Consider the following 144,179-nt stretch of genomic DNA (forward strand, 5'->3'; position numbering starts at 1 on the left):
GCCAGACTCACCAAGAAAAGAAGAGAGAAAGCGCAAATTAATAAAATCAGGAATGACAGAGGAGAAATCACAACAGATACCAATGAAATACAAGAGATCATAAGAGAATACTATGAAAAACTATATGCCAACAAATTGAACAACTTGGAAGAAATGGACAAATTCCTAGACTCATACAATCTCCCCAAACTGAATCAGGAAGAAATGGAGAATCTGAATAGACCAATCACAAGTAAGGAAATAGAAACGGTAATCAAAAACCTCCCCAAAAACAAGAGTCCAGGACCAGACGGCTTCTCTGGAGAATTCTACCAAACATTCAAAGAAGACTTAATACCTATTCTCCTCAAACTGTTCCAGAAAATTGAGAAAGATGGAGAACTCCCTAAGACATTCTATGAAGCCAACATCACTCTGATCCCCAAACCTGACAAGGACAACACAAAGAAGGAGAACTACAGGCCAATATCACTGATGAACATAGATGCAAAAATCCTCAACAAAATTTTGGCAAACCGATTACAGCAATACATCAAAAAGATTATACACCATGATCAAGTGGGATTTATACCAGGGACACAGGGATGGTTCAACATCCGCAAGTCAATCAACATGATACACTACATCAACAAAATGAAAAACAAAAACCACATGATCATCTCAATAGACGCAGAGAAAGCATTCGACAAGATCCAACACCCATTTATGATAAAAACCCTCAGTAAAATGGGTATAGAAGGAAAGTACCTCAACATAATAAAGGCCATATATGATAGACCCACAGCCAACATCATACTCAATGGACAAAAGCTGAAAGCCATCCCTCTGAGGACAGGAACAAGACAAGGGTGCCCACTTTCACCACTCCTATTCAACATAGTACTGGAGGTGCTGGCCAGAGCAATTCGGCAGGAAAAAAAAATAAAAGGAATCCAAATAGGTAACGAAGAAGTAAAACTCGCGCTGTTTGCAGATGACATGATCTTATACATAGAAAACCCCAAAGAATCCACAGAAAAACTATTAGAAATAATCAACAACTACAGCAAAGTAGCAGGGTATAAAATTAACGTGCATAAATCAGTAGCATTTCTATACACTAACAATAAACTAACAGAAAAAGAACTCAAGAACTCTATCCCATTCACCATCGCAACGAAAAGAATAAAATACCTTGGGATAAACTTAACCAAGGAAGTGAAGGATCTATACAATGAAAACTACAAGACTTTCTTGAAAGAAATTGACGATGACATAAAGAGATGGAAAGACATTCCTTGCACATGGATTGGAAGAATAAACATAGTTAAAATGTCCATACTACCTAAAGCAATATACAGATTCAATGCTATCCCAATCAGAATCCCCAGAACATTCTTCACAGAAATTGAACAAACAATCCTAAAATTCATATGGGGGAACAAAAGACCACGAATTGCTAAAGCAATCTTGAGCAAGAAAAACAAAGCCGGCGGAATCACAATCCCCGATTTCAAAACATACTACAAAGCTACAGTGATCAAAACAGCATGGTACTGGTACAAAAACAGGTCCACAGATCAATGGAACAGAATTGAAAGCCCAGAGATAAAACCACACATCTATGGACAGCTAATCTTCGACAAAGGAGCAGAGGGCCTACAATGGAGAAAAGAAAGTCTCTTCAACAAATGGTGCTGGGAAAACTGGACAGCCACATGCAAAAGATTGAAAATCGACCATTCTTTTTCACCACACACCAAAATAAACTCAAAATGGATCAAAGACCTAAAGATTAGGCCTGAGACAATAAGTCTTTTGGAAGAGAATATAGGCAGTACACTCTTTGACATCAGTTTCAAAAGAATCTTTTCGGACACTGTAACTCCTCAGTTGAGGGAAACAATAGAAAGAATAAACAAATGGGACTTCATCAGACTAAAGAGCTTCTTCAAGGCAAGGGAAAACAGAATTGAAACAAAAAAACAGCTCACTAATTGGGAAAAAATATTTACAAGCCACTTATCTGACAAAGGGTTAATCTCCATAATATACAAAGAACTCACACTGCTTAACAACAAAAAAACAAACAACCCGATCAAAAAATGGGCAGAGGACATGAACAGACATTTCTCAAAAGAAGAAATGAATATGGCCAATAGACACATGAAAAGATGTTCATCATCGCTAATCATCAGGGAAATGCAAATCAAAACTACACTAAGATATCACCTTACCCCCGTTAGATTGGCAAAAACATCCAAAACCAAGAACGACAAATGTTGGAGAGGTTGTGGAGAAAGAGGAACCCTCATACACTGTTGGTGGGAATGCAAACTGGTACAGCCACTATGGAAAACAGTATGGAGATTTCTCAAAAAGTTAAAAATAGAAATACCCTATGACCCAGCCATCCCATTACTGGGTATCTATCCTAAGAACCTGATATCAGATATCTCAAGAGTCCGTTGCACCCCTATGTTCATCGCAGCATTATTTACAATAGCCAAGACGTGGAACCAGCCTACATGCCCAGAAACTGATGATTGGATAAAGAAGATGTGGTATATATACACAATGGAATACTACTCAGCCATAAAAAAAGACGAAATTGGCCCATTCACAACAATGTGGATGGACCTCGAGGGCATTATGTTAAGCGAAATAAGTCAGTCAGAGAAAGACGAACTCTATATGACTCCACTCATAGGTGGAAATTAGTATTTTGAGAAGGAGATCCGATCGGGGGTTACCAGGGAAAAGGGGGGGGTGGGGGGAGGGTACGGAGGGGGAAGAGGTGTACCCACAACATGACTAACAAAAATGTACAACTGAAATTTCACAAGCTTGTAATCCATCATAACATTAATAAAAAAAAAAAAATAAATAAACTGTAGAAAAGGACAAAAAGATCTTAAAAAAATAACTTCCCATCTCATCCTTGTGCAATTATCTTTCAGATCAAAATTTAAGTCTTTGCATTTACCCTTGCTAATTTTTTGTTCGATTTGGCCCATTGCCCCAGTCTATAGCCCTCTCCTGGGATTTGATTCTGGACTTGTCCACTCCAGGGGATCTGCAGTCCCTCCCAACATCCCGTGCGAGTTGTCAGTCAGCCTCCTGCACTGCGTTAATGGACGTTCAATATTCCCGCATTATTTAACTTATGCTTCCTTTTCATTGCACCGCGTTTTTTAACATGAGCTTCCACAATCTCCACACTTATTTATAAGGCAAGAATTAAGTGTCATAAAGAATAATGATCCCACAACTAGAAGGACATGCAACTAAGATATACAACTGTGTACAGGGGGTGTTTGGGGAGATAAAGCAGGGGAAAAAAAAAAAAAAAAGATTGGCAACAGTTGTTAGCCCAGGTGCCAATCTTTAAAAAAAAAGAATAGCCAACCAGGACTCAGGAGATCTGGGTGCTAGCTCTAGTGGTGCTGCTGTCTTTTTTTAAAATCCCCTCGAGTCATTTCCTTCTTTGTGGTCTTGATTTTCCCATCTGTAAAATAGAGGAAAAAATGCCTGTTCTGCTTCCCTCACAGAGTTATTACGAGGATCAGATAACAATGTACATAAATATGCCATGGAATAATCTGAAACTATTGAAATGGAACGTAGTGTCCTGGGACAGCCAGGACCAGATGACAGGAGTCAGGAAGAGTCTGTGCAACTTGGGGACATCATTGGGGATTCAGAGGCTGTTCTCTGGAGCCCATCTCCAAAACCCTCAGCCCATCCATGCCCCGTTCACTGTACATGGTAGGGTGTCTTGGCCTTTCTTCTCCCTGGTTTTCACAACTGGCATGGAGACAGCTCCCCAAAGAAGACACCAAGAACATCCCTTTGTGCTGGATGACAAGATACAGGGCTTGCTAAGAAGGCAGACTTTTTAAATGCTCTTATAACCAGTCTAACCCATGGCCCCATCTTGGCACATGCTAAAGTTTCTCAAAAATTGCCAAAGAGGATTGCAGTCTTGACAAAATTAATAAGTAAAATTCTTAAAATCTTTCCATATGTCCCTCAAGATCTCATATAAATGATGGTCATACCTCATATCTATGTTTCTTTAACTCTCCAAACTCTCCTTGCTCATCTTGCCAATTATCTTTTACCCTCTCCTCTCCCACGCTCTGCTCCATGTAAATCAATCAAGCCAGACCAGGATCCTCTGGGTTCTTCCCTCACTCATTACCTCATTTTATACCACAAAATTGCAGACGCTGAGCTGGCCGGTCAGAATTTGATGTACGCTGCAAGAGAAAGAGGTTGAAGAGTATTCCTAACATTGATATTTTCTACCTACCACACTGATTTGTTGCCTTTTAGGTTAAAAGAAATCAAGTCTCAGATACAGCGGAGAGAACGGGAGCAGACACAGGGACAGCTAGAGACGAGTAGATTCTCCAGCCGCTCAGTGCTGCACCTTCCCACCACCCGGACAGGGTCTTCCAGGACCCCGCCCCGAGCTGCCCAATCCTGACGTCTCTATCTTGTATGCGTGGCTTGTACTCTTGTCTGGTCCTCTTGAGCTTGGGGATAGTCATTCCCAGTCTAGGGGCTGATGAAAACACACACAGTTTGTGGCCTATTGACTGAAGGCCTCCTGCACGTCTCAGCCACAGCATTGTCAAGAACCTCTATGGGTATAAATTCTCAGATGGAGTGAGCAGCTGAGGTTGGCAGCCAGTGTGGGGCCTCAGGCGTTTCTGCCTTCAAAATTTTTGGCCTCTTGCCGGTGGCTTATAAGTGAAAACAATCCCCATCTCCTGCCCTCCAAACCCCTCTAGGCTTGCATGTCACCTCGAAAGGGACTGGCTTCTAGGCAAGTCCCTTTCAAAAGTTTTCCAACCTCTGCTTTAGCATATGGCTAGGAGGAAAGCCTTGAGGAGACCAAAATCATCCTTACTTGCTAAGATGTGACCTGGATATCAAGATTTTTGGGCATATTCAACCTGCACAGGAGTCACTACTCTCTAGCTCTCCTGAGATCAGAGCTTTCAGAGTATCGCAAAATGGTCTTGATTTGCTTTAGTTAAGCTAACATTGGAAAACCTATTGTGTGCCATGCACCATAGTGACTTGAAAGATACAAAAAAGAAGACTTTCAAAGAACTTCCATTCCAGTATGTGGACACACACAAAAAGAGATTACCTTAAATTAATGTGTTGAACGTAGCGACAGGGTGAACACTGCTGTGGAAGCGTAGAACTGGGGCTCTTAGCTCAGCCTGGTGGGAGCAGGGCTTCCCAGAGGATGTGACACCCAAACTGAACCTTAAAATGTGTTTAAGAAAGTGGCCAAAGAGGAGGAGGAAGGCATTCTAAATTAAAGCTGCAGAGGTGCAAAACAACACAGTGTGTTCAAGCGTTACAAATGCTTCTGCATCTGAGAGCGTAGCAAAGTAGAAAAGAAAGAAGTAGAAACTGGCAGTGAAGCTGCGGTAGCAGGAAGGGGTCCGATCACACAGAGCCTGTGTATGTTCTAAGGCACTTGACTCGGTCTCAAGATACGGATAACCAGAAAATTTTTAAGCAGGGAGTGACAAAGTCAAACTTTAGTCTTGCCAGGTCTCTTAATTTCAACTGAACTATTTGTTATTTGAGTTTTCTGCTTAGGAAACATTTGCACATCTGGAATTTCACCCTGAGGGCCTTCATCAAGGTGTGATACAGCTTGCGTGTGAGTGTTCAGCTTGCCCTTTTGGATGCACTATGTGCTGCTGAATTTTTTTGCCTGGATCCAGGGACCCAGGAACCCATCAGTCCACGGCACACAGCCCCGCCCCTGCACCCCGCCCTCTGTGTGGGTCAGCGCTGCCTAACGCCTGGCCGCCTTCTACCACAAGAGTTAGACGTGAGACTATGGAATCTTCTCTGCTTGTTTTTTAGACAGTAAGAGCGAGAGCGAGATAGGGAGAGATCGAGTCATCTTTTTAGAGCCAAAGGCCAGGGAATGGACTATTTAGATCCTTTGGTTGCACAGTTCAATGACATAATTTTTGCTTGCTAATGAGAAACTGGCTTCACTATAATTCTGTAGCACCGGAGTCTGACCTGACTTCAGAAAGTACTTGTATCCCAGTGGTGTTAAAAAGCACATTTTAAAATAGCTTTAAATCGAGCGGGGCATGTGCCTCATTCCCACTTGGTCCCAAGCAAGAAACATGAGGTTTTCACCACATGATACCCACAGATGTCCGCTCTGAAAACAGAAGATGGCAAGGTCTAAACTTGCAAAACATACAGAAAAACTCACCGCTTCTAAATAAAGAACTCCCAATTCAGTTAATTTGATTTGTCAAAAGAGAATTTATACACAGCTTTTTAAGAATACATCTCTTAAACAATGTGAGGCACACCTCTATCCAAAACCTTCAGTCTCAGCGAGTTAGCACGGGGAAGCGTTCCCTTGGATGTGTGCCACTAGATGGCGTGTCAGGCTAAATCACTCCCTTTCTCTGAGCGACACCTGACACATCTGTTGTCACCTCAGGCCACCTGATAAGCATTCAGGAAATGCTTAAAACCAATTCAGCAGAAAATATAATTTTATTATTAGGACGTCTCTGCCAAGATTTTTTAGAACCTGAAATCAGCGTACTTCTTTATTTCTTGAATTGAACGTGTATATAAAAATATGACTTTTACATTGAATAAATGGGAATCAGTAGGGTGCAAACATAAAATAACTGATTTTCCCCGAATAATTTTAATCCATCCTATGTGTCTAGTTTTAGAGAGAAATGCCTGTACCTTCTAGATTTTTCCCACTTACTTCTATTCCTTCTTCACTCAATCACTAATTCCTCTTGGACCCTCCAGAGTTGCTGTGTGTATGTGGAGTTATTATGGGGAGAAGGAGGGCAGGTAAGGAGCAAGAAAAGTCTTCCTGACTGGCACCAATGTAATATGGCATTCTACCAAACATGAGTTCACAACTGAAAACTATAAAACATTTAAGGAAACAAGAAACCATGAGTGAGAGTTAGCAGAAGTAACAAATTTCAAAGTTAGGCCCACAAAGACTGCAGATATTGGAATTACTGAGCATAAAATATAAATAGTACATTTAATATATTCAAAGAAACAAGAGGGAATTGTATAGAAGAGTAAGGAGCAAGACACTATCAACAATGACCATGCAGATTTGAAAAAGGGCTAAATTGAACTTTCAGAAATGAAAAATATACTAATTAAAATTAAAATTCAGGAGCCAGCCCTGTGGCCGAGTGGTTAAGTTTGCACACTCTGCTTTGGCGGCCCAGGATTTCACCAGTTCTGCATCCCAGGCGTGGACCTAGCATCACTCATCAAGCCATGCTGAGGTGGTGTCCCACATAGCAAAAACAGAAGGACCCACAACTAGAGTATACAACTACATACTGGGGGGCTTTGGGGAGAAGAAGGAAAAAAAAGAGAGATTGGCAACAGATGTTAGTTCAGGGCCAATCTTTAAAATAAATAAATAAATAAAATTCAGAGGAAGGAGATTAGAGCCAACTGAAGAGAAAAGTAGTGAACTGAAAGATGAATTTGAAGAAAGTACTCAGAATACAGCACAGAAAGATGAAGAGATGAAACTACAAAAGACAGACCAAGCAATATGTAAGACAGAAAGAAAAGTCTAACATACGTTTAATTGACATTTTCAAAAGAGAGTTTAAGGAGAAGAAGAAATATTCAATATGTTAATAGCCGAGAGTTTTCTATCACTGATGGAAAATCCAATCCACAGCTTCTGGAAGCACAATAAATCCCAACCTGAACAAGTTAAAAGAAATCCATACCTGGTGGCATGTTAACTAAACCAAAGGACACTAGAGACAAAAAGAAGGTCTTAAAAAACAGCCAGAGAGACAAGACAGATTACTTACAAAGGAAGGACAATTAGATTAGTAATTAACTTTCAAAAGCAACATTAAAAGCCAGAAGGGAGTGGAATAATATCTTCAGTATGCTAAGAGAAAACAACTATTAATCCAAAATTGCATACTCAATGACATTATCTTTCAAGAACAAGAACGAAGTAAAGACTTTGTTTTAGAGAAACCCAAACTGTAGAGTATCCTCACAAAAGACCATCACTAAAGAAAGCTTCCTTTAGAAAGAAGGGACAAGATTTCCAAAAAAGACCTGAAATGCAAGAAGAAAAGATGTGTAGAAAAAACATGTAGGTGACCCAAACATACACTTTACAAATCAAATACAATATTTTATAAAGCTGAAAAAGCAAGATGGAATTAATACAATGGACAAAATAGCAGAAAGTCCAGAGGAGGTCATCAGAGCTAAACTGTTTTAGAGTACCTTTAAGATAAAATGACATGTGAACATTTTTAGGTGAGCTACTCAAAGAAGAGAACTGAGTCCAGACGCTTCAAGCAAGGGCAGGTTTTTCCATTCAACCAGGATCCTAAAATCTGGAATTCCCTTGAGAGAGCCTGGCCAATAGGAGGGTATTAATCGCTCCCTGAGGGATTTACCACTTCTTTTGCAAACAAAGGATTTGAGTTGCCTTCTCTTAATTATGACGATGTGGAGTTCTTCAAATCTTTTCAGAACTTAAAATGTCCTCCCATGAATGGTTTCCTTCCTCCCTTCCCCAGGTGACATTTCTAGCAGCAAATGCTTGTGCCCTTCTTGAAAATGAGCTGGGTACCACAACATCATCCAACCATCTTCGCTGCTCCTCATCTCCTGAATGTTAGACAGCCTGTGGAGAGCAGTGAGAACGGCAACAGAATTCATCCAGGCCATAGCTCACTAAAATCTGGGAAAACCTAGCTTCAGATCTGTCAGTGCTTGCCTCCTCCATAGTCCCACAGTATTTACTCCTCTACTACAGTACTTAAAACATTCGGAGGCCGTCATGCATCGTATTTTTTTTCTGCTGAAGTCATTTAGGGTCAGATCATGATTAAACATGGTTGTGTTAATTATGAGTTCTTGATAGCAAATGTTGGTGGAAACATTTTATTTAGTTTAAAACATTACAACCAAATTCACTTTGTATGTTTGACACTGAAAAAAATCATGGGCAACAGTGATACAAACATTTCAGTTTTGATGCCACAGACAAGGCACAAAAACAAGTGGGCAGGTGACTCTCAGGAAGCAGATTTCTGACCCCTCTTTGACCCATTGTTCCTTCTATTCCCTTATTCTTTATTCCCACAAGGAAAATTCTCATGGGTAGTATCTAATACCTTTGTTAATAAAGTGGCTTTTCCTTAAAGCCAAGATAAGAGTGAAGTTGTGTTTCTTTTAGCTTTCCCAGAAGAAAAGCGTCAGACCACTGACCTGCGTCCAGCCCCACCAAGAAACCCTCACAAAACTTTGAACTAACCCGCTGCATTGTCTCAGCTGGCCCCTCCAGTTCTACCTAAAATCCCAAAATGCTGTGAAGATGCGAGACAGTTCACTCCTAAGCAGGTCACCCCCAACCCCGGAATTCTGAGCGGAGATCAATTTGCAGTTTGACTCAGAAACTCCTCTTCAGGAAGGATTCTAAAATCGGAAGCACATTTTTATCAAAGCCTTTTCCCCTCACCGCATGGCTAACGAAAGTGGAACTCTCCTGGAGCACAGCTGACTCCCTCTGAGAGCTGCATTTGAGGAATGGTGCTTGGGAGGATGGAACAGCAAGTGTCTGTCTTCACAGCTTCACTGTCCCCTGACATGTGAGTGAGCATCGAGGCCAGGACTCTTCTCACCGGATGTTTGGCTGTGAAGAGAATCAGCCAGATTCCAGTCCCACAGATATTGTAGGAACTGGAAAGAACCCTAGACAGACAGTCAGAAGGCCTGGCTCTATAATTTTAAAAGTCACTTGACCATAGGCAAATCACTTAGCCTTTTCAACTTCGGTTTTACATTCTGTTTGATGGGTCCACCATATCTACTTTGCCTCTATCATGGGGGTTGTTGTAAGGATCAAATGAAACAATGCACGTGAAAGTGCTCTGTAAATAGTAATACACCATAATCTGATACAAGTATTATCAGTATTCGCCTCCTTATCACCTTCAGGCAGTGCTAAAGCTTGGGCTGCTGCTTAAAGCAGCTCCACATTAGCCTTGTTCTGCTTCAGTGTTAAAGCTCCTTACTTCGAGCTTCACTGATCAGCTTCCCAGGTGACTAGGATGTAGGATCCTGGCAGAGAAAAACCAGGCGCTTTTTTCTTCTGGGATTTTAAGTACCTGGGCCCCTATTTTGGCGAATTTGGATCTCTACATCCTATAAATCAATTTCAAACTCCTGTAAGATTCTGGCAGCATTTAAAGCTGATGTTGGAAGGATATGTGATGTAGATTTCATTATTCTTGCCCACTCTACTTTGGGTCTTGAGGTGGAAGTGGATGTGGGCCAGCCAGACTGATAATTTGAATGTTTCAAAAAATTATTTTTGTCATTTCCCCAGTGGTCTCTTTGCTTTCTATTCATGATCTAAGTTTTGCTCAGAATGGCATCAAGGGAATGAGAAAATTACCTGTAATTCTTGTTGTCAGATGTGAGATTGTCACAACAGATCTCTACTCCAGGACTGGAAACATCCAGAACAGGCTCCTGGGAAGTGCTCCTAGCTTTCCTGTCTCTCTGCTTCACATGGTTCTCCTGCCCCTGGGCCCTGGTGAGCCAGTCACCATGTCACAGACAGACCGATAGGTGCTTCACCCCTGCCAGCCCGAAGGGAGTAAGGGGAACCTCACCAGGACATTTGAAGAAAAAATTTCAAAGTCCAAGGAAGCCTCAGGACCAACTGTTTGGGGTACACCAGGGGTAGGACCTAGTGCAGCATTTCCCAAATGCATGTGATCACAGGAATATCCTGAAATACACATTAAAAGTACAAATCCTAGCTCCAGACCCACCCAATCGATCTCTGAGGCAGGGCCCAACAATACATTTTTCACAGCAATCAAGTAATTCATATGGTTAGGCAATTTGGGGAAATATTGATCCAGCAGAAAAGACCTACAGGCTTGGAGTCTAATGACCTAATTAGGTCTGTGACTTCACTAATGGCAGCAATGGTTCATTTCTCCATCTATAATGGGGGGTGGATTACAACAACATCTGTGACTCCAGCCTCTCTCCAAGGCTGCCTAAGGTCTAATCAGATTACCTATACGAAGTCTTTCAGACTATTTAGAAATATTTACAGATGTGGCTCATTGTTTTTAGCATGGAGTGCCTTGGGCCAGAGTGGCAGGCCCTTCCCACTCTTAGTTCGCACGGTCCCAAGCCAGGTGCAGAGTGAGGCTCATGAGAAGGGAGATGAGGGGCCCATTATCTACACAAGACTTTCCTGTGTTAGTGAGGGTGGGCAGCAGCACTCATGGCTGCAGAACTGAGCCCCTGAAGAAGCTGATGCGGAGCTCCCCTGTGAGCATGCTGGGGTGGAACAGCTGACACGTACCACCAGGTCCATGGCAAGTGTCCCCAGCTTCCTAATGAGTCTCTGCATGGCTTAGAGAAGCAGTTCATCTACCAGGGGACATCTCCTGCCACCTGCATCCACGCCCCCTCACCCAACAGTCCCTGACTCAGCTGTGACTCACAGACAAACACAGCAGCTCATGCATCATCCCACTGGTCCCTGGGCCCCCACCTTCCTCATCCTAACTCACTTCTTTCAGTTCAGATTTTTTAATATTTGCTTTTCAGATTACTAAGCACATCTTTAAATAGTATGGATGGACAAACACACACAACACTTAAATATCAAAATATACCCATTTAAATAAAAAACTTTAATTCTCTGGGTTTGTTGTAACTTATCCATAGCGATATTTCATATTATATGCATAAAATCTCCTAATTCTTTCTTGGGCATGTCTTCTTTCCCCTATTCAATTGTAGGGTCCCAATGATAGAGACCAGGTCCTACACAAGACTTATTATGTACCCCAATAAAACCTAGGAAGGAAGCTAACATGTGCAAGCACTTCCTATGTAGGACACACTATTCAGGGGAGAAGAAACAAAAGGTCATGAAGAGAAGAGCCGGGGTGCTGAGGACGGACAGCTTTGCATGTACTTGTCTAGACAGCCTTATCTCCTGTCCACATCCCCAGAAACGACTGCTTTCTCTCTTGGGAAGTCTGAGTGATTTATGCCACCCCATGGAGGACAACCTGGTCCCATCTCCCCAGGTCATTTCAGTAGGCTGTTATCATCTTTGCATTTTTTATTGTTGTCTTTGGAACTGCAGGTTTCCAATTTTAATAACTCTTTCTCATTGCTCCCCTCAATCTTCACCAAAATCGTACATGCCTCCGGCTAATAAAAGAAATAGTTTTGGTCTCTGCAGCTGGTGCTATGGGGCTCTTTGGTGGTGAGAAGCCTGACACAGTGCTCAGTATAGAGATAATAGCTACTGCAGCTACCCAATATTCTCCAAAATTGCCTGAGCAAGTTGAGATCCAAAGCTGGTGACTAAGAAACGATGTTTTAATCATCTTTTCCATCTGAATTGGGACCCAAACAGGTAGACTAGGCCTAGGCTTTCAGAGACCAGGGACACCGTCAAGTCGGAAACTCAGCACCAGGGTTATGGCTTGTGTCTTCCAGCCCTTGGAAGTGCCAGCACTGGGCTGAACTGTCCTTCTGGTTCCTCTTGATAGGCCAAAGCCTCTGTGAAGTCCTTGGGTCGGCCAATTCTCCTGCAAGCAATGATATCAACTCATCCCTCTGACTCTCACCCAGCCTCTTCTTTATTTCATTGCACATGTAGGACTGTTTTGGAATGCCATAAAGTAAATGGATACCAGTGGAATGGTATTCTGAGAATAGGGCCTAGCTCCAGTAAGGTGGCTCTGGATAAGACCAAGGAGATGCTGAAGAAGAAATCTTCTTCAGAGGTTGTCCATGGATCCACAGATAGAGAATGACCCACTGCTAGGAGTGGGAGGATAGTGAGGCCAATCACTGTCTCCCAGTGATTTGACCCAAGTGTGGGGTGAAAAGCTTTAGCAGAGGGGAGACTGTGAGACACCTAAGGTGAGGTGGAGTCAGAGATTCAGAGCTGAACACTCAGACACGAAGAAAAAGTCAGTTTTCCTTGACGAGAAATGAACATTTAAAGAGTGCACCAACTTTTCACACCTTGAGTTGGAATCAGCAATTTTGGCTAGGCTCAGCTAGGCAGTTCTTCTGTTGGTCTTGGGTGGGCTCACTCATGTGTTTGCATCAGCTGAGAGTTGACAAGCTGTCAGACAGCACGACAGGGGTAACTAGGCCCTTTCCTCTCATCATGCAGCAGGATAGCCCAGGCTCGTTCACCTGATGGTGATTGCAAGATTCCCAAGAGCAGCAAGAGAGGACAAGCCCCATGCACAAGAATTTTTCAAGTCTCTGCTTGTGTCACATTTGTTATTGGGCCACTGGCCAAATCAAATGGCCAATCCTGGGTTCAAGGGGTGAAGAAACAGACTGTACCTCTTGATGAGAAGGGAAGAGTTTGTGGCCATTTTTTGCAGTCCAATGATAAAATCCAGAGAGATCTAGTTTTGGGATCTGGGCAAAATCTATCATTTAGGCAAAGGTGAGAATAGGAAGTGCTCCTTCCTAAGGAAGCAATACCTCTCACCTCTCAAAAGCATCTAGAGTGGCAGCCTGGTGAGGCCAAGATGCATGCTCCACATCTCCAGTATCCTGAAATGGCAGGGCTGGGATGGCAGAAACAACTCATGGTAAATGAAGTTCAAAACCAGAGAAGAATTAGGTAGAGTTTGTGGGGGAAATGGCCCACATTCAAAATATAATGAGACCATATATTCTTTTTCTCTTAAATTCTTGTCCATTCTTTTCTATTTCATTCTTCTGCATTACTGCTCTCTCCTCTTTTTCTCCCTCTTTTCTTTTGTGTATATTTTAAGCATTTATCAAAAGGCACCTGATGACAACCTAATCAGACTGCAGAGGGAGGGGGCTCTGTGTGTGGCACCAAGCTGTGGAAAGTCCAGGAGAGAAAGGACGAGGTGAGCCCTTGATGTCCGAGACTCAGACGTCACCGTGGACAGCAGAAAGAGGAAAAGCAGAGCTTGTTCTCAGAATGGAAAGAGAAATACCACTTGGCTTTTCAAAAAGGTATACTCTCTTTTGTTTTGTTCCAGCCACTCAGGAACTGTCAATCAGAACAGCAAATTGAAGTCATTTCTGTGATTTTTCCAGCAGGTCACTGTCACTGAGTTCACCAAAGGCCTTCTGATTTTACTGTAACAACAGTCATTGGCTAGTGACTTGGAGGTGATGGGGATAAAAGGTATTTTTTGCCTGAAGCTACCTTCTTTTGTCAGTAGAAGGCCTTCTTCTAATAGTAGCAATAAATTCTTCTGTCCCTAAGCACAGCACAGGAGGTACAGAAAAGCATACTGTAGGCAGAGGCATCTTCTGGAGATTAGCAGTCCACAGCTAACTCCCTTTCAGAACTGGAAAAGGAATCCTGGTTCAGCTAAGGAAGGAGATTGGACAGGATGAACTCTGCAGGTGAGAAACCCCATGTGTGGGAACCTTCTCACACGTAGCTGTTTTCTTGATAAGTTTCTCAAACTAGTTAGATGGGCACTGAGGTTTGGAATCAGCCTCTCTTAAAGGCTGCCCCTCATCCCTTGCCAAAGCAAAGATCGGCAAATCTTCCAAGATGGTGGCCAGAGAAGGTCCGGGGCCTGCTGGCTCGTGGATTTGTGTCTTGACCCCGTAGTCCACTTCTGACTTCTAGTCATCCAGAGAGATGTCTTGAAAACAAATATCAGACCACAAGGGACATCCTGGTTGGGAAATCACTCTGGGGAAGAGCAGAAAGAGCCCAAGATTAAAACACAGGAGGGTAAAGAAACTCAACACAACAGATGGTTCCCTGGGCAGAGCCCACAACCTGTTCAGAGCCTGGCATATCCTGACTCTTAGGACACTTCATTAGGCTTGTGATTACTTTTCCTAAGCCTCAGTTGGTGCTGAAGCCCACCTACATCTGATAGGACGTAGTTCCATGGCCACAGAAGAACTTCCCACCCCTTTGGGAATAACTACAACAGTTACAGCTCCACAACAGCCGGTGTGGATGGTGCATTATAGACTTGACATCATGGGAAAGCTCCTCCCCTGCGCACACACTTCAGCAGCCTCATTTTCCTATTTACAGAACAACAAAAGACATTTAATTGTTTTGGAAGAGTTCATAATCACGTCAAGACCTTTTTCTGTTCATGTTCTCTCCCCACACTACATGCTAAAGAAAACGTCCAGCTTACATCATGAAAAAAAAAATGGTGGGAGAGACAGGGTAATTGAGGTGGGAGCAGAAGCACGTGGGCTTGGAGAGAGGCCTCCAGAGCACAGGGGCCACCACAGTGGACATTTGTGACTGCCTCCCAATATTTCTCTGAGGTCCAGAGCTTACATTTGGGGGCTGAGGGCTGGGCTGGGCTGCTCTTGACATTTAGAGAGAAAGCAGTTAACGTCTATATAAGACCATTTACAAAAGAGACAGCTAACTGGGCAGGGACCAAAAGATTTCCTTCACATACACAGGACACAGTACACAGCTCCTACTCAATAAAATGTCAGAGGAGGAAAGGAGCAGCGAGCTGTCCTTCATCGACAGCAGTGGCTCCTACCCTTCTCGGGGACATGGACATTTAGGAATTTGATGCAGCTTACAGACTCTCACCCCAAAGGGGGTGGACAATGGGGAGGAATGCACCTAGAGGCGTGCACAGAACATTCTGCACACAGCCCTCGGAAGCTCACCTAAGGGCCTGTGGTGGCGGTGACGCCTAGAGGCCCGCATGCCAAACCCTTCTTAACGCTGGTCCTCAAGGATCTAACACTCCACATCTACACACCTGCTACCTCTGCCTCGTCCAACTCTCAGAGCCCCACGCTTGCTTCCTTCCCCTGGTCCCGGACAGACCGAGGTGGGGAAAGAAGCAGCGCAACGTCCGGTTCCCCACCGCGGGGCCCTCCCGCCGGGCGCCCTCACGCTTTTCTTGGCGGCCTCCTTCTTCCTCCTCTTCTCCGAGTTGCTGGCGTAGGGCAGCTCGCGGCCGCGGTAGGACGGGCCGCGGCTCAGCTCGCGCTCGCTGTAGGGCGGCAGCGCGTCGTCGGGCGCGTCCTCCTCGTCGCCGGGCGGCGAGCTGGCCTCGTAGGTGGCCGTGGGCGACCAGGCGTAGTAGGAGGCGCTGCGCGGGCCGAGCCGCGCGCTCAGCCGGGACGGCGTCTCGAGGCTGCCGCCGCGGCTGGCGCCCTCGGGCCGGGCCTGGCGCTCCCGCGCGCCTCCGCGCGGCGGGTGCTCGTGCTTGGGCGCCGTGCCCGGCGTGCGGCTCACCAGGCGCGGCAGGGGCGCGTCGTCTGGCGGCCGCCGGCGCGCGGGGCTGTAGGCCCAGGCGCGCTCCGGGTCGCCGGGCGGCTCGCGGCTGCGGCTCCGCGGCCCGTAGGCCTCCTCCAGCGAGCCGTCCTGGTAGAAGCCTCCCAGCGCCCGCGCCTCCGAGCGCTCGAAGCGGCTCCCGCCCCGGGCCTCGTGGCTGTTGCCGTCGGCCCGGCGGGCCCGCTGGCCGTAGGAGTCGGCGAAGGCCGCCAGCTCGTCCATGGAGACGGCCGGCACGCCGGTGGCGAAGTTCTTCCGCGACAGCATCTCGGATTTGGATCGCTGCTGGCTGCGGGCGGAAGAGACACGGGTCAGTGTGCGACCACCCGCCGCGAAGGTGCGACCACCCGCCGTGTGCAAGGCGGCGAGCTCGAGCTCGAGGGGGCTGCCAGAGCGCCATCGTGTCCTGGGGCCTCGCTCCGAGCCGCAGCTGCGCTCCTTGCTGCGGGAATGATCTTGGGCACCTCTCGTGCCTCAGAATCTCAAACAGCGAAGTGCAGGCAATCTCACGAGGTTGTGTTAAGGCTCACAATGGATTTGTTTCGATAAAAATACTTTGTGGTCTATATGGTGCTGAAACACACCTGGGGCCGCCTTCTGATCGTTATTATGACTTCTGGTTGACAGCCACGTCTCACTCCTCACCCCATCAAAGCCAGCATGGGTGATGTGGCTTGCAATAAATATACACAGTTGTGGCCCAAAGAGGCCCTGTAATATTTGGTGATATACAGTGAGGCCTTTTCCTCCCTCAGAGCCGAGGGCCGAGTTACCTCTTGGGGTGGGGACAGAGGGACCCCTGCAGTTGGCTAAGTTTGAGAGAAAGGCAGTGTCTGCTATTCTTCCAGGTAAAGGGCAGGTGAGTGGTGAAGGTGCTTTTCAGTAGGAAGAAGCCACACAAACCCGGATGCACATCTTGGCCTCCTACATTCCTTGGCGGTGTGACCCTGGGGAAGTTCCTTAGCATCTGTAAGTTTCCGTTTCCTCAACTTAAAATGGGGACGTTAACAGTACCTCCCTTTTAGAGTTATGAGAATCAAATGCAACAGTGTAAAAACATCTCTGGCATTTTACTTTTCACATAACAAATGATCAAAAATGATGGGTGGGAGTTTTCAGAGGTTATAGGATAAAATACACGAGAAGGGCAGGGAGAGTTAACAAGGTTCATTTAAAGGGTCTAGAGTACCCATTTCAAAGGGCCTTGAATGATCACTTCTCCACATGGTATCACCAATGTTCCCTTGCTTATTAATAAATGTAGGAGAGGGGTGGTCAATAGCCGATTGCAAGAGAGATGTGGCACGATATCCTAGAATGGGAGACAGAGATGCTATAGGGGAATAATAGGCTCAAATCGCCCTGCCTTCCAGCTCCTGCCCCCTCACGCCCAGCACCAGAGCGGCCCTTCCACAGCCTTCTTCACCTGTGCCTGAAGCTCTCCCGGTCCTCTTTGTTATACTCCATGGCTGAGGGCCCCCGGCTTGCCCCACTGCTGCCTCCCATGACACCTGACCAGTAGTCAGGATTGCTCTCCAAGTCCCCGGACACAGGGAACTGCTTGCTTCGCATCTGATGGTAAGACTGGCGGAAATGGCTGTCCTCCTCATGCAGGGAGCTGAGTTCTGAGATGGTGTTGTTATCTGCAGGGACAAAACCAGGCATGACAGAGCTGTCTACATGTTAGCTACAACGGGAACTCTGTTAAGGGCTGAGACCACAGGCTCTGGGAAACTCCCACCTGTCTAGGTGGGTTGCAGACCTGAAGTCGTGGTATTTGCATTCTTAGCTCAGCAGGAACTGGCTCTACCTGGAGCCCACTTGCCTACAGAGAGGGAGGCTTCCTACGTGCTCTGTTATTGTTCTACCTAAGGCAGGCTTCCCAGAACCTGAGCTCTCGGCAGCTGGTCTCCTCCTAGTACATCATCATCCTTGTTTAAGTGTTTTTTTTCTTCTTGTATAATTGTCTGATGAGCTAATGATGATCTCATGCATGTTGAGCCAAAAGGGGCAAAAAGAGAGAAGCCACAGGTCACTGTATCTTCTTGACTGTTGGTGGAGTCCCAAGATGGGGCCTTCAGAGCCAGTTCCACCCCATGTTTTAGAGGCACCCCATATGAGCCCCCTTTAGCTGTGCCCCTCTCCACAGAGGAGGAGTCCACAAGGCCAAAGGGACTTCGCACCTAGCATCCATCCGTCCCCTTTCTGGGTGCTCATTCAGGAGCCTGGACTATCCTCCACAAATGGGACCAAGTGCATTTCCAGGGCCTGTGTAGACCTCTTCCCCTGCCCGGAGTATTCCAGGTGTATGTGGCCATGGGCAGCCAGGACAGCTGTTTGGAGGTGTGGGAAGAAAGGGGGTGGACTGCACTTACAGCCTGTGGGCCTCCACCTGTACTCCTGCCCCAGCCCAAAGATGTAGGCGGGGCTGCTCACAGCTTTCTTATTTCCTAAGGGGGCCTAAGTAGCTCTCTGCAAAAGCCCTTGTCAACAAGGGCCAGAATCACAATCTGGAAAGAAAAAAAAAAAATTCCACTATTTATTTATAGAACTTCGAAATGGATTGAATTTCATTTTACTTAAAAAGCAAATCTAGTGAATCTATTTGTAATGTAACTGAATCCATTTGTTTTTTAAAATCCTTTGGTTAGAACTTCAAAATATTATCAAAATCAACATTCACAAGTTGTGAGGCCTGGCTGTTGAGTGAAAAGTAAGCCAAGAGAGGAGGTGGAAGCACAAATGCAGGGCTCAGGTTCCCCTCTGCTGCTTCTCCTCCCCATCCACAACTGTGCTTGGAGGAGCAGAGGATTTTTGCTGATTCCCACCCACAAAGGGGAGGAGGGCCTTCCCTCACAGCATAAACACAGCCTCCTCGTCCTGTTTCGCCAGGACACAGGGCTGACCAGCAATATCATTCAGTTTGATCATGCGATTATTTGGTTTTGAAATATAATCTAATTTTTAAACCTTTTCTTCATCCTAAGGAAAATGGACTAGTTAGTACCTATTTTAAAGGAAAATAACTTAGATACTATTGATTAATAAAATCTAGACCCTTCCTTCTCTCATGATCCCAGTGGATTACAATCTCCTGGGAATTATACAGAACTTTAAAATGCACCAGGTATGACTATTGAAAAATAACATTGTTGGCTCAGAACTTTCCTTAAACTTCAGGGACTAATGGACATTTTTCATTTCTCCAGATAGTGGGGGCTATCTCTGTTTCACCATTCCTATGATGGATGGTCCAGGTTCTATGCTGCTATAAAATTTCTGCCCCATTGAACATGAATCCACCACTTCACAGACACCTAATAAGGTAACTCCAGAACAAGAAAGGAAAACATTTTCTGTAAAGGGCCAGATAGTAAATATTTTAGGCTTTGCAAGCCAAATTGTCACAATTATTCAATTTTGCCATTGTAGTGTGCAAGGAGTCATAGATAATACATAAGTGAATTGGCATGGCTGTGTTCCAATAAGATTTACTTACACAAACAGGAGGTGGACCATATATGCCCTGGGAGCTATAATTTGCCGATCCTGCACTGGGATTCACGACTAAAAACATCCCAAGAGCAACCCCCTACTTACAAGGGGCAAGGCAAATGAGGATCATATTGGCTGGGAAATTCAAGAGCCTGACCCTGAAACTCCCAGTTCTCAGAGAATCTGCTCCTCCCTTGCCACAATCTGAAACCATGCGATCCACTTGATGATGAGCGCTTCAAGACTGTTCCACTTTCATGATCCACCCCAGGGTTTGCTTTGCTCTTCAGGAATAGAACCTCTCAAAGTAAAGTGAACTATATTCCTACTTCATCTCTATGCCATTTTTGTAATGTCAACCTGCAGGTTCCAGGAGAGCCAGGATCCAGTTCTGGCACTGGCACTGAGTACTGGCACTCATTACTTTCCCTCCCCGCCTCCCTTTCCTCCTCTGTAAAATGAGAGAGGTGGATTCAACAACTTAGTCTCTTCCAGCTCCAACATCCTAAAGTCCTGTAAGCCAGAAGACTGTGGTCTCTCCTGCAGCCATGGAACCATCCAGTTTGCTCACAGGTTTCTTGTGTAAAGAGCACAGGATGGGAATCAGAAGAGCCAGGTTCTGGTCCTGATTGTGTCACTTCAACCCTCTGGGCTTCTGTTTCCTCAACCGTACACTGCAAAGGCTGACCTAGGCCACCTCTAAGGTCCCCCTGGACTCTAAGATCCCATTACCTTATGACTAGCCAGCCCCTGGAGGCCATTTTAACCCAGGTAGACAGGAGACATCGCCTAAAGCACGATTCATCCTTAGTTTTAACCTCAGTTTTTAACTTTTTCTCAGAGCTGTGAGATCCACAGATTCCCTCCACAGGCTCCTTCTCCTTGGTCTCTGACTCTCTGTCTCTGTCCCCTCATGGGAATCCATGACAACACTGTTACAACCAGCTTGTCAAGTGCAGTGACATCTGCATTCCTGACATTCCAATCTGGAGATGGTCTTTTTATAGTCAGTGCGGTGGGAGGATGCAGCAATGGATGCAACTCAGACAGGATGAATTTAGAATTGCAAACTGGGAGGAATATGTTGTCCTTAATCTGAATAAAGCTCCTCTAGTCTGGGACTGTTTCCCCAACAATTCCATCAAGTCTCTCGTTGGTTCCAAGGCGAGGAGGGTTCAAAGAGAGAAACAGGTGACCTCACTACCATGCCTGCCAGCACCCTCCGAAATTAGCCTGTCCATGTCAGACCTGCCCTGCGCTGCCTCTCACGTAGGCGGTAATTTGGACTCCACCCCAAAGAATCAGCTGTGTCAGCTGCAAAGTCTCCAAGGGCTTTGGGTGAGTTAAGGGTTGGGGCCTTGCCACCTACAGATTCAATAATTAAAAAGTTCTTTTTACAAGAGGGGCCGCTTCTTTGCTTGCCCCTCAATCTCTGCTGCTGGGCATCTCAGAGGAATGTAGGTCTCTTTTACGAGATTCATTTGGCAGACTTGTGCTTTCACCTTCACGCAGTCTCCATGCAGCAAGTCAGCAACTGGACTGTTGCTCAACGCTAGGTCCTTTCACTTTGGAAAAAGCTGATACTCAAGCTTCCACATCTTAAGTCATTATTTTGAATACATTTTAAAGGGAGTAGCAAGGAAAGACTTTTAATAAAACACTTCCAACCTCAGGATTGCACAGCGCCAGTAATACTGCCTGCCCCACGGGGAGACACAATATAAACCAGGATGGCACATGATTGCCCTATTCTTCACACCAGAAACCCTTTGTTCTCCCCTCTGAGTACTAGAAGCTACTTTCTTTAGGATGGTGTCACCAGTATCCCTGCTAGCTCTGACCCTGAAAGCTCTGGGCTGCCTAAGTTTGGTGACTCCCGAATCCCCATTAGCTATGGACTCCTGCACGGTGCACACATTACATAAAACTAACAGATGCTCACATCTGCCTCTCATCCTTCGGGCTGGATCAAACTGAGCCAGCTCCTTCTCGACATAGTACAGGACCTTCATGGAGTCTCTCTCTTTGTCAGCTTGGATCCGGTAACCTTTGCGAACTGTTGAGAAAAGGACGAGATGGTGAGCTAAAAAAATCAGGAGGAGGCGGCCTCCGTTTATTTTACCAAGTAGAAAACATGGTTCCCACTTACAACAACTCTTTTTGAAATCATCCAGAAATAGCAATCTATGTTTATACATATGGAACCATATCCAAGATCCCCTTTATCAGATGGTGCAATTAGGATAGAGGACCGGCAGGTCAACAACAAAATGCTACTACAGTATATTTTTAGTCATTTGTTAACCTCTGCTTCCTATCTCCTGACCTTCTCTAGCTCCACTTAAACCTCATCTTCTCGAAGCTTCGGGAGTATACTCATACTAAAAAAAGACCACTCTACAGTCTAAGGATCACACTTTCCCTTGGTGGGAACACATATAACTTTAAAACAGATACTCACATACCAGGGACCTTGACAAAGGTGGCCTGAAAGCCTCTAGTTGCCTGGGAGACGGTGCAGAAATTCCATAACTGGGTGGTGCATAAGAGCTAATATTAGATTATAGGCTATAAATGCATTAGTACAAAATAAGATGCAAAATACATGGATTACTAATTATGGTTCCATTTTATTTCTTTAGCATTTTCCTTTTAGGAAAGGGAATATCATATTTTAGACATGATTAGTTCAGCCTGCTGCTCTGTGGCTACAAGCAGGTGTTATATCCAGGGCTTAATAAAAAGCAAAAGCATGAGAGATAATACCATCTCCTATGTTCCCATCACTCACACTGTCAGGGGTAAAGGCTGTTTAAGCCCCATATCACTCAAGTATCATTCTAGTCCGATACCAGCCCCAAGCAAGATCAGACACAGGCAGGTCTAATCTTCAGAGTTAGGAGAAAGAGAAAAAAAAGGAAGAGAAAAGGGAATGAATGGGATGGAGACAGAACAATAATGGTAATAGGCAACACTTACTGGGCACTGAAAATGTGCTAGGTACTGCGCTAAATGCTTTCTGTGGACGTCTGTTCCTCACAACCACCTAAGGAATTAGCCACATGTTACGGTTGAGAAAACTGTGGCTCAGAGAGGTTTCCTAACTTGCTCAGGAATGAGTGGCAGCGCCGGGACTGGATCTTTGTCGTCTGATTCAAGCCTAACTGTACTGGGCATCTTCCCTCTCAGGAGTCTAGAAGCAGAGGTAGTGCAGAGAGAGAGAAGAGGAAGACAGGAAAGAAGAGCCCAGAGGAGGAAATGCTCCTCGGTGTGCCATGGTGGTGCCATCTGAGCATGGTCCTATCTTCTGGCCCATCAGGACTGTACAATGGGATGGAAGCAGGTGACCCAACGCCAACATTCTCTCTTCCCAAAGCTGGGTGGATCCCATAAAGAACCCATACGACTGCCTGAGCTTCTGCTCTCTGGTCATGTTACCCTGGCTGTGGACAAAGCCCCCCCCACCAGCATGTACATGGAAGACTAAGATAGAACATTCCACAGCACTCTAATCACAGCCCTGGCACCGGAGACTGAGAGGACACCCACCCCCGTTCACAGGTGCACTGGTTTTCTATATGGAACATGCTGGGCAGTCCACAGTCACCTCACATTGTGGAGTTCCTTAAAAAATTAGTCAATCTCAGTACACACTTTTCAGTAGCACCTTCTCCTGGAGGTCAGATCCCTAATCCTTATGCAGAAGGAATTATTAGCAGCAATGATTTTATTTATCAAGCGACACTCTTCCATCTCTGCAGAGGCGTTCAGAGTAGTACAGACAGTTCAATTAAAACGCAATTCTCCCACGGAACTGCTCTGTCTGTTCTGAGGCAGTTATGTCTGATGGATGAAGCGCGGGGCTGGGAAGGGAGACGGGCACTTGCAGGCAGGCCGCTGGGTCACTGAGAGACTCAAATAAATGGTGACCTCTCTAGGGCTCAGTTTTCATGTCTATACAATGCAACTAATACTTCCCAACCTTTAAATAACCTCAGAAAGAGAAGACAAATACATAAACAATAAAAAAGAAAAGACCAAAAAGAGAAGATAACAAAGACCCAATCAGTGGAGCACTTTGAGTTCTTTGTAATTATTAGGGGCAGCTCAAATGTCACTTCACCCAAAGGGCTTTCTTTGATTCTCGTAGCCAAAAATGTTTTCTCTCTTCTCTCTCTCTCACTCCTAACTTACAGATCATTTACTTTGAACTTTCACTATGACCCTTAATATATTCTAGTTTGTTTCAAGTTATTTGTAGAAATGTCTAATCTTCCCAAAGATTCTTGAGGAAAAAGAACTCTTACCATTCTGGATTACTGTAAAGCCAAAGACGGTGCTTTACATGCAGTAGGCACTTAAATGTTTGAGCTGAATTGGTGCCAGCCTGGGGATGGGGGTGGGGTTAATGATTTCTTTACAAAGAGTATTTTCAGTCGAGTTTCCCTCCCTAGACTGTAAGCTTGCTGAGGACAAGAATCAGTTCGCTCTGTTTACCTCTGCATCGCCAGCACCTAGCAGAGAGCCTGGCACATTGTGGACACTCCAAATACGTGTTTGTATGAATGAATGAATGAATGAATAGAAATCGGGAATCGAAACTATATCACAAGGTATACAAAGTAAGGCAGAAGAGGCCATGTGGTTGGTTGGTTGGAGAATTTTGACCAGGAAGGGGAAGGCCTGAATGACGGTTTGAGGGAGCAGCAACATTTAGGTAAGTTATTGTTATTGACAATTATTTCTTAAGTAAGGAAAAGTAGCTTTCCTTATCCTATAAAAAAGGCTTTAGGGAAAGGGCCGACAGCACCTGCAGCTATGTCTTCATCTAGGTGTTCTTACCGTGTGGAGCACTGTGGTGGTGAACATTCAGTAATACTGAGATAAGGGGGAGGGGCTGTTGCTATATGAACAAGGTACCAGCTGTCCCCTGGCGGTGAGAGGTGGCCGCCACCCTGAGGAACAGCTGGAAACCTCTCCCTTAATTGCAACCTGGACTGGAGCTTAGATTGTTTTCTCTGTCTTTGTAACAAATCACATTCCTCATTATACGACAGATTTGATTTTGAATGCACAGGTTATCAGGTCCCCGAAAAGTTACAGTAACTGTTTACAGCCTCAGATGGAGATGGAGTTCCTCCTTTCAGTACTAGCATTAGAAAGACCCGCTGTACTAGAGACTTTCGGCCTTGACGTCTTGGTCACGCCAGCTCATGACTTCAGAAATCTAAATCCAATTTGTGAAAAAGGACAGAGGCAAAACATTGATATTTAGAGTATAGAGGCATTGTCCATTTTGTTTCAGTAGCTAAAAAGCTAGGCAATTCTCCCTTTAAAATGTGTTGAGGGGGGTCAGCCTCATGGCATAGTGGTTCAGTTTGCATTCTCTGCTTCAAAGGCCGAGGGTTTGCAGGTTCGGATCTTGGGCACAGACCTAGCACTGCTCGTCTAGACACGCTATGGCAGCGTCCCACATAAAGTAGAGGAAGACTGGCACAGATGTTAGCTCAGCGATAATCTTCCTCAAGCAAAAAGAGGAAGACTGGCAATAGATGTTAGCTCAGGGCCAGTCTTCCTCACACACATAAAAAAAGGTGTGTGGTTTTTTGGGGTTTTTTTTTTTCCAGGAAGATTAGCCCTGAGCTAACATCTGCTGCCAATCCTCCCCTTTTTGGTGAGGAAGACTGGTCCTGAGCCAACATCCGTGCCCATCTTCCTCCACATTATATGTGGGACACCTACCACAGCATGGCTTGCCGGGATCCGAACCGGTGAATCCCAGGCCGCCGAAGTGGAATGTGCGCACTTAACCGCTGTGCCACCAGGCCAGCCCCTGTTGGGTTTTTTTAAATCAAAAACTCTAAGTTTGATTGTGTAGCACACTGTAACTAATTCTCTCCACCTGGTGGAACCTGGTCCTGTGTCACGAGCACATAAAACTCAAGAAAACCTTTCTTGATCTCTCCAAGCAGATGAGACTGCCCTTCTCTGAGGCTGCATCAGAGAAGAGTTTTATATCCATCTTTGTGTTTTTTACTTATTTTACTTCTATGCACAAGCTCCCAGCAGCCACTCTGCTAGACTGTAAATTCCTTGAGGGAAAATTTGTAGGCATTCATTAAATTTTTCTTGACTTGAAAACAAACAGAATGATGTCAGGTTGATTTCTATCTGTAATTTGTCTGAAGATCAGAGAACTCTCTGATGTCTGGTGATACTTTAATAAGAAGTGTCCTAGACGATTGGTCAAAGGCCAGCATCTTTTGGAAAATGACTTTTTTCCCCAGTGATGTTTCAGTCCAGGGTCGCTGGATGATTTGTTCCTCTTTTCAAGCTCACTGTGGTCCCAGTCCTTTGGTTGGGGTGGCTCTTCACGCTTCAGCACCTCTAATTCGTCAGCCTTTGCCCACTTTGGCTTCACTGGAGAGGGAATATTGGGATGTTCATTTTGATGCCAAATGGTAATTTCAAAAAATCTTATTGTTAAAGGATTTGAGCTGATGCTTTTGACTCAAGTAAGGCTCAACTATTTTTCAGCTGATTTTCCCTTTACAGCCAAATCTAACTTATAAAACTTGTAAAAGAAATCTCTAAGGCAGATATCCATGGATAAGGCCTTGTTCTTCCTGTCCTAGCCTAATGAGCTAAGAGAGGCTGTTTATGGATGATGGAACAGCTGCCAGATTCCACCCCCAGGGTGACAGCAGCTCAGTTGTGGGAGAAGTGATGCTTAAAATTTGCATAGTCTCTGTATACATACAGTAGGCATATATATAGACACACATCCTTATTAGTTTTGAAAATGACATTTCAAAACTCTACTTGCCTACTCAATTCTTTTGCAAGAAGGATGAGTGGAGGCCAGGTAGATGTGAAAATAAACTGGATTAAAGCAAGGGAAGAGTTGATATGGAAGCCCAGGTAGGAGATAATTGCGTTAATCAAGATGGGAAATGATGGCAGCGAGGACTAGGATAGTTACAGTACGAACGGAGGAAAGTAAACCGATTCAAGGTTATTTTGAGGTACAGTCTGAAGGACTTGGTGACCAATTGGATGAGGGAAGCGAGGGAAAGGAAGAGATGAGGATGAAGGCCCTACTTCTGGTTTGGGCTTGTAGGTGGACAGTGGTGCCACCCACTGAAATAAGAAATACAGGAGTTGGTTTAAAGTCAAGAAACAGAAGATTAATTCAATTTCCTAGAGGTAGAGTTTGAAATGCATGCAAGACATTTCAGGTGGAGATGTCCAGAAGGCAGCTGGATATATGAGACTGAGAAGCAGAAGAGAGGCTGGAGACAAAGACTGAGAGTCATCAGCATACAGACGATGACTGAAGCCGTGGGAGCAGATAAGATTTCCCAGGGAGAGGACCTCAGACAAAAGAGGAACACCAACATCTGGGGGCTGTGCAGAGGAAGAACAGCCAGCACACAGCAAAACTGGTAGGAAAAATTACAAAGTACAATTTTGAGGAAGGCAAAAAATATGAGTGGGTCAGGTGGCAGATGCTTTTGAGAGGTCAAGAGAGGTAAGGACTGTGAAGTATCCATGAGACTTAGCAATAAGGCGATCTTGGCAAGAGCTGGGTTTTGCAGTGGTGAACGCAATGGCAGGACGGAAGTTAGCTGAAGAGTCAGTGAGAGCAGGGGAAATGGAAACATTAAATATTCAAAACTCTTTCAAGGAGTTTGGCTGTGAAGAGGAGAAAAGGGATAGGGAGATAACATCAGAGGACTACAGGGTTTTTGCAAACTGTATATTAATGGAAGAGATTTGAGCATGTCTTAAATGCTGATAGGAAGGAGTGACTGAGGAAGGAAAGGCTGGCGATGTGAAGTGGGAATGGGGCGGGGTGCGGATATTCAATAAGGAGAGAACCTGAAGTGGGGCAGCACAGGAGAGACAGTCTTCCACTCTAACAGAGGTCTCTCACGGCCGCCATGAAGAAGGAGAGGAGGGGTCAGAGTGCCTCTCCTCTCTCCCCCAGGCAGCAACCAACTGGCTATACGGCACGCGGCTCATCCAAGATGCCTTTTCAACTACACAGAGTGTTCAAAAGACTATTGTATACAAAGGCAATCTGAGAAACTGCTGTTGCTAGATGATTACCCTAAAATCAAAGTAGCATATAAATATAAAATAGGCTAAATTTACATCTTTATCAATCAGCATTTCTTAACATTTCTAACATTCTTTAAAGAATAATCTACATGGAATGTTGGCTTAAGCTGCCTTTCTTAAAGGAGAAAGAGCCAAATGCAATTAGTAATTCTGGCCATGGGACCATAAGCACAGAAATGTGCCTGGTGGGGATCATGAAGAATTCTGTCCTGACTCAGCGAGCCAGTTAATGATAACATGGGCCAGACTAGCTGCGGCCGACATTGGTTGTGCATCTTCCCCTTTGTCCTTGCTAACAGAACCCTGATGTTGTTAATTTCCAAGGTGCACAGGTGTTTTGGCCTAAGAGATGAATCTTGACTAGGGCAAGCCAATCTGTTTTAGCTATGGGCATGGGACACAATTTTTGCCAATAAAATTGCAAAGAGAAGTCTGCTGGAAGGGGGAGGCTTCCAGAAAAGTTTTCCTCACTCTTGCAAAAAGCAGCACAAGGAAGAGCACATCTTCTTCTGTCTCTGAATGCATTTAACACCCAGAACTACGGCAGTCATCATGGGATCATGAGGGGAGCCAGCTGAGGAGGACAGAGGATGTGCTCAGGAGGACAAAACAAAAGATGGAAAGAACCAGGCCCTTCAGTTCACTGATGCCACCTCAGCTGTTCAACCAACTCCAGAACCCCTTACCTTGGGATTTCTTGCTGTGTGAGATAATAAATTTTCCTATTTTTCAAGCCACTTCTAATTGCAGTTGGTTACTATGGCAGGATGGGGCCAAAATGATTGAACTGCAACAAGCAGGAAGTGGAAAAGCTGAAAACAGGAGAGAGAAAGTATGTGCCATTCTCTGAATAAGAATCATTTTATTATGAGAATCCATTAAATAAAAAGTAAGAGGAAAAGGGCTCTGGTGGGAAGGAAGGAGAAAGAAAGGGGAAGCTGCAAATCAAGTTGAGACAAGTTCCATTAATGTCCCTCTGCCCACTCCATCCTTCGGGGAAATGGACTCTATTGTCTTTCTCTCTCTAATTCCCTGTGTGTCCTTGAGCATTAACTTTTACTTCTCAGCCTGTGACTCATTCCTGGTCTCAGACGTCAGAATTCTACTAATAGTTCCAGGGAGAGAAAAAACACAAAGACCAGTTACTCACTGAGGATCTCCACTCCGTCCACACTCTGGTGTTGATGGCTCATTAAGTGGGATAGATACCCTTCCTGCTGCCCACTGAAGGCAGTCCAGATGCCTCCAGGGCAGAAATGTCTGTTTGACCAACCCTAGTGCCTCTCCACATCTAGGGATTTAAAAATCACCTCCTAAATCTACTACACACACAATTCTAACCTGTACTGCTCTGTAATCCTGTTCAGATGCCTCCAGGAAAGCTACGTTTTAATGCCCTCTACCCCTCCACCCCTGTCAATAACCACAAATTCATCAGGCCCTAGGTGGGGCTAATCTCCATCCAAATAAGGTCTCCTTGCCAATTATTTCATTTCTGCCTGTGATATGCTCCACTAGACAACCTGGAGTCATCTTGAAGCCTCCTTTTCCTTCGTGCCGCTTCCTCTTTCAAAGCATCTCTCAGATTTACACCCTCATTTCAACTCCCATTGTCTCCATCATAATCCACATGTTCACATGTCCCACCTGAACCACTTCAATCACATCTCAGCTCGAGGTCTCTGACTCCACTCTGTCCCACTTACCACTCGCCTTGTCAGCGTGTCACCTGTCCACTCAGGAATCTGCCTGCAGCAGCCCTCACCTGCTATGGCACTTCTGGAGGGGTTTCAAGGCCCTCCCTAATCTGGCTCCACCATATCCTTTCACTTTCTTGCAGCCAGACAGACAAATTGGACGCCATCAAACATACTGTGTCCTACCAGCTCTGGGCTTCCCATGCTTGCCTTCCTGTGGGAGTGTTAGCACCCCCCTCTCTGCAATCTTTCTCATTCCTCCAACTCAATCTCACCTCTTCCCTGAAGACTCTGTAACCACTCCAGCTCTTTGTCCTTTGAACTCCCCGCACCATACTCTGTAGCATCCAACTGTCCTAATAAAGGTCTATTCTCCCTCCCTGTCTGGGCCATACTGTTTGTTGGACAAACCAGGTCCTATAGTTCTTGGTGTTCCTCACAGTGCCTGTTATAGTCCTGAGCATTAGGGAGGGGTGAGATAATATTTATTAACTGAAGGATCAACATTCAAGGGGTACTTTGCCTCTTTTTCTTATCATTTTAGTTATTGAGGAGCCTGGAAAGAAAGCAAGGGGCAGCTATGTCCAGCAGCCCTTGGAAAGCCAGGCATGCACCAGAAGATATCTGATAGAGCTGGAAGGATCCCATATCTGGAATGGAGATAATCATTTTCCAAAGAAGCACCACTGAGCTGATGGTGCTTCTCCTCAAGGAACCAGATTGGAAGCCGGAGAGAAGCATGGGGCAGGACGGTCTGGAACTACATTTACCACTGTGGCTTCCTCCAGTGGAGTCACTTGGTGCCAGGGGAGGTGGATGCGGCTTGTCCATCAGCATGCCAGATGAGGGGGTTCCTCCCAAGGGGACAGAGGGGATGGAGTAAGGGCCGGGGACACCGGAGACAGAGGGAGGGTACCCGGCCTTTGCTGCTTTCCCTGCTTCATACACTGTGGAGGGAGATGAAGAGCAAGAGAGATTATATCGTCCCACCCTCCACAACCCTCACACCAAAATCCTTGAGGATGTGCTTAAGGGAGCTCCTGGACGTGTGCCTGTGTGTGCGTGTATGTGTGTTTCTCCTAAGCCTGAACTGATTCATCAGAACCACCCTCCCCTACTCCCCTGGACTCCTCCAGCTCTGCCAAAAGGCAGCGACATAAGGAATTACAGTGTTTGGTACCTGGCAACTGAGTAATTAAGCGGTGCTGGGAGCTGTCACAGCAGCCTCCTCAGTGAGAGCAACAGCCCGCTCTTCACCACACTGTCTGTAGGCTGCCTCAGCCCCTCCGGAGGAGGCCTCGCAGCAGGGCTGCCCAGGGCTGCTGCCAGGACGGCCCTGAACCTCTTCCGGACAGGCAAAGCCAGCCACGGGCTTGCACACGGTCCTGCTCTGTGATCGCAAAAGCAGGCAAACAACCCGACTCCTCCTGGAAACTGCTTTATTCCGAAGGATACTCAAGATACACATTGTGTCTCTCTCCTTCAAGATGTGTTTGGTCGATGGCAGGGGTGCCAGACTTAATGCCAACGTGGGTTTGGCCAGTAAGGTAAAACTGTAAATCCCCAAATGAGAACTTTTACATGGTGGACCATTTTGTCATGGGAGGAAATAAAAGTCATCTGTGGCTGGACGGTACCCAAAGGCTACAGTTGGCACACTCTGCTTGTAAAAAGAGGAGTTCTCTGCCTGTGAGAGCCATGACCAGAGAAGGTTTCCTCTAGTTTGAATGCCCAAGGAGAGGGTAAAAGCCTCACCCCACAATCTCACCATCCTGAACCTGCCCTTCCATTCGTCAATGGTGTCAACGAAAATTCCAAATGCAGGGGTGAGACGTGTGGATAAAAAGCATGGAGAGGTGCGTGTGGGTGAGAAGGCAAAGAAGAATGGTCATCTCTGCAAGCCAGGGGCTCCCAGCAGAGGAGAGAATTGAGAACGACCAACTTTTTTGGGTGGAAGGAAAGGAGGTGGAGAGGGACTCAGGGCACACAGCTGTCCGATGGAAAGGTGACACATCTTTTTATCACTGTATGTCTCCCCAGTGGTCACTTTACTCACAGGCCTGAGGGCAGCAGCAGGAATCTGGGCAACATGGGCAGCGGATGTAGCAACAGCAGCTGTGAGGGCAGCACTGGCACCAGCAGATCCCCACCAGGACGAAGAAGAGGAAGATTCCCAGGATCACCAGGCCAACAAACACCCACTCTGGAAGGATGCACAGAGAAACCCATACTCGAGGCGGCCCCCCTCCCCCCCCGTCAGGACAGGCCCACTCTCACTGGTGTCTCCCTGTGAGAGGAGTGAGTGGAGGGACCTGGGGAAGAAAGCATCTTGTAACAGGGCACAGAGCCCTTGGACTCAGGAGGAACTCAGAGAGAGAGAAGGGGAAACCCTCCTACACTGGGCCACGGAGAGGAGGGAAGGTTACCTGGGTCCTACTGAGCACACATAATGACCAGCACAAAGCGGTGGGGAGCTTCAGGGCCCTCTCCCGGGCAAAGGGTTTACCATATTGATTGTAGTGTCAGAACAAGTATGGGACAAGAGCAGAAAGACTCTTGGCTGGGGCTAGGGGCAGTCTTGCTTGCTGAGCTATGAAGCGGTGGGTTCGGAGAATACATATCTTTTGACATATCTTTTGTAGTCACGTTATTCTTATCTATAAAAGAGTAAGTCCTGTGAAAAAGTCCTCTATGTCTCCGTGGTCTAAATTGGAACCTACTTAGGTGGTTCAAGTCCCTTCCGCGTTCATCTGCTCTCCCCGCTGATCGCTCCTGAGACACCCTTTCCTGGACCCAGCATCAGGGCTGCGATCAGAACCCTTTGCTTATGCCTGTACAACAACCCGTAGCTGGAGAAAACTAGAGACATAGGCTCAGAGAGGAAACACTCCCCATCCCTCCAGGATGGTTTGGTTTGGTCACACTCGGGCTGACCACGCTAGATAGCCAGGACGCCAGGACTGTGATGACTGGCAAGATGGACACGTGTGTATCTGGCTATGTTTGTTAACTTCCAGTATTTTCATAGCTCTGCCAAATTCTACTTCATTTGCCCATCCAAAAGATGAAGAGAAAAGAAAAATTCCATTTGGCTTAGATAAAAATGACTGTGGCCCTTGAGTGACGTGTCTTTTACGACTTGGCTACAGGACCCAAATTCCCACAGGAGGACTGGGACAGACTGGAGTGAGCCGTGATTTCCTTTAAAAGCCAAGCATTGAAGTGATTCATTTTTATTGAAATCTGTCTACCCCCAGATCCCTTTACAATGAACTTTAAGTACACATTGTTTTCCCTGAGTTTTGGTTATTAAATCTTCCTTCCATTAAACAGACATTCAGTTAGAGCTTGAGAATATGCCATTTTTGTTATATAAAGGATTTTGTGAAAATGGTGAAATTATTTGACCTTTGTTTAGAACGGAATTTCCTCAGAGGGAAATTTCCCGAATGTCCCTCCTCACTCATCCATCTGAAATACTTTCAAATTAACCAGATCAGCCTCTCTTTAGTGAGGAAGTGAGGCCTTGTGCCTGGCTGGAATGGTCTGGAAAGCATTCTTACTGAGAACAATAGACAACCGAGGGCGTTGGTCTGGGCCTTAACAATAACATAATAACAAAATGTAGCCTGAGGTAGATGCGAGCTGGGCAGATTACAGGAGCTGGGGGCTTCGTGGCTACAACTTGGGTCAGGCAGTCAAGGGTAAAAGACGGGCAGGTTATCTTGGAGAAACAAAGAATGTTGTCCATGAAAGGATTCTTGTAGTCAAAAGGGAGGAAAATTTAGGCATCCAGGACCAGATATGAAAAACAGTAACTCTTTCTTGGGACTGGGGGATATGACATCTAGTTTGTAGGAATGCAGCATAACATTGTTTTTTGTGTGTGATGAACAAATGTGCACAGATTGACAGAACTCTGGAAAACAGAAATCTATTTGTGTCCTTAGGATTAACATCTGTAAGAACAGTGTCTATAGCTGGGTTAGCCAGCTAACAGGAAAGTACCCGGAGAATTCATGGAACAACAATCAGCGAAGCTCAACTATGAAGACTGGATGTTTCCTAAAACTGGAATCAAGTTAAAACCAATGGCCAGGGATATTTTGTATTGCTCTTTTGCTCTCAACTATTAAGGAGCTCCTAACCCTTTGGCAGAAACCCTCCAAAGCAAGACTGGATCATACCCTTTCCTACTCCCTGCGTTGGGATGTGTCCTCTCCGATAGTTCATTCTTGTTTCTCTCTGAGCCTCCTTCCATTATGGACTGTAGGGCTGCATCAAACTGATGTTGGCTGGTCTAGGCTGGTGTGTTCAACTGAAGCTACATAAAAGACAGAGGTGTGCATTTGGGGAAGGTGTCCTTGACATATGGTCCAAGGACTCCAGGGACTTAGGGGGCCCAAGAAGCCCCCAAAATTGTATACAAAGCAATGTAGGTCTGTAAATGTGTACTTTTTGAGGGAGGAGGGGTGCATAGCTTTTATAAGGTTTGAAGAATGTTTTGAGAAAGTTATAAAAGGCAATTCAGAATAACATGGTTATAAACTAATGAATGGGTAGACATATAACTTAGGGAATATGGAATGCAGATAAATAATGACTCTCTTAAGGATACTTATAGCTATCTGGGTGCAGCTGAGATACTGAGATGGGCTTGGAGATTGTCACAGAGTCTGCACGGCTGACGCTGAAGGACTGGGTCCCCATCTCAGCCTATTTTTAGTTATCATTATTCTCTTAGGGCCTAATAACAGCAGAAATACAATTTAAAGGCTTTTGCAATGGGTTTAGTTCATCCTGGAAAAGACCACAGACATATACAGACAAATGTGCAAATAAATTAAAGGAGCAATTAGCGACTAATGCAGAAGCAAGACAGATGGAGTGACAGCAAATTAAGCAAATAAAGGGTTAAACGACTGAATACCTGGCATAATCTCCACAGCAAAACTGGGCAAGAGATCAGCAAGCAGCCCTGTCCTGCCTAGAAGAGGTGGAAGGAAAAGAAGAAGGAAAGAGGTTACTCCAAAGGAAAATAACAGCCTGAAGCCCGGCTACAGTTGGCACCATCCCTACATGGGGCCATTGACCCATGCTGTTTGTGGTAGGAAAGGCTCAACACCGAGGCTGGGCTCAGTCAAGAGAATGAGCTTCTCTGTCAATCTTTGGCAGCCATCTAAGTGAACTCTGCACCTAAACCAGGTGGAAGCAGAAACAGAACTTCCTCTCCAACTATTTATAGGAAAGGATATCTCAGCTCCAAACATGAAAAACTCTGCTGGAGCAGACTGACACACACCATCTCCATTCATTTATACATCCTTCTCCACACATTTTATTGGAAAGTCAAACCCGTCTGTATCCAAACGTTAAACCTACATTTTCATACATCCATACACAGTCCTATGTCCATATGAAAACAAAAGTACATATTTGGTTTTAACTCAGAATTATCTCACTACATGATTCTATTTATAGCCTAAAGATATTTCAATGATTAAAATTTTCAAAGGCAAGGAAAGATAAAGCTAGATGAGTTACACGCTCTTCTACACTCCTTCTGTCTTCAGAAACACTCTGTACATATGTATATGGTCTGGCTCTTCCATATGGCACCACAGCTGGCACTGTACGGACCCAAGTGCCTTCTGTGTGATATGGCATAGAAGCTTAAGGGCTCGTGTCAGAACAGTTACCCCAGAGGGCTCTGGAAGGCAAAGAGCTGTGCAGGAAACAAGACACTGGAAGATGTCAGGGGGGAGGTTAGTCCTTTTAGAAACTAGCCTGATTTATAGAAAGAAGTGCTGAACACTTTCACCATGTTCTCCTATCAAGGTAAATGTACAGGCCCTGATATGACTCCTGCCCCTGTCCCAGCTAGCTCTTGCACTGAACCCTTGCTAATAAACAAGGTGCACTAGGAAATGACTAGCAAACTGTTCTCCTTTCAGACTTGTGATGGCAGAAGGTCACTGTGGTGCCTAAGCATGCCACTGAACTTACTTCATTCATGTGCATGCCCTATGCCTCTAGGACAGTTCTCTCCAATAGAGACACAATGTGAATGACAGGTAACTTTAGCTCTTCTAGTAACCACATTAAAAGAGTAAAAAAAATAAAATGAAATTAATATTTTTTCTCATACTGATGTAGCCAAAATGTTAACACTTCGAAGGCTCAGTAGCCATATGTCGCTCTTGGACAGCACAGCTCTGGGGTCTGTTTCATGTATACGGACTTGGCTCGTTTAGAAAACAGCTTTTCCTGTTGAAGTTTGTTGAGGTGCATTAGAGAAAAAGTTACCCATGTGTGTGGTTTATATTTGGAGTCTAAAGGTCATGGGTGGTCAGTGGTCCTCTCCTCTGTCAAACCACCCCAGAGAAAAGGAGCTCTGACAAAGGTCAAGAAGAAGGAGTTCCTCCAGGACATTTGGGGAGGATGCTATAGCAAGGGCAAGGTGTTAGGGACTCAGTAAAAGAGATCTTTGCTCACTTTACGTTTTCTCAGCTCACCTAAACTATACAAAACCAATGTAGTAAAATGTGTCCTGGGCATGTCTCCTCCATGGGTAATGGTCCCACATTTGAAAAGTTAATGGGGACCAGAGTACATTAAGGGAAAGGAAGCATGTAGCGGGTGACTTAGGCTAGCTCTGTTTTAGGTTTTGGCAAGGAGGGTTTCCTTCTTTCTTTCTTCTGTCTTGTGTGGCTGACATGATAAGAATGGTCTGCTGCTCGCAGGGTCTCTTGGAAGGACAAGTGGGAGCCAAGTGGGGCACTGGAAAAAGGCATCCTGAAGGAGACTTCTCAGGCTACCTTTGGCTTAAGCCTTCACGAAGGGCTAAGGCCTTAGCCTCTATAGGCTCTAGCCTCGGGGGCTCACACATGGACTGGTCCAGTTCCCTAGGGTGGGAGATCAGACAGGGATTTGGGAGCAAAGTCTGAGCAAGTGATTATGAGCATGCATTGGACTCATCTGGAGTGTTCTCTGTACAAATATCTCTTGGAAATTCAACAAGGCAACAGACAGCTGGTCAAGGATTTGGGAATTTGGGATCTTGGACATCTCTTAAAGACATAATTAATATTAATTGCTAGCCAATAGCCAATGATAAAGAAGTCAGTACACAGTGTTTTGAACATGCCAGTTGTTAGATACTTACTTAATCGTGTTTTTTTTTTAATCTGGACAATTAGCACTTCTAAGTATATCCCTTATGGTATCCAGTAAAACGAGATGCTTTTCTTGAATTTACTATTTTTCAATCCTATCAGTGTTTTAAAATCTCTAGATGTGCTATAGCCCAAGTCATTAATTACATTCATAATAGAAATGTTATTGATGATAAGCTACCAATTTGTATACTCTCACAGGAAATTACTATGTGGTAATTATTAACTATAAAAAATCCATACACTCAAGGAGGATATGACACCCATGTGTATTCTATAGAGCATGTCACATTGGAGAAAGCAGTGGCTGGGGGTCAGGATACTAAGGGCAGCTTTGCCATTAGTTTACTTGGTGACTGCTACAGGCAAATTGCCTCGTCTTTCTAGGTCTCAATTTTCTCATTAGTCAAATGAAGTGGTTGAATGAAGTGGTCTATAAATAGGGAGACCATATATCTTGGTTTGTCTGGGACAGTCCTGCTTTATGCCTGTTGTCCTGGTGTAATTATTAATAGCATCCCTTTTTACTTTCAAAGTGTCCCAGTTTGGACAATTAATTTTATGGTCACCCTATCTATAACATTTTTAGTTCTCATATCTGATACTCAGTGATGTGAGTTGCAAACTCAGTTCTTTGTTTTTAGGGACCAGCAGGTAATGCAATATATGCAGCTGGCCAAACGTAATACATCAGGGGGCACTGGGGGTGTGGCCAACGGCAGGTTATGGGTCTATAGGGGCGGCTGCTACTCACCCCAAGCCAACTGCTGCCCTACAGGGAATGTGTCTTCAGGGTTGCAGCTCTTCTGATTTTTCAAGATTAGCCAGACTCCAGATTTTTACATAAAATATCCTGATTTTCTAATGTTGGCAACTGATTCACAGATTTTTAAAAAACACTGGACAAGCCATACAAAATGTGTTTTGGGGCTGTATGGAGTCCAGAGATCACACGCTTGCAACCACTGAGAGGTAGATACAGATATAGTTATGGGCAGGTGAAACACAAAAGCTGGATTTCCCCGCAGGCTGTTTAGGTTATCTTGATGGTTCTGGCATTGCTTCTGCAGAATATTAGTTAATATAAGCTCTAGGCATCTATGAGCAAATTAAAATCTGAAAGAAACAGTATTACACACCAAATTGTTAGCTCTTCTTATTTCTAGGGAGCTGGAATGGGCCTCATGGAAGAACAATGGAAGGGCTTTCATTTTTTAGATTTTTTTTTTTTATGTTTGTAATTGAAAAAATTAAAATAAGGATAGAGTGGTATCAAAAATATGGACAGGAAATTCACAAAGCTTGTCACTCCAACAGAAAGACATACATCAAGCTTCTCATTCTTCCTGAAGCACCAGCCAGTAGCTCAGGCTTCAGAAGAAGGTGAAGCCCTCCCACAACGCAGGATGTGGTGACAGACTCTTGCAGTAAGGTGGCTGAAACTGACTGTCTTCAGAATTCAGAACACTGCAGGAGTTTTGGGGTAGCAGACAATACCACTGTACCATGTCAACAGTAGAGAGAGTACAAAGCTCTGTGGCTTTTGCACCACGACTTATATTTTATTGGTGCTAAAGGCATTTTAAAAAGTGGATTTATGCTGGAATCCTAATATTTCTGAAAATCATTTTGCTTCCAGCTTCTTGCCTAACAATTCCCTAAAAATGCTGTTGCCAGCTAGAAATGCTCCATCTTTTTTTCCTATTCTATTTTGTCACATCCACCGCAGGTCTGATCTTAGAGAGTCTAAACAAGGGCAGTAAAGACATTCCAGATTTCAGCAGCACTTTACCCACACTTGTGAATCACTGTCATTCTTCCAGGATTCAGTTTAAGAGTGGCAATTACAAGTCACTTTAATGAAAGAAAAAGATGGAAAACAGACCCTGCAAATAGAAGGCCACATTTACTCTTTTCAAACCACAGCTCAAACTATCAGTAGAAAATACCATTTTCATGTAAGCACTCAAACAGTTTTCCCCAAACCTTGCAGAATCTGTTACTTTTAAGAAATTTCCACATGAATAGACCAAACGAATCAAGCATGCTAATAGTTTGTACGTGCACATACAGTGCCAATTTCATACCATACCCTCACCACTTCACAGCCAAAAGCATTCACATACTTTGGGTTGAATGATCAGGCAGAAACATGCACTGTGAATAAAACAACTTACAGATCTTACCTTACCCAATTGCAGCTGTTTTCTGCCACTGACACCTTGAAGTTATCCCCAGGTGAACTCTGTGCATGTTCCTGAGAGCCAGCTCACTTCTGGAATGGCTCCAGGCCACTCATTCACCATTCACTCATTCATTCAATCAACAAAGAAATGTGTACTGTGCCAGGTGGTGACACAGAGAGAAACGAGACAGTCTAGCCTACGCAGCCTGTCCACCATTGTGAGTACAAGAACTCAGTTTTAGGTGTCTGCTTCCGTGTCACAAGACTTACAAAGGTCAAAGGACTGTCTTCCTGGGAAAGCCAAGGTTTTCATCAGCCTCTCTGCATTTTTGACATCAGGTTCCACCTAGGCCTGAGGCCTTTCCCCAGAGACACAGCCCTTGCCTGGTTTCCCATTTCTCTTCCACTCACCGATTACCTTTGCACACTTCACAGCAAACCTCGTCTTCGTGACATTTCCACAAGGTTCTGATACTCTTTTCTTGGTGGGCCAGGCCCCTCAAGGCAGGATTTACTTACCTTCTTTACTTAGATAACCAGCTAATCCACTTCTCTGTCTCCTGCTTTGTTCAAATCCTTGCCACACACAGTCTAGGAGACTGAAACGTTCTCCCAGAGCCCTGTAAGCGTGCTCCTCCTCCTCCACGCTCCCCAGGGCCACCGCACACCCCTTCGTTAGAGCACGTCTCTCAGCTGCAATGACTCCCTTCCATGTGCCTCCACCAGCAGGACGGGGACCCCTCCAGGGCAGGGACTCTGCTCTATGCTTGGCACCCCCAGCAGCTCACCATGAGGAGGCACCTCACCCCTCAGGATCTTGAAGTGTTTCGAGTAGCAAATCCCCATTGTTGGGGGTATGCTGGGCTTCTGGCCCGTCTTCTGACTCCCTGCTCATGACAGTGCTTTTTATCCACCCCAGATGGAAATAGGCACTTAATAAGAATACAAAGGAACCATTCATTCATTCAGCACTATTCTATGTACTGGAGAATGTTTAGCACCCCTGGACTCAGGGCTTAATGCCAGAAGCATCCTCTAGTCATTGGAATATCCCAAATGCCATCTTACCATCTAGGGGGATTACAGCACCACCCCACCTCACACCCCACACGTTACACACTACCTCGCTACGGCATTTTTAAGGCAGTCATTACAGAGATATACAATATGCACACAAATTTTAGCCAAAAAAGTGTTTTTGTCTCTACTCTTAAAATTTAAATCCAAGCTCTGATTATTAGTCCAGGCCTTTACAGCGCAATGGGAGGCACAGAAGTTCTGGATTTAGGGTAAACTTGTTTTGGGATCCTAGATCTGCTGCTCAATTACTTGATGACACAGATACGTTATTTAATGCATTGGAATTTATGAAAAGGAGGGAAAACAATACTTCCTCCGTTCTTATGTCGTCACCACTGCTGACAGCACAGTTACCTCAGTCATTTCTTTGAACTTATTAACCTGGAGCTGTCCTTGGGTTTGCCAATATGCTATACAAAGGAACCTTTGTTCAGGACGATCTAGAATGCTTTTCTTCCCCAGCTCCTTGCCGTCCCCTTCTTCTCCCTTCTGTTTAATGCACATCTGGGCTTCATCCTACTTCCAAGCTTTCCTAAGATGACCTAGATCCATTTTTCAGGGATATACTATTTCCACTCCCTGTTTTCTCAGCACCTAACCCTTCAAAATGCTTCTCTCCTAAGTCTCTGAGGAGAGCAGATGCCTTTCCCTGGCTCTCTTAAGTGTAAAGTTGTTTCTATGGCTATTTGGAATCCCAAATAGATTGGAAATTTCCCAAGGGCACACACATCCCTGTTCTTATTCCATATTCCCATGGCAACCATGCACTCAATAAATATAGTTTATGATTATCCATCACAAATGTGGATATAGCCTCCCTTTCTTTTATATATATTTATGAACTATGTATTTAAGCATTTCATGTATGTATTTTTTTCTTTTCATGTCTTTTACATTTTAGTTCACTTTAAATTACAGTGAATAATTCGACAGTGAATTCTCTCCATAAAATGACAAGTATTAGACCATCTGCAACGTACTGTTAATAAAGCTTCAGGCTTTTGGGCAGTGATTATAAGCTCGGCCTAAGGCACTGACTTCTATTCACAGAGAATTCTAGAATCAGATTTTATAGTTAGAAGGGACCTCAGAGTTCATCTAATCCATAACCCACTCCACGTTTTCAGGCTCCTGAGGCTCAGAGAGGTTTAGAATTTTACCCAAAGTCACACAGCCGAATAATAATCAAACCAGGAGAACCTGGGTCTACTCACCCCTATTCCAGTATTTTTTCCTAATATCTCACGCCCACCCTCAAGCTTTGCTTATCCTTAATTTAGAAATGTGCAGCAAGTGCTTTCTAGTCTCCCAGTATTTGCAGTGAGCAATGCTGAAATGTGTGTTTCTAACATTATTGCTCTACTTACATTAATTAAAGTATAATTTTTGGATGAAGGTTGTTGAGATGGTTAAAAATTTCAGCACCTTTTAAAGTTGCGACCAGAAAACGATTACTGAATACATCATAACACAGTATGAGCTAATTAAAAGGCACTCATCATGCTGCTGCAAACTAATACACAACAATAAAAATGATTGCAAAGTTCTCTGCCTTTGCTAAGTGCTATAGTGGTCCAACCCTCTGCCCCAGAGGAGGAACAGGTGCAAAGTATTACTAGGACTATAACATGCTCAACCTGGCCTGAGATGAAATGCAGAGGGCAGCTCGATTTGACTCCAAAATGCTGTGGAGCGGGTGGGATTTAAGGCAAGGAGGAAGTTGAGTTACTTGGCGCCCAGTGTGATTTCCTGAGCTCACTGTGCTCGGTCCATCACACTAGCACGGGCACCTTAGATACAAAGAGACCAAGAATGGTACTTCCCTTAACCAAAAAAAGCCCTGGTGGTCTGAGGCAGACACGGAGGGACACACAGCTTGGCAGGTCTTGGATTGTGGCAGTTCCTGCCCTTTCCTCCGCAGCCAGCCCCCTCTCAGTGTGAGGGGCTTCCACCATGGTGCATTTCCCAGAGCAAAGTCGGAGGCACTGCCCCCGTGTGAACGCGAACCTGCACACTTGAATAGCGGCAGCTGGCTTTGGAGAAAAATGAGATGACTGTCTCCTGACCCGCTTTCAAGGGTTCCCATTCTTTCTTTCCAAGGCTGAGCCGATTTCTCAGCGACACCCACTCTCCCGCGGGCCCCAGTGCCTCCCCTCTGCGGGCCACGTCCCCTCCCTCCCGTGCACAGGCTTCGCATTTTTGCCGCCACCCGGGTCCACCGACTACAATGAAGCTGGAGGGCTGACCCAGCAGCTCGGGCTCCCGCCCGGTAACCACGGCAACCGCGGGCTTCAGGAATGCGCACTAATTGAAGGCCGAGCTTCCTCCCACAGTGATGAGCAACAAGTGAAGCAAAAATAGTGAGGCGGGACAAAGGCTGCGAGGGAGAGGGCGGGGGAAGCGAGAGCAGTCACTGGCCTGAGTGGCTGGGGATTAGGGAAGGGCAAACAGCGCCTGCAGGACCTCCTTTGTTCTCCTAACCACCCAAGGCAGTGAAGAGCCTAAACGGACGCCCTTTACCCTTGAGAAATCTTAGCGCAAAATTTTCAGTGAACGACTAATACAGCCAACCACCGTGTCTTTGCTGGGCCCCTTTGCTTGGTTCTAGTAAACGAACGGAGATGTGCACATCCCTCAGTCGCCATGAATGAAACGCCAGCGAGCAGCAGGGGTTCAGCAGGTGACGGTGAGCCGACACTAATTTGCCCCCAGCTCCTCTGGATCTTCTGTTCTCTTCGATCAAAAGGAGAACCTTCAAGGTGGTCATCTCTAAAGATGGGGTGGCCAGGATACTAGTTTGCCTGGACAGTTCCAGTCTATGCCGCTGTCTTGACATAAATTATTAAAAGCCACCTCTTTTCACTCTCAAGAGTATTGTAGTTTGGACGATAAATGATAAAATCTCTCTACCTGAAGTCTTTCCAGGCCCATCCAGATCCTAATCCAAATCTCAGGCGTTTCCCCAAACCCCTCCAGACTTCAGGGAATGGCCAGTGTGACCTAAGCCTTGTATTTAGGTTAGGTAGTAAACATCCTGTAATTAACTAAAGGCCGTCCTTTGAGAAATGGGGGCTTCCAACAGCAACCAAAGATAGCATGCTGGGACAGAATGTTCTGGAATCTCCTAGCAGGAAGATTCCCACAGGGCTGATTAGGGTCTCAACTGGCAAGGCACTGTACAGATGTCATTGAGAAAACATGAATCTATTAGTAATAGGATTGCCAATTCACAGATGGCTCATTAAAGCCTCTGCCTATGGAATGGGCTCAAGAAAAACAGGCTCTCTAACAGGAGTCCCAGGACGCACAATTTCCTAAAGAGGGTTCCCTCAGATTAGGGATGACACACTGGTAATGAGCTGTGGGGAATGGGAAGGGTTGGGAGAAGGGAACTCACGTTTACTGAGTTCTATTACGTGCCATTTAATCTTCACAATAGGTCTTCCATGTAACTTTTCTCACCCCTCCTCTATTTTTATAGATAAGAAAACCGAGGCTCATTAATATTGATTTGTCCAAGGTCATATGAGTCCAGAGATGTCTGACCCCAAATATCATGCTCTTCACAGTGGACTGTATCCAGTATCCAGATTGACCTTGGCACTATTGCCATTTGGGGCCAGATAATTCTCTGTCGGGTGTAGGGGCTGTCCTGTGCATGGCAAGATGTTTAGCAGCCCCCATGGCCTCTGCCCACTAGATACCAGAGCACTCCACAAGTTGTGACAACCAAAAATGTCTCCAGACATTGCCAAATGTCTCCAGGGGGGCAAAATAGCCCCCTCTTGAGAATCAATAGCCTTGATACTTAATATCAAATACAGTTTTTAACTTTTCTTGTATTGTTCTCTAATTGCTTCAGAAACACAATATTTATCTTTACAAAAGGACGGTAATTTTTATAGGGACAAGACAGTATCATTTATTTATTGTGTATCTTCACTCTGCTAAGGACATAGTGTGCAAAAAAGACTAAATTTAAATCAATTTAAATATAAACCATACTTGAGGCACAACTGACTGTATTCCAGGTGCCTATCAAAGAGCAAGGTTGCGACGGCAGCGGAGAGGTCTACAGTCCACAAGAGGCCTCCTGCAGCGTAAAAGGCATCATCCCAGGTCTTTGGAGCAACCGCAAGCGCCACCCCACGCCTCATCTGGTAGAATGCTTGTTACTGACAGTCATTAACAGGAACCAGATTCTAGCTGATGCCTGGCTAACTTTTCCGGCTCTTCTCCTCCATCCCTTCAACACATTTTTCTGGTTCTTCTCAAAACCAAGACCCACAGAGGCATCTAGATCCGCTCAGGGCAGAGCAGGCCAGGACTAGGAGAGAGGGCTGGGAGAAAAGGCAGTGAGGCTGAGGCCTGAAAAGCTCACTCCTCATTAATTTTCCCTCCTTTCATGGGAGCTGGTGTGGTTATCTCAGCTCTTGTGGAAATCTGAAGGCACAGGTGTCTACTCAAGATAGAAAGGACAGTTCCGCCCTCCTGGAGGAATCAACTCCATTTGAAATCTTTCACGTGGGGCCGAGATACCTGAAGTGTAATCGAGTCTACAAGTGAAAATGTGGGCACAGCCCAAATCAGAAGATGTTCCAAAGAAGTAACCCCCAGATTTAGGGCTAGAGTGTGGCTCTGTAATTAATTCCTTCTCTCCCTCTGCCAGGAATAAACTTTCTTCTTCTCCCCCAATTCTTTTTCCCTCTTCTTCTGTTTGTAAATCTTCGAGAGAAACAGCAGCAGCCACTCTCAGAGATCAAAGTTTTAGCAGGCAACAAAGACCTCCAAGGAGGCTGTTGCCATGGGAACTCTGGAGCTGAAGCCCTTTTAATCGGCAAATCTCCTTGGTTAGCAGCACCGGGTTGGGGCAGGCACCGAGGAAGAGAAGGGGGAGGGGCAGTCTTGGCAACAAGTAGCCTCTCTAAACAGCCAGAACTAATGGCTTGGGGGTGGGGGTGCGACGAGACTCACACTGAGGCAGCACTGACAGGGTGAGTGCTAGAGCATTTCTGCACAGCCTTAGAAACAGACTCCCGTCAAAAATCCCTGAAGTCAATGCAAGTTCTGAGATGCCCCCGCCCAAGAATTCCCTGATTTCTTATGATGTTCTCTTTTTTTTTTGAGGAAGATTAGCCCTGAGTTAACTACTGCCAATCCTCCTCTTTTTTTGCTGAGGAAGCCTGGCCCTGAGCTAACATCCATGCCCATCTTCCTCTACTTTATACGTGGGACACCTGCCACAGCATGGCGTGCCAAGCGGTGCCATGTCCACACCTCGGATCTGAACCGGTGAACCCTGGGCCTCCGAGAATCGGAACGTGCGAACTTAACCACTGAGCCACTGGGCCGGCCCCCTCTTATGATGTTCTTAATGGCTTTTTAATACTAATGGGCAGAAAGGTTTATTTTAGACCAGAATAACAACTCCAAGCACAGTATTGTGAACAACCTGATTCAAAAAAATTCAAGTATGCCTGTTCCTCCATCCCTTGTCTAGGTAATATGTGCTGTACTTCTGGGTAAGTCACAGGAGGAGACGGAAGGAAAAACAGAAAGATGACAGGATAACAAAGGTAATTCTGCGGCATTACCTTCATAGAGAAGAATCAATCCCAACTTAGTGCCTACTCACAAGGACCTGCTGGGAGCAAACCTATTTCTGGCCTCCAAGAACAGCATTGCACTTGGTCTATAAGGCAGCAGAAACTGATGAATTCCACAAAATACGAACAGTGTCAGTTTCTGCCTGCCTGGCATTCTTGTCTTCTTCATTTGGAAACAACTGCCCAATTCCCCTTTAGGAAGCTACTCCTTTTCCCTTTTCCCTTCAATTCATGTGGTTCACTTGGGGCTGGTGGGATACTACATTCCTGTCCCAACGCACAGCCCACCTCCAACGATAGGACTTTTGCTGAAACTATGAAGAAAGGCACTTTATCCTCCTGAGATGGAAGGTGTTTAAGACCATGGAAGCCTGGACCTGCTGGGGGCCATCTCTGCCCCAAGTGGAGAGAGGCTGCCTGAGAATGAAGTTAACACAGAGAAGACAGAGATCTTTAACATATGAGCTGAACACTGGGCCTCAGCCATGCTGGAAGCTAAGATACCCCTGGACTGATGGGTTACCTAAGCCAAAATTTCCCTAAGCCAGCTTGAGTGTCCATCCTTGCAATCAAGAATTCTGAAGAATACAACAGTTAGCTCCAGATGGTGAGATTTTAGGAGATATTTTCTTCTGTTGTACTTCTCATTTTGCTTTAAATTTTTACAATAAACATGAACCATTTTTTTCTAAAACAGAAACAATATTAAAACAAAATAAGACAGCAGTATTTGAGGCATCACTCAATATGGAGAATTAATTCTGCAATCTGTGGATCTTTTCAATAAAGTCAAAACCATAGAAAGGACTATGAAAGCCATCTTCTTTGTCCTAATATCCTAGACAAGAGAACCTGTTCCATGTTGAAAATTTGTCAGAGAAGGAGATTCTATAATTTCCCTCAACCAACCATAATTTCCAAAACTTGTTATTTACCATTAGGAAAGTCTTCCTTAGCTTTAATCTAAACACCCCTCGGCCCACTCGGCCCATATCCTCTTATTCTATTCACAGTGCAGAGGGAGGAGTGTTCATTCAGCCATATTTCCACCGGGGCCCTTTCCCTCCTGTTTCTACTTGAAGGCCCTTGAAAAACAAGCTACCACATGGGACATCAGAAAGAAGGGCTCAGGCCCCCATATTGTGCATAGAAACAAGTAAGAATAAGGCAAGCAGGACTGGCCCCGTGGCCGAGTGGTTAAGTTCACTCACTCTGCTGCAGGCGGCCCAGTGTTTCGTTGGTTCGAATCCTGGGCGCGGACATGGCACTGCTCATCAAAACATGCTGAGGCGGCGTCCCACATGCCACAACTAGAAGGACTCACAACGAAGAATATACAACTATGTACTGGGGGGCTTTGGGGAGAAAAAGGAAAAAAATAAAATCTTTAAGAAAAAAAAAAGAACAAGGCAGCTGCTTTTAGATTTTAAACAATAACTTCCCTGCTTGGGCCTTCCTGAATGGCGAAGTCCTTTTCCTGCCAGCTGGAACTGCCCGAGGGAGCTTTATTCCTATCCAAACAGTGGCACGGTTCCAGTTGTAAACAGCCTGTCCTTGCCACTGGTCCCAGACTGATGTCTAACCTCAGGGTGGCAGGTTCCTGGACACTCCCACCTTACATGACTGTCTGCTGCTATAGTCCTATGATCCCAAACATCTGTCTAAATATTTCTAAGGTATCTGTCACAGTCATCTCACAGCACCCAAAACACTGTGTGCATTTCCAACTTCAGAATGACTTTACCTTCTGAATCATCAAAAAGATTAAAGGGTATTCAGTACAGTTTTTGAATTTAATGTTGAATCAGTGGTTGTCCTCCCTTTTCTATGAATCCATATTTCTTCAGATATTTCTGAAACCTCTGAAAGAAGCATCCATGGCGATGTGAGGATGGTTCAGATGTGTGGGGAAAGGAGGGGTGGGTCATGCTCTGTGGGGAGGATACAATCTAGATAACAACAACTATGCCTTTGAAGTGAGGGCGTAGGTCAATGGTTATAGGCAGTTTAACTAAGAAAGAAAGTGAAATACTAAAGCAAATCTGGGACAAGTACAAATCATCACCCATGGCCTCAATAGGCAACCACTTTTTTTAAACATGGCTTATGCAGGGGAGCATTCTATAGCTTCTTAATATAGACAGGTTGTGTGTTATTGTGGAAAATGAGGCTAGGAATCAAAATACCTGGGTTTGATCATTGACACTGTTTTTTTTACTGGGATAATAGTTATAAAACCTGAACGTTAATTTCTTCATTTGGAAAATGAGGAAAATAATGCCTGCTTGCCAATCTTGCAAGGTTATTACAGAAAAATTTTGTGAACTACAAATTATTATCAGCGTACATTAATATTAGTAGTAGATGCAGTAATGGCATCACTTTTAGCGGACATTTATTGCTTTTGTGGGCATCTCACATTCACTTTGCCTTTTTTTGTAACAGTGCTCCAATTTACTTTGGGGAAATTCATCTCCATAACCTGATGCACTAGCCACCAAGCGCCCCAGATCTCCCAAGGCTAAGCAGTGGACACCTGTCCAAACTCGGCCAATGGACTCTCTCCAGAGACTGATTCTTGAGTGGGAAAATCCAAGATCAGAAAAAAACAGCTGATTGACTTTTTTCTTGCTATGAGCCCTAAAGACATGTCTATTAATTCTTGCTACAAAGACCCTGGAGCATCTCTGGCAGGGCAGGGACTGTGCTGTGTTCAGCAAAACATTTTCAATTTCTTCCTGGGTACACACAAAATAACAGCAGAAGTGACCCATGTTACTCCCAGACCTGGCCCCTAAAAAGTCGCACATGACCTTCCTCCCTTTCTCTTTCTGTGAAGCTAGGAGCAAAGTTCCCCAATAGCAGAGCCAAACAATGGAGAAGGCTAGACCCTGACGCCACCACTAGGAAGGGAGCTACTGGGGGAGCCTTCTCACCCACATCTGACTAGGACAAGAGGAAGTCATGAACTTCTACTGTGGTAAGTCACTGAGATTTGGGGGTGGTTTTTACAGAAGCTAACAAGTGTTACCCTAATATACTATGCTTTTTGGAGACTGACTTTCCAGCTTTCTGAAATCCTTCCAGCAAATTCCTTTCCTGCTTAAGTTAGCCAAAAACTACTTCTGTTGCTTTCAAACCATAGTCCCTGATGAATCTATCGCTAGTAATAATTTAAATATCCAGATAAATAATTATGACTAAGGAGATTAAACCCTATTATCTCACTCGAGACTGTAGACGTTTACCGTTATCGACACTTAACAAGTTAACAAATATATACTTGGGATTGACTAACATTTAAGAGGCACAAAGCAAGTATTAGTTATAGATTCTGCCTATTTATCATTTAAAAAAACAATCACTCAGGCTTCTTTACTCTAGACACTCTGCGAGGCATTGCAGATATAAAGACAAATGAGAATTGGTCCTCGCCTCTGAAGAGCTCACTGTCCAGGGCTACTGAGAAGCTTCCAGTGCTGGAGGGGAAATCAAGAGAAGCAGACACGCAGCACCCCTGTTACCACTCCCACGGAGTGAAACTAGAATAGAAGACCCAAGGATTCTGTCCTTGGCCCTTTTCACTTTATATAATCTTATGGGGGACTCATCTATTCCTTCATGGTTCTGAGCGTCACTAATGATTCTCAAATTTATTATCTCTAATCCTCGCTTTTCCACTGAGCTCCAGACCTACATTTCTAATTGTCAGCAAGATATCTCCACCTTGGTGTCCCACAGGCCTCTCATATTCAACATGGCAAGAACCAAACTCATTCTTCTGCCTCCTCAACCTGCTTTCCAACCTGTGTCCTCTCTCTTAGATGATGGAACAGTTGGCTACCCAGCTAGCTAGGAATCATGGTGTCCCTTTGACTTATCTGTTTCTCATGTCTTTTTATACATCAGTCACCAAGATCCATCACTTCCATCTCAGAAGGGTTTCTATGTTGTCTCTTCTCGATTCACTACTCTGGTTCAGAATCTCATACCTTTTCATTCATTCTGCTGCAGCAGCCCCAAAACTGATCCCTTTGTTCCAGCACTCCTCTCTGATGCACTGTCTGCCCTGCTGATGATCATTGTTCTGACCCAGAGATCTAGTTTCATTCCTCTGTTAAGGTTTCTTCATGGCTCCCCAGTGTCTTCAGGATGAATTCCAAACTTAGTCTGACATATAAGACACCACAATCTTGCTCTATCAACTTTTCATCTTCATCTTTGTGAGTATACTGAGAAAACTAAATTCTTCTTAACTTTCCCTCTAATTTATCCCTTTAACTCATCTTTCTTCTTAATTGGTCATCTGAAATTCCACCCAGTTTTCTGCTCTCCATTTTGAGATCATCTCCAAGAGGAGCAAAAGTTTCAACTCCTACAAGCCACCACCAGTAGTTTCTTCTCATCCTTGTGAGAAGCTATCTGCAAATCATATATGTGATAAAGGGTTAATACTCAAAATGTATAAAAAACTCACACAACTCAACAACAAAAAACCAAACAACCCGATTGAAAAACGGGTAGAGGATCTGACTAGATATTTTTCCAAAGAAGACATACAGATGGCTAATAGACCCATTAAGAAATGTCCAACATCTCTAGTTATCAGGGAAATGCAAATCAAAAGCACAGTGAGACATCACCTCATACCTGTCAAAATGGCTATTATCAAAAAGACAAGAAATTATAAGTGTTGGAGAGGATGTAGACAAAAAGGAATCCTCGTACACTGTTGGTGGGAATGTAATTGGTGCAGCCACCATGAAAAACAGTATGGAGCTTCCTCAAGAAATTAAAAATAGAACTATCACATGACTCAGCTATTCCACTTCTGGGTCGTCATCTGAAGAATACAAAAACACTATTTCAAAAAGACATATGCACTCCTGTGTTCAGAGCATCATTATTTACAATAGTCAAGATATGGAAGCAACCTAAGTGTCCATCAATCGATGAATGGATAAAGAAGGTGTGGTATACAAACACAATGGAATATTACTCAGTTCTAAAAATTCTTGCCAATTTTGACAACATGGATGGACTCTGAGGGTATTATGCTAAGTGAAATAAGACAGACAGAGGAAGACAAATATTGTATGATTTCACTTATATGTAGACTCTAAAAAACAAAACAAACGAAGGAACAATACCAAACACACACAAACTCATAGATACAGAGAACAGACTGGTGGTTACCAGAGGGGAAGGGAGCTGTAGGGTGAGTGAAATGGGTGAAGGCGGTCAAATATATGGTGACAGGTGGTATCTAGACTTATGATGGTGATCACATTGTACTGTATACAAATATCTAATTGTAATGTACATTTGAAAGTTTTATAATGTTATATACCAATTTCACCTCAATGAATAAATAGTTTCTTCTCATTCTTGCGGTATTAGTTCTTTTAACTCTGACCTACTACAAAAGACCACAATTTATTCCTTTTGGCTTCCTTGTGAATGAGCATCACCCTGTATGTTCTTATAACCAACCTGTAACCCCTTCATCTCTGTCATGAGGCCTGAATTCCTAGGAGGTCATCTTCTCATTTACCAAGGTAGTCACATCACTCATGTTCACCTACTTTTTATTCCAAGGATTTTTAATTGAAGTAAAGCTCAAAAGTAACTTAAATACCCTTTCCTATGCATAGATGCCTGATATAGTAATTCATAAGAAATTTTCTACCCTCTTAGGACATAGAAATAACTACTTCTGAGAACACCTATTCCATCTTTAGATGTCTCCAATTGTTAACAGTTCTTTCTTTATACTGGGAGGGTTCCCCCACTTGTCACTTCCACTCCTGGTTCTAGTTTTATCTAGCCACACAGATGGAGTAAGTTTCCAACCCCTCTTCTGTACAATTTCACTTCAGATATCTGCAGACACTTCCCATGCTCCCTTTCCCAAGTCCCCTTTCGCTAGACCAAATCCTCCCAGTTCCTGCAATCTTCCTCATACAAAATCCAATGACTGAACCAGTGCCTCATGGAGGTTGAAATTAGCAAACTGTTGACCCAGTTATCTCCCCACTGAGGTCTTCATCTCCTTGAGGTTGACCTCAGAAATCAGGTTGCTCTCCTGATCTCACATGAGACAAATACCTAACGAATAGGCCTGCAGGACATAACAACCAAATAATTAGAATTTTTAAAACTGTGACAGTATTTTGAAAAATTCTGTGAAGGGTGGTCAAGACAAAGACGACTCAGAATTTTGCATTTGGAAAGGAAATACAGTACTTTATGCACCCAGAAAATGCTTTCAAACTAACTCTTTAAATAACCAACACAACTAGTGTTGCCCTAAAAAGTTTACATGGCAAATTTCATGCTTTGAACATTTCTAATGAATGTGGAACACAGCAGGCTTACGTGTTTCTCCTCCCCAAGAAGTCTAGCACGTACCTGTTCATCTCACAGATCTGCTGCTTCTACTGTGATGAGCTGACCCACAGCCTCCCTTTTCCTTTATGATTCTTTTTTAGAGTAACACTGATTTCTGTGCTTCATTTTTTCTCCCACCTTTGGTGACCATTTTCATCTGAGCTGTCCTTTCACCCGCCTCTCCGTGTCCTGAGGACAGCATCTTTGACCAGGTTACTTAGCATGTTTTGATCCAGAGGGGCGCCCTTCACACACTTCAGCACATCCTCAGATAACAAGGCTATTCCCTCTATTCATTTCCCCACGCTTGCAGAACTGGGACCGAATTATTTAAAGTGTTTTTTACCTGGCCTCCTTTTCCTGAACATGCAATTACTTCTCTGCAAATTGTTGCACTGGCCAAATAACTGTGTTCACAATTAGCTAATTACAGGCTCAATGAGCCACTTGTTCCTTCAAACTCGGCCATTAGCATTGTGTGATTAGGCAGAAATTTATCTTTTCATTCCCTCTGATTTACAGAGTCACAGCAGATCCCAAATCAGATTTCTCTGACTTCTTTTACATTGTCAATATAAGCCTTTTACTTTTTTATTTCCTTTTTAATATCTGTCATATTTCTCATTCTTTTACAAGACACAGCAGTTATGCTTTATATATTGGACCCAAGGAATATGTATTTGAATTAAGTTACACCCTCGAATAAGGGTTAATCACTATTGACTAAAGGGTTAATATTAATAAATAATTATTACATTAATCCATTTTGTAAACTGTAAGATTAAAGCAGCAGAACAGTTGATCTGCTGAAGTCACACAGTCATGATAGAGTAAAACTAAAAATCCCAAATAGCAAATTCCACTTTCTCCCTGGGCACTGGGCCTCCCCCATAGGGGAAAAATTAACCTTCACACTCATTTGCTTTTAAAAGAAAGCACCTTTAAATATTCCCCCAAATTGTTATCACCTGGTTTATTGGAAGTCACAAAAAAAGTCATTTCTTTTGAAAAATGGCTTCAAGTGTTTACTTTTCATCCTGCAATTAATAAAGTTTTTTTTCTTAATTTACGTATGTTTCATTCTAATTGTTTTCTTCAACCAACATTTATGAAGCACAAAATAAGTGCCTAATTTTCAGTTTCATACAAGGAGGTCATCTCTCACTGACATTCCTCCAAGCCACAAAAGAAGAAAAGGAGCCAAAAATAAGGAGTTTTCATTCATGAAGAAATTAGTATTAATAAAGATTAGATATATTTGCTTTGGGAATAACTCAGACACTTCGGGCTTCAAGAAGTTTCCCTTCCAGTTAAACACGAGCACACCTCCCCAGAAGCTCTTTTCGCTGGGCATCTTTATTATTAAACTCTCCAGTTCACAGCCGTCTTTCCCTATGATTGTCCAAAGTGGAGGTAATTGAATGAGGAAGGGTTCCCAATGTCTCACGAGATCCTGACTCACCAGTGAATTCTTTATTTTTGAGGAAGATTAGCCCTGAGGAAGACTGGCCTTGAGCTAACATCCGTGCCCATCTTCCTCTATTTTACATGTGGGACGTCACCACAGCACGGCTTGATAAGCGGTACATAGGTCCGTACCCGGGATCTGAACTGGCAAACCCGATGCCACTGAAGCAGAGTGTGTGAACTTAACCGCTGCACCACGGGGCCAGCCCCACCAGTAAATTCTTCTCTCTCAGTAGTCTCTATCCTGCTTCAAAGGCCTCTGGCATTTTCTTTAACAATTAGCATATACAGTCATGCACTGCAGAATTACATTTCACATATACGAAAGTGGTCCCATAAGATTAGTACCCTGCAGCCTAGGTGTGCAGTAGGCTGTGCTGTCTAGGTCTGTGTAAGTGCACTCTGTGATGTTTGCACAACGACAAAATCACCTAATTATGGGTTTCTCAAACATATACCTGTTGTTAAGTGATGCATGACTATAAAAAGATAAGGATAAGAGCAAAGAAAAATCAGGATTAAAGATGCAAGTGTAAGTCAGGGAAACAAAACCCTAAGAAAGAGGAAGAAATATTCAGGACAATGCTAAAAAGGAGGCCATAACCTCCAGTGAAACAAGACATAACAAATACAACTACTGCTTATAAAGAGCACACAATAAAACCCATGTGTGCACAAAAGATAAAGAGCGTGTATGCAACCTGCCAACACATGCAGCGAGGAGGAGGGAGAGGAGCGAACCGTGCAAGCGGTCTAAGATGAAACTGTTGCTCATGGTTTTCACTTACCCAACACCAGCAGTTCCACCGAGTCCTCGTTTTTGCCCTCCAGGTCATCAGGGGTAGTGACAATGCAGTAATAGAGTCCGCTGTCTCCCCACATGAGTTTTCCAATTTGAAGATCTGCATCTGTTATCACAAAGAGAAGGACCCACTCCTAAAGCTCTGTTCTCCAAAGCAAAACACTGAACAATGCGGGCGGGAGGGGCCTTCTGCTGTGTCTGCGGTGTTCTGTTTCTTTACCTGGATGGCGGTTGACAAGATGTTTGCTTTATTGAAAACAAACAAGTAAGCAACAACAAACAAACTCCAACAAAACAGTAACAAGAACTAGCATCCCTAAGGCGAGAGCATCACAGCACCGCCAGGAACTGGGCTAGTGCCAGGCCACTTTCAGGAACAGAAGGCTGCTTTCAGAGAGGCTGCAGAGGCCCCTGAGAGCCAGGCATGTTCCAGAATTATTCTGGACTGGTGGACATGAGCTGACGTCACGGGAGTTCTTCAAAATTCAAATAATCAAATAGGTCATATTAGACTCTTAGGACCTTTTTTGTCCAAAACTTTAGGGAGCAGGAGAAAGGGTGGAAATGAGACAGAAGCATGTGGCATCCACTGGCTCTGTTATTTGTGTGCACATAGCCCTTCTCCCAGCAGAAGAACTTCTGAGGGAAGTCTGCTTTCTGCGTTGGGAAAGGGCATGAAGGCTCATGTCAAGGAGTAAGGTGTTTGACTGGAAAAATTCTTTCACTAGAACCCATTTCAGTTCGGTTCTGATGACGAGCTCCTGAGACTAGAGGTCAGTCTCGGGAAAGACTGTTTCCGAAGCTCACCTCTGGGTCTTCTCTACATTCTGCTCCCTCCACCCTTCCTCCCCTCACCATTCCATTCAAGCAATTTGCTAGGTTTTTTTGATGTTCCCATCTCCCATAAGATGAAAGTCCTGAGGGACGGAAAGGGTGAGAGGCTGACATCCCCTTGTGTCTGGAAGAGAGCACTAACCTCCCCCCATCCCCTCCATTCAGAACTGAGGCATTATTACCATGAACAATCGTGATCTCCCGGCCTCTGTAGAAATCTCCCAGCGTGACGGCTGAGCCCTGTTTTGAAGCCACCACTCGAACAGTCCTCCTGCTGTCTAAACAATCCAAGTAGGGGTCCCATTCCAGGTTTCTTTTGCTGAGAGACTGGGCCCGGGGAGAAGACACGCCCAAGGATTCCCCCATGCGATCTTGGCAGTAGGACTTGAACTTCCACTGCACGACTGCAGGCTGCTGGGAGGACGTGGAGAAGTGGCAGCGAAGCACGGTGGGCTGGAAGAGCAAGGCCACCTTCTTCTTGTCAGGCACTGTGACCTGAAGGCCTTCAGCCATGGCTGCAAAACAGAATAAACATGTCCAGATGGAACCCGTAGCCTGGACCTCACTTCACACCACGCAGTCATGCCTTTCTGCCTCATCTCACTAACCTGTCCCTTCCCCTCTTCTCCACCACAATTAACAGCATCTGGTTGCCTTGTCCAGAAACCTGCCCTCACTCCCAATACCCAACCAGTCACTAAGTCATGTCAACTTGATCTCTTAACATCTTTAATATTTCTTCCCTCCTCTTTAATCCCACCACCATGGTTTTTGTTTCTGCCCTCTTGATTTCTTGCTTGTAATATTACAATCATCTCTTGTCTTATCTTTCTGCCTGCAGTTGTCCAAGTGTACTACATTCTCCTTGCTCAGGTGATCTTTCTAAATCTGACTGCTAGGGCTCTCGTTCTTAAAACTCTTCACTCACCCTCCATGGCTGTCAGGATAAAACCCAAAGTCCTTGGCAAGGTTTTTAAGGTGCTCCATCATCCAGTTCCTCTTATCTCCTCAGCCTCACTTCTTGCAGCACCTCTATTTGAGCATCAACCTCCAAGAGTACCAAACAACTAACAGTTTCCCCAAGTGGAACATGCTATTTCACACCTCTAGGTCTTGGCACAGGATGTTCCTTGTTTCTGGAATGCTTTTTCCTCATTTCTTTCCACTTTTCCAAAACCCAGTTCAAAGGCTTCTTGTAAAACCTTCTCTGACCAATAATCCATCTGTGACTTCTCCCTTTGTGCCACCAGTACCCCCAGAATTCTCCTCTAGACATTTATTATAATAATTTTGCAAATACTTATTTTCATGCCTGTCACCCCGTCCCCCCATCAGACTTCTCATGTAAGGAATGTGTCTTATCTTGCTGTCCTGGCTTGTGAAGGCTATAGTTAATAAACATTTGATAAATAAGGACAATGAAGCCAGGAAGTGTGACTTCAGGAGGCAGTGACTTCCCTTCCAGCTGGTGACCAAGCAAAGGGGACAGAGATGAAGGGGGAAAGAAAGCTTTGAGAGAAATGGAGAATCTCAGATCAAAAGCAGTAGACTAACTTCAAAAGCTTTGAAGGGTAATCAAAAAAAAGAGGCTAGAAAGCAGATGAGAAGTTTTAAGTGGTGAAAAAAATGCAACCTGAGGTGTGCTGTCTAAGAAAGAGAGGGAAATTTCAATGAATGAAAGACAAGGGGAGTGTCTGAGAGGCAAAGGGCCTCTATGAACCCAATGGTAAGATCTCAAAATTCCAAGCAAAGAGAACATAACTTCCTCAGTTGAATGAGAGAGTCAAGAGTTTCTGGCTTGATCTCAGGTTAGAAGTGGAAATAGAATTATGATGAGAGGCAGAAGAAAGGAATATGGAGAGAAAGACATGATAAAGAGGTTCTGTATTGAATCCAGGAGCCTGCCAAGTCAGCTTCAGGTAGCTTGAGGCAGAGGGTTTCACCCCAGAATTACAGGGTGGACTTGAGACATGCAAGAAAAGACTAGCTTCCATGAGGTGCCTCTTGTCCTTTACTACTGCCAAAGTTCACGATGACATCCTGCAAAGCAAACTCACTCTATAGCTCAAACATACACTTATTTATGAGTGTCTCTTTGTAGAAGCTCCCTTGACGAGGGCAAGATACAATATTTGTACTCACATCTTCTGATTTCCAGACCAGTGCCTCTCTTCAACAAAAGCACTAGGAAAAAGGTAGGTTCTAATTCCTGTGAGGAGAAAAGGGTTTCTGCATTCTGTGGAACTAGGAAGTGAATGCAACAGAGTAAGATTTAGCAAATCTTAAAGTTTTGAACCTAGCAAGCACTCAACAGCTACCTATGGAATAAATGAAGGAATGGATGAGCAAATGAATGACTATTAATATGGGAATTTCTAGGACTTTGCAGAGAAAACTAGTTAAACATGTCATAGATAACATGGTATAATACAATAGCATTGGCAGCAAACAGATGGGGCTTTGAATCTCATCTGGCCATATGCTAATGGTGAGGCCTTCATGAAGCCTCGCAAGCAAGCTCACCTGTAAAATGGGCCTCCTCGTCCTTACTCACAGGGCTGCTAACAAACACTATCTCACTGATCACCTGCAGAGAGGGGACTCTGGAGCAGAGCACTGTGACTGTGACCGCGGAGAGGAGATATCCAAGACTAATCTGCCCTCACCGTTCCCGTCTGTTCCCCCACCTCTCATTTTGAGGCTCCTTAATCTTGATGACCATCCACCACCAACAGGCTTGATTACAGCCAGGTTACACAGATCAGCTCCATCGAGGGGCAAATAACTCCCCTCCGGAAGCTCACCGAAGCGCCTCAGTTCGCAGGCTCCACTGCTTCCCTGCACCATCCCTGAATGTCCACGTGGCTAATTCCACGCTCCCTGACTCACACGGCTGGATTAGGAAAAGACATTTCTTTACAGTTTCTCCCTAAATTATATTGCATTAATTTTTAGCCTTGTAATTCTTCTTGAAATCCTTATTTACATCCCAATTTTCCAGGTAACAAAACTGGGACAGAGAGGTGAAGTGACTTCAGTCAGCAGTGGTTGAGGCTAGATAACCAACCACAGGCACTGTTCCCAGTACAATGCTGTGTTCTTGACCACACCACCTTTCTTCTCTGCTGCCCATTCAGGCTCTACTTGAGAAATCACATTTCCTAGCCTTTCTAGGATAAATAACACCAGCAAAGGAAGCAGGTGCTACACAAAAGTGTTATAGGAGTTTTTGTTTTGTTTTTTGAGAGAGTTAAGTATGGGGTTTTGTTCATTAGATAATTACTAAGAATCACCTCCTTCCCAGCTCTGTTCTCTGTTAATGAGATTAGCCACTTGACCAAGCCATTGGACTCCCTTAATTATTAATAGACGTTAGTCAGTTCTCAGCTTTTCTATGATATACACATAAACTCACGCTCCAAAGAATAAGGAAATACGTTCTCAGAAACACCTACCTTTTTATAGCATGATAGTTAAAGGCATGGATTTGGGAGTCAGTCCTAAATTAGAATCCAAGCTCCACCACTTCCTAGCTGCATGACCCAAGGCAAATTACTCAACTCTTAGGAGTTTCTGTTCCCTCACTGGTAAAACCAGAATAGTAATTGTAACTACCTTATGGAATTGTTTGAGAGTTAAATAAGATTTTATCCTAAGCACTTAGGATAATATGGTATATAGTAAGCACTCAATAAATGTAGTTGCTGCTGCTGCTGTCAAGAACAGTCTGTTGACTTCTGTGAAACTATGAACCCAAAGCTAGGTGAGCACAGATGAGCTAAAGCTAGGTGAGACGATGAGCGTGTACAGGGCAGAACAGGCAGAAACTGCACAGGAATGCTAGAAGAGGTAATTAGGAGTTCCCCAGTGACAGCGCCTGGGTGTCCTTGGCACTGCACGACCACGTATGTACCTCCCGGAAGTCAGAAATGGAGGGTAATCCCATGTGTGTGCGCACATGCATAGGCACGCGTACCTGTGCAGGTACAATGGGAACGCTGGAACTCTAAGCCAAGGAGAGATCTGGACAGCTGGAGAGGACAGGACTAGAAACTCCAAGGCAGTGTCAGTTTGTTAGATCTTTGAGGACGATAAGAGTGAAGAGTTAAAAGCTGAAAATGCCAATCCTGCTTTAGTTCCATAAGCTTCAAACCATAGGATGAATGCCACCCAACCCTGACCCTACTCTGGCCAAGCCTGCTAGGAACTCCATTTCCACCGGAGGGTGGAGTCTAGAATGCTCTTCTGGCCCTAACCCTGAATTCCAGGTGAGGGCTTAGGTTCCCTGTACCCACTGAGCAGCATCTCTTTCCCTCAACCTGTGTTTATCTTATACTTAGATGGTGTTTCTACCTGATTTGCAATCCATTTGCCCCATTAGGACTGAAGTCTTGCTCTGAGCTCCAGCCTGCTTGCCTGGGCCCTGTTATCTGACCCTTCTCCTGAGGATCTGGTATTGTTTCCTAGACCCCTCACACATGACTGATCCAAATCTGAAACTGTGATGCTGCTACCCACCCAACTTTGAAAAACACCTTTCATGGGACCCCTCCTTACCCCCAAAGCAGGCCCCTCCAAGACAGTAGCTAATTGGGGTGAGGACTAAGATTGACACCCCGTGGACACTGAGGTCCGGCCTGGGAACACCGTCTTTTGTCTCCCATCCCCAAGAGATCTGCCCTGGGGCTAGGTTAGTGTCCTGAGCCTGGGTCCTACCTCTTACAGGTTTTTGTTTTTCTATGTCACCACTTGTCAGATGCCAAAAACCTAGTACTTCTTATGCTGGAGTCTATACAAGCTAATAAGAGTATCTTTGAATGCCAAGTAAATAAATTAAAATTTTTCAGCTCTTTGTAGTGTTCATCGGTGCATTCCATCTAAGAAATCTTATTCACTCCCACAGTTCCACTACCAGTAACGTCTCAGACCCTCAACTCCCTTAAGCCTCGTGTGCATGTTTAGCAGATACTTTAAATGAAACCTGTCTAAACCTCATGTATCATCTCCTCTTTCCACCTCAACTCCTGCTTATAAACCGGTCCTTCCTTGCTCCCTAGCTCTTTTGTTAGCATGCCCCCATCCTATTGCCTCAGACAGAAACCAGCTTTGGTGATTTCCTCCCTGCCCCGACCACATTCGGTTGGTCACTAAGCCTCTCAAATTTGACCCTTCTCTATTCCCACTGTCACCCCTTCAGGTTTCTATTCCTTCTACCAGGTAATAGTTATGAAATGCTTACTATGTGTCAGAAATTGTATTAAGCACTATTCATGTAGTATCCCAATGAATCCTCTCAAAAAATCCTATAAAGTATGTAGTAATATTACACCATTTTATAGATGAAGAAGCTGATTCTCACAGAATATATATATCTTGCCCAACATCTCAGGGTTAGCAAGTGACACTCAGACTTGAACCCAGGCTGACTGGCTCCGAAGCTCTTATTGTCACTTGACACAGGTCTTCATTCCCTCCTCAGTTTTATAACAGCCCCCTCAGGGGTCTCCCTACTTCCAGCCCAATACACTCCCCACATGTTTTCTATCTAGAGTATTCTTTTTAAAAAGTCATATCCAGTCATGTCTGTGTCCTGCTTTAAGGCCTCCAATGATTCCCCATTCCTTCCAGGATAAAACCCAAATGCCTTGAGATGGCATATAAGGCCTTCTCTGTGATTTGGCCCCAAGCACACTTCAGACATACTAAAATATTTTCCATTTTTTGGCTACAAATATGTTATTCCCTCCACCTAGGGAAACATCAGGGCATGTAACTAAAGGAGTTTCTGGGAGCCAGCCAGAGAGGAGCACTGAGCGGGGATTGTGCACACACAGTATGTGCTGGCATGATGGGAACGCTGGGACTCTGAGTCCAGGCACTGGTGACACCATAAGGGGCTTGTGTTTCAAAGCTCTTATAAAGACATTTACAGAGGTACAGAAAGAATCCGTGTTTCATCCTACAAACTAAAGCAAGTATTTCAGAAAACCGGAGAGAGGCAGCTTAGGGAAGACAGCAGTAGACAGAAAAGACGTGCAGCAAGGGGAGGGATCACAGCATTGAGAACACGTGTGTGAACATCGGCCTTCCTGACTGACGGCACAGGGAAGACGACAGCTGAAGATCGAAGATTACAGGTGGTTTTCTGCATTTGCAGAGGAGGAAGTCATCATGCTTAGACCATCAGACCATTCTTTCCATTTTTATTGTGCCCTTGATCCACAGGAAAACTGCCCTTAACTATCTAATTCAAATTCAATCAAAAATATATTTTAAAACACTATGTTGAAACATTTCCCTCATCTTGAGGAATTCAATATCAACTTGGTTTTTACCTCTAAGGTCCCTGAGAGCAGGGACCATGATTTGGTTGACTTTGTATCCTGAGTATACAGCAAAGCCACAGAATATAACTGAAGCTCACAAAAGGTGGAATGAATCAATGAATGAATGAGCAAATGAGGGGGTGAGTCTGAAGGGCCTTTCTTAGCAGGTGGTCCCCAGGGCAGAGAATGGATTCTGGCCAATAACTAGGAAAGCTGCCCAAAAGTAGAGTGATGAATGACAGCTCAGAGCAGCAGGCCCCATCTCAGCTAGTAACCAGGGGTACCCACACCCCAAGCCTGGAAAGATCAGCTCCAAGTGCAAACGATGCCTCCCTGCATGTGGCAAAATCAGGTCCTGCCCCAAAGTTCATGTAAAGAAAAGGATTCTAGACATGATGAGCTGTGTTCTCGCAAAAATAACAAGGCAGGATCCACAGCAATGCTGTTCTTATGTTAGCGCTTTCATTCTTTTCAAAGCAAGTTCCTTTTCCCCACTAGTTGTAAGCTATTCCTGCCAGCATCTTTGAGAGGCAGATCTATAAGCCTGGCCCCATTTTAGAGAAACAAAGATTGCTGCTAAAGGTCATGGGAAAGGATCACTGCTAGAGACAGGCATCTTTAGAAATTGAGAAGCTCACCCATCCCTTAATCTTCAAGTCCCAGAAGTGAGATGTGACCTCAGAATTGCCCATTCACCAGCATATCTCAGCTTTCAGACTCCCAAGGTTTTTCTTCATTCAGTACGACAAATCTTCCTTTTCCTGCCTTCAAGTTAGATCTTGTTTAAGAAATTCATCTTTTGTCTTCACCTTTTTAACATGTTGTCCCAATTTCCAAGATGTGGTTTCAGGGACAATTGATGAGCAGGTTTTCTGAGTGTAGGAAATGAATAAGGAGTACCTGCTCTAGGTTTGGTCCATAGTCCAGACAGGCAAGGAAAGTTTGCCCATCCCTTAGTAGCACTGTCAGGATGGGAGCAAAGCATTTTGGAAATGTTGACCTATGGGCTCAAGGTTTAAAGACAAAGAAAATACAGCTTGCATCTTTTTCCCCCAGAAAAAGAAACCATTCATCTTCTCGACACACTTGGGTTAAAAAGTAAAATAAAAAGACTTTATCAAGAAGAGTAGACACTCCCTTGGTATCTGCATATTTTCTAAGCCCGGTTCTCCAGCTTTCCCATTGAGGCCCTATGACATTCTTGCATGTTTTCTCCCCAAGAGTCCCAAAAGGCAGCAATATCTCCCCCTTTTCCATGGGGCTATGGTAAAAGCCAGTGCTGTCCTTGCCCAGAGGGCTTTGCTCATGGCCTAGTTATTATCTGCTGCCAATAACTCTGGTACTTGTGCACACAGAGCTTGCCACTCATTAAGCATATGTTCCATGTGTCCAGCTGAGCCATGCTTTCCTATTCCCTGCCACCACTGTGCAGATGAAAGCCAGAAGAATATCTCCTTTCTGTCTGGTTTGCTGCTTCTTCCAGAGATCTGAAATGAGCTCATGGGTAATGTCCAGCTGGCTTACGTACTGTTCCAATGGGACCAAAGCACCAAAAGAGGTCAGTCTCTACCCTGCTGGGCAGAGATACTTTGGAAACTGTCCTGGTTCATTCAGGCGGGTCACACTTCCAGGATGGACCTGCCATTTGGACAGAGAAGACGCCCATAAGAATGCTCTCATCAACCTTTGTCAACTTATCTGTATTTCCAGTCTAGATCTCTCACCTGAGCTCCAGACCCAAATATACAACTCTGTTCTCCCTCTGGATGTTATAAAAGCACCTAAAACTCATCATTCTGTAAACAGAGATGTAACTGTCCCCTTCTCTTAGTAATAGAACTTCCCAGGTTTTAACCTGGCCAGCCAAACCGGCCACATACTACATTTCCTAGCCTCTTTTGCAGCTAGTTGGGTCCACAGGACTAGAGTCAGGACAAAGGTATGTAAGGAGAAGTGCTGTGTGCAATTTCTGGGTCACCTCTGCACAGACAATCTGCTTGCCTCGGCCTTCTGCTTTCCTTGCTCCTACTGGCTGAGAAATGCCTATCACTGGAGGTGTCTTGGGAACTACATGTTGGGAATGGTAGACTCACCCCCCCACTAGATCTGGACTGTTACAGGAGAAGGAAAGAAATTTTATGTGAGTTACTATATTTTAGGGTCTCTTTGTTATAGTAGCTTAGACTATATGTTAACTAATATAACGCAAAAAACTGAACCTTTATTGCCCTCCCTTACGTGTTTCTCCTGCTGTATTAGTTCACGTCCACAAATGGCATCCCCAGAAACCTGGAGGCATCTTTGACACTCCCTCCTCTTCAACCTCCACATCCAGCCAAGCCAGTACTACTTCCTCCACCTCTGGCCACTCTGTCCCACTTCTCTCATCCCCACTGAGCTCATCTCATCATGTCTTGCCTCTCTTTCTTCCAGGTCTCCTACTTGGTTTCTTCCACAAGTTTGCCCACATCTAATCCACATCCCACACCAAAGTCCAAATAATATTTCTAAAATGCACATCTGATCGCGGAACTCCCTTGTCCTGACCCCTTTAAAGATTCTCTGCAGCCATTTCACAAGTACAAGGGCTCATTTCAGATGCGGCTACTCTCTTCCATCCCTCCTGCAGCACCAAATTCTCTAACCATACTCAAATATTTGTAATTTTCAGAAAACATCATGTCCTCCCTTGATTCTTGGCTTTTGCACGTGCTTGTAAATTTCCTTTCCTCTATCCCACTCTCCTTCCAATAACTCCTACTTATGTTTCTGGACTTAGTCAGCTCTCACTTCTCTAGAAGCTTCTTCTTGCTCTCACTGCACTCACAGTACCCCAGAGAATGACATCACATTGTCTTAGAATTTCCTATTTACTCATCTGTCTCCACTAGTAATAACAAGCTCTGCCCTGCAGGCTTTTAAAGACTCTGCTACATAGTAGGTACTTGACCCATTTATTGAATGATTTAACCCAGTTGATAGATTGTAGTATTTGTTCCCAGTTATTTTTCCCTCCCTACTCTTGCTTTGTTCCCTATAGGCAGAGTACCACTCCATAGACTGTGGACTTGGCCAGGTGACTTGCTTTGGCCACTGGAATGTGAATACTTGTGCCATAAGACATGTCCAAGCAGAAGCTTAAAAGGCATTTGTGTGCTTTGGCTCTGCTCCCTACCCCAACCCGCCTTGAGGCCTCCACCATAAGAAGAGCATGCTGCTCCTTCATCCTGGGTCTTGGAATAAGACGACATTTGGAACTGAGCCACGTCCACCAATTCTAGCCAATTCATGGCCAACCCACCGCTAACTGCAGCTCTCATGGAATATGAGCAAGAACTAAATGTTAGCTATTGTGAGCTACCAAGATTTAGGGGTTACTTGTTGCTGCATCAAGATGCTGACTAATATACTTATTTGGGGGTTCATAATAACTATTGAGGGCCTACTATGTGCCACACATTATGCTAGGAGTTTTATGTAATTTCATTTAAATTATCATAAGGTAAGTTAGCTTCTCATTTTAAAGCCAAAGAAAATAGGGTAAAATATTAAGGTGGTATTCAAATCCAGGTCAGTCTGAGCCCAGTCTCTCTCCCCGCACCACCTCTGAGTCTGCCTCCCAATGAGCCAAGGGCATGGGAAGAGTGAAAATGCAGGATCCCTGCTGAATGCAAGGGATCCACTCCTAATTCAGAGCACCACTTCCTACAGGGCTCCAGATGCCGCGGAGAACAGGAGAAGCAGCGTGTTCTTCTGAGTTCTTCCTTGTTTCTTGGCCCATAAAGAACTCTAGTCATCCAAAATGCCTTCTTTCATTTTCAGAGAGCCAAAATCTATCTTGAAGACCAAGATTTTAAGCATACATATGCCAAAGCTACATCCTGTGTGGCTCCTGGGTGCACAGCACCAGCCCCTAGTACCAGATGGGCTCTGACATGCCAGCAGTATCTGCTGTCACTGGGTCACGTCCTTTGCTCTCCTGTGCCTCACTGGAGCACTCCTCATTCACTCCTTTCCTGTAGGGCTGAAGATTTATTAAAATACTAAATGCTATTCTTTCTCACTTTTCCCTGCAATATTTCCCTGAGTTCTATGAACTCTGAGCCTCATACCCAATACCCCATAATAGACACCATCTATGTTCACTCAAATCAGGAGTTCTAGTTTGACTCATCTTAACTAGAAAAGAATGTCTCTCTCGGATTCAGGCACTTGAAACAACCAAGTCATATTAAGTCAGTGACACTATTTCATATTCTTTTAATTAATAAGATACCTGGACTTGGACAAGCCACTTATTCCCTCCGAGCCTTGGTCTTCTTGAGTATAGATAGGTAATATCAGCCGCACTTACTTAGAAAGATCAAAAGGGATAATGTATATGAAAGCCATTTAACACAGAAAAAAGCACTAGAGCATGTAAATAAGCAAAAACAACCACCACATTACACCTTTCTTTACATTCCTGATTGGGGAAAATGAGGCATAAAAGCTAAAATGGTTGGAAGGAGTAGGTCCTGGAACAAAAAGTTGAGACTAGAAGGGCCATTCTAGGGCCATGTTGTCTGGAGTTGGATTCATCCACCTGGTCCAACATGTTTGCCTTGCTTTACCAATCCCCAGTATGACCACAATTATTCGTTCAGAGTGGACCCTGCCCTGTCCACCAAGCACTAGGTGTTTGTTCCTCTGAAAATCCTAACAAGAGCTCTCCCTTCCAGCTGGTGTTTTTCATTCCAGTCATTAATGGTGAGGGAAATACTGAAGAAAACTAGGCGTCCCTGATGGCTCTTCAATGGATGAATTATAAAAGAAAGAAAGTCACTTTTTAGTTTTGATTTCCAACTCATCAAAATTAAATGGAGAAAAGTTCAGAACCATAGAATCTTATAGCTGAAAGTGACCTTAGAAGTCATCTCATTCAACAGATTCTAAGACCCAGATCCCATGGTTATCCAGTTACCTTGTGGAGGAGACAGAACTAGAAGCCAGTCTTCAACTCCCAGCTCAGGGTTCCTTCCATTAACAAAGTTCTGATACTAATACTACTAACATTGTACTAAGCACTAAGTTCTTGCTAAGACTACCAGCATAGTACTGCACTGAGACTACTAGTACTAATACTGAAGTCTATACAAACTAGTCAACCAGCAGAATCATCTGAGTCTAAAATCGAAAGAGTGATGGGGATACTGAATCAACCCCCCTCTCCTAGTCCAGAGAGAAGGAGGCCGGCTGGGAGATGGTGGGACGTGGCGAGAACCATGACAAAGTGTTGAAAGAAGATGCTCTGGTACAAATAAGGGCTCTTCTGGGGGGAAAGAAGAACAGAGGAGGGAGAGAAATTGAAAGGCATGCAGGACAAGGAAGGAGATCATGGAAGCTGAGGTGTCAGCAATCTCCAATAAAGAGAATAAAGCAACTCTTCCTTCACCAGGGCTAAGAACACCTTAACTCTCCACACCCAAGCCTATCCTCATACAGTCACCAGGCATCCGCCTGAACCAAACCAGACGAGGGAACAACCGTTCCTGGATACCTCCCTTCCTGCGGCAGGCTGGGTTAGGAGTCGCTTCGAGGCACCCCACAACGCTTAGTGCAGATCTCCAGTATGCTTTTTCACAGGCGTCTCTATAACTGCGTGTTCACAGTTCCATCAGTCTCCACTACCACGCTGTTAGCTCCTTGAAGGCAGGGCCTGTGCTTATTCATCCGATTAGCCGCACAATGCCTGGACGTGGCAGTAACTCACCAGCTGACCATGCATGAACCAATGTCTTCACTCCGCCATTACCGCGGCTGGCAGTTCATTTCAGAGCTGCTCCACGCCACCCCAGGTTTGGCTCGGGGATGCCTCCTCCATGCTCTCCTAGCACCTGTGTGGCTCTCGTGGCTCCCATCACAGGACCTGTTGCCTCCATATCAAAACTACCTAAAAACTCATTTGAGTCACTGATAGACTGACACCTCTTTGAGGGCAAGGACTATGTCTTATCTCTCTTTATTCTCAGTACCTATCATAATACCTAGAAACCACAGGAATTTAATACATGCTTGTAGAATGGATGACTGAATGAAGAAAGCCAAAAGAGTGCCAAAAGACATGCTAACAGAGCAAGCAATCTTCATCACAGAGAGACCCAAAAGAGTCCCCAGGAAAACACACTGCTGCTCCCAGCGAGTGTCAACACAGCTCCAGCGTTTCCCACAGCCTCTCCTGCCAGGAAAGGATGAAATGCCATCCATTTTCAGGAACAAAGGCAGAGCGAACCCTCCTTCAAGTCTTACTGCTAGATGGCACCTGTTGCTAAAATAGCAGCTGGTGAGCATTTTGTTTTGTTCGAAACAACAACAACAACAACAACAATCTATTACAGGAAGCAGCATCACAATGACAATAAGAAATCATGAGGCTAAATATATAGCAGAAAGAAACACAGAATTTTAGCAATGAAAGACAAAGAAGGAGCTGCTACAGCCTGAGGAAAAAAAATGAGTGTTGATTAGAAATTGCTCAGCCTGCATTAAAAGAGAGAAACACGGGGAGGGGGGATGGGAGGGGAGAAAGAGAAAAGGAGAGGGGGGAGGAGAGAAAGGCAGGGGGAGGGAGAATGAATGTGTTTTTTCCTGGCACTCTGACTCATTTTTAATCTGTCCTTTCCTTTCTCCCTCCGTTTCTGCCACCCCCTCAAGAGAGAGTTCATTGATTGGGCTGGACTAAAATGTCTTACCTTTCCTCTCCTGTTTCTCTGTGAACGATGAGTCTGACTCCATCTCATCCTTGACTGCTCCTCTCTCCTCCTGCCCCCTCCCCAGCCGCCATTGTTAGCTCCTCTACCTTGCTGAGGCCGAGAGGCAGCTTGTCCAGCAGCACAAGCCTTGATGGGATGAGGGGGAAGCAGAAGCTGGGATCAGGGGATGCCCATGGACGATCAGTGGGATCTCAAGAGCCAGCCTTACTTGCAGAACATAGAAGCCCCAGCCATCTGACAGCTGAGATGGCCCTGATAACTAACTTGTTGCCTGCTTCCAGGCAGGGACAGCCTCTCCAGGTACAGATGGAAGCAGGCACCTCCCCTCAAAACAAATACCCCTACAACAAAAAAACCTGCAGAAGCAGCTTAGGAGAGTGCAAACAGGACCAGCCTGGGGTTCAGGAGAACCAGGTTCTAGTCCCTGCTCCATCACAAATTTGCTGTGTGCACATCACCTCTCTGGGCCTCCATTTCTATAAACTGAGAACTGAACTAGATGGCCTGAGGTCCCTTCCAGTGATATGATTCCATTTCATAAAAAGCTGTTACCCTATCTAGCAAGGGCTACCTGCTCCCCTTCTGCTGCACTCCCTGCCAATCCCCAGAGCACTTTTCTTGGGCACAGACCAGGGTCCTGGAAGACCACTTCTGACTCAGGGACCCTTGCCCAGATGCCTAGCTGACTTCAGGGAGGCAGCAATACAGGCTCAAGGCCTACGTTCCCCTCGAGTATGATAACTGAAAAGGAGAGGCCAATTAAGGACTTTCAGCATCGGTGAGGATGAGGTGGAAGGCGCTGGGAGGCGAGGGGAGTAGGGAGGCAGGCATCAGCCAGACCCTGAAATTAGATGATTCATGTTTGAATAATGTGGGAGCGATGAACTCAGAGCAGCCAAGAGAAGAGGCTAACTCTGCTGAGGGTGCCCCCCCAAACCTAAACCAGCAGGGGGCAAGAGCCAGTGTTAGGGGCCCTGCATTTAGAATAGGAAAAAAACTGAGGCAATCAATAATCTTATTCTGAAGCTAAGGGCAATCGGGGTTTTGCCCTTCTTAAATGCATTTTGCTCTCTTTCAATGACTTGCTGTAGATATTTTAAACTTGTTCCTCTTTTTCTACTGACTTGATTTTTCTAAATCTTCTGGATGGTGCCCCCACAGGGGACAAAACTTCATTTTTAAGTGCTATTTTCCATTTTCTCTCCCGCCCTTCACTGCCCCCATCTTGTCCTCATAACCTTTCTGATCCCTGTTCCTTTCCTCCATCACTTGGCCTCCACCTGTCTCCACCCTGCTTTGAATCATTGCCTCAGACCCAGTCGGAACCACCCGAACCTTCCTAACCCCTCCTCCCCACCAGGCACGGCTACTTTGTGAACCTCTCAGGGATGGCCACCCTGCCTGGTCATCTGTCCCTCTACCACGAAGAAGCATCGTGTGGGACCATGTGTTAGGAGCCAGAGCCTTTCCAGACCCCAGGAGGGTGGGGAGAAAGTTCACAAAAAGGGAGGGGAAACACGGGGACCCAGCTAGAGGCAGTGACTCTAATGCTGGGGAGAAGCCCTGCCTTCTGAATATCTCTGCAAATTATCTTTACTGGGGGGAGGGAAACATGATTATTGGGGGAGGAAGCCTTTTCTCTTCTCACTATGGGACCACTCCCCAAATGAAACGAAATGAGAGAGCGCAGGGCCCTAAACTCCACAACCAATCAGGCCCCCGTCCCCATCTCTGTCCCCATCCCCGTGCCCCTCAACCGCAGGAGCCACAGAGAGAGGACCCTGGGTCTCCCAGCTTCTCTAGGGAAGGAATTAGGAGACACTCCCCCACCCCCACCTCCAGAAACCATTCTCTTAATTAATCAGTCTCCTCCGAGCTTTCATTTTTTTCTAGCCAGATTTTTCCCAGGACTCCCAACATTATAAACTCAGGATAAGACTGAGGAAGAACCGTTGTATGGAAGGTGGAATGCACGTTCGAAAGAACAATCTTGGATCTCGAATGAGTCAAACACCTGCATTTCGATCCATCTCACTTGTAATCGGGCTTCTCACCCGCCTCCCCCATCATTCTCTCTCTCTCTCTCTCTCTCTCTCTCTCTCACACACACACACACACACACACACACACACACACACACACACACGGCCCCCTCCCCCACTTACCACCAGCCTGATAAGCAGCTTTAAATACAACGGGGGGCGGGGGGGGGGGGGAGGGGGAGGTGAGAACTACCACTACGGGAATATATATAAAGTTATTCGTCTCGGTAGAAGATGACTCTTACCTGTTAGCCAGAAGAGAGCAATCCACGGCAGCACGACCCTGTCCATTTTCCCCAACTTCCCATCCAGACGCAGGAGTGAGCGAAGTGGGCAGCAGCAGGAATGGAAGCATCTGTGTAACCCGGCGGCGGAGGCGGCGTGCGGCCGCGGGCGGGATCGGGCGCCCAGCGTCCCCGGCGCCGCCTCGGAACGCGCGCGGCCGCGGCCCCCGGCTCCGCGCGGCGCTCGGTGGCGCCTTCCCGCCGCCCGGCCCCGCACGCCTCGCCGCCGCGCGGGGGAGCTGGCCGCCGCCTCCGCGCCCTGGGGCTGCCGAAGTTTCTGGCTCCCAGGCGGGCCCCCGCGGCCGAAGGTCAGCCCGAGTGACAAAGTGCGCCGGGAAGCCGGCGGGAGGCCCCGAGCCCGGACGGGGGCCGGGCCCGGAGGAGGGAGTAGGTGTCCGCCTGTGCCCGCGGCCAGCCTGAGCCGGGGGGAGGGACAGAGCGGGAGGGCGGGGAGCCGCGGGGACCGGGCACCCCTGCGAGCAAGTCCTCTAGGCGAGGGCGTGCGCCGCGCCGGACCGGCCCGCCGTCCGGGCGCCTTCTGACGGTGCGGGGAACCCGGAGGCTCCGCGGAATCGGAAGCGGAGGCGGGAATCCCGCGCCCTCACTTTCCCTGCTCAACACTCTGAGGTGGAATAAGGGCGCACAGCTCTTTAACAGAAAATATGGAAAACTAAAGTGAAACAAACAGTGTGACGGCTGCGTGTCCCACACATCGCTTCTCGGCCTTTTGGGCAAGATCAAGTGCATTGGTCCAACACTTTACAGTTTTGGGGGCACATTCACATGGATTATTTTCGTTTTTTAAATAGATCTGTCTCGTGTGTGTAGGAAAGGAGTCTAAATGTGTGTGTTGAGAGACAACTGAGAAACGTATGCTTTAACAAACGTATTTTAAGTATCTACTAGATGCGAAGAACCAAGGCTACAAAGATGAGTAAGACAGACTTGCCGCCCTTAAGGAGCCTCATCTTGGGTCTAGGAGAGGGAAGAAGGTCAGACCATTACACGTATGACATATATTCATGGTAAAATGGGGCGAATTCAGTAATGGAGACACAGAGAAGGTGCCCTCAGAATATAAAGGAAGGAGCGATTTAGTGGGGGGTGGGGGGCAGCACCCCAATAAAGAGGGGGTAACTTCTCAATAGGCATTTGCAGAACGGGCAAGATTTGGGCTGTTCTGGGATTGGTGGGGGCAGGGGGAATTCTAGGCAGAGGAAAGGAAGGAGACAAGGCATCAAATTGCCTCTGAAAACCAGTGGTTGTAGGCTTGAGGGAGGTTCCTGGAGACAAGGACTCCATGCTCAAGAATGAACGGATCTGTGAAATGGGCATGAGATGTGGACGTCAGAAATGGCAAGAACAGGTCTGGACAGTGGCCTTTTATGGCTGCCTGACATCTGAATTCCTTTCTTGTCTTTGAGGAATTGCAACTGTGGAAGCCAAAAAGTGTAGAGCCACTTCCCCGGCCACCACAGCTGGACTACAGACCCAGGTCGAGGCGCGGCCAGGACCCTCTCTCTCAGAGCTTTTGGAATCTGGAGCAAGTGAGGCAAGAAGCAGAGATGGTGGAGGATCGGTTTGGGCACTGAGGGGCAGCGGCATCCAGCGTTCAAGGTCAGCGATGGCGAGGTCAGGCCAGCAGCCTGCTCCGAGGTGTGATTTTAGCAGTGGCGTGGGTTGTGCTGCCTCCTGGGTTCCAGCCCATTTTCTGCACCTGGCTCGTCAGCCTTCCTGGGAATTCTGTGAGCCACCCAATATCCTCTCATAAATTCCCTCTTTGCTTACTTTGGCCAGAAATGATTTCAGATGCTTACATTCAAGAACCCTGGCTAATATGCTGTGTGAGAGAAATTTGGAGGACTATTTCCTTTCATATACAAAAATAGAAAATAAAAATAGGAAATAAAATAAAAATACCTAACATCTGTGGGCTTCCTATTAGGTTCTGGGCACAGTCCTAGATGTTTTATAAGCTTTCTTATTTAATCCAAATAAGGAAACTCAGGCCCAGACAATTTAATTAACTTCTCTAAAATCAGGTGGCTAGTAAGTGGCAGAGGTAGGATTTGAACTGGGGTCTTTTGACTCCAGAGCATATGCCCTTTGTACCATAAAAGGGACATCCAAACCTGAGGGTTATATGATGATGTATTTGTATTTTGCTCTGCCATTTATGGGGTGTGTGCGCGTGCATGTGTGCACACACATGGGCATGTGCATATAGTATATAAAAGAGTTGGAATGTCTAAACATACATAACCGTGGTATTTTATGCAAAACTTAAACACAAGAGCTGAGAAATTGGAAATGGAAGGTGGACTGAGCAAAGGGACCCCAGATGTGCATGGGGACTAGAAAATGAATGCCCACAGAAGTGAGCTTTGAATGTGTGCTTGGAGTATGTGCCTGTGGGTCCATCAACCAGGAGTTGGGGGATTTGGGGAAGAGCTTGTGCCAGAGTAAATCATAGAAGGCAGGGGCCTTGTCCACCATCCCAGGAATTCGCTTTCTGTGTAGCACCCTGCATGTCTGGAGAGGTAGCTGGAGAGGTAGAGTTGGTCCAGCCTGTATCTTCCTGAGTGGGTGGGGCCCCGGGCCATCCCTAAGGAGATGCTAAACTGGACTAGATCCCAGTGTGTGCCCCTTGTCAATGCACATGTTATTACCAAGGTGATGGAGGGTTAAGAGGAACTTTAAGGCTGCACCTAATGATTCAACACATGCAGCCTAAGGGATGGAGGTAGAAGGAGGGTGGAACAATGGTATCATTTTGCTGCGTTGGTGGTGGTAGCAGGAAGGACACCAAAATCCTAGTGCTCTTCCAAGTCTGGTTTTTGAACCTCCAGCATCAGAATCACATTAAAGTGTTTGCTGAGACGCAGATTCCTAGGGCTGGCCCAGTGGTGTAGTGGTTAAGTTCATGCACTCTGCTTCAGTGGCCTGGGGTTCACAGGTTTGAGTTCCAGGCATGGACCTACACACTGCTCCTCAAGCCATGCTGTGGCAGCATCCCACATAAAATAGAGGCAGATTGGCACAGATGTTAGCTCAGTGACAATCTTCCTCAAGCAAAAAGATTGGCAACAGATGTTAGCTCAGGGCCAATATTCCTCACACTCACATACCCCAAAAACAAAATGCAGATTCCCAGGCTCTCTGAAAAACAGATCCGAAACTCTGGTGGGGCCTGGAAATCTGCATTTAACTGCCTTCCTCAAGTGCTTTTGAAGCACTAACATTTTGGGGGTTTTTTTAATTGAGGCAACTGGTTTACCACCTTATCAATTTCAGGTGTCTATCATTATATTTTGATTTCTGTGTAGATTGCATCATGTTCACCACCCAAAGACTAATTACCATCCATCGCCACACACATACGCCTCATCACCCCTTTCACCCTCCCCCTCCCCCCTTCCCCTCTGGTAACCATCAATCCAATCTCTACCTCTATGTGATTGTTTGTTGTTGTTGTTATCTCATATTTATGAGTGAGATCATATGGTATTTGACCTTCTCCCTCTGACTTATTTCATCAGCATAATACCCTCAAGATCCATCCATGTTGTCACAAATGGCCAGATTTCATCCTTTCTTATGGCTGAGAAGTATTCCATGGTATATATACACCACATCTTCTTTATCCATTCATCCCTTGGTGGGCACCTAGGTTGCTTCCAAGTCTTGGCTATTGTGAATAATGCTGCAATGAACATAGGGGCGCACGTACCTTTATGCACTTGTGTTTTCATGTTCTTTGGATAAATACTCAGCAGTGGAATAGCTGGATCGTATAGTAATTCTATTCTTAATTTTTTGAGGAATCTCCATACTGTTTTCCATAGTGGCTGCACCAGTTTGCATTCCCACCAACAGTGTATGAGGGTTCCTTTTTCTCCACATTCTCCCCAACACTTGTTATTTCTTGTCTTGTTAATTATAGCCATTCTGAAAGGCATGAAGTGATATCTCATTGTAGTTTTGATTTGCATTTCCCTAATAATTAGTGATGTTGAACATCTTTTCATGTGCCTGTTGGCCATCTGTATATCTTTGGAAAAATGTCTGTTCAGATCTTTTGCCCATTTTTTAATTGGGTTGTTAGTTTTTTTGTTGTTGAGATATATGAGTTCTTTATTTATTTTGAATATTAACCCCTTATCAGATATATAGTTTGAAAATATCTTCTCCCAATTGTTAGGTTGTCTTTTTGTTTTGTTGATGGTTTCCTTTGCTCTTCAGAAACTTTTTAGTTTGTTTATTTTTTCTATGGTTTCCCTTACCCAGTCAGACATGGTACTTGAAAATATGCTGCTAAGACCAATGTCAAAGAGCATCCTGCCTATGTTTTCTTCTAGAAGTTTCATGGTCTCAGGTCTTACATGCAAGTCTTTAATCCATTTTGAGTTAATTTTTGTGTATGGTGTAGGATAATGGTCTACTTTCATTCTTTTGCATGTGGCTGTCCAGTTTTCCCAATATCATTTATTGAAGAGACTTTCCGTTCTCCATTGTATGTTCTTGGCTCCCTTTTTGAAAATTAGCCATCCACAGACGTGCGGATTTATTTCTGGACTTTCAGTTCTGTTCCATTGATCTGTGTGTCTGTTTTTGTGAAGCACACTGATGTTTAAGAAGCACTACCTGATCACTATTTTGTTTTCCTGGGAAACTGTTGAGTTGGTTTGTGAATGAGCCTCAGATTCAGATCTGGTTAAGCTTCAGTTGTCAATTTATTCTGGCCCAATAGGACAGGACCCCCACGGAGAGATTAGTTCTTCACAGCCAAGGGAGGGTCTGGATCCTCAACACTTCAAACTCTTTACTGCAACCAGAGACAAACACGTCAGAACATAGGCCTGTGAGGGACCAGAGCAGGATTCCCAGGAAGCCACAGCTGGAACTGTGTGTGATGGGGGGGGGGGGGGGGGGGGGGGGGGGGGGAGCGGACTAACAGGCTGCTTCATCAAAGCTGCACACTTCAGAACATAATTAGGATGTGGAGAGAAGAGAAGTGAACCACCACCAGGAGACATGCTGGTAGCTGGTAGCAACCATATGGTTATAAATATAATGCAGCTGAATCCTCTTTGAAACATGATTTCATCGCAGGCACACAGGCATGCATGCACATGAATCCTGCTTAACGTGGGTCTTTTTAAAGCACAAAGATAACATCACATTTCTCCTCCCCCCTTCTGATCTTGACTTCCAGGAGGAATCTACGAAGTGTGGCTTTAAATCAGATACTGTGGTTCTTATCTAAGTTTTGTTCATCTTTCCTTCCCTTGTGCTACCTTTTAGGTTTATCTTCCCCATCCCCCATATCTTCGAAACCACCTTCAAATTATAAGTTAAAAAACAATCCAAATTAAAGCAAGAAACTAAAAAAGAAAAAAATACTGGAGACTCTAGGCACCCTATACTGGAAACTGGAAACATTTTCAATCTGAAAGCTCTTTCATATTGAGGAATAAATTGTTTCATTAAGAAAATGCTTTAAAGAAAGGAAATGCAAATGTAAAGTGCATGATGCCAAAAAATAAAAAGAGCTGTACTGCCAAGAACAGTGGTAGGTATATAATAAGTAAAAGATTGGCAGAATGTGCTTAAAATTCCACAGACTTGAAGCCGATTTAACCCAAGAACCTGCTGTCTCAGGCTTCAGATCAAGCTGTGGGGGTGCAGGGCGCTGAGTTAGGTCCTGTCTGCCTGCCCCATCCTGAGGCCAGACCCCACCACCAGGGGGCGGACTCCCCCTGAGCTAGCTCGCTAATAATGCTTTCCCAGCAGAGGTCCATCCAAAGACAATGTGCAGAAAAAAAGAGCATACAATTATAGAGGAGCATAAAATTATATTTAGAACATGGTCTCAAATATAGAAAATGCATTTAAAAGAGACAATGGAAACAACAAAAGAGTAACATGGTTATCTCTGGGTAAGACTGTCATTTATTTTTATTTTCTTTATAATTTTCTATGTGCTCTAATATTTCTACAATGTAGAAAAAGTTGCTGGATGAAAGCTACAGCTGTGCCACAATTTACTCAGTCTCTGGGACATCCCTGGAGGAAGGAGAGAGGCACAAAGAAGGAATGACAAGTGTTTTGTCAGGCCTATATTTTTAGCCAAAGCCCCCAAATGTACACCTGCTCTCATTCTGTCTCAATCATGAGCATTTAATCAAGTTAATTCTGAGCAGTTAAAGCCCTGGGAGCCCTTACTGATAGTTCAACCTATAATTTCTTTGTGAGTTACAGAGCCAGAGATGAAGTAAGGCTGCTTCCCTTTTAGGAGCCCTGTCTCTGGTTTTTGCCTGTGTTTCTTTTGTTTCAATGTTAGCATCCTTTGGAGACCAGAACAGCATTGACAGCCCCCAAAAGGAGCAGCAGGGCAGATTCCAGTAGTAAAGCAGCATCCTTCAGGCCAAAGGGGGAAAGATGAAAGGGGCCTGGCTTCCTGTATTTTATCACAGCCTTAGGCACTAGGTCTTTGTGACTAAGCCAGAGGATTGCTTCTCAGCCCCAAGCATTCTCCTTGAGGACTTCTCCTCTGGCCAAGGTCAAAGAGGGCACCTAAGGGAGGGAAGTGAGCTGGAACAAGCATGTCATCGATGACCTCACCCAGAAAATGGGCAGGGAAGGGAGCTGGAACAAAAAGGCAGAACACTGAGCATCATGAAAGGAAGCTACTCACTCCTGGGCTCTGGAAAGCCAGTGTTAAAGACAACAGCAGCCTTGACCTCTGTGTTGGAGTTGTGGGCTGAGGCTCTCTCATGAAAGTGTTAATTCTGTACCCCTACCCCAACTCTGAGTGGGTGCCTTCCACACAGAGGTGATTAATATATATTTGGCTAATTCATTACAAACTGTTCCAAGGTATCCCTCCCTTTTCCTCATCGTGTCTTCTTCTCCCCTGAATTCACTCATTTATTCTATTCGGATTTAGTGAGTGCCTACCATATTCTAGACACTATGCTGTCTAGAAACTCCAGATGAATAGGAATTCAAAGATAAATAAGTCACAGCCCCTATGTCACAGAGCTTACGGCTGAGTTGTAGCCATGTGTGTGTGTTGGTGTGGGGGAGAGACAGATGTCTGGTCCTTACGTGTGACAGTGTGACAGGTCTATGTTAGGACGCGTACCAGGTATGGTGGGGGAGCAAAGGGAAAGGGGTGAAGTACCCATCAGGAGTGCTGGTCAGACATCTCTTCATGAAAAGGTGACCCCTGAGCTAAGTCTTAAACATGATCTGGGCAGAATTTCTAAAAGCAGAAATGGAGCAGGAGGCAGTGCAGATGCACGAGCAGCAGGCAGAGGTGAGAGTGGGGCGTGCTGCCTGGAGCTGGCTTCACAGAGGCAGAGGCAGCAGCGAAGCCGGAGAGGTCGGCTGAGGTCAGACCAAGGGGAGCCAGGCTACCAGGTCTGAACTTAATTCCACAGGCAGTGGACCACTCATGAGGATTTGTAAGCAGAAGAACACAATCAGATCTGTGTTTCAGCCAAGTTGTTCTGGTCACAGGGTGGAGGATGTACTGGTGGGAAGAGAGGCAACAAGCAGAGGCCTCTTCCATGTGAGAGCTCATTACAAGAGCCCTAGAAGGAACAGGCACCAAAAGTAGGCTCTGGGGCAGCAGGAATGGGAAGCAAACAAGTAAGGGAGACATTACAGGGAGACCCAAGAGGTGGAATCCTCATGACCTGACAAGAGGTTGCATGTGTATAGACTGAGCAAGCAGGAGGAATCAACCAGACTTCACGCTGAGTTACTCAAGAATGTGGTTGTGCATTCAGGCAATATCTAGAGATGATGGGGAACTTGGAAATTCCCCTTTTTATTTTGGCAAAACATCATGTATTAACATCCTTAAGCTTCTATAATGAAAAGCTTGAGAATAAGAGTGTTAAAGAAGCAAGGACCTCATAGAGGTCACAGCCACTCATGGGCTGTGCGGCCTGGGAAGTCATTCTACCACTTTAGCCTCAATTTCCCATTCTGCAAAATAGGGATGATCACAGAATCTATTTCCCTGGGTTGTTGTGAACAGGAGAGAGGAGATGACCCTTGTGCAGTATTTAGCAGAGAAGCCGACAGAGTTGCTTGCACCGAATGTTAGCTACCATTACCTTCATTATTAGCACAGGTTCAGGATGCACTCTGAACAATGTCAGGGCCTTAGCTTAACCTAGCATCAGGAAAAAACTAGCATTAGGAAAACATTTTCCTAAAATCCTGTCTTCTTGGATGGTTTTCATCACACTCAGCTGAAAATCACACTTCATACTTCATGTAAAAAAAGGAGAAGGCATCCAAAGCTGCAAAGCTTCTCACCATTTAGAATGAAATCCGAAGGCTGGATGGGGGCCTTGTAAGCCCCATAAGCTTTGGCCCTAGCTCCCCTCCAAACCCTCTCTACTTTCCCCCTCACTCACTTCAAGGCAGCCAGACTTGCTCTGCTGCTCCTCAGACATACCCAACAAGTGCCCACCTTGGAGTCTTTGCACTTGCTATTCCTTGTGTCTGGGATGCTCTTTGCCTGACATCTTCTTGGTTGACTTCCAGCGTTTGCTTAAATTTCCTTTCCTCAAATAGGGCCTTTTATGACCACCCTAAAATTGCCCCCTCCATCAGTCTCTATTCCCTTATCCTGCAGTATTTTTCTTCATTGGATTTATTGTCCAATAAGATGTTCAGACATCTTATGATATACATAATTATTTCTTTATTGCTTGCCTTCCTCACTATAAGTTTTGTTCTGTTCAACTTATCATTGTGCGTAAAGTAGAGCCTGGTACTCAGTAGATTCTTAATAAATATTTGTTGAATGAATGAAGCACTTCCTCTTGGCAATACTTCTCTTGGTTCCCCTGGGTTTCTCCCTGCTGCTGCAGACAAGCCTTTTTTGTCACCTTCACTGGGTTTTCCTTTCCTTTTTTTTTTTTTTTTTTGAGGAAGATTAGCCCTGAGCTGACCTCTGCCACCAGTCCTCCTCTTTTTGCTGAGGAAGACTGACCCTGAGCTAACATCCATGCCCATCTTCCTCTACTTTATATGTGGGATGCTTACCACAGCATGGCTTGCCAAGTGGTGCCACGTCTGCACCCAGGATCTGAACCGGCGAACCCCAGGCCACCAAAGCAGAGCGTGCGAACTTAACTGCTGTGCCACCAGGCCAGCCCCTGGTTTTTCCTTTTCTAACTGACTTCTGTATGCTGGTGTTCCTCAAGCCTCTGTCCTTCGTCCTTCTTTTCTCTCTTTTCTCTTACCCTAGGTGACCTAATCCATTTCTATGAATTTAAATACCATCTTTATGTGGCTGACTTCCAAATTCCATCTCCAGCCCAGAACTCCAGTCTTAGATGGCCAATTGTCTAACTGACATCTCCACTTGAACGGATAATAGGCATTTCAAGTTAACAATCCATAACTGTATTCTTGGCCCCCCTGCCATACACACCCCAAGCAAAACCTGCCACCCTCTAGAACTTCTGAATAGGAAGATAAATCTGGTTGTAAAGAGGGAAAAACCGTTCTATTTATGTAAGACTTTACTTAAGTGGGACTGAAAAAAAATCAGTTGTATTGGGGCCAGCCCTGTGGCAAAGTGGTTAAGTTCCTGCACTCCGCTTTGGTGGCCCCGGGTTTCACTGGTTTGGATCCTGGGCACGGATCTGCTTATCAAGCCATGGTGAGGCGGCGTCCCACATAGCAGAGCCAGAGGCACTCACAACTAGAATATACAACAGTGCTCTGGGGGGGAAGAAGGCACTTTGGGGAGAAGAAGGAAAAAAACAAAAAAGAAGATTGGCAACAGATGTTAGCTCCAATGCCAATCTTTAAAAAAAGGGCAGTTGTATCAAAGGAGAGGAGGAGGTAATAGAAATTACGGGAGTGTTGGGCCCTCTTTAGCACTAGCATGGTCCTCCTTCCCAGTCCTCACTATTTTAGAAAAAGACTCCACTTGCTACTGGGTTACTCAAATCAAAACCCTAGGATTCCTCCCTTTCTCTCACTTTCACATCCAACCCGTCAGCTAGTTCTATTTTCCACAAAGTACAACTTGAAGCCGTCCTCCTCTCAGTGTCTGCTGCTGCTTCTGTGTCGTAGATCATCATCACCTCTCACATAAGCTCCTGAAGGGCCCCCTAACTCATCTCCCCATGCCCACTCTTGCTGCTTTGAACCTATTGTCCAAACAGCATCAAGACTGGTCTTCTTACACTGTAAACCATATCATAATGTGTTTTTTAAAACCCTTAAATGACCACCTATGTACTTACAGTAGTACTTGAACCCCTGGCACTGGCCACACCCAAAGCCCTGCTGATCACTCCACTTTCAGCAGGTACCTTTCTCCACCTGAGCGGATACACTACAGCCAGGCTTCCATCTGAACTGAAGATACACCAAGCTCCTTATTGTCTGAGGCCTTTTACTATGCTGTTTCCTCTGTCTGGAATGCTCTCTTTCAATCCTTTACATGACTAGCTCCTTTCCTTTTCATCCTTTCTCATTTTATACAGCACCTTCTCAGAGAGGTTTGCCCTGATCACCTATCTGAATATTTAGCAGTTAAATCTAAATATTGTTTTAAAATGTTAAAATAAGATAAAGCAATCTTGGCCAAAATGGAGTTACAGGGAATGAATTTATTCAGCAGCCTCAAACAACTGAAAAACTGGTCAAAATATATGAAACAATGTTTTCAGATGCTGGACTTCAGGGAGCAGAGGTGAGTAATCCCTGAAAGAACAGAAATGAACAAGGTGAGCCCGGGATTGCCGCAGGTTGCTCCCTGGAGAGAGTGCGCAGAATGCAGCATCAAGAAGGGTAACCTAGGCTGAGCCCCGTGGTCTCCCTGGGTCAAGGAAATGGAGTTGGGGGTCTGGGTAGGCCACGGTGGCTAGAGTTTACAGGGCAGAGTACCAGAAAATAGAGAGCAGTGCAAAGAAAGAGCTCTGGAAATGTGCTGAGGATCTCCCTTGAAGCTCCAGCAGAATACTGATCAGTGCTGTGTGGGAGGAAACTACACAGTGCCAGGGAGAGAACAACCTAAAAGGATTAGAAGGAACAATCCCTGAAATTTACACAGGGCTAGAAATAGTTTGTGTTTCCATCAGCCAAAGTGGAAAAGCTCCAAATTCATGGGTTGTCAGGCAGGGTCCTCAGAAGACTTTTATATCAGCAGAGCAGAAAATTACTCCTAAACATTGCTCTGATTCTGAATAATGAAGCATAAAACCAAACCTCAAATCAGGAGAAACTAGACTCAAACTGTTTCCAAATAGCATAACTCTGTCCCAGAACAAAGCACAGGAATATTCGTAAGAATATAAAAATATGGAGCATTCAACAGGGTAAAATTTTACAACTGTCATCTAATAAAATATTACCAAGCTTGCAAAGAAGCAGGACAATACAACCCATAATAAGGAGAAAAATCAATCAGTAGAAACAGACCCAGAAATGACACAGATGATGGAATGTGTAGACAAGGACATTTAATACTTACTATAACTATATTCCATATTATAACTACATTCCACGTTAAAGGAGGTAGAGGAAAGATAGATCATGTTAAGTAGAAATATGGAAGGTATAAAAAAAGATTCAGATCAAATTCTAGAGATGAAAACTAAATGATCTGATACAAAACAATACACTGGATGGGATTAATAGCAGATTAGACATTGTGGGAGAAAAGATTAGTAAACATGAAGAAACAGCAATAGAAACTGCAAAATGAAACACAGTTTAAGAAGACCAAAAGAAAAAATGACAGAGCATCAGTGAACTGTGGGCAACTTCAAGCAGCCTAAGGGGATGGTGAGGAAACTTTTGGGAGTTGATATGTTCATTGTCTTGATGGTGGTGATGGTTTTACAGCTGTATACATGTTACAGCTCGTCAAATTGTATGCTTTAGATGTATTCAATTTATTGTACTTCAATCATGTCTCAACATTGTTATAAAAAGGCAACCTGGAACTAAAATCCAAAATGGTATCACCATGGAAAATGGAAGTGAGGTGGTGGAGGAGGGGTTTGGGAGAATAAGTGGGGGAAGCAATAATTTTTTAAACAACTTCTATTTGGGAAGAGTGGGTATGAATACCTATTAATGTATAAATTGTTATAAAAATGTTTTAAAACAAGTATCTTAAAAATTTATGGGTAGCCACTGAATGAAGCAAAACAGAATATATAACTTGAAACTAGCAGAAGAGAAAGCAGAAGAAAAAATACTGATCAATCCAACTAAAACAGAAAAAGGAAGAATAAGACAGTAAACAGAAACTGAAAATAATTGAATGAAGCTTTTCATTCATGAAACTAGAAAAGGAACCACAAAAATATCCTGAAATAAGTAGAAAGAGGGAATTCATAAACTTAAAGAGAAATGAAAAGGAAAACTGTCAAGTTCATCAGTAAACCCAAACCTGTTTTTTTGAAAAGATCAGTAAAATGAACTTTGGCAAGTATTAAGGGGGTAAAAAGACAAGAGGTATAAATCACATTAGGAATGAATAGGGGAGGCAATATTAGAAAATATATTTTTTTTAAAATTCCAAGCAAATATTATTTTTACGCCAATACATTGTTTTTTAAATCACCTTTGTTGAGGTATAATTTACACACATTAGAATGCACACATTTTAAGTGTATTATTTGAGGAATTTTGACAACTATATATCACTTACCACTTGTAACTACCACCACAATCAAGGTGCGGAATATTTCTGCCAACTCAGAAGGTCCCCTGTGTCAGTTCCCAGTCAATTCCCTTCCCCTACCTCTTGGCCCAAGGTAATTGCTGATCTGATTTCCATAATTACAGTTTTGCCTTTTCTCAAGTTTTGTATAAATTGAAACATATAGTATATATTCTTTTATACATGCCTTTCTTCATTCAACAAAATTATCTTGAAATTCATCCCTGCTGAATATCAATAGTTCATTCCATTTCATTCCTGGGTAACAGTCAACTATGGATCTACCACAATTTGTTTATCAGTTCATCAGTTAATGAACATTTGGGTTGTCCAGTTTGGAGCTCTTTTAAGTAGAAGTGCCATGAAAATTCATGTGTAAGTCTTTGTGTGGATATATATTTTCATTTCTCCTAAATGAGTGGAATTTCTGGGTCCTGTGGTAAATATATGTTTAATTTTATAAGAAACTGTCATGCAATTGTCCCACCACTAATGTATGAAAGTCCTAGTTGCTTCACATCCTCACCAACATTTTATACCAATATATTTGAAAACCTAAATGAAATAGACAATTTTCTAAAAAGATATAAATTACCAAAATTGGCTGAAGGAAAACTAGGAAAGCTGACAAGACTAATAACCGTACAAAATATTGAAATGGTAATCAAACGTCAACCCCACTCTCCAAAGATAATACTAGGATCAAAGAGTTTTACTAGTAAGTTCTAACAAACTGTCAAGGAATAGATAATTCCCATCTATTGTTCAATGTGAACAGAGAAAAAGATGGCAGTTCATTTTATGAGGCTATGACAACACTGATACCAACATTTTGTAAGGATAGCACAAAAATATCCATAATTCGATATCACTCCAATCAACGAAGCAAAAATTCTATATTAAATATGCTTTAAAAAATAAAGCAATGCCTCACAATCAAGAAGAGGTTATACTAGGAATGGTAGGATGCTTCAACATTAGAAAAACCAGGGATATCACTTATTAACAAATTAAAGGATAAAACCATATGGTCATGTGAAAAGATGCACAAAAAGCACTTAAAATTTCATCTCTTTCTTGATTTTAAAACATATACATACAACACGTATATACATACTTAATAAACTGAATACAGAATGCACTTTCTCTGGGAAGCATATATAACTAGAAAATCCAAGAGAATCTACCAGCTCTATTTGAACTGATCTGAGTGTTCAGCAGGGGGGGCGAAATACACAAGACTAACATTAAAACCAATACCTTCTCTACACACCAGCAGTAACCAATTGGAAAATATAATGGAAAAAAGAAAGTTTTCCTAGTAGTCCCAAATATAGTTTAAGAATAAAACTAACAAAAAATGAGCCAGACCTTTATAAGGAAATTTATAAAACTTATTCAAGGACTTTATTTTAAATCTCAGCCTCTGTGTTTCCTTCCTAATACTTATTAAAAACCGCATTAAAAGAAATCATATTCTTTGCAACAATGTTATTTAAGAATGCGGAAAAACAAAACCAAACCGCCTGGGTTGATTCATTTATTTTGGTCCTCTTCTCCCCAGTGGAGTGCAACCTTGAGGGCAGAGATCTTGTTTGTTGTGTTCCTCACTCTGTCCCCACCCAATATCTTGCACAGCCTAGCACACAGTAGGCCCTTTACAGTCGTAAAACACGGTAAAACCGGAAGCCCTCGCCGGTCCTCCTCTTCTCCATCTACTTTGACGCATGTTGCGCAACAATGTGGCTAAATTGCTCCAAGCCTCGCACGTGACAACACCTCAGCCAACCACTCATCCCAGCCAATCAAATGCTTCGCACCTGGGCCCGCGCTCGCTGCACCCCGCCCCCACTGCGCGCCAGCGGCGTCTTCCGGTGGTCTCGCAGTTGTCTGTGTCAGCGGCTGCGCGCTGCGCCCTGATTGGCCGAGAGCTGCGGGCCGGCGCGCAGGCGCGGCCTCAGTTACTAAGGGCGGGAGCCCGGCGAGGGCGCCGGCGGCTGTGCGGTCTCCGGGCGGCGTCGAGGTGTGCGCACGCTCGCCATGCCGAACCGCAAGGCCAGCCGGAATGCCTACTATTTCTTTGTGCAGGAGAAGATCCCCGAGCTCCGGGGCCGAGGCCTGCCCGTGGCTCGCGTGGCTGATGCCATCCCCTACTGCTCCGCTGACTGGGCGGTAAGCTGGAGGGGGTGAGCGAGGGCCGGGCAGTTGGGCAGGTGCGAGGGCGAGGCGGCGGCGGACGAGGCCACGAGGAGGCCGGTGACCCCTTGGGCCTGCCGGAGGGAGAGGGGGGCCCCTGTGCCGGCCCGGGGCGGACTGCCGCCCGGCAATGTCCGGCGTCGCCTGAGGGCCAGGGCGCTGGATCCTCACTGCCGCTTCTCCCCGTGGCTCCCGCTCCGACTCCCCAGCTCCTGAGGGAGGAAGAAAAGGAGAAATACGCAGAAATGGCTCGAGAGTGGAGGGCTGCCCAGGGAAAGGACGCCAGGCCTTCGGAGAAGCAGGTAGAGGTGGCCAGCGAGGAGCCGCCTGCCGGGCACGCGGGCGGAGGGAGGGGAGGTTGAGGGCAGACTGCTGGGTGACGGGACTCAGTGCAGGGGAGTTGCCCGTTCTCGGCCCGCCGTCGGAAGCCCTGTGAGGAGCCCCGCGGGCTCCGTGAGGGGCGAGCTGGTGTCGCTCGGGGCGGAGAGGCCGGCGTCCCTGTTGGGAAGCCCGCGGCCAGTAAACGTGCGCGGCGGGGGGGTGTTGGTGGTCGGGGCGTGTACTCGATGGCCCCTGAGGGCCCTTTCCGACTCCGTTATGATTAAAGAACCTTTTTTCGGATATTTAACGGTAGTTTGGACCGTCTTGTCTTTTTCAATGACCCCTGACACCACGCTAGCTGCGTTGTTTAAAATATTGAAATGAAGACTTGCAGATGTTGGTCAATTTTTGTGCGCTTTACACGTAAGAGTTGGATAGAGTTTATTTGGGTAAGTTTCTGTGTAAGTGGAATGTTAAAGTACTGAAGTTTGTTTTCTTGCTGACTTGTGTGAAGAAAAGGCGGGGTGGTTGTGGGGTCTCCCCTTCCCTGGGCGTTCCTTCCTTCTCCCGTCGCATCTCAAACGGTGACGCGGGATGGAGATTCAGGGGAGCTTCGCTTGCTTTAGATTTGGGAGATTTTTATTTTGTGGATTTATGTTTGAGTAGAAGCTCTAATCAGTTGAATTTGTACTTATATTTGCGAGCGTTTTTTTTAACTTCAGTTTATTGTAAGACGTTTCTCCTGAGAGTGAAGCCGTATTGTGTATATGCTTCATTGAGTCAGCGGTGGTTGAACTGGTTATTTACCGCTCACCTTTTGATTCGGAATATTTATAGGTTTTGCTGCCGTCTGCCTTCTGGTGTTGGTGCCTTGACAGATGTGTGTATTTACTCGTTGCGTTCGTTGGCTGAGTAACCTGCGGGCGGTTTTGCAGTTCTGCCGAGTTTAGTGCATGGTGTACAGCGCCCAGCAAGCGTCTGATAGGCGGTCCCTCATTCCCTTCCTCTTTAGAAACCTGTTTGCACCCCGCTGAGGAGGTCAGGCATGCTCGTGCCAAAGCAGAGTGTCTCACCCCCGGATATGGCCAGCTTGTCTCTGAAAAGTGATCAAGGTAGGGTAATCCGAAAATGTTTTGCTTAGGTAAATTTGGATGCTCAAAATACTACGATATATTGCCGAGTAAATATATGTTCTGTTTATTTTAATCCTGCATTTCAAAGTAATTGACTACAAGTGTTCCAACACGATGATGCTAAAGTTGTGAAAGATCAGGTAATTTACGTTTGTTGAAATAGCACTGGAGAGTTATTTTACAAAAATCTGGTCTCGATTTCTACCACTTCATATGTTATTAAATATACTTTTTTGATTTAAGTGTTGATAGCTAGACACTTGAAGACACTTGTTATAATGCTAAAGATGAGTTGTTAAGCTAGCCTAGAGAGGAACATAGCTAATACGAGTCCTTGCTGTTCCTTCTGGCTGTTTCCATTAATTGTGTTCTGACTTTGTTGAAGATTAATCAGCTTTTAACAGTCTTAAATGTGGCAAGTCCTCTGAATAGACCCTTTTCACCACCTCACATTTCTTTCTTCCTGTAGAGAAATTATAGGTGGTCTGGTGTATATTAGTAAAAAGTAAAGAAAGAGTGAACTAAATTGCCGATAGTTTATATCAGTTTTTTTCTACACTGATTCTACCTGGTTTATTTCCCAAACCCTTGTATTTGTTGAATATGGGTCACAGCTTTTCTCCGGGTGTTCCTGAGATTCAGGGTTTATGTATAGCTAAATTGTGCAGAGCTGGTTGCAAGTTTGAATCATTTGGTGGCTTCATGCAAAGAGTGGTTACTACTGTACTTCAATCCCTGATAACTGTAATTATAAAAATTTTCATTCGTTTATCTGCTACGCTTAATTAGTTTTCTCTTTTCCAACTCATGTAGGAATATAGGAATACAAAGAAAATGGTTCTAAAACTTTTGTTTTGTTGAAGAAGTAAATTTGGGACTCATCTGTTTGTTTTGTCTTTTTTTTTTTTTTTTTAGCTCTCCTTGGAGGCATTTTTTATTTTTTGAACATATTTAGCCATGGTGAGCTACCTCCTCATTGTGAACAGCGCTTTCTCCCTTGTGAAATAGGCTGTGTTAAATATTCTCTCCAAGAAGGTATTATAGCAGATTTCCACAGTTTTATAAATCCTGGTAAGTGTCCACATAGAGTAGATGCTGAATCTTAAAAATATGTTTTTTATGTTGACTTTATTTGATAATATCTGTTTTCTTAAAAGCTGGTGCACAGCTGAGTTCTTATAACAAGACTTCATAATAATTAGTTGAAAAACTGTTAAGAATTAGGGATGACAGAAAGTTTTTGGCTTTTAGCCGAAAGCATTAGCATTGGGTGAATAGACTGCCTGAAAAATGTGTAGGCTGTTCTTTGCTTACCTGCAGCCTTACATCTTGGAATTTTCTAAAAGCTGTTTATATCTTTGCTCTTTTCTTTCTCTGCCCCACCCGTCACCTCAGCAGGTGTTAACCTGCTGTTGCTTTGTAACCTTGAGCGAAGTACAGTTGTCCCTTGGTATCCAAAGGGGATTGATTCTAGGACCCTTCCCCTCCCATGCGAAAATTGGAGGATGTGTCAAGTCCCTTATATAAAATGGCGTAGTGCAGTGAGTACAGTTGGCCCCCTGTATCCGTGGAATTTCGATATGTGGTTGAATCTGTGGATGTGAAACCTGTGGATACAGAGGGCCAACTGTACTTCATCTTTCTGAACCTATTAGCTCATCTGTAAATGGGGATAATACCTATTGCAGGGCTGTTCTAAGGAATACATGAGAAGGTCTGGAAATAACAATACTTAATAGGCTCTTGGATGTTCTCAGTATCTCTTCTGCCAGCTATTCCACCCAATCAGAACCAGTTGGTTATGAAGATGTAGGATTTGATTCAGTTCCCAAGAGGATAGATAGTAGTTAAGGAACAGTATAACTTTAAAGGTAAGTAGGAGAAATATATATAGGGAGAAGAGTAAAGGAGAAGAGATTGGGGAAAGAAGAACTTCATCTTCAGTCTTGTGACTTGCTTTAAAATTCATTAGAACAGACCAGCACTTTTCCTTATTTTTAGATGACAGAAAAACGAATCATCCTGCTAACACTTGGGAGGGTTGCTACTTAGGACAAGTTATTTAACTGATTTTTTCGTGTGGATCTAAATAAAACATTAAAAGGATAGAATTTGGAGTTGTTTTCCCCTGAAGAATACATACTCGTCTTTGTGTATCAAGGGCCTCATGAATCCCTGAGGCCCGTTCATGGAGCCCTAGGATTCCTTTAGCACAAGTTTGCCTTACCTAGTGTTTCTTTGTCTGTAAGAAATAATTTTTTAAAGGAGCTTAGACAGCATACCAAAATTCTTTGATCCTCGTACCTTTGGTTTAAAAAAAAAAAAAAACAACACTATGAAGGTTCAATCTTCTGTATTTTCACATAGCTATGCCAGTTACCTACCTATGTCATGACTTGGTCATCCTATGAAATAATACTGTAGCACAACCAGATAGCTTCCAGATTTCTGCTTCTCTAAACAAAGTAATTTATTTTGTATTATAGGTGAAATTCCACGAGGATTTCGGTTTCATTGTCAGACTGCAAGTAAGTATTGAGGAATGGGGTAGACTATAGCTATTGACTATGTGTGTACCTGGTTCAGACTTACTCTTTAAACACACACATAAAACATAAGTTGGGGAAAGAATCACCTTAAGTTATTGTTGGACAGTGTCCTTGGAAGTGGTAGATGGTGTATGTGATCCTTAAAAACTTTAAAGTTATGTAGACTTGTAGCATAATATCTCTTTTCCTTTATGGGGAGTGTGATTTTATTTTCTGCATATATCCTTTGGCCTCAAGATCAGCTGCTTTTTTTGGCCAGTTACTTAGTTAACTCTTTGAGAGGTATCAGATTATCTAGATTTAGGGCCATTTACAGGGATGTCCATTCAAAATTAAGAAAAAAAGTTGATGCTTCAAAAATAATAGAATGATAGTGACAAACAGCTCTGAATTAATGTTTTTTTAAGATTGGCCCTGAGCTAACATCTGTTGCCTATCTTCCTCTTTTTTTTTTCTCTTCGCCCCAAAGCCCCCCAGTACATACTTGTATATTCTAGTCGTAGGTGCTTCTGGTTGAGCTATGTGGGATGCCGCCTCAGCGTGGCCTGATGAGTGGTGCTAGGTCTGTGCCCAGGATCTGAACCGACGAAACCCTGGGCCACAGAAGTGGAGCATGCGAACTTAACCACTCAGGCACAGGGCTGGCCCCTGAATTAATTTTTTAGATGAGGGAAACAGGTTTTTATTTATGTATTTAGCAACTGAAGGACATGACTGTGCATATCCTACTATATACTAGATGCTTATTTGTGAGAGTGCCAGTGGCTTACTGTTTCTTTATTCTGATAATTTAAAAAAATTTTTCTAAAGGCTTGTTGTTATAAGCTTTTCAAATTAACCAAATTAACAGAAAGCGTGGTTCTTAAACCTGTTAAAGACTCTAGGAATGTTTTCTTAACTTATAATTAAAACTGAGCACAATGTTTTTCATTCAGGAAGCAGGATCTTTGGAACTCACCAATTTAAGCATGTCTTAAAATGGCCAGTTTAATAACCCTGGGAAATGTGCCAATTAAATAAGATAAATGACTGTGTTAGAGTGACCACTGTGCCGACATAGTAACTAAAAGAGCCTGTGCGGCTATGATCTAGCCGATGTTTAGGAAAGACCGTGTTTCGTACAGTAACACACTGAATCAGATTTACACGTGGCCGTGAAGAGTTTGGGAAGTAGCTAAGGATCGTGCATGTAGATCTTTCAAATGCTCCTGTGCTGTCTGGCCTTTTATGAAGTATGTGTAAGTGAAATCAAGTGAATGCTTCGTGGACATGGGTTAGCACCTTACAATCAAGGAATTTCAAAACCGGAAATGATTTTGGCCTGGAGCCCATTGATTTCTCCCACCCCCACCAGGTGTTCCCCTGAAGAGGAGCTTCAGGTTCTGTTGTGTGTGGAGGGGTAGAAGGTCTTGCCCTTCTCATTCTCCCCCACTTGAGCCTGAGAGCTCTGTTTCCGTCTGTTTTACTGGTTAATGATTTTCTTGAGAGAAGTTCTACTTTAAAAACTGCCTGAGCCACCGTTGTGAAGCTCTATCAGCTTTTTAAATGAAGCTTCATACACAAAAAAAGAATGTAACATTCACTTAAGATATAAAGAATATTAACGAACAGCAGTGCACCTGCCAGTCAGCGGAAGAGAGAGCACATTGCCGTTATCGTTGAAGGCCCCTGTGTCTCTCCTGGTGCATCCCCGTCCCTCTTTATGAGAGGACCACTGTTCTCAATTTTGTGTTAATTGTTTCCTTTCTTTTATGAATGGTTTTACTATGAATACATGCATACTTACTTAAGTGATGTATTTAATTTTGCTTGTTTGAACTTTGACATAATTAACATACTGTGTGTCTATTTCTGTACTTGTACTTGTTTTTTGACTCTACAATGTCTTTTCCCCATTTTTTTATTGGATTGTCTTTTATTGATTTGTGGAAATTTATTGTATCTGTTTATTGACTTTTAACAGTGTGCAGGTATCTATTTTTAGTTTGTGCCTTGTATTTTTTTACTCTCATAGTATCTTTAAATGAACAGAACTTTTTTTAATTTAGTAAGTATATCTTTTCCCTCATGATTTTTTATGTCTTATTTAAGAATTCTCTACCATGAAGATAGTCTTTATTTTCTTCTAAAAATTATAAAGTTCTGTTTTTCATATCCAAGTTCTTTGGAATTGGCTTGTATATAGTGTGAAGTAGAGACTCAGTTTCTTTTTTCCGTTTTTTTCTATGTGGATAATCAGTTGTTTCGTTACCATTTATTGAATAATCAGCTTGTTCCCCGGTATGTAGCGCCACCTGTATCATACCACATTTCTGTTTGTGCGTGGGTCTTTTTGATATTTTTATTCTGTTCTATTGGTCTCCTTTGTTTTTCACGTCCATATCATTTTGTTAAACACAATATTTTGATAATATTTACTTAATTAGACAAGTCCCTTGACTTTGTTCTTTGGGAATATCATGGTCATTCTTGACCTTTTGCTCTCCTGTACGCAATTTAGAATCAGTTTATCATGCTTCACAAAAAGCCATGTTGAGTTTTAGGTTGGGAATCACCTTTAAATCTTTACATCATTTTGGAGAAAACTCACAGCTTTGTGATATTGATTATGTGAACATGGGGCTACGCTTATTTTTTAAATATGTAATGTCTTGCAATAGAGTCTTAAAACTTTCTCTATAATGGTCTTAATATCTTGTTAAATTAAAGCTTATTTTTGTTGCTATTATGAGTGATATCTCTTGAAATTGTATTTTCTGATTGTTTACTTATGTTTTTTGGTTTTATTCCACCATTGCTAAACTCTAACTCTGAATTTTGAGTAATTTCTTTATACAGTCATATCTGTGACGTGACTTTCTTTCTAATCTATGTATCTTTTATTTTAAAATTTAAAAATGTGTTTCATCTTAGTGGGCTGGCTAGGATCTCTAGTTTCTAATGTTTCACCACCGAGTATGCTGATTGCTGTAGTTTTCTTTCTCTTTTTCCCTTATTTTTGGTATGCAAATGAAGTTCCCTTCTATTCCCAGTTTGGCTAGAGATACTAATTGCACATTTTAATGCATACTCTCTCTGTATCTCAGATGATTTGTGTCTTTTGTTCGTGTGGTGATTTACTAATGTTAAACCAGCCGTACGTTCCAGGAGCAGACTCAACGTGGTTACTGTATAGCTCTTAAATAAATTGCTGAATTTGGTTTGCTAATATTTTGTTTTGGATTTGTGCATTCATGTTAAAGACTGAGGTTAACCTTAGCTAATTTTGTTATCAAGGTAATTTTGCCATCCTAAAACAGGTAGAGGTAAGTTCTCAGTTTTTGAGTTTACATTTGGTTCTTTTTTATATTCTGCTGAAATTGTCAGTATTTTTTATTTTCCTAAACATAGTAAGTCTCTATTTTAAAGTCTTATGTCTGATAACCCTATTAGAGGGATCTTCTTTTTGGGTCTATTTTTAGTTATCTTGGTGTTCAATCAGGTTATCAGATCTCTTCATGTGTCTGGTTAGTTTTAGTTGAGTGCTGAGTAGTGCATGTGAAAACTTGTTCCTCTCCAAGGAAGACTTATCATTGCCTCTGGCAGAAAGGGAGTCACAAGCCCTCTTGGATTGCCTTAAGCCAATTTCAGGGATTGAGATAAAGTAAAACTGGGCTTCAGACTTTATGAGAATCAGTCTATTTCTGGTTACCCTTTACTGAAAAAAGGGGGAACGTGGACAGATTCACCAAAGGATCATCGGTAAAATTTACGGTTAATTTCACAGCATAGACAATGGAAGCCAGAAGACAATTGAATATTTTTTTAATTACAGATGTTTTATGTACACAAGTAATACTGGAGTAATATTTTTAATTCTTACTAGCTCTAGGTCTGTTGAAAACTGCTTTAGTTTCTTAGCCTCTAAATCTCTTCCACAGTTGGTAAATGTTCAAACTACCAGCAAACCACGTGCCAGATTCAGCTCTCTGGAATTTCTTCCTTTCTGAGATTTTGGGCCCAGAATTCCTCACTGTGTTTTTACTTCTGCCTTGCTGTTAAGCAAGTGATCATTTCTTCAGCTTTTCCCTCGTCTGTCGTTATCAGAAGTTGAACTCTTCCTGTATCCTTTTCTCTTTCTTTCTTTTTTTTGGTGAAGAAGATTGGCCCCGAGCAAACATCCGTGCCAATCTTCCTGTATTTTGTATGTGGGATGTTGCCCACAGCATGGTTTAATGAGCGGTGTGTAGGTGCCCACCGGGCATCCGAACCTGTGAACCCCAGGCCACCAAAGTGGAGTGTGTGAACTTAACCACTACACCACCAGGCCAGCCATCCTTTATCTTTTTTTATAGTTTCCAGTTTTATGCTGAAATTTGTAATTTGATCTCCTCAGATATAAGCGTGATGATTTAAGGTCTGTGTCCAATAACTTCAGTATCTGGAATACCTTTGGATCTCTTTCTGTCAACTTTGTTTTGGTTCTCGTTGTCGTTTGTGTACCTGGTTATTCATATAGTGTTTAAAAGATGATTTTAGAGTAATTTGAGGCTTACAGTGAGGTTCCTTCTCCCAGAGAGGATTTATGTCTGCTTTTTCTAAACACCTGGGACCCCAGCAAACCAGGCCTCAAGAGCTGTCAAAAGTACATTCCTCAGCCATTCGCCTTCCTCTTCTGGAATCCAGGGGAAAACTGCCCCCAAAGCTGGTCTCCCCTCTCTGGATTTCTCTGTTCTCTTGCGTCTTGATCTAATAATTCCTACTGCTGTGTGTGCTCTCAATATCTCAAGCATTTTAAATTTTTGTGGGAGGGTCGATCTGAGTTACGTTTTTACTGGAAGTGAAAATCTTCATTATACAACCTTTTAAAAAGCAGTCCTTGCTATTAAGTTCTCCAGCCTCATTGAAAGGCAACATGGGAGGAGTGAAAACGCTGTAGGCTCAGTTGCTTTACAAACCTGGATTGAGTCCTGACTCCACTGTTGGCCAACTATTAAACTTACTGCTAACTTCTGGGAGTCTCAGTTATGTCTTCTCTGATGTGTGTATATCATCTACCACACAAGATTAGGGCGTAAAATGTGTAAAGTACGTGACTGTGACCAGGCTTGGTACAAGTGCCTAAATATGAATTAGCCACTGCCGTCCTCCATGTACCCCTCCTTCCACACCTAATCCATAGTGTTTGTCTTGGTCAGATTTTCAACTTCTGCCTCCTTTTTATTTCCTTCAGGTGATTCTAGTCACAAGATTCCTATTTCAAATTTTGAACCTGGGCGTGACCAAGCAGTTGTGTTACAAAACCTTTATAGATTTATTCATCCAAGCCCAGGGAGCTGGCCACCTATCTACTGCAAGGTAATTTCAGTGTAAGAACTTCTTTTAAGACCTCCATTTAGATGCCAGAAGATCCATGAAGGGGACCCAGAGACAGACCTTTTGCCTGTGTACTAGCTGTGTGTGTTAAAACATGTTCATTCTGAATTGTTGTGACTGTAATTAGGTATAATGCCTTTTCTTTTAAATTTCTCTGGTATTGGAAGGATTTTGAAGACTGAAAAAGCTGAATGTATTTCTACGTTGGTAGATCTCGTGGTTTTGAGTTCCACCTTTTGAAATATCTTCAATAGCTTTTTATCGAAGAATGGTTGTTCTAGTCTGTACACCTATGCTTCTAAGCAAGATTCCCTTTTATTCAAAACCACCTTTGAAGCAATCCCTTGACCCTCTTTTTGAAATCTTCAGAGAGACTATATTTGTTCTCTATTTTGTCTGTATTCTTCTAGTCTAGGAGTCAAAGACTTCGGTTTTAACCTTCCTATTTGTTAGGGTAACCGTGAGCAGATCACCTGATCTTTGGAAGCTTGGTTTCTTCATCTCCTACCCTAAGTCTCACTTGCTTTTCACAAAGTGTGTTAACATTGCTATATAAATGTCATTGGTTATTAAAATAGCAGTAGTCTTTTCCGATGTGTTGCTCTTTTTTATAGTTTTTCTTTAGTTGTCATAACTCTTCAGTTTCTCCCTTCCCATCAGCCCCATCCTTCCTATCCCCGACAAGCTTGCAAGGACAGCATTAATTAAAAGTAACAAAATAGAAAATAAATTGATTTTTTTTTTTACCTTCTCCCAGTCTGATGATAGAGCCAAAGTCAACTGGTGTTTGAAGCATATGGCGAAGGCATCAGGTAAGTAAAACTGGGTCAGGTGCTTTCTAATATCCATTTGTTTCTGTTTGGGTGTATATGCTATATGTCCCTAATTCACTAATTGCATATGTTTTTGTGTTTACTAATGGAAGAAATCAGGCAAGATCTAGAACTTCTCACTGTAGAGGATCTTGTGGTGGGGATCTACCAGCAAAAATTTCTCAAGGAGCCCTCTAAGACCTGGGTTCGGAGCCTCTTAGATGTGGCCATGTGGGATTATTCTAGCAACACAAGGTATGTGTAGTGATTTTGACTTCTGAACTGAGAAAATATGTTAGGATTAGTTTTTACCTTTTTATGCAGTTTTTTCCTGTGAGAGCTTGGAATCATACTTCCTTGAATATAAGATTCCATTGATCATAAGACAAAATAGTCTACTACTAAAAACAAAAACAAAACCTACTAAATAAACTGACAGTGCTTTATCACTTAGAATTTCTGTACTGATGAAAGAAGATTTTATATTTATTTAGACATGTTTTATTAAATAGAATTTTTGTACTTAACATACAAGGAATATATAAGTGAAATGGGCAAAAGTGTTTTTTTAATTTGAAATAATTTTAGGTTTACGGAAAAGTTTCAAGAATAGTACAAAGAAGTCCTAAATGCCATTCTCTCAGATTCCCTAACAGTTGATGTTTTGATACATTTTCTGTAAAACTTTCTCTCTAAATATAAAGTTTCTTTTTCTGAGCCACTTGAGAGTAAGTTGCTATTCTCAAGCCTTTTCACCCCTAAATATCAGTGTGTTTTTCCTAAGAACAAGAACATTTGCATTACCAAAATACAGTTATCAAAGTCAGGATATTGCCATTGATACAATCCTATTATATAATCTAAAGGCCATATTCATATTTTGCTAGTTGTTCCAGTAATGTGTCTTATAGCAAAAAAAAAATCATTAGGGTCCAACCGAGGGTCACATGTTACATTTAGTGATTATGTCTCTTTAGGCTCCTTTATTCTAGAACAGTTCCTCAGTCTTACTTTGACTATTGTGGTGTTGACAGTTTTGAAGAGTACAGGCCAGTTATATAGAATGTCTCTGAGTTTGAGTTTACCTGTATTTCCTCATGATTAGATTGAGGGTATGTGTTTTGGGCAGGAATACCACAAAAGTGATGTGTCTTCTCAGTGTGTCGTATATGGAGACGCATGAGGTCAGTTTGTCCCATTACTGTTGATGATAACTTTGATCACTTGCTTGAGACAGTGCCAGATTTCTCTATTGAAAAGTTTCTGTTTTTCACCTTATAATTAGTACTTTGTGGGGAGATACTTTGAGATTTGGTAGATATTCTATTCCTCAAACTTTAATCTGCTAGTTTTAGTATCCATTGATGATATTTGCCTGAATGAGTTATTACTATATTTGTGAAGTGGTGATTTTCTAACCTGATTGTTCCTTCTACATTTATTAGTTGGCATTCTATTAATTCCAAGGAAGAGCTTTTAACTCTTTTTTTCATTTATGTATATGAGTATGGACTCATGGATTCCTATTTTATTTAGTAGGTTATAATCTGTTACTACAATCAACTTATTTTTATGCTCAGATCTTTCCTTTATGGCCAGTGGGAGTCCTTTCAGAGCAGCGGTGTCTTTGTCCTTTTGTTATTGCCTCATCCTTCTTTCAGTGCTGCTTTGCTTTCTGGCACTATATGTTCCAGGTTCTTCTTATACTTTTTGTGTTCCAGCCTTCAATTAGCCATTTCTCCAAGGAGCCCTGGTTCCTTTAAATAAGGAGAGCATTTAGGAGACAATCTGGGTGCTAGGTATGCTCATTCCTCTAGGCATCATTGACCCGACTTCTTAATGGAGAGAGCTGGGATATAATGTATGTGTATATACACACACCTTCGTTACTCATGTTTCTGTAGCTCTGGGTGTGTGTCTCTCTCTCTCCCGCTCTGACTTGATCTCACCATGAGTTCATACTGAACCTACAATTCCAATGCAGCACCATAGATTTCTCTAGTTTTCAGCTTTTCTGTTTTTGTATATTTCTTCTCTGAGTGAAAAACCTGGTACTCAATATTTTTACTTGTTCAATCCTGGAATACGTTGAATGTAGTTTTAGAATTGTTAAGTGATACTTCTTTAAAAAGAAAAAAAAATGTATTAGCAGTTCCCAATTTGTTTTCAGTTCTTTTTCAGTCTGAGGGTATATAATCAAAACACTTTGTTCAAATGTTATTTGGGTTGGTTCTTTTTATTTCCCCCTTCAGTCTGGTTAAATTACTCATTTGAAATATAAAGTCTGTTTGCTTGTTCATATTCCATTTTTGTTTTGTCCCATCCTTGATTTTATTAGCCTTTGAATGTGTAATACGTTAACATGGTTTGAAGAAAAGAGTATATTCAGAAGTATCACTCACTTCAATCCAGCTCCATAAAAGGTCATTGGATTGCATTAAATTTATAAATTGGGAAGAACTGAAATCTTTATGATGTGTTTCCATTGTTCACATCTATTGCTGTATCTTTCAAGTCTTTTTTAAAGTTTCTCTCACACAGGTTGTGTGTATCCCAACCTGGTGAATTTTTGTGGGGTGGTTCCTTGATAACTTTCTCTATTTCTTGTATGGAAATTGATTTGATTAGGCTTTCTAACTCTAATGGTGTCATTTTTGGTAATCCATACTTCCCTAGGAAGTTATACATTTTATCTAGGTTTTCAAATGTATTTGTTTAAAAGTCTGCAAAGTTAAGTAGTCTTATAAGTTTTACTATTTCTTCCATTTCAGTGATTATCTCATTATTTCTTATATATTTGTGCTTTTCCCTTTTTTCTCCTAAATCAAACCAGCTGGTGGGTTGTCTATTTTGTTAAATTTTTTCCAAGCAGCAGGATTTTAATTTATTACAGCTGCTGTTTTTCTAGTCTCTTCCTCATTAATTTTTGCTTTAATCATCTTTTTTTGGTACCTTGTGGTTCTTTTTATAGTTTTTTGGGTTTGGAATTTAATTCATTTATTTTGTTTTTTTATTGATAAGTGTTTAGGAGAGTGAATTTTCTTGTAAATATTGTTTTCATTGCATCATATGGATTGGCATACAGTAATTTGTCATTTTTTAAAAAATCCTCTAGTTTCAACTCTCTTTTTCCCAGAAGTTAATATAAGGCTCTTAAATGTCCAGGTGGAAAGGCCTTTCTCGTTTTTGTTTTTGTTATAAATTCTAGTGCCTTTGCATTGTGATCAGGGTGTTTATAATATTTCTGTTTTATGGAAGTTACTGGTGTTTTCAATTTTTTGCTAATTTCAAATATCAATTTTTGTGAATGGCCTGTGGATATATGAGTATGTTGTTTTCAGTGTGTAGCGTTTGATATCTATCTGTAAGATCTGTCTTGTTATTTAAATTGTCTTATCTCTTTATTTATATCTGGTCTACTTGATCTGTCTTGTATTGAGAGTGGTGTAAAGTCCTCTGTTACTACCATGTTTCTGTCTGTCTCATTGCATCTCCTGTAGTTTCAAGCTGGTTGCTGTGTTATTTGGTGCCTTTACAGAAAAAGTTTGCTGAATCTTGATGTAGTAGATTGATCAGGGACTCCTGGGAACAGTAGTCCCTGTGTTCTTGCATGTTTAAAACTTTCTCTATTGGTTTACCCTTTATTTCCTGGAGTTTCTGGAAAATACAGCTCCATTGTTGTATTGCTTTGTGTTGCTTTTGAGAAATCTGATCAATTAATTTTCTTGGCTTTTTAAGTTATTTGATCATTTTGCCTGGAGACTTTAATATTTTTTCATCTTTAAAGTCTAATAGTTGTACTAGGGTATTTCTCTGAGTTCATCCTTGGAGGTCGATTTTCCCAGGTGCTCGGCCAGCCCTTTGACTTTGCAGAATCAGGTCTTATTTCTGGAGGTTTTTCTTGGGTTGTAGTTTAATATCAGTTCTGTTCCATTGTTTAGTTTTACCTCTTAAGGGAGTCCAGTATACGTATGTTTGGTCTTCTTTGTCTCTCTTTCATTTTGATTACTTCCTCTGACCCTTTTGTTTCTTTCTTTAATCCTTTATTCTCACGATGGTTTTCTGTTTTCTGGTTTCCCTGTTAACTTTCCCTTTGGATCTGTTCTTCCTTGGACAGTTTGTAATTGAATTCTTTTCTAATAGGATTTTTATTTCTTAGTTTTGTCAGCTCTTATTTCTGTTGTTAATTTTGAAGTTTCTTATCAGGTCATGTTTTCGCTTCCTCAGATTCTTGTTTGAGGATATTTAATTCAATGTGGAATGTTATGTTACAGTTTTCTCCTTCATGGTTTCGGGGTGGGGGGCAGATGGGGGAGGAATTATTTGCTAAAGTGTTTTGGTTCTTATTTTCTCTTTTCTTCCTGCAGCTGCTTTCCATAGATGCAGGTGCTTTGGGTTCCTTTGTTTCTTGGACAGGGCAAGTGCTCCCTCTTCTGTCGGTGTAGCAAGGTTTGAATGCTTTCAGGGTGGAAAGGCTGTGGTTGTGGGTCTTCCTTTTTTTTGATTTTCTTTTGTTCTGCAGAATCCTAAATTTTCCCCTTTGCTTTTTTCCCCCTCCACACAATTTCTAAAGGACTCTTCTCCTTCCTCTTACCCTCTGCTGCTCCGAAGCATTGCCTCCAGACTGCCTCCTGGCGTCTCCAGGCACTTGAGTCCCTTTCCTGTCATCAGCACTCTGCTCAGCCAGGGCCATTTGCTTTGTGGGAATGATTGTAATTTAATCTTAGGCACTCTGTTTCCCTTCTCTCTCTTCCCCACAGTGTTTTCTGGACTCTACTCTCCATATAAGGCCGTATAGAGGCTTGGGGTGTGAACTTGAGAAATGACTCATTGGAAATTAAGGGTTGTTGTTTTTTTCCTATTTGTAGGTTGAGTTTTGTGGTGTTCTTAGCTATGCTGCAGGTAGAGATTTTGTATGTTTTATTTTGTTTGTTCTTGTTAATCTGTAAAGTTTATGGGTGAAGTGTTAGGATATTTGGATATGTGTACTGTTACCTCAACTACTGGCTGAAGTATTTTTTAAACTTCACATTCAGAGGTGTTCGGTGTCTGTATTTTTATACCTTACTGTCTTCTGTGCCTTCTAGAGTGTTGTTGATGCAGTGTTTCTTGAAAGTGAACTGCACTCTCGTCTCTGGGATTTTCTTCCAAGCAACTGATAGACACTCTTTTGCGAGTTTTTATGCTAGTTCTTTCTTGACCTTATCAGATGATGTCAGTGGAAAGTTCAGAGAGACACAAATATTTTCTCAAATGATCTTTAAATGGTTTATTGACTAAAATGTTGAAGGGTTGTAATTGTTTGGTTATCAAGAATGATCAAATTTATACATGTTTAGGCAATGGCCACTATTTCTAGACTGACCAATAATAGCAATTGTAGAATACGTTCAATTGTAAGATGCATTCCAGCTTCAGTTAAGGTGTGAAAAAAGCTTGTTTTAGGACTGAAGAGCTGCAGTGTTGAGCTCAGCAGAGTGAGTGCAGGCTGCAGCAAGCCTGGAGGAGTGTTTCTGAAAGACGGTCTTTAAGCCTGTGCTGTGAGGTTTTGTTAAAGATGAAACTGTTCATAGGACTTAAGCACTTGAATAATAAACTGCTTTGGACAGGATGGAGCTTCCTCTTACTGACCTTCAGGATGTAGTAAGCTTTCCATGTGTAGTATTTAGAAGGGAGTCTGAGATGGAGTGGGCAATAGAAACTATTGTTAGAATCTGTTAGTTAATACAAGCGTATAGGACTCATTTCAAACACTACTCTTAAGCTTCTATTTGAAAGACCTCAAAGTTTCTAATAAATTTTTGATAAAGTTGTCTTGAGAAGAAATAAGCAGATATTAAATTGGTGAAATTGAGTACAGTTAGACAAGGTGAATTAGAATCTTAAGTAAGCAGACTATTAATGACTATCATGTTATTTTGAAGGCTAGATATTTGTAATTTTTATAGGTCTCCCATTCTCCTCATTGCTTCTTGTCATAATTATCTTTGAATTTATTCACTATGACCTGCTGACTGAAACAAGAGTGCTTTTATTTAACCAACAAGTATTTATTGAGCATCTCCTCTGTCCCAGGCACCATACTGAAGGTACAATAGTGAACAAGATTAATATGGTCCTTGTCTTCATGAAGGTGGCATTTAAGTGGGAAAGAGAAACAGACAAATAATAAAGAAAACTGTCATTTTAGCTTGTGATCAGTGCTAAGAAGGGAATCAGCAGGGTACTCTAATAGAGAAGAGTGTATAGAAAGGTAGGCTGCTTTCAGGAATGGTCAAGAAGACTTTGAGAATGTAACATCCAAGCTGAGGTCTGAAGCAGGGGAAAGATGCAACCCTGCAAAAATTGGAAGGAAGAGCATCCTGGTAGAGAGATACTGAGGCCTGGAGGTAAAAGGCAGGTGTTTGCTGGAAATTGTTAGGCAGTCAGTGTGACTGCAGAGTGGTGAGCAAAGAGGATGCACAAATGATGTTGAAGAAATAGGCAGGGACCATAAACACAGGGAAGGGTGTTTGATCAAGTAGGGAACCAACAGAATTAAATTCTGTTTCTGAGAGATCTGAGTTTTTTTATGGATGTATTGGAAGAGGGCAAGAAAGGAAGTAGAGAGTCTATAATTACTAGGTAATTTCTCTGGTTCAAGCGAGAAATGGCTTGGACTAGGATACTGACAGTAGAAAGAGGAATAGCTAGATTTCAGACTGGTAAAAATCAGTGGACCTCGCTGATGAACCAGATACAGGGAGAGAGAAAACAAGAACAAAAACAAAGACAGTGCTGAGATTTCTGGTGTATACCTCAGGGTAGAGGGGAAAGAGAGAGAAGAGCAAGTTTAGAATGTTTTGAGGCTCTGGTGAGGCAAGATCTAGAAGTAACAAGCAAGCAGCAGGTCATCCTGGCCTAGAACTCAATGGAGAGGTGGGGGTCATGCCAGCATTCATTTCATTTTGTGCCAGGCACTGTTCTGGGCGCTGAAAATACAATGAAGAGAGAGAAGTCCTCTGCCTTAATGGAACTTACAGCATACAGATGAGGTCATCTAGGTAGAGGATGAAAAAAGAACCCAGCACAGAACCCTAGTGAGCTCTGACATTTTAAAACTGGGCAGAGGCTGACTTTTTTGAGGTCTTAGTACCTCTCAGCCTACAGTTTCTATCATATTACACAAATCATCATAGCCATCATCAGTGTTGGCCAGGGTTGAGGAGATGAGGAGAAAAACTAAGGTCATAGATGTGATGGGGTACTTGGTAGTTGGGGGTGTTAGTTTGCTTTTGTTCCCTGGATCATCTCATTCTTTTGGGTTGTGAATTGTGGTCTTCCTGTCTTGATCTTTTTCGTGTTGCAAGCTTTCTTTGAATGTCTGATTGTCCTTGGTTATGCTCCTATTTAGAAATGAGGCTGCAGAGCTGAGTAAGTGCTCTTTATTGCTCAGTGGGGTTATTAACTGATTATGCTTTGCTATAGGGAAGGCAGACAAGGGAGCTAGATGTTAAGCTGAAGACAGAATTCTGAATGTTAGAATGTGGCAGGCTTTCGTTAGCGTACCAGCATCCATTATTGCTGCCTAGTTCTTCAAGAACAGTTTCCTTCTTTGCACCAGGTCAGGGAAGTTGACTTTTCTTTGTACAGAAGTTCAGCCTCACGTCTTACCTCTGCTTTCTGGCAGGGACATGTCCGTGAGTTGAGTGCTGAGAGATAGTCCCCCACTTCTGTGCAGTCTGTTCTGTGCGTACTGAAGGCTGTGACTTCCTTTGTCCAGCTGCATCAGTTACCGCTTTTTCATTTACTTTCTGTATCCCCCAAATTTGTTAAACTCTCTTCTGTGGAGGCCTCTTCCTGTTTTCTCCTTTATTGTGGATATCTACTATTTTTATTCTCTGTCATTTTTATATAGTCTTGAGAAGAGGGGAAAGTAAATTTATGCATCTTGAATCAGAAGCCCCAGCAATGGTAATGTTAAAATAGGCATTTTTCTATTTTTACATCACTTCAGAATAGTCTTTCCTTAGTCCAATTTATTGAGTTTTTTATATTTAACAAATATTTGAGTAGCACTTGTTCATCTGGCGTGAGACTAGGTCCTGTGGGAAATATGGGAAAGACTGACATGATCATCCTTGCTCTCTGAGTCTCCTAACAGGAGCAATAAAGCATGTAGAGACACTCGAGTTATATATGACAATTTATGATAGCTCTTTTTTAAAAGAGTTTCAAAAGATTATGATCAGTGTAAGGGTTTAAAATATTTGAAAAACTTTACGGAATAAATTTTTTATTTAATTCTTCTGGAAAGATGGATAGAATTTCTAGAAGCAGAGATTTGGGTTGAAGGGAGGACTTTTCCGAGAGAAGAAAATGACCTGGACTTTGACTCAGAGGAATCAAAGCGCAGAGACTGTCTAAGAAAAACCAGTGAGTCAGTCTGACTGGAGCACAGAACTTGTGCAGCTGCCGGATGACGGTAGTTCCCACGGCAGATAAAGGCAGGGTTCTCCTTGAAAAGAAGAGAGTCTTAGCCCTGAACAGGGGGAGAAGGAACCGTTGAGACCTTTCGATATAAAGAGGGGCAAGTAGGCCTTTCTGCTGCACGTTTGAGTGAGGGAGATAGTGTTGGGACTTGGGGGTTAAGTTGCAAACTTAGAAGACATACTTACTTGTGGCCTAATGTTATGACTTGAGTGGAATTTTATAAAAGAAACACGTTTGAGGTGCGTTAAAGTTGGAGCTAGATTTGAGGCTGCAAAGTGAATATTAATAGCTTAAAGTCTACAGAGCAGTTCTAATTTTTGACAGATTTTTAGAATGACTCTTCCTTTACTATAAAATACACTCATTTTTTTTAGGGGAATTGGTGGGATGATTTGGAGGAAGATGAAGTATAAGTAAAGACAGATCAAATCAATGTCATTTTTAACAATATAACTGTCGAGTTAGAGGCATTTTCCCCCGGGAGCAGATTTTTGTAGGGTTTTGTTGTGCTTTTTAATCCTGGAATATATTGTTAGTTTTTCCATTGCCATCAGTTCAAATATGATCTACAGTGGTAAATGTGGATATGTGGTAGGTACCCTTGGGGTTTAAGTTCTGGACAAGGAGCAAAACTTAGAAACTAAAAATTACTAAATTCCATGTGGGTATGTAAGAACTTAGGTTTAGTTTTAACCTAAGGCTTCATTTTAGAGTTTTTTGTTCTTGTTTGTTTTTGTGAGGAAGATTGGCCCTGACTAACATCCATGCCCATCTTCCTCTGTTTTGTATGTGGGACATGGCCACAGCATGGCTTGATGAGTGGTGCATAGGTGTTCACCTGGGATCCGAACCTGCGAACCCTGGGCTGCTGAAGTGGAGCACACAAACTTAACCACTATGCCACTGGGCGCCCCCCTTATTTTAGAGTTTTATGAATCATTTATTGGATTACTTTTTGGAAAAGAAGTGGGAAGTTCTTAATCTTATTTTTAGTTTTCCATTCAGTTAAATAACTTATGTTCAGTGCAGAGAAACTGACTTTTTACACTTACCGTTTAGCGTATTTGTAATTTCTAAATGGAAATTCTTGCAGAGTTCAGGCAAGCTTTGTAGTTCACAGGTAGTGCTATTCAGAGTCCTCACAGACTGTGCTCTCGGTGGAAAGATGTTCACAGGGTTATAGTGGCTCTCATCGTGGGAGTGAATTTGTTGGTCTCCACTCAAACATCCCTTTCTCAAGGTGCCTCTCCTGGCTGCCTTATCCAAAATGTCACCCCTCTCCAACATTTCATAGGATCTTTTTTTCTTTGTCCTTTTTCTTCCTTAGAACTTACCTAACTTCCTGTGTATTATGCCTACATATCTTTTTTTGATCTGTCTTTCCTACTAGAAAGTAAATTTTGTGTGGACAAGAGTTTCCCTCTGTTTCATTCAATAATGTGTCCCTAGTGCCTAGAACGATGCCTGGTAAATATATGCGCTCAGTAAATGCTTGTGGAATGAGTGCATGTTAACCATAGTCACTAATGTGCCTCAGAACACTCATTATATTTCATGGTAAAATTTACCAGTTATGGTTATGTATGGTTGGCGTAGCATCATGAATTTGCATCAGAGGAGGTAACATAAAAAATCTGTTTTTTGTGTGTTAAATTAGAAACTTTAATCTCTGTCAGTTTTTCTTAAATGATTTCAACTAAGTTAGAAGTCTGGCATATAAATACCCTTAAGCAGTGCTACTTCAGTTAGATCAAGATATTCAAATCCTTCTTTTTTGTACAGGTGCAAGTGGCATGAAGAAAATGATATTCTCTTCTGTGCGTTAGCTGTTTGCAAGAAAATTGCGTAAGTTGGGGAACGGAGTTTCTTTATGATGCTGCCCTCTGCACTGAATTCTTTGCCATTTTGCTTGCTGTTGCTTTGTAGTTGGAGTGAATCACTGTTCACCTCTATTTCCACAATTCTCTTTTAAAACAGGGATTTTGTTTGTTTGTGTTTTACTTCATGTTAGTTTTATTATTCTGCCCATGTCACTACTTGTCTGCTGTAGTTATCACCTGAGCAATTTGGGCGAACCCTCAGAAGCACTTCTGAAAATTTTCCTTCTAGGACTCTTGTAGGACAGCGGAATTTCCTGCTCCCATTAAGGACAGCACTTCCTTGTGAAGGTGCTCAGAGAATGTAGCCCCTCTTCTTGTCCTTTTGTAGTGAAAGCCCCTGGAACCTCTGACCTCTGGGTGCTCAGCCGTCCCCTTACACAGCGGCTGGTAGTTGGCTCTGAGGTTAGAGAAGTGTTTTTAAAGTTGTAGCCTTATTTCAGGTGCTCCCCTCTCCCTGCCTTAAACGTCTGAGAATTCTGGTGATCTTTACCCTTGTCCCCATTCCCTTATAATGAACCTGGAAGTTTATCCGGTAAGTGTATTGCTTACTAGTAACGACCATTTTTATGATATGTATTGCTGCCTATTCCCATTTCTTCTCTGAATCTCTAAATTTCCTTTTTTCCCCAATTGAGAACAGTACCTTTCACATGCTTTTTATGTTAGAAATCTTTAAAACATGAATGCTTTTAGGATGAATTAGATGAGATTCTTATAATGAGTTTTTTCTTATTTCCTTTTAAAGGTACTGCATCAGTAATTCTCTGGCCACTCTCTTTGGAATCCAGCTCACAGTGGCCCATGTACCACTCCAAGATTATGAGGCCAGGAATAGTGTGACACCCAAAATGGTTGTATTGGATGCAGGGCGTTACCAGGTCAGGAGCTGACTTGGGAGCTACTGATATCTTCTTATATCCTGCTCAGTGTGGTCCTGGCCAACAGCAGCTAAAGATCAGGCTTGTGTTTGGTTCTCTCTCTCCTTAAAGATTTTTTTTAATCCTTCCTGGAATGTGAACAGTTCTTAATCCAGTTGGATCTTGCATAAACTCCTTTTCCTTCCTGGTATATTGTCCCACTATATTTAACAAGGTTTTAAGAAAATTAAAATTGGCAGTTAGTCTTTATACAGAACACATCCAAACATTCCAAAAATTAAATATCTGAATGTAGATAATATAAATATTTAAAACATCTACTTCAAAAAATGTATAGGACCTGATTCAGGATTTGATTAAGAGCTATCTAATTTCCCTGCCACCTTCCTGCCCTCCTTGTTATTACTAGTAGGTCTCTCACTACTAAGAGCATAGCACTTAAGAGGATGGGCTCCAGGGTTAGAATTCCTGAATTTCATGTCAGGGTCTGCTACACACAGACTTGTGACTTTATGCATATTACTTGATCTTTCTGTGCTGATTCCTTATCTGTGAAACAAAACAATAATAAGGGCTAGTAGTTGTAGCATTAAATGCAGCAACATATGAAAGTGCTAAGAAACCTGCCTTTGAAAACAGTAGATAATAAATAAATGTTACTATTTAAAAATAGCTAATAAAACAGTGAAAAGGGAACCCCCAAAATGGAATGAACTATTGATGCAAACAACAATTAGAATAAATCTCAAAGACATTAATTATACTGAGCAAAAGAAGCTATACTATATGATTCCATTTACATGACATTCTTGAAAAGGCAAAACGATAATGATGAAAAACAGACCAGTAGTTCTGGGGGTTAGGGGTTGGGAGAGGGCGTGACTGTGAAGGGGTAGCGTGAGGGAGGTTTTTGAGGCGACAGAATGGCTCTGTATTCTGATTGTGGTGGTGGTTTCATGAATCTATTCTTGTGTTTAAAACTTGTAGAAGTGTACACCCAAAAGAAGTCCATTTTACTGTATGATAATGTAAAAACATAGAAAAGGAAGTACCCTGGAGCTCTCCATATTCCCTGGGCAAGGGAATTCCTCTCTCCTTTCTATTAACCTATAGTCCAGTGTTCTTAACTAAGGCCTGTTTTGTGTGGTCCAGAGAGCATTTGGAAAATATTGGGAGACATTTTTGGTTGTCACAATAGGGGAGCGGGCACTGCTAACATTTAGTAGGTAGAGGCCGGGGATCCTGCTGAACATCCTACAATGTACAGGACAGCCTCCCACAGGAAAGTGTCCAGCCTGAAATGTCAGTAAGGCCCGGATTGAGAAAGCCTGCCTTAGCGGCATTATCGCCGTCTAGCTGAGACCAGCAGAATGAATCTTATTCCCCTTTTCTTTGTTTACATCAGTCACTAATGCAAGCTCAGGATACCTGGATCCTCGCTCCTCTCCCAGACTGGTCTTGTTTGGTTGATCCTGTTTCCCAGTCCTCCCCAACTCCTGAAAGACTTTCCTGTGGGTCTTTTCAACCTCACTTGTCAGCAAGATCTCTAATATCTTTAACATCTTCTTGAGGTCTGTTTACCTTCTTGGTTCTAACTAACACTTGGCTGTCCTCTAAGGACACTGCTTCTCTGTTAGCCCTTTCAAATGGTGATATCTTTTTTTTTCATTTTTCATGGGCCTAGATTTGAGGTGGTTGTCCTTGCTTTAAACTTCTTCCTGCCTTCTCCCTAAAACCCCTAGGCTTTGAATCTCCTGCCATTCAGGCTGTAGTACTTCATAACCCCTTTTTGGAGTAAGTAGGCCCTGAGTGGATCATCCTTGTTCCTAGAGCAACTCTGAGCCAGATCAGACAATATTCCTATCAGAATTCTTGATTTCAGTTTCAGCATAGGTAATTCTTCCAACTGCCTGACTTCTCAGTTCCTCAACTTCCCCTTCTCCAGTGATCCTGTCTCCCACCATACATCAAGTACCCACTCCCATGGTCATTTCCTAGGCACCAGTGGCACCTCCTCCATAATCTCAATTTCAAGCATCTTGCTCTCTGACCACCAGTATCCTACCTCAGTGCCAACAATTCTTTGATCCCTACTGGAACCTGCAATTCATGTATGCCTCCACTGTTTTGCACTCCTTTACAAGACCACTGCATTGCACAACTCCAGGGGTACCATTCACACATGTGCAGTGCTGCAGCCTGTCTCCTCCTCTACTCCCTTACCCCCAGCCTTCACTTCCTTCCTTCTAAGCTTAGACTCCTTGGTCTGTCATTTCCTCTCACTCACAGTATCAACTCCATTTACCGACCTTCTTTCATCGTGCTTGGTTGACAAATACTAACCCTCATTAAATCTAACTCTTCTACTCTATTCCTATATTTGTGAAGCTAAGTGAGACTGAAAAGAAACTACCATACTGACTGGTCTTATTAAAAACTGATCAACACCAACTTCAGGTGAGCCCTTAGAGTTGCCCGGCATTGTCCATTTCTCTAGTTTCATTATTCTCCCACTCTCCTAGACAGTTATTTCTATCTTGGTTCACTTTAAACTTCCATCACCTCTTTCCTCACCCTTGTTCTAGCTGATGCCTGGCTTCCTGCTTCTATGAGAAAACAGAAACAATCAGAAGAGACTTTCTACATATTCCTACCACCACATCTCGTTGCATCTACCATGTACTCTGCTTCTACTCCGGTTTTAATGAATCAGTTGGCTGTGTTCCTATATAAGACCAGTCCTTCTATTTATGTATTAGATCCCATTCTCTTACCCACTCAAGAACATGGCTCCAGTAATTCCTCCTCTTTGCCTCATCAACAGGGTTTCTGTCTATTCTTAACCATTCTTATCAGCAAACATGCTATAATCTCATCTTTAAAAATAAAAACCCTCTCTTGACTCTATAGTTTCCCTCCAAAGACTATCCTCTGCTCCTCTTTACAGTAGTACTCTTCAGAAGTTGATCAGACGTTGGAAAAGTGTATGTTAGTTTGTATTTTTTAAAGAGTAATTTGAAATTGAAGTAGATGATCCAGTAGTAAGAAGGAAACATTTTTTATGGTATTTTTCTTTCTGTTACTTACAGAAGCTAAGGGTTGAGAGTCCAGGATTCTCTCGTTTCGACTCTTCTAATCAGAAACAAAGATCAAATACACCCACTGGTAAGTATCTTATATTTTATAAGAGTGCACCCAGAGTTTAGGGCCTTAAAGCTTATTAAGATCCCAGAGTATGGTACTTAAACAGATGCTCTACATTAGCTTGAAGATATAAGGATCTTGTTGAATTAGGATTTTGATTTGGCGTTATTAGCACCTTAAACAGTTTGGATATGTACATTTTTGTGTCACTTTGACAAATTTGACTTACTCAGGGCATTTAAAGTAAAATTGTTATTCTTTTAGTAGCTATAGTTCTATAGTTATGATGTGATGATGTCTTTAGGAAGATAGGAAGCTTGAAAAGCTATCGACATGAAATTGCATTTGGTTCCTAAAGACGTTCAGTTAAGGTTTCCAGGGCTGAATTACAAAAAGAAATACTGTTGTTCAGCCTTTTTTTGCCTTTATTCTTAAAATGTTTGCCTTTTCCTCTAAGAATCTCTCTCTGATTAATGATCCATTTAGTTATGGCTTAGTGAGAGGCCTACAGTGAGATAGGAGTCAACTGAGGGATCTCTTTATTATAAGACTATAAAATTGCTGCGTTGCTTTTCTTGTATTTTCAATATCCTAGGTGACTACCCATCTGGGATGAAAATTTCTGGCCAAAACAGCAGTGTTCGCGGAAGAGGGATTACCCGCTTCCTAGAGAGCCTCTCCAGCTCCTCCAGCAGTATCCACCAATTCTCCAGCTGCGAGACCTCACTCTCACCTTACGTGTCCCAAAAAAGTGGATGCAAATCTTTCTCTTCTTTATCTTAATGGTGATACTTTTTTCCATTTCTGGAAAAATAACAGGCCCAACTTCCCTTCTGACTACAGTCCTATTAAACAGATCACATCAATGATAAATGTCACTACTGTAAAACTGCTTAATTTGCAAGGAAATTCTGTTTCATAGATTAAAAATAATTGTGGTTGGAGAATATTGGCATTTTTGCTTTCTTTTCTCGAGGGTTGGTTCTACTTCCTGACTATATGATGGGAATACCGTTAAAGTTTTGAGTCCTATAAGAACAAAACTGGCATTTTCAGAGTGCTTATGAGAATGTTGTATTTTGACAATCTTTTCCTCCACAATAAAGGTATTGAATATCTGTTATGAAAGTTTTGTAAATAGTGTTTATTTCTTTCCATTAGAAATGTGGGACCTTACCCTTAGATCTGCAGGCTGTTTTCTTTGCAAATATCTAAGAAAATTAGCCTTTTACAAAAATTAAGTTTTGCTACTTAAAAGTCTTTGAAATATGCTGACTTTGGCAGAAGGAGTCATTTGAAGGATGAGAAGCCAAAATGAGATTGTATAATTTTCTCCAAATCACATGGCTAGCAAGCGACCACATTCCGGGTCCATTTGATCACAAACTCTATGCATATACCAAGCAGATGTCATATTGAGTCAAGAGTCAAGTACTCACCCTGTTTGTGACTGACTGAAACTTGCTCATGTTCTCTACCTGGGCTGTTAATAACCCTGGAGTAGGAAAAGAAATGTACTAACCCTTTTTACTTGGAACCAGAGCCAAGAACACGCATGCAGTGGCAGAGACAGCATTCTAATTTAGATCCGTTTGACCCAAAACCCTGGTCCTTCTGATTATGGCGAATTTCTCCATGTCTGTATTGAGACCCGGGTTTTTCTTAACACACTTATTCTCCTTTACTAACTATTGAGTACCTACTTTAGGGACATATATACCATCTTGTGAGATCTTTATAACCACTCTGAGGAAGGCGATACCTCCATTTTACAAACATGCACACAAGAGGAAGACTCGGAAACTCAGGGCATATGGTTGCTAAGTGGAGGAACTGTTCAGCAGGTCTGTGACTCCAAAGACCACGTTTCTCGTCCACCACTCTGCCACCTCCTTTTCATCTATCTTTAATATCAGATCTTTGAGCAAGAAACACTTCGTAGAATCTAAGTGTATATATTGTGTTTTCTACTAGCAGACTTTTTAAAATTTTATATCCAAGCTTCAAGATCATTTTATCTTTCGTAAAAATGAACTTGATGGTAATTGGGTTGGCTGGGGAAGTGAAGGGAAAGCCTAAAATTATAATTCAGATCCATGGTTTCAGGTGCGTAAATCCTATTCTGTGCCATCTGAAATTAATCCTGTGTTAATCATTCAACTTACATTTTAAAAATTTTACAAGTGGTCTTATACTTCCAAGGTATATTATATGTCAAGTAAACCAAAACAACTCGATAGGCCCTAAAATAAGTTCATTAGTAGCTTATTTTAGGAGGATAGCTGATCTTTCCCTTCAGAGATAATCAAAACCCCCAAATGGTACTATTAGTAAACTTCAAACTTCCATCTCTTTTTTAGAAATTCTTTTGGCAGTGAATTCAAAGTATTAACTACCCTTCAAGAAGATTTGATGAGTGATTGGGATACTCATAGATCTCCTGGTCGAAGGTGACTTCTGCACCCTCTAACTCTAGTAGCATTTTCTTTGTGTTATCTGACAACACTTGGAGCTTTTAATTGCTGCTGTTTGAGTTCATGATATATCTTCTTTCCTCAATTGAAAACTTTGAGATGCCCATCTTTCTGTGTAAGAAGATGTTCAGTAAATGTTAAAATGAATGCTGTTGTAAGTAATGGAGAAGGGATGCAGAAGTTCAAATCCACCTCAAGTGATAAAGTACTTCATGAGGAAAGGAGCCCACGTTCCTCCTGTTCCTCCCTTCCCATTCCCTTCCTCGAAACTCAATGATTACGTTCACTTACTCAGTGAGCATGTTTTGAGGGTCTGCTAAATGCTGGGTTAAAAATACTAAGATGAATAAAGATATGACCCTGCCCTCAAGGAACTCACAGTTTCATGGGGACAATAACCAATGCATTCTCAAAAGTACTAAAGTACAGATCAATGGAATAGAATTGAGAATCTAGAAATAAGCTCAAATCTATGGTTGATTTTTGACAAGGATGCCAAGACCATTCGGTGGTGGAAAGAATTGTATTTTCAACAGATGATGCTGGGATGACTAGACATCCACATCAAAAAGTGAATTTGGACCTTACATCATTCACAAAAAATAGCTCAAAATGGATGAAAGACTTAAATATAAGAGCTAAAACTGCACAACTCTTAGAAGAAAATAGAAGTGTAAATTTTTGTGACCTTGGATGAAGCAGTGGTTTCTTAATAGGACACCAAAAGCACAAATAACAAAAGAAAAAATAAATTGGACTTCGTCAAAATTAGGTCCAGGAAAAGTGTCCTTGTGCATCAAAGGACAGTATCAAGGAAGTGGAAAGACAACCCACAAAATGCAAGAAAATATTTGCAAATCATTTATTTGATAATGGTCTAGTATCCAGAATGTATTAAAAACTCCTACAACTCCACAATAAAAAGGCAACCCATTTAAAAATGGATGAGATGTCTGTTAAGGTCTTTTGCCCCTTTTTTTTCTTTGCTGAAGTGTCACCCTGAGCTAACATCTGTTGCCAAGCTTCCTGTATTTTGTATGTGAGCTGCTGTCACAGCATGGCTACTGATAGATGAGTGGTGTACGTCTGCGCCTGTGAACTGAACCCAGGCTACCAAAGCAGAGTGCACTAAACTTAACCACTAGGCCTCCAGGGCTGGCCCATTGCCCATTTTTTAATTGAATTATTAATTTCCTTAATATGCAGTTTTTGATGAGAAAGATTGGCCCTGAGCTAACATTTGTTGCCAATCTTCCTCTCTTTTTTTGTCTCCCCAAAGCCCCAGTACATAGTTGTATATCTTAGTTGCAGGTCATTCTAGTTCTTCCATGTGGGATGCCACCACAGCATGGCTTGATGAGCAGCGCATAGGTCCGTGGCCAGGATCTGAACTGGTGAACCTGGGCCACTGAAGTGGAGTATGCAAACTTAACCACTTGGCCACAGGACTGGCCCCCAGAGTTAATTTTCTTAGTGTTGAGTTTTAAGAATTCTTTGTACAATTTGATTAACAGTCCTTTATCGGATGTGTCTTTTGCAAATATTTTCTCATAGTTTGTGGCTTTTCATTCTCTTGATACTGTCTTTTGCAGAGCACAATTTTTAATTTTAATGTGGTCCAACTTATCAATTATTTCTTTCATGGATTGTGCCTTTAGTGTTGTAGCTAAAAAGTCATCATCATACCCAAGATCATGTAGGTTTTCTGCTTTGTTATCTTCTAGGGGTTTCATAGTTTTGTGCTTTGCATTTAGGTCTATGATCCATCTTGAGTTAATTTTTGTAAAGTATGTAAGGTCTGTGATTAGATTCATTTTTTTTTTTTTTTGCTTGTGAATGTCCAGTTCTAGCAGCATTTATTGAAAAGAACATCTTTTCTCCATCGTGTTGCCTTTACTCCTTTGTTGAAGGTTAGTTGACTATATTTATGTGGGTCTATTTTTGAGCCTCTACTCTTGTTCCACAGATCTGTCTATTCTTTCAATACCACACTGTCTTAATTACCATAGCTTTACAGTGAGTGTTGAAGTCAGATAGTGTCAGTTCTCAGAATTTGCTCTCCTTCAATACTGAGTTGGCTCTTCTGGGTCTTTTGCCTCTCCATATATACTTTAAAATCAGTTTGTTGATATACACAAAATAATTTTCTGGGATTTTGACTGAAATTGCATTGAATCTATAGATCAAGTTGGGAAGAACTGATATCAACAGTACTGAGTCTTCCTATCCATGAACATAGAATATCTGCCCATTAATTTAGTTCTTCTTTGATATCTTTCATCAGAATTGCATAGTTTTCTGCATTTAGCTCTTATACATATTTTGTTAGACATATCTAGGTATTTCATTTTTAGAGGGTGCTACTGGAAATAATAATGTATTTTTTAAATATTTAAAGACTATTTTTCAGAGGAGTTTTAGATTCACAGCAAAATTTAGAGGGAGCTACAGAGATCTCCCACATAGCCCCTGCCCTCACACATGCATAGCCTCTCCATTATCAACATTCTCCACCAGAGTGGTACATTTGTTACAATTAATTAACCTATATTGATACATCATAATCACCCAAAGAACATAGTTTACCTTAGGATTCACTCTTGGTGTTTTATATTCTGTGGGTTTGGACAAATGTATAATGACATGTTTCTATTACTATAGTATGATCCAGAGTATTTTCACTGCCCTAAAAATCCTCTGTCCTCTGCTGGTAATGTTTTTAATTTCAAATTTCACTTGTTCATTGCTGGTTATAGGAAAATCATTGACCTTTGTATATTAATCTTGTATCCTGCAACTTTGTTATAATCACTTATTGTTTCCATGAGGTTTTTTGTCCATTCTTTTGGATTTTCTGCATAGATGATCATGTCATCAGTGAGCAAGGACAGGTTTATTTGTTCTTTCCCGATCTTTTATTTCCTTTTCATATCTTATTGGGTTATCTAGGACTTCCAGTATGATATTGAAAAGCAGTGATGAGAGAGGAGGACATCCTTGCCTTGTTCCTGATCTTAGCAGGAAAGCTTCGAGTTTCTCAGCCTTAAGTATGATGTTAGCTGGAGGTTTTTTGGTTGATATTCTTTCTTTATTAAATTAAGGAAGTTCTCCTCTAGTCTTAGTTTGATGAGAGGTTTTGTTTTTTTTCAATCATGAATGGATATTGGATTTTGTCAAGTGCTTTTTCTGTATCTATTGATATCACGTGATTTTTCTTTGTTAGCCTGTTGATGTGACTAATTGATTTTTGAGTATTGAACCAACCTTGCATACCTGGGATAATCCCACTTGGTTGTGGTATGTAATTCTTTTTATACAATATTGGATTTCATTTGCTAATATTTTGTGGATTTTTGTCATCTATGTCCATGGGAGACACTGCTTCATAGTTTCCTTATAATGTCTTTATCTGGTTTTGGTATTGGGCTAATGCTGGCTTCAAAGAATGAGTTCAGAAATATTCCCTTTGATTCTGTTTTCTGGAAGGGATTATAGAGAATTGGTACAGTTTCTTAAATGTTTGTTAAAATTCTCCAGTGAACCCATCTAGATGTGGTGCTTTCTCTTTTGGAAGGCTCTTAATTCTGTTTCAATTTATTTAATAGATATATACCTATTCAGATTGTTTCTTCTTGTGTGAGTTTTGGCAGATTGTGTCTTTTAACTAATCGGTCCATTTCCTCTAGGTTATCAAAGTTATGGGCATAGAGTTGTTCATAATATTCCTTTATTATCCTTTTAATGTCTATGGGATCTGAAGTGATGTCCCTTCTTTCATTTCTGATGTTAGTAATTTGTGTCTTGTCTTTTTTTTTCTTAGCCCGACTAGAGGTTTATCAATTTTATTGATAGTTTTCAATGAACTAGCTTTGGGTGTTGATTTTGTCTGTTGATTTTCTGTTTTCAGTTTCATTGATTTCTGCTCTAGTTTTATTTTTTCTTATTTTTTGCTTAATTTGGGTTTAACTTGCTCTTCTTTTTCTGGTTTCCTAAGGTATAAGCTTAGATTATTGATTTTAGATCTTCTTTTCTAATATATGCTATAAATTTCCCTCTAAGTACTGTTTCTGCTGCATCCCACAAATTTTGATGTTGTATTTTCACTTTCATTTAGTCCAAAATATTTAAAATTTTCTCTTGAGAATTCTTCTTTGACCCATACGTTATTTATAAGTGTGTTGTTTAATCTCCAAGTATTTTGGTATTTTCTAGCTATCATTTTTGTTATTCATTTCTAGTTTAATTCCACTGTGGTCTGAGAGCAGACATTGTATGAATTCTAATCTTTTAAGTTTGTTAAGGTGTGTTTTATGGCCCAGAATGTGGTCTCTCTTAGTGAACGTTCCAGGTAAACTTAAGAAGAATATGTGTTCTGCTGTTTTTAGATGAAGCAGTCTATAGACGTCCATTATATTCAGTTGATTGATGGTGTTACTGAGTTCAACTATGTCTGTACTGATTTTCTGTCTGCTAGATTGTCCATTTCTGATAGGGGTGCTGATTAAAGTCTCTAACTTTAATAGTGGATCCACTTATTTTTCTTTGGATTTTTTTATCAGTTTGTGCCTGATGTATTTTGATACTTTGTCACTAGGTGCATACGCATTAAGGATTGTTATGTCTTCTTGGAGTACTGACTCCTTTGTCATTATGTGATACCCCTCTTTATCTTTGATAACTTTCCTTGCTTTGAAATCTGCTCTGTCTGAAATTGATATACCTACTCCCATTTTCTTTTGATTAGTGTCAGCATGGTATATCATATATATCATATATGTATATTATATGTCATTGCTGTCATTTATTTCACTTACACATAAGCATAAACTAAATGTGGTGTCCTAGAAATTAAGAGAAAAGTGTATCAAGAGACGCTGATCATTTGCATCAAATTCTTCTGTTTGGTCAAATAAGATGAGGAGTAAGAACTGACCAATGTGGAAGTTTTTCATGATCTTGACAAAGACAGTGTCTGTGGAGTGATAGGGGCGAAGGCCTGATTAGAGTATGTTTATCGACCACAGAGTATAAACAACTTCTTAAAGAAATTTTGCTGCAAGGGGAACAAAAAAATGGGGCAGAACTGGCAAGGGAAGTGGGTTATGCTTTTATACTGCTGGAAATGATCCCTAGAGAGAAATATTGATATTGCTAGAGAAAGGCAATTGTAGGCAAGATGTACTGGAATATATCTCCTGAGATGCAGATGACGAAGGACAGTGTTCAACGGTTGAGAACTGAGAAAAAGACATGAATCATGGTTTAGGAGAGTGGGAGAGGGAATGGACCGGACCATGTAGTGTGACTGCCTGGCAGCATTAAAGGCATGCTTAGGACTTGTGGTCAAGAACTTAAAGTGAGACCAATCAATGTGGTTGTGCATTTTTCTTCAGCCATGTAAAGCTACATAGGTGCAAAGCTGGGGAGAGCTGGCTTCTCCAAGTTTATGGTTTCACTGAGAAATAGATTAGAAAGATAAGGGCTAGGAGTCAAACGTTTATGCAAGGGGACAATTATAGTAATTTTTCATGAAGTTCAGGCTGAGTAGGGAAGTAAATGAAATATCATGGTGATTAGTTCAAGGGGTTGGAGGTAGGATTGAAGGACAGATGGGTTTTTGTGGTATCAGGAGGAGGGAGCTGGAAAAATAGGAAGGGGTGACTAAAGAGTGGAATTTATAAAATTGAGATTATAGAAGGATTACGGTTATCAATAATGACAGAATCTAGATATGGCCATGGGAGTGAGTTGCTGAGGGAAGTGGAGAACAAGATCATCAGAGGAGAGGAGTTCAAGGAACTGAGAGGGCAAGGTGTCGGAAGAATCTCCATATATTGGGACTGCCACTGGTTAAGACATGGGGAGTATTGGAGAGAGTGGTTGTGAGCCAGGAGCCAAAACTGTTGTGAAATGGGGGTGGGAGGTTTAACCTACAGGCTGGTAGATGACATCAAAATGAGAGGTAACAGGTGGTGTCATCTGATGATATGAAAGCCAAAGCTGGAGTTTTCCTTTAGGGAGAAGAAAGGGAGAAAGGATGAAAGTGGCAGTGAGGAACATGGAGACACCACCCCGCTTCTAGCCCAGTGTCAGCGGAGGTGTGAGAGAGAAAAACAGCTAGCGTGTGAGAAGGCTGCAAAGAAACAGTGCTTTCAGGGGAGATTCAGATTTCAGCTATAGCAAGAAGGGAAAGGGAGCATTCAGAAGAAAGGGTGAAATTAAAGCACTTTTGCCAAACCATGAATTTTAAGGGGCGTGGTGAAAGGGTTCAGGAATTGAAGAAGAGTGGTAAAGGGGCAGAATAAGAGACATATAGAAGCTTAGGGAGATCTGAGTGTGGGAGTTGACCTAGGAACCTGTGGTTCTTGTGGTAACGGACATAAATAGAGGGAAAGGGCATGAGAAAGTCGGTCCGAGTGGATTCAAAGCAGATAGTGATGTATGTAGATCAGAATGAGTGAGTTTTCTTTATTCGTGATGATGAGGGGAAAGAGCTGTGGAGGTGTGCTCCTAGACCCAGGACACTGGCTCAGGCTAGACTTCTGCCGAGGGAAGGGTCATCACTCTAAGCATGTCTGCTGCATCCTGACCCCCTGTTGATGGACTGAAGGAATTCTAAGGAAGTTGAGAAGTTGGGGATGGAGATGGGGATTAGATTTAGTGCGAACAGCAGCACGCCTATCGTTTGCTGTGCCCAGGCCCAGCAGCAAGGCGGAGAGTCTGAGCCTCAGACTGCTACTTCTCAGGGGTCTGAAATAACACCAAATAGTAATTCTCTCTGAGGGAACGTTTGCCAAGTTTAGTCCCCCAGGATTCCCACAGATTAAGATCAAGCAGTGAGCTCATTAAGCATATGAAGCTTAGGAAAAGGTGAAACGTTCTGACTGAGAGCAAAATCAGCAAGGAACAGAATTACCCACCGAAGGACTGCAGATGCTGGACTTGTTGGGTGTGGAGTATACAAGAGCTATGTGTGAAATGTTTAAATTTAACTCATTCACAAAGAAGAGCAAGCAATAATTATTTGAATGAACAGGCCTATTTGAAGAACAAAAAACAAAGGGAAATTCTAGAAATGAAAAAACAATTGTTGAAGTGAACCAAAAAAACCTCTCGGTGGAGGACTAACTACAGCTGAAAAGAAAATTAGCAAACCGGAAGACATTTCTGAAGAAATTACTAGAATGCGGCGAAGAGAGACAGTGGTACGGAAAATAAGAACGACGATAGCAGAGGTGGAGGAAAAAAATGAGAAGTCCGAACATTTGCCTAGGTAGAAGTCCCTGGAGGAAAGAATAGAGAAAATGAAGGAGAGGCAGCATTTAAAGAGACAATGGCTGAGAACTTTCAGAAATGGCAAAACACGCGAACGCTCAGGATAAATTAAAAATCCTGTCCTACCAGGGAATAAGTTTCCTTAAAGGGGAACTCATGAACACCAAAGAAAACCTTGAAAGCAGCTTGAGGAAAATAGCACCTTTAAAGGGACAATGACAGCAAAGTTCCAACAGCAGCAATGGCAATCAGAAGATGTGACTAATGTCTTCAAAATGTTGAGAGAAAAGAATTAAACTAGAATTGTTACCCAGTAAACTGTCTTTGAAGAAAGAGGATAAAGTAAAGACATTTATAGATAAAGAAGAAAACATCAAGAGAACTACAATAAAGGACTTCTAAAGGAAAATGATCCTAGAAGGACAGTCTGAGATGCAACAAGGACTATCAAGGATAAAACAGCAAATGTGTATGTAAACCCAAACAAATATTGTTTGTAAGGAAAACTATAATTATAACTATATGTAGTTCTGGGGGATTGTAAAAGGACAGGACTGAAAAACTGGCTATACAAATGCATATAAATCAGGTAGGGAGTTCACTGAAATTAGTGTTAGAATTGTTCATTAGAAAGTTAGCATACTGTTTAACACTAGGTCTTGTTAAATCAAATAGGTATGGCAAAATTTCCAGGGTAACCATTAAGAGAATAGAAGTAGTGAATAATTTCCAAATTTATAAAGAGCAAACAATGGGAATATGGAAAAATATGATTGATCAATAACAACAAAAAATAAACTCACCCCTTGTGGGGGCAGGAGAGAAGAAAGGAAGAAACACATGGAGTTGGAAGACAGGAAAAATAGAAAGTACAAAGTAAAACGGTAGAATCAAGTGCAATATATCAATAATTGCAATAAATGTAAATGGAGTAAACTCACCAGTCAAAAGTTTGCCAGACTGGATTTTTAAAAACCCAGTTATATACTGTTTACAGGAAATATACTGGAAGCAAACTGACAAAGAAAGATGGAAAAATAAAAGGAAAAAAAATAAATATGTACGAGAGAAATATCAACTCTCCCAAATCTGTCATTATATCAAACAAAAGAGTGTTTAGGATAAAAATCATTCACTTAGACTTTTTTACATTTCCTGGTTAATGACTTTTTCTTTTACACACCTAATATAATAGTTTCAAAAAATGCAAAGTGAAAAGTAATAGAGCATAAGGAGAAACAGAGAAATCTACCACCGTGCTGAAAGATTTAGACACGTCTTTTATTGTTATGTCAAGCACACTAAAAATCAGTAAATATATAGCATATTTGAAAATTGTAATTAACAAACTTGAACTAATAGACAATTTAGCAAACTACATTCATTTCAAACACACATGGAATTTTTTCAAAACATGGTAATGGACCAAACCGTAAAATGTTTCAATAAATTTCAAAGGATTGACAAGTCATATTCTTTCTCCACTATTCAATGATCAATATATATTTAAATTTTTTAAAAAAACCCATACATTTGGAAGTCATAATGGAATCCAAAAACTTCTTATGACTAAATGATAGTAAAAATCCTGCATAACAATTGAACAATAATGTAAATACTACACATTACATTAGGAATACTGAGAGGGAAAAATACAGCTTTAAATACTTACATTGGAAGAAAAGAAGGGCTGAAAATTAAGCAACTAAATATCTAACTTACGAAGTTAGAAAAAGAACAATAAACCTGTGAAAAGTAGAAGGAAGGAGAAAATAAAGAATAAATATCAATGAAATAGGAAACAAAGATACAATAGTGAGGGTCAACAAAGTCCAGGTTGGCTCTTTGAAAAAACTGTTAAAATTGATAAAAACTGGGAGCTGGCCCAGTGGCACAGCAGTTAAGTGTGCACTTTCTGCTTTGGCAGCCCAGGGTTCGCCAGTTTGTATCCCGGGTGCAGACATAGCACCACTTGGCAAGCCATGCTGTGGTAGGCGTCCCACATATAAAGTAGAGGAAGATGGGCACAGATGTTAGCTCAGGGCCAGTCTTCCTCAGCAAAAAAAAAAAGAGGAGGATTGGCAGCAGTTAGCTCAGGGCTAATCTTCCTCAAAAAAAAAAAAAAAAGATAAAAACTGATGAGATGAACCAGGGCAAAAAGAAAGAAGGCACCAACAATATTAGGAATGTAAAAAGGGGCATAAATCCAGAGCAGCAGCTGTTAAAGTGATGAAATAATAGTATGAACATTTCACGCCAATACATTTGAAGACTTAGATGAACTGGAAACAAATGCCAAGAAATATCTCATTCACTAGACACGCCTCAAGAAGCCGCAGAGACCCCACGTCTCCCGTAATGGAGAAACTGAAGCATTGGTGTAAAACGTTTTTAAGAATAAAATGCCAGAGGCACGTGGTTTAACGAGTGAATTCTACTAAACTTTCAAGGAATATATCATTCCAATACATTAAACAAACAAACATAATAGTCTGTGCCAGGTTGACTTGATTCAGGTTGAGTGATTTGGCATTAGAAAATTTATAAATGTCATTAATCACATTAATAGATTCAAGGGGGGAAAGCATGGTATCATTAGAATAGATGGAGAGAGAAGCATTTGACAAAATTCAACACCTATTCGTGATAAGAACCCAAGCAAACTAGAAATAGAACTGGGTCTTCCTTAGCCTGATGAGGAGCGTCAACAGTAGTTCTACAGCAAATATTCTTAACGGGAAAGCTTGAAAAGCATTTCCTTTAAAACCAGGAACAAGACCAAAAATGCCCTCTGTTACTGTTCTATTCAACACTGTACTGGAGTTTCTAGCAAGTACAATATAATCAAATAAAAGCACGAGATTTGCAAAGGAATAAATAAATCTGTCATTATTCACAGATATGGTTGTCTACATAAAAACTCAAAAGAATCTACAGGTAACAAGTAGAAATAAGAGTTTGGCTGGCTGGAAAGTCTGTATAAGATGCATTTCTATACATCAGCAACAAATAGTTTAGAAACATAATTTTAAAAAGGAAAAAACCCAGCATTTAACAATAGCAGAAAACTGAAATACCCAGGAATAAATCTGACAAAAAAACTTATAAGACCTATATGCAGAAAATTATAAAGCTTTGGTAAAAAGCATTAATAAAGACCTAAATAGAGATTCCTAATTATATCTATTCCTATTCATATTCTTATCTGTTTATAGAAAGACTCAGTATTATAAAGATTTAGTTATGCCTGGACTGATCTGTAGCTGGAATGCAATTTCAGTTAGAATCCCAGACTTGTTTTTGTGGACTGCACAAGCTAATTCTAGGAAGCATTGAGGCAGAGAAAAGCCGGGACACTCTGTAGAAGAAGAATGTGGTTAAGGGGGATGGGGCTCACTCTGCCGGATCTTGAATTTATTATAAAGCTTATAATGATAATTAAGATTGTGAGATACTAAAGTGTTAGGATAGATAAATTAACGAATGGAGCAGAATCAAAAGACCCACGCATTTCTGGAACTGCTGACATATGACAGAGGTGACATTTCACACCAACAGGACTATTTAGAAAATTGTCCAGAAAAAAATGGTAAATGCATAAAGGGAAAAAACTGAAATTAGACCTTTTCCTCCCCTTATTCACAAAAGCCAATTCCACTCGGTTTAACCACTTAAATATGAAAAGGAAACTTTTCAAATTTTTAGAAGAAAGTGTGTAATAATATCTTTCTGACTTTGAGGCCATAAGAAATTTTTGAACAAATAATACAGCAAGAGTTCACTTTAAAAAAAAAAGCAAACCAATTATTAGGGCCTGCCCGGTGGCATAGTGGTTAAGTTCGCACACTTTGGATCTCCGGCCTGGTCATACACACCGCTTGGCAAGCCATGCAGTGGCAGGCATCCCACATATAAGGTAGAGGAAGATGGGCATAGATATTAGCTCAGGGCCAGTCTTCCTTAGCAAAGAGAGGAGGATGGGCAGCAGATGTTAGCTCAGGGCTAATCTTCCTCAAGAAAAAAAGTGTTAACACAGCTGACTACATAAATTTAAGAACTTGTGTTTATTTAAAAAAAAAAAAAACCTACAGAGACTATGAAAAGACAAGCCATAAACTGGGAAGTATGAGCACAGAATCAAGATGGCCATTGCCTCTGGTAGAGAGAGAAAGCAGAGGAATGTGTGTGTCGAGTGTTGCATTTAAAGGGACAATAAAGAGCAAATGTTAATAGAGGCTTTTTGGTGACTTAGGCAGTTAATAGTGAAAGCGTTTCTTTCTCTCAAGTTGTATCTTAATCTTTCTTTGAGACAATTTCTGCTCGTTGATATGGAAAACACTTGTTAATGAGTTACCTGAGACTTTAATTCTATTCTAGAAAATAAGGCAGGAGAGTTGTGTGCGCTGTGTCAGTAAATTGGATGTCTTTATCAGCTGCTGAGCTGAAACTTTGTGTCCTGACTTAGCTCTAAGAAAAAACCCGAAAACTTTCGGTCTAGCCCCAGTTGGAAGCCACCTCGGGGATTTATTCACCCACCACATCACGGTTTGAGGAAGCTAAATACAGTCCATTTCTCCACTTGAGATGACAGACAAGGAGGGCAATTTAAATAAATTTGGCTTCCCAGGAGCTGAGAGGCAAGCCTGCCAGCACAGTCCATAGAGCATCTACCATTCGTACTAGAATTTGCTAAAAATAGCCTGCGTTTGCTGTCTCGCGCTGGCGCAGGATGGTGTTAAGCACAGCGGCTTTCTTTGGGAAAGGGCACAGGGGGCGCTGAGCGCTGAAAAAGCCTCTCGCTGGTGATGTTGGACCCTTGACCTTCACCAGGTGCTAGCAGTGCTCTTTTGGAACTCTTCACATCTCCAGGCACCTGCTTTTAACCAGAAAAGAACTTGTAGGAGGCCAAAGTCCTGCTCAACATGACCTGAACTTGGAGAGCAGCACACGGACTCCAGTTCCGTTTCAATATATTTGAGCAAAATACAAGCATACGCCCTCGCGCCTGCGTCTCCACCAGCCCTGCCTTTCTCGACAAGCCGGAGCATGATCTCGTCTCTGCCTCTCTTAGGACGCCTAACACTCTCCATCGTGTAGTAAAGCACTGCGTGTATATTCTGTCTCCCCAATTTGGGAACAAAAAAGTATTCTTAATTATTATCGCTACCATTATTTGGAATAGGTACTATTTTATAGACAAATTCAAAAGATAGAAAGGGCGCGCGGTAGTCCCACGCAAGACGTGCATGACGCCACTCGGCCCCACGTGAGCAATCCTTTTCCCTGGAGGCAAACAATATTGCCACTTTCTTGGGTATCCTCCCAAAGTGTTTTACACCTATAGAACTATACCAAAGAAGCATGCGTTCGTATATTCTTCATCCTCTCTTTCAAGAAGTAGAAATGGTAGCATACGGTTCTGTACCTTGTTTTTCTCCTCTTGTGTCTTGGAGCTCATTCCCTGTCATTCTAGAGAGTTCCCTCATGCTTTGTAACAGGTGCTTGTATTTATGTTGCCTATGGCAGCACACGGTTGTGTGGGTGTGGCACATCCCTGCCCAGGGACAGCTACGTGGCTTCCTACCTCTTCTGTTAGAAAAGCTGCAGTGAGTACCCTCATGCAGGTGCCTTTTTGCACACGAGCGAGCACAGCCGCGTGCCGGCTTCCCCGCTCTTACCACACCGTGGGGTATCAGACTTGAGTTCTTGCCAGTGCGATAGGTAAACATGGTATGCGGTGTAATTTAAATTTCATTTCTCTTATTATGAGTTAGCCTGAGGACATTTTATATGCTGACGAGCAATTTATATTCCCTCTCTGTTAACTAAGCATTCCTGTCCTCTGTCCATTATGCTATTGAGTTGGTATTGTTATCTTGACTTTCAGAAGCCCTTTATCTATGATATGAGTTGCAAATATTTTATCCCAGCTTGTTGTATATCTCTTATCTTAAATAATTGGGGGTTTTGCAATGCCGAAATTATATTTATGTTGTTCAGATTTATCAATCTTTTATATTTTTGGACTTTATATCACATTTAGAAATGCCTTTCCCACATTGAGATGAAAAATATATATTATATACCATGCTTGCTTCTCAGACTTCTAGAATTTCATTGTTTTATATTTCAATTTTTGATCCATCTGAACCGTATCCTGGTGACGGTGTGAGAGATGGATTCAGATTGTATTTTTTTCATATGGTTAACCAGTTTCCCCACATCACTTATTAAATAATCCAGATTTCCACACTAATTTCAAAATGCTGATTTTTCATATAATAAATTCCTATGTATCTTTAGGTCTAATTCCTGGCTTTTTGTTCTACTCTATTCATGTGCTTTTATGTCCTGTTTTACTTATAGCTTTACAACAAGTTTTTAATATCCGGTATGGCAAAGGAACAATTTCTTTATTTTTAACCCAACCTCTCCCCTTCCCCAAGGCCAAACTTGTTTATTTTATTCATCTGTTTGTTCATTCAATTCACTCATTCACTTAGTTACTATTCAAACATTTATTAAACACCTTCTAATTACCTGGCACTGCACCGGGTGCAGGAGAGAAAACGACGAACAGCGGTCCCTGCTCTTACGGAGCCACAGAGAAGCGGGTACGCGAGCGGCGTCCAGGCAGTGTCCCATGAGTGCGAACATCGGTGGAGGTAGTAGTGGTCGGGAGCGTGGCCCCTGAGGCCGGCAATCTCCATTCCTAGCTGGACTCTCCCATGTACTGGCTGTACGGCCTGAGGCAAATTATTTAACCTCTCTCTGCTTCTCATCTAAAAGTAGTGATTATAACACCTACTTTATAGGGTTGTGATGAGAGTTAAAAGATTTAACGCACTTAGAATATTCTTGGCACCAGGTAAATTCTAGGTGAGGCAATCTCACGCTGACCCCCTGGGCTTCCAGGGATCTCCGAATGCTCTGATGAGACTCCTCTTCCCCGCCTCCTCATCCCCGGTGGGCAGCAATGTTACCAAGGCCTGAGACCCTGCCCTCCTTCACATCCAACATGGAGCGGCTTCACCACCAACTGCCTTGAGACAATTAAGGCCAATCTCATATTGCACTTTGTTCCTGTTTACATCATCCACCTGCCCCCAACCCTGTCCCAAACACCAGACTCTTAGGTCACACCTCTTCCCCCACATTGGAATCCCCACGCAGCTCTGTACATTTATTTTCTGGCCCCGTATCCCAGCCCTCCCCATCTCGTAGAACCCTTCCACTGGGCTCTCTGGAGCTCCAGGGCAGCTGTGGGCCCCTCTTTCTGTATGCACCACCTCTTGTCAGAATATTCCCTTCGCCTTTATGCAATGTAGCCCTCTCCACTGCTGGCTGGTTCTCTCCTACCTTCCTCATACCCCAAGGTGTAGCGGTGAGGAGGGTGCCCCCTGGTGCCTCGTTCCTCTTTAAACACCATTCCCTCCCATCCCCCCCAAAACCTCCAGGTTTGAATGTCCTGTTGATAGATTATGTCACCTCCTTGTTGCTGTCGTCAACCCCACCAGAGCGCTCCCACTCATTCTTTGATGGTTTTAGCTCTGGGCTCACTGTCACACTCTCCTGTGCTGCTCATGCCAGGATTCTGGGTGATTTCAGTCTCCATGGAAATGATCTTTTCAAATCCTGATGTCTCAGTTCTTTGACATCCTCTCCTCAGTGAACTTGTCCTTCATCCCACTTCCACTACCCACTCTCCTAGTCATATCCTAGTCTTTATCATTACCAAGAACAGCCCGAGAATACATTCCATTTCAAGCATTCTACACTCAGCCCCACAACTGTTTAGCTCATACCTTCTGGCGCCCCAAGTTCAACAATTCTTCTATCTTATACAGTAACACATGGGACCTACAACCTGTTGATTCAATCACCGTTTTCCCCATCTCTCTCACACACTGTCTTCACTTGGCTTCTTACCATGTTAAAAGTCCACAATCCAGTGTTATCATCACTCCCTTGCATACATTCTCCCCTCCTTTGCTCATCTTTTCCTTTCTTTGTTTGGCACAATCCAAGCCCTTGCTAAACCCAACCCTCTGCCTACTCTGTGTCAACACCCCCACGTCTGAATACAGCTGGAGAAAGACACACAGCCATGCTGCCCAGTCTCACTGTGAATTCATGGCCCTCCCCTCAAGGGGGCCCTTAACGTTGCTGTATTTCCCAGTCCACTCCCTAGGCAGGCTGTATCTCCTGGTCCCTCACTCTCCCACTCTTCTAGAAGACTCTTTCATATCTTCTCTTCTTTCCTTAAAACTCCGACACTTCCTTCCCTATCCTCACTCCCAGCTTCGTACTTCGCTGAGAAAGAAGAAGCATTCAGAAGAGAAGTTCTGCAAGCTCCCGTCACCATGACTACCCAGCCACTGGCATCTGTCTCCTACCTGTGTGTCGTCCCCTCCACCCCCGTCCCCGCCTGTTGGAATGGATGCCTTGCTCGTGCTCCTCCCTGAGGCCAGCGCTGCTTCTGGTCTGAATCTCATCCCTCACTCAGAGCATTGCACCTGCAAGTCTCCTTCCTTCTCTGGTGCACTTAATGCTTCCCTCCCTATTCAGTCATTCCCGTTACTGCACAAACTTGATATTAGTTCTCTGATTAAAAATAAACACAAACAATCCTTGTACTCTTCTACTGCTCCATTACTGGCTCCCTTTCAGAACTAAACTTCTCAAAAGAACTGTTTCTTCTTCCTGTCCTCAATTCCTTTCCTCCCATGGTCTCAAACCCAGTCAGGCATTTGTCCCTGTCACTCACCTGCAATTGTTCTTCTCAAGGTCACCAGTGACTTTCCTGTTGCTGAACTGAATGGTCAAAGCCTCTTCAGTAACTGGCGACGTTTCTTCGACACACTTGAAACGAGTTCCCCCCTTGGCTTCCAGGAGGCCACAGTCTCCCGAGTCTCTCCTGTCTCGCTGACTGTTCGTCGGTCTGAGCTGCATTATCCACCAGCGTCAGAATTTCCTAGTTCCTCAGGGCTCAGCTTCTAAAGGGAATCAACCCTTCTGACACCCTGATTTCCAACTTCTGGACTCCGGACTGTGATGGAGTAAGTGTCTGTTGTTTAAAGTCACCCAGTCTGTGGTCATTTGGATGGCAGCCCCAGGAATTTAATACATATTTCAATAAAGCTACTTAAAAACGAGCAAACAAAGCTTTAATGGTTTTCCATCTCAATTCACGTCTTTCTGTAGCTGCCAAGCCCTGCGTTACCTCTCTGACCTTGCTTCCTACCCTCCCCTTTGCTCCCTCTGCTCCGGCCACGCTCTTCTCCTTGCTCTTCCGGAAGCACTCCAGGCCTGCTCCTGCCTCAGCATCTGCGCTGGCCAGTCCACCTGCCTGGAATGCTCTTCCCATGGAACTCCGTGTCGCTCTCTCCTTACCTCCTTTAACTGTTTGCTCAAATGTCATTTTCTCAGTGACCTCTTCTTCAGAATAACTGTTCCCCAAGTTCTCCAGCTCCCCAGCCTGCTTTACTCTTCCCCGTTGCAGTTAGAGGCATCTGACTTCTTGATTTCACTCTCGTTTATTGATGATTGCCTTTCCCAGCACTAGAATGTAAGCTCCTTGGGGGCGGGGAATTTTTCTTTCTCTTTTGTTCCCTGCTGTTTTTATGTTGCTTGGCACAGAGTAGATGATCAATAAATATTTGTTGAATGAATAAATGAATTAATAAGTGAAGTTACCTGTTATTCCTTTTTTCAGTCAAAATAATGGGGCCATTTGTTATTTAATACAGCGTTTTTGTTTTTGTTTTTGTTGTCTTTTGTTGTTTTTACTTTTTTTCCTGATTTTTATCCCCAAATCCCCCCAGTACGTAGTTGCATATTTTAGTTGCGAGTCCTTCTAGTTGTGGCATGTGGGATGCCGCCTCGGCATGGCCCGATGCGCGATGCCATGTCCGCGCCCAGGATCCGAACCTGCGAAACCCTGGGCCGCCAAAGCAGAGCACATGAACTTAACCTCTGGACCACGGGGCTGGCCCCTTTACTTTTAATTACAGAAATTTTCAAAGATAAAAGTACAGAGAATATATAATGTACTTCTTACCCCAACTGAACAACTATCAATAAAAGTACGACCAATGTTGTTTCGTCTGTACCCCACCCATTCCCTGTCCCTCCCAACAGGTTATTCTGAAGCAAATCCCAAACATCATGTCTTAATTTATTTAACTAATTTCAATATATATCTCTGAAAGATAAGGAGTCTTTAAACAAATCACAATACCGTCACACCTAGAATCAATTAATAATGCTTGCTTAGTATCATCATATACCACATTCCCCCAGTTGTAAGTGTTTTGGTTTTGCTTTTCATTTTCCGCTTTGATAGTTTGACTTGGGAAACAAGTATCACACATTCTAATTTGTTGGTATGTCTCTTTTATTCTATAGGTTCCCCCTTTATTTTCTGCAAATTTTTGGTTGAAAAAGCCAGCTCTGTAATTTCCCATAGGTCATTTCCCGTAATTGTACTGTCGTTTCCCATCATCCAGAGTTTGCTGACTGCATGGCTGCATTCCTGAGTGTCATCTGCCATGTTCCTCTGTCGCCTGTGTCACCTATAAACTGGAGTCAGGTTTAGACTCCTGGGCACGTTTTGGTTCTTTTGTTTTTCTCAGCCTGCTGTACTGGAGGGATTTGTACTTCTACGAGGAGGAACAGACCCTTTCTCTCTTTTTTAGGGATGATGGTCATTGCCCAAATCCACTAGTTTAGTAGTGTGTGAAAAATAGTGATATTCTAATTTTATCGTTCCCTCCCCACTTTTTTTAGCTGAAACGCTTCCACAAAGAGAAGCCCTCCACATTCACCTCACATCAACTGTCTGGTTTCCCTGGTCATTTAGGAAAGAGAGGGCAAATGCTTCATTTACCTATTTACAAGTTAATGATGTGGGTTGTTCTTGTGGTTATTTTAGTATCATTATGAACAGAAGATGTAAGTATGTTTATGTGTTTTAATCTACTGTAGTAATTATCTTTATTGTTCCTCAAATTGTCCTATCTTTGGCCAGTGAGAACTTATTTAGGTTGAGGTCTGAATCCTACTGAGGCAATTGCAATGGTCTTTGATAACCCCCTTCTCTGGTATGACAATATGTTCTTGGCTTACCGTCTACACTTCCTGCCCTAGACCTGGATTCAGCCGTTTCTCCAAAGAGCCCGATTATCTTCTGTGGCAATAGTATTTAAAGACCACGATCTGAGTACTAGTGGTACCTCACTGGTACTAGGTCAGTGTGTAGTAAAGAATTAACTCAGCAGACCTGAGTTATCCAAACCTCACACATTCCAGAGAAAGGTTTGGCCTTGACTAACTCCTAGGAAGTAGCCTCGAAGCCCTTGGAATGTCCTGCCTGATAAGAGCGTCTGTTTATCTAGCACCTTGGGGCACACCAGGTAGTCTATGCTAACAATGTGATTTATGGTGGAGCCTTGGGCCACGCAGTATCGGTTGACCTCCAGAGGTCATGTCTACATGACTGATCATCAATAAAAATTCTGACACCAGGGCCCGGCCCCATGGCCGAGTGGTTAAAGTTCCGTGCACTCCGCTTCAGCGGCTGGGGTTCACAGGTTCAGATCCTAGGCGCGGACATACTCCACTCGCTAACTGTGCTGTAGATGTGTCCCACGTACAAAGAAAATAGAGGAAGATTGGCTCAGATGTTAGCTCAGGGCTAATCTTCCTCAAGGAAAGAAAAAAAAGAGGATTGGCAATGGAAGTTAGCTCAGGATGAATCTTCCTCAGCAAAAGAAAATCCTCACATCAAGGCTTGAGTAAGCTTCTGTGGTTGGCAATACTTTGTGCATGTTGCCACACATTGTTGCTAGGGAAATTAAGTGCTGTCTGTATGATCCCACTGGGAGGGGACAACTGGAAGCCTGTCCCTGGTCTTTCCTGGACTCTGCCCTATGTGCCTTTTTCCATTGCTGATTTTAATCTGTATCCTTTCATTGTAATAAACCATAATCGTGAGTACGACAGCTCTGCTGAGTTCTTTGAGTCCTTCTAGAGACTTTTTAAACCTCAGATTGGTCTTGGGGACCCTTGACTATAGTCAGAAGCTGTATCTGGTCCTCTTCAGTAGACAAAACTAGAAAACATGTATTTTTAGGACCATACATCATGATTTCATAGTGATGTTCTAACTGAAGTACAAGTCTTACTTAAACTCGCCAATCTTGCATCTGTATTTCCTTTCAACCACACCAAGAATATTTGGTTCTTAATGATACCAAATAATAACTCTTCTTTAATCCTACAATACAGTGATCTCAGAATAGCAATACCAAATCTACCACCAACAATACAATTACTGAGGACAGCTTAAAGTTTGATTTTTGTTTTTTGCTGTTATTTTTGTCCTTAGGGTTGAGCCTGGTGGGAATATATGATCAAATTATTGTTTTAAAGTCATTTTAAACAGGTCCTTTTTGTGCAGTTATGCTGTTAACTGGATACACAGATATAATCACTTGTTTTACTTTTGCCTTTTAGGGATTAAGTTTTCATTTAACTTTTTAAAAATATTTATGTTTCTAAAGATAAATTTTTAGAATATTCAAAGAAGTTCCTCTTTCTCCCCCTTTAGATAAAACCACTTAAACATTTTTATTATTCTTTTATTGGTTCTTATAACGTGCACAAGTTCATGCACCCATGTCTGTCTATAGAGTACATCGCTATCTACAGATATATACATGGATTCACATCTTCCCTTTCTTATGTAAATGGTAGCACACTATACACGTCTTTCTTCGCTTTGCTGTTTTCACTTGATCAGATGCCCTAGAGCTCACTGCCTGGTGGTATGTGGAGATACTCCTCGTTCCTCTGTACGTGGTATTCTATTTCATCGTTCAACTGAAGCTATCGATTTAACAGTTTTCCTATTGATTCGGGTTGTTCGCAGTCTTCTGTTATTACAAATAGTGTTGTAACAGTACCTTGTGCATACATTTTGTCATATTTTTGTTAGTCTGTCTTCAGGATAGTGTTCTAGACTATAAATTCCTGAAATACAAATTTCCAGTATGATTGCTGGGTCAAATGCACAGATAATTTTGCTGAACATTGCCAGTTTCCGCTCCCTCAGGATTATGCTGCCGTCTTGCACTCCTACCAGCTCTAAGTGCTTCTTTCACCATAGCCTTGCGAATAGAGTGTGTGGTCCAAATTCTGGACTTTTGCTCATCTTACAGGTGGGAGATCTCAGTGTACTTTCAATTTACATTTATCCTATTATGAGTGACGTTGAGAATCTTGGTTAAGGGTAATTTTCATGCTTTTTCGGTGCATTGTCTGTTCATATCTCTGATGATGCTTTCTTCAGGGTTTTCTTTATGTTTCAAATTATTATTTTGTCTTTCTGCTAAATAACACAGCCTCAAATTCCAGCAGGAGCAGTGTACACCAAAGAAAGCTCAGGTCCTGGTGAAGCTTCAGTTCAAGGGTGGTATGGGGACCACGGAGAGCCACAGACATGAACCTAGCACACGGACAAATATTTCCAACTATTGATTAGGGTTTTGAATTACAGGATAAGAAATATTGGATTTCTTGGGTGTTTAAGTTAATTTCATTTACTCATTATTTCAACTAATATTTATTGAGCACATGCTATGTCCAAACACTGTTTTAGGCACTGGAAATACAACAATGAATTTATTCTCTCCCTCAGGGAGCTACTGTGGAAGGGAGACACATTATTCTCCTGATTCAGGCTGAAAGATGGCCCTTAAAAGAACGTACTCTTCTTTCATATGATTTTCCAAATCATGTTTCCATGTGGAGTATCCAGAATTTGGGGATCAGCCCTACCAGGGAGTCAAAGCAGCGGTAAGTAGCCTCGTTTATGCCTCAGAGATGACTGTCAGTGCCGGGAGAGGACCTTCAACCTCATCTTGTCTCATTTGTTTCTTTTATCGATGAAGGAAAAAAGACCCAGAGATGTCTCTGATTGAAGTGACGCAGAGTGGTGGCCCCTGGTGTTCAGGTCTTCCTGGGATCTTTCCACAGCAGCACCTTGTAGAGAAGCTACAGGAGCAAAAATAACGCAAATGCAGCCCCATCCTTTGGTCCCCGTCTGCTCTGGAGAACAACTCTCATTACTGGGCTCTGGGGCAGTACTGGGTGGTGGCAGTTTCCGCCTGCCCCCTCGCCCCTCCCTTACATGCCCAGCACAGAGCTCTCCCCGGTCCTGGAACTAGTTCAAAGGGCCGGCAGGATGTTCGTCATTTCATGAGGGAAACAACAAAAGCCAGTTAGAGAAAAGTGGGCACAGGAAGAGAAAGGAAGCGTGCTGGGAGAGGAGGAAGGCTGCTCCGAGCTGATAAACCGTAGAGATTTGATAAGCAGAATTGCACTTAAGCAACTAACATACTTATTTACCGGATATGGATCTCTCTGAAAGAAAAAGTTCTGTAACAAAGCCCTCCACTTAAATAGTTAGACCTGAGTTTGGGCCCCGGCTCTGTCACTAACCAGCTGCCTGAATCCTTGACAAGTCACTTAACCTCCTGAGCCTCGGCTGATTCATCTATAAGCAGAGATGGTGTCGTGCTCTGGCTGAGAGAGCGGCTGTGAGGATTAAAATGGGTCATGTCTTTGAATATGCTTTGTCAGGTTCAATATTCTTCCACTGCTGAGGGGCTATTCATGAACTTCCGATAAACCTTGCTACCCCTGCCGACCTCGAGCATGTGGATGCAAACCACAGGTATTTAGATGGGAAGACGGAGTAGCTGGGATTCACCGAGGCTGGTTTTTCTAGAAAGTTGCTCAGTTAGTGTTTCAGCAGGGTCTTTGAAGCCTCTTCCTGGATGCGTGGGGAGACGGGACGGCTTGAATCCACCTCACGAGCTCCTGCCCCCGGCAGCTGCAGGCTGTGCTCGTTTTAGAGCGCTACGCAATCATTGCCCCCTGGCACAGGAGCCCGCCGTCTCCTCTCCAGGCAGCACAAAAGAAAGCTCAAAAGCATCTCCGATTTTGATCGCCAAGTAGGGGCGGGGAGTGAAAGTAGCCTAAATTACGAGTCCAGGTGCTTTTCTGCAGGATCTGCTTCCTCCTCTCGGCGACACTGAGGTCACCTTGCTCTGCACGTGCTCTGCGCTCCTGCTCCCCGGAGGTCCGCGTGTGGTCCGGCGCGCTCTCGGCCCCTGGCAGGAGGCGAGGCTGACGGGTGTCTGTCAAGGCCGCTAGGAACGAGGGAAGTGGACTTTGGGTGCAAACAGAAAGGCTTGTCTCTCCCTAGATAGCCTTATTTTAATTCAGAAAAAAAAAAATCATAGAAGATTGTCATGCTGAGTAAACTATGCTCAATTAAGGCTTTAAACTGTGGAACATTTTGTGTTGATTTTATGACGAAAAGTTGAAATAGAAACATGATGAGTTTGTTTAAAAGAGAAGAATCTATGTACCACTGCTGTGTATACCGTCCTCTCTGGGGCTTTCCTGCCGCTTTGCTGCAGGGTTTTCACTGTCTTCTCCTTTGCTGAGTTCCCTTCCTCCAGGTACCATTAAAGATGATCTCCGGACCCATCCTTGGCTCCTTTCTCACCACACACCCTCACCCAGGGCATCTCCTCCACTCCACGACCTTGCCCACTCTGGGATGCCTGTGACCCTTCCAGCACTGAATCAGCCAAAACTCTCTAGAGCTCCAGGTGCTTAGACCTCACACCCCATAGCTGTTTTATTATTCTTATTTATTGCTAATCAAACCCATCTTGTTTTCATAAGGACTTAAAGTGGATTCCAAAAATACATGAAAGATGAAAACTAAATAAAGGTAAAACCAACGTGAAGATAAAAAGTGGGGGTGGGGGGAGGGGAAGATGAAATAATGGAAAAAGTTAGTTCAGAAATCTACTTAGAAAAGTTCTATCCAGTTGCTTGACCTGCCTCTTAAGTTTGACTTTGAGCTTCCTAGTAAGCATTTCAAAGGAGGAAACAGAAATTCATAGTTCGTATGTTAAATTAAAACAATATATGTATAGCAGATTCGTTGTTCATGAGTAGCAAAAACCATCCTAGTAAGCAGACCTGAGAGAAAATTCTCTAGTGGATTCTCATCAATAAGAAATTTGCCATATAATGATCAGTATCCTCAACAACATCCTAAGGGGAAGTAGAAAAGGGAGAGACCAAATACTGTTTCTAACAATCTCCTAAATAGTGCCCAGTGGAATAAGATGGTTATATCAAAGAATATGTGTAACATAGTTATTTAAAAGAATTCCAGAAGGAATCAAGATGCTGCAAACGAAGGATGCAGATCTGCTGATTTGGCTTGAGTCAAGGGTAAAGAATACTATAGATTTTGTAAAATTTTCTGTGTTTTTCAATAGAGATTTTGAAATTTATTGATAGGCAGTGAGTCTAAGTTACAATCTCTTGATGCTTCTGGTGTGAGTATTCTTTCTCGGCAGTTAAGTGTACACACACTTGCTTTAAAAAGTCAGCCAACGGAGGTGGAGGTGAAAGTGACATCATTTTATGAAGATCGAAATGTCTAGTGTAGACATTGACCTAGTAGAGGCCACTTGACATGTTTCTGCATGGAGACGGCCTCAGGGGCTACCAGTGGGCAGAAAACAACCCCAAGTTCGCTCCACATCAGAGATGTGTCAGCAGATGAGGTCCCAGGTCTCTATGCCATGGAGCAATGCCAAAATAGCGAGGAGACTGGAGAGGAAGAGGACACACTGGAGAAATGAGAAAGGGGTAGAGTCTTCAGAAGTGACCGTTGGTTGGTCTGAGCAAAAGAGTGTAGTCTAGAAAGACCCTCAGGTTGGGGAAAGACTTTCATTTTGTGCTCTTTTCTCATCACCCTGTTATCCTAGCAAATCACTCCTGATAAAGAGACGAGAGGCTGCTGCAGCCCAGCACTACAGGATCCTACAGGATCGGCTGCAGGCGTCAAGGTGCCTCACCAGAGCGAGTAACAAGAGAGGGACCCCAGCTGAACCCTCCTCTCTCCACACCCTCGAGATTGAGTGACTGCAGTCAGGAGAGAAGGAGTCCTCAAGAGGCTTGGATGTAGAAAGACTCCCTGGGGCTCAGGGTCTCCTTGAGGTAGAACAGCCTTGTAGGCTGTCAACCCTGTGGACCAGGGTTGGGCAAAGGCTTGTGGTCTCTACACTTCATCTTCTTGGTCACCTGATTTCAGTGCTGCTATGATGGACAGCCCCATGCATGATGTGTCTGCATCCACTCGAGTACATGCTACAATCTCTCTCCTTTTTTGCCTCAGGAGGATGCCATACAACCTATGCAGGGTAGCTAGGAAGTATGAGGGAGTTGACACCCCAGAAACAACCTTTAGCCGGTAGAATCTGTATGGGATGGGAGTTGGTGGATAAAGGCCCCAATTGTTCATCTTTTCGGTGGGACAATTCTGACACACACTCCACACAGTTTCTCAGAGGGTCCCAGTGGACTGAGCTCTAGTTGCCCATAGCAGGAACCAGCTCAGTATGATGTTATCAAACAGATTTTATTGACTTTTTCCATATCCCACTCTGCTTACTCCATCACTTCAGCTTCCTCATATCACCTCGAAAGATCTCAGGCTCTGCTTTCAGGGGAAGCTGAACTAAACTAGAGAAGGCATCAGGAAGGAATAAAGTAATGGAAAATCTAAAAGTGTTAAGAGATCTAGATGCTAGAAGTGGATGTGTCATTATTCAAATAGTAGGAGTTCCAGGAGGAGACCAGCAGATTATTGCAGCAGTTCAAGTTAGATTGTCTCAGTTTAGCTTGACTGAGTAGATATCTATCACCTGCTCACAACCACTTATCTTCAATTTCTCCTGCCTTCCAACAAAGGAAGTAGAGAGGAAACAAGCTCAATAGGTCAGGCATTTTGCCCTTGGGTCATTTTCCTTGGCGTTTGGTGTTAAAAGCCACTTACAACTCAGTGCGAGTTGGCTACCTCTCTGTTCTATAGCTAAGACACCTTGGCTGCTGGCCTTCTGTTACCTCAACTCATTGGCCTATCTTCCAAGACATTTATACATGACCTGTACTTGTGCCCCACTCTACAGCGGCTTCTAGTCATCGTGGAGAATGCCTTTCAGAGAGAATAAGGGTGAAAATAAGGATGAGTACTCATCCCTTCATGAAGGGAAGAGGAACAACAGTGGAGTAGTGTTTCTCCTGCTGTGGGGTCCCTGGCAAGGTCAGAGGGGACAATGCTGGCTGTCTAGGACTAGAAGGAGCTTGAGGCTACACCTCAAGGTCAGAACACCAAAATGGGTCTAGAAATTACAGCATTCGCTTTGATGACTCCTTAGATTAGCCCGACATCACTTTCCTCTCCCTCTTTCTCTTGTTCCCACTGATATCATTGTTCCTCTGAAGCTATGGGTGAATTTTCCATACTGTACAGATGGCAAATGACTTCAGGACTACTGCTGAGAGCCAGGTGGAGTATGTTCTTATAATTTTTGTTTTCTTTATTTCTTTTTTCTTGGGGTTGGGGTAGTTTGCTGATAGAGGAGATCAAGGACATGCTGCTTCCCTTGAATTTGCTATGGGACATTATCTCCAAACTTTTCTCACATCAGGAAAAAGGAAGATCCCTGCCCACGAGTTCTTACACTCCCACTGGGGGCCTCTAGGCAGGGGTACCCCAAGGGCCAAGGGATTTCACGGGCTGTTTGTATGAGCTCCAGCAGCTACCTTTTCAGTAGAACGTTCGCCAGCCTCTTCATAAAGCCCATGTGAGATTAATACACGAGGCCCCACTTTCCCAAGAGAAGAATTAAATTATGACTAATAATTTGTTGAGTGTATTTTATATATATATATATATATATATATATATATGTTGTAGGCACTTTTATGTGTGTTATTTCTAATCCAATAGAAGAATTTAAATGGAATATTTAAAATATTCGTTAGCCCAAAAGAAGTCAGGCAAAGAGAATTATAACCAGAAAAACACAAAGCAAAACAGAACAAATAGAAAACAAATAGCTAGAGAGTAGACCTAACACAAACTCTGCTAATAATTGTGTTAAATGTAAATGAAATAAACTTTCCAATGAAAAGGGAGAGATTGTCAGACTGGATTTTAAAAGGAAGATCCCCTTTAAATATAACAGCACAGATAAGTTGAATACAAAGTAATGAAAAAACATATACCATGAAGACAGTAAGCATGGAAAAGTTTTTATATTAATATCAGTCCTCATAAACTTCAAGACAAGGAGTATTACCAGAGATAAATAGGGACATTTCCTCCTATTGACAAAAAGGTTAATTCAATAGGAAGACATAATTATTTTAAATGTGTGTGTCTAATAACAGAGCTTCAAAATAAATTAAGCAAAACTGACAGAAATTTAAAAACAATTTCCATTTATAATAGCATCAGAAACATAAAACACTTGTAAATTTAACAAAATCCTTGCAAAATTTCTACACTGAAAACTACAAAACACTTCTGAGGGAAATTAAAGAGACTTAAATATTAGGAGAGCTACTCCATGCTCGTAAATTGAGACTCAATATTCTTAAGACGTCAGTTCTCCCCAACTTAATCTGGTGAGTCAATGCAATCTGAATCAGAATTGCAAACATTTATTTTAAAAATGTAAAAGTTGATTCTCAAACTTAAGTAGAAAGGCAAAGGATCTGGAATAGCCAGAACAATCTTGAAGAAGAAGAACTAAGTTAGAGGGCTCTGCGTGATTTCAAGACTTAGTATAAACCCATAGCAATCAAGACAGAGAGGTGTTGGCATAAAGATAGACAAAGAGATCGATGGAAAGGAATAGAGGCCAGAAATAGACCCATATGATCTGTTGATTTTTTGCAAAGGTACCAAGGCAAGACCATGGAGGTAAGAAAGACTCTTCAATAAAAATGGTGCCGGAATAATTGGATAAACTTATCAACACAAATAGACTTCGGCCCCTACCTCAAAACACACTCAAATATTTATATGAGATGAATCAAATATCTAAATGTGAAACTGAAGCTACAATGCTTCGAGAAGAAATATAGGAGAGTATGCTCGCAAGTAAGTTAGGCTCCTAAACCGGAAATCAGAACCTAAGCGGGGTCAGAAGCTGCTGCACAGGAGAGAGAGCAATGGCAGCGAAGCGAACTGGTCACAGACAGGAAAACTGAGCAAACAAGGGAATACGTGAGAGAAAATGGGAGTCTAGTTTTTCACTGCTGGAGGGGGAATTTACACACACAGAAAGGGAGAAAATTCAAAGGAACTCTGTGGTGCATTGGATTGGAATTGGACGCATTGTGTGAACTAATGGTCTTCAATCTACAGAGACAAACATAGAAATAAATAGAGAAAGTAGAGGAGAACGTGTGTGTGTGGGAAAAAAATATGCATATATATCTCCTTCATAGATCTTTCCATGGCTGAGAGCGCCTGAGAACAGTGGCTCCTTAACGGCAGTGCGCACACCAAATTCTTAGATCTTCATTTCCAAGCAGCTTTCATTAAAAGGGACAAGTGCCCCGTGGAGAAACAGCTGACTTCAGGGCTGGGAAAGAGAAAATACAAAACAAGTGTGGGATACCTTCCATCAGAAAGTGAGGAAATGTACAAGGAATTATAGGGACCAAGAAGCCAGCTAGAAAGGGGATCCCACTGCTAAATCTGGAACAACTTAAGTGTCAAAATAAATAATGATAGCAATGGATTAAACGCAGTGGATAAAAGAGAAATGCGAGAGTCCATAGAGATTTAATAAACTGATGAATAAATTAGCAGTTTGATGAGAGACAGAATGTTTACATAGTCCCTAAGAACCTGTCAACAAAATATTTATTAATTGCAATGGGGAAACAAGTAACCTTAGAGTGGAGAAAACTTGCAGACACCACCTTAATCCAGTGACCAAAGTCAACTTCATCAGCAACAGGAAAACTGAAATCCTGTACCACCTGATAGAATGCGATGAAAATAACACAGCTTCATTTCAGTGATATTCTTTTCAAAGACGTGTGACTTTAATCATGAAGACACATCAGACATACCCAAATTGAGAGACATTCTACAAAATAACAAGCTTGTAATCATCAAAAGTGTCAGAGTCATGAAAATCAAGGAAAGATTGAGGAATTGTTCCAAAATGAAGGAGACTACATATATATGGTAACTAAATGCAGTGAGTAATTCCGAATTAGATTCTTTTGTTCTAGTGACGTCACTGGGAAAATTGGTGAACCTTCAGTGGGGTCTAAGGATACTGATGCTGATTTCCTGATTTTGATGGCTGTATTGTAGTTATCTGGGCGAATATCCTTATTTGGAGGAAATACACATTAAATACGCGTATTTAGGGTGATGGGGTATTGTGTTGGCAACTTATTCTCAAATGGTTTAGGAATAAAAGTCTTTTGTATTGTAGTTACATACTTTTTGTAAATTTGAGACTATTTCAGGAAAAATGCCGCACAGGAAAAAGTCTAGGGGAGAGGTCCTGTCGACCACACTGCCTTGCTGTAGATGTTTGGCAGGTACATACGTGCCACTCCTGCAGCCTCTCCCACACCTGACACAGCGGCAGACCAGCCCTCGGAGGAATCAGCACCCCACCCCCACCATTTTCTGGAGCTGGAAAGACTTTGACCGGCACTTGTTCTCTAGGCCTTCAAAATAGGATAGGAATGTTCCAGAAATTCCTTTTGGGAACTTAGACTGGGTCACCTCTGAACGAGCTGTAACTGTTTTAGAGGGTAGAATGAGGCCTCTCCACGCATGGAGAAGGTGCGGGAGACGGAGTGCGTGGGGTGAAGATTTAGTGCCTGATGAGAATACAGCACTCATGGGTGGCTACAGGCAAAGGCGCATGCGCTGTTTATTCTTCATTAGCACCTTCCCCCTTCCCCACCTCCCTTCTCTTTCCTTTTCTTCCCCACTTTACACTCCAGGAAGCTGATCCCCACTGAGGGCACAGCCCGCTCCCTTGCCGTCTGGCTTCCACTTGGGTTCTGTCAGTGGGAGGCAGATAGGATGGGAGGATGGGAGGAAAAGTGGCCGTGGTGCCTCCTCCCCTGCCCACCCGCGGCATAGGCGCTGCTGTTCTGGCCCTGGCGTCTCTCTGTGACTCCACCTCCTGTTGGAAACCCCTCCTCCAGCCCTCTAGCTCTCTTGGCTTCTGCAAGGGTTCACTCCCTTCTATCCCCTTGTCCTCTCAGGCCTTGGGGAGGTGACAGATTTCCCAGTAATGAGGAACAAGCTTTCCCACAATGAAAGACAAAACCTAAGCAACATATGATGGCTGTAATAGAAAGGGTAATATACTGCACACGTGCCTTCCTTTCATGCAAGAAATGGCTTCAGGTTAAGGGGTTTCACTTTCCCTTGTGTTAAGCTGTATGGGGAGGTGTGGGTGCAGAGGAGGAGACTGAAGGTGTGGTAGATGGTGCGATTGTTCAGTGTAGCCACTGCCTCTCCCTGCACGATGAGCCCCTGCCCAGGTGACGTGTGGCTTGCTCTGGGCAATGAAATAGGAGCAGAAGGGATGGGAGCCTCTGCTGAGCAGAAGCTTCATGAGTCGTCTCATGAGCCTCTCATTTTTCTTTTCCCTCTGCCATGAGACCAGCACTGTCCCAAGAGCTAGGTGGTCTTCAGCCTGGGTCCTGGAATGAGGACGGTGTGCAGCAGGGCTGAGCCAACCTGAGACAGCATGTTACATGAGCAAGAAATAACCCTTTGTTGTTGTAAGCCACAGAGATGTCATGTTGTCACCACAGCATAACTTGGCTTAGGCTGACTGATAGAGAAGACACTTCCTTTGTGTTATTAAAAAAAGGATGATTTTTTTAAAAAGATGAGCTAATGGTACACCCCACACTGCAGTCTATCCTGGACCTTTCCCACAACTGGCTAAGGCAGGGTATAGCCATATACAGCAAGGAAACTCAAGTACAAAGATAAGCACATAGCCAAAAATCAACACACATGATAAAAACCAAACTTTTAAAAGGGAGACCCCCCCTGCCCCCACAGTCAGATGAACTGCCCGGACCATTTGTTAATTTTGGTAAGCAGGCCTCTGTAGAATGGACCCCCAGAGGGCTCACGACCTTAAGGCTGGTGGCTGTGATGCTTGGTGCTGAAATGTGCATATTGTAATAGGTAACAATTCCCATGTACAAATTTAAAACACACAAACCCGCTAACTGTCTCCACTCCCCCTTTACCCCATTCAGTCACCTGCCCACAGCATGGGGTCAGGAGGAAATGTGGCCAAGTGGAAAGAGTGTGGTCTTCAGAGTCAGAACTGAGTCTGATCCTTATTCTGAAACCTGCTGGCTATGTTCATTCGGATGACATGAGCCTCAGTTTCCTTATCTGTAAAATGGAGAGGATAGAAAGGCTTTTCTAGAAATCAGCCAGAGGAGAGGCATACCCCATGAGCAAACTCAATGGCTAGTGGCTGAGTGTCCCCAAGGAGGCCCTTCCCACAGGCCAGCACTTTCCTGTAGGGACAAGGCATCGCCTCCGCAGATGCCCAGGGCCCTGGCCCAGAGCTTCCAGGGATGGCGCCAAGGCCTGAGGGTCACTCAGAATCCCCACAGATGACATGATGCCTGCTATACACAATGCTGTAGAGGATGAGAGCTCCTTGAAGACAGGTAACTTCCCTCATTCTGATTCCACACCCAGTAAGAATTGAGGGCATGGTACCCACGGGGTAAGACTGCCTGGGTCAGGTGGACAGAAAGTCTGGTCTACTTGACAACTGCAAATAGCAAACTGACATTCTGTGTTTATTCAAATTGCTAAAGCTCACTGTGCCTCAGCTTCCTCCTCTGTAAAATAGGAATAGTAATAGCACCTATCTCATAGCACAGAGTTGCTGTGGGGATTATGAGATGGCATACGGAAAGCACTTTGAACGGTGACTGACCTAGAGCAAGTGCTAAGTGTTTGCTATTGGTATTGCACATCAGGCTCTTGTGAGGTTGGTTAATGTGACTCTGCCTTTGAAAGCCAATGCCCTGTCAGTGTACACAAAAGCAACTTAAGAACAAGACCCCAAAGAGTGGCTAATTTACTAAGGTACATTAGGTCCCTTATAAGGGACCTTTCTGGGCAGCCAGAGTCCTTCCTTAGGTGGTAATTTGCATGTCTCACATTGCCATGTGCTTTAATAATTGAAACTGAAGATAAGGATGGTACAAAAAACTGTTTCAAATGCCTAACAAGTATCTAATACATAATCTTCCCTCAATCAATGGTAGCCTTTGTTTCTCTTCTCAGGCAACATAAGTCTTTGAACTGTCAGCTGGAAAACACCAATTTGGAAATGGAATGCCTGGAAGACAAAAGAGAGTGTATTACTGGGCTAATA

General features: G+C 42.9%; 2 protein-coding genes across 3 annotated transcripts; one reads left to right on the forward strand and one right to left on the reverse strand.

The window, feature by feature from the left end:
• Positions 1-8,960: 8,960 nt before the first annotated feature.
• On the reverse strand, positions 8,961-70,999 carry ILDR2 (immunoglobulin like domain containing receptor 2). 2 transcript variants are annotated; one of them, XM_046682751.1, is made up of 11 exons: positions 70,581-70,978; positions 68,273-68,419; positions 55,398-55,730; positions 54,368-54,487; positions 34,607-34,663; positions 31,733-31,879; positions 30,447-30,623; positions 21,798-21,911; positions 17,787-18,003; positions 15,977-16,649; positions 8,961-14,779 (listed from the first exon to the last, which is right to left on the reverse strand). In XM_046682751.1, exons 2-11 carry the CDS (start codon positions 68,313-68,315, stop codon positions 14,744-14,746), a joined length of 1,917 nt encoding a protein of 638 aa, XP_046538707.1. In that variant the 5' UTR covers positions 68,316-68,419; positions 70,581-70,978; the 3' UTR covers positions 8,961-14,743. The 2 variants fall into 2 exon arrangements, with proteins under 2 accessions (XP_046538707.1, XP_046538706.1); XM_046682750.1 differs by lacking the exon at positions 68,273-68,419 and having other exon boundaries at positions 70,581-70,999.
• A 14,375-nt stretch (positions 71,000-85,374) lies between these two features.
• MAEL (maelstrom spermatogenic transposon silencer) lies at positions 85,375-111,002 on the forward strand. The gene is made up of 12 exons (XM_046683974.1): positions 85,375-85,506; positions 85,740-85,832; positions 86,864-86,963; positions 87,900-88,055; positions 89,471-89,512; positions 94,746-94,870; positions 95,646-95,700; positions 95,814-95,955; positions 105,955-106,017; positions 106,798-106,930; positions 110,020-110,095; positions 110,670-111,002. The coding sequence occupies exons 1-12, from the start codon at positions 85,375-85,377 to the stop codon at positions 110,855-110,857; spliced, it is 1,305 nt and encodes a 434-aa protein (XP_046539930.1). The 3' UTR covers positions 110,858-111,002.
• The last annotated feature ends 33,177 nt before the right edge of the window (positions 111,003-144,179 follow it).

Source organism: Equus quagga, chromosome 13 (assembly GCF_021613505.1).
Source record: "Equus quagga isolate Etosha38 chromosome 13, UCLA_HA_Equagga_1.0, whole genome shotgun sequence".
NCBI lineage: Eukaryota > Metazoa > Chordata > Mammalia > Perissodactyla > Equidae > Equus > Equus quagga.

Excerpts from the sequence above, each read along its gene's own strand:
- MAEL (XM_046683974.1), top strand. The coding sequence starts at position 85,375 with ATGCCGAACCGCAAGGCCAGCCGGAATGCCTACTATTTCTTTGTGCAG. Across the intron at positions 89,513-94,745 it reads GTTTCATTGTCAGACTGCAA|GTGATTCTAGTCACAAGATT; the intron begins GTAAGTATTGAG and ends TATTTCCTTCAG. Across the intron at positions 94,871-95,645 it reads GGCCACCTATCTACTGCAAG|TCTGATGATAGAGCCAAAGT; the intron begins GTAATTTCAGTG and ends ACCTTCTCCCAG.
- ILDR2 (XM_046682750.1), bottom strand. The coding sequence starts at position 70,626 with ATGGACAGGGTCGTGCTGCCGTGGATTGCTCTCTTCTGGCTAACAG. Across the intron at positions 54,488-55,397 it reads GGAGATCACGATTGTTCATG|ATGCAGATCTTCAAATTGGA; the intron begins GTAATAATGCCT and ends TTGTGATAACAG. Across the intron at positions 18,004-21,797 it reads CCGAAGGATGAGAGGCAGAT|ATAACAACACCATCTCAGAA; the intron begins GTGAGCATCTGT and ends TTGTCCCTGCAG.